Genomic DNA, 113,900 nt, shown 5'->3' on the forward strand with positions numbered 1-113,900 from the left:
TGCATTCTGGATTCCATAAGGTGAGAGACTGTCCTTTCTTTTTGTATCTAACACTGGGAGACGGGATTCCAGTGGACAGCACTACTACTGAACCACATGGCGTTCCTTGTTTACACGCAGTGAATGTCAACCAAAATGCTTCCGGGGCCCAGCTGGCAAGGAAGTGAGCAATGGAGGGAGGGTGTAAAATAACACAAAGTGGGGAGAATGGTGGAAAACGCCACAGTGATGCCCAGTCTAGAGAGACCAGCAGATACACCGCTCAGTTCAGTGTTGCCACAATGAATCATGGCCCATTGATATCAGAGTTTTTCTTTTTTTAAGAAAAGCTAGAAATCTACATTGTACATAAAATTATCTGACTTTTACAGGTTGACAGTTAACTCCACTTTTTAAGATTATGGGTGTGGACCAGGCTCTGAAGCCTCTTCTCTCAGTGTCAGTTCCGGCATGTCCGTAGCTCTGACTTTTGTCTGTAGACTGTGCTCAGGGAGCCTGGCAGCTGTAGGAATGCTGAGCGCCGCGCTGAAGCCACGCTGTAGCCCCGATTCTGAGGTCCTATATTGGCAGGGCTGATGGGTAGGGCCTTCGGACAGAGTGGGCTCCGTGGTCCTATGTGCTCAGGCCCGTTACAGAGTGGTCATTTGCCCACAGTGGACGGTAGTCAGAGTTACAGAGGCTTCGGCTAAAAGGGCCTTGGTTCACCTGCCCTTAACAATGAACACTGAGACCTGATGGGTTCCAGCACTTGCCCCGTGTCTCCACCCTGCACCCCTGGCTCTTCCCACCACCACTAGATGACATATTAGATCACAGAACTGGACACTCAAAAGCCTCCAGACCATATGTTTAAGAACATTTTTTTGTCTGTCAGGTGAGTTTGGCAGGGGTATAGTTAACTTTGTGAGAAAGACATGTACTGTGTAGTGGTTCATACCATCTCTTGGTAGAATTACTCATAATGATCTCTTTTATACAAACGGCTTCAACACCTGCTTCTCTCCCTAACCGAGCCTGGCCAGTCAGAAGAATTTTAAAAGAACAATAGAGCTTTTTAAGTAACTACCTGGGTGGACTCGGGCAGTTAGTCAATTTTTGTCTATATTGTTGTAAGTTAACCACCTGTCTAAGTTGTTTTTAATTACAAAACTAATACATGTCTGTGAAAATTCAAACAAAACTCAAGTACATAGAGTAAAAACAAAGTTCCTGTTAGCTCCTGTCCCATGCCAGATGGTAGCTATTGTTAGCAAATGGTATTCCCCCCACCCTTTTTCTATTTTGCATATGCACGCACATGCACACATATGTGTGTATTTTAATATCTTAACCATAAATGGCAACATGTTATACCCTTGCCCCATATTATTCTCAGAGTTGCCCTGTTTATTAGACAATGCACGTGGGAGGTGAACGTGAAGTTCTCCAACCACCTTTTAGCTTATGGATTTTTTTTATGAATTTGAATATGTGCATGAAGCATAACTAAAACACTTTATTCAGAATTAGAAGCTTATCCATAGGTAGATGAGGTTTTAAAATTTTGGTAACTAAGTGGTACAGCCCTACCCAGCTCTATGTAATGAATACAATCTTGGAAAGTATTATGTTAACTGAACTTGTAAATTGAATCATATTATAAAAGTGTCTAGGAAACTGGTTATTGCAAAGGACTCGACAGTGAGTGATATTAATAGGAAATGTTCTTTAGGAATAAAAGTGACCATCCCTAGTAGACCACTTGTGAACAAATACATTTTCTTTGTCCTAAGTTGGGGCACTCTGTATGTGAGCTTGACCAACCCCAGTGCAAGTCTGATGGAATTGCAAGAAATTCCCTTTTCTTTCTTAGATGTTTTGATGTTTTATCAAAGCGTAAGCCAGACAAAGAGGACTGACTTTTAAAAGTTGGTTGGCATAAGAGATCTCTCCCTTCCCCCAAGCTCTTAGGTACAGCTTGCTAAACTCTAAAACATCTCTTAGAAAGTGGTCCAAATCCATCAAAACTCATTGGACAAAACTATTTGGTCTCATATGATTTGATTCACCTGGATTCAAACCAAAGAAGTCCTGGCTAAAAGGCAAACTGTTAACCAATATTCATGGTTGTGAAAGCATGCAAACTGGATCATTCCTTGAAAATTTCCTGCAGGGGAAATCCAAGACTCCTACCTAGTCTGTCTTCTTATTGCTTTCCATCTTTCTGTCCCCGTTTGCAGGAGCATCCACCTGCAACTGTTTTATTTTAAAGCAAGGTTTTAAGCAGACATTGTTCTCAGCCTGAAAGGCTTTTTTTTTCCTTCCCTCAAAAACAGAATTTTATTATTATGCTTCATGATTTATTGAAAATGTCCAGATAGAAAACAAATGTCTTTCATTAGTTAGAGAAAAGAAAGGGGTTGCACCTGAACACACAACTTGAGTTCTGTGTTTTCCATTTCAAAATTTCCGTGAACTGGACAGTCCATGGAGGCTAGGGCTCTGATCGGTTTATCAACAAATATTGTCTCTAGTCTGTGAAAGCTATGAATCCTCAGGTACTTTGCATAACATATATGCAAAGATATAAATTAGCATTAAAAAAAACCCTGCCAGAACCAAATTCATATACATGTAGTTTGTAAATCCTGAAAGTGTTGTGTGCCCAAAGTTTGCTTGGATCGCAGAATGAATTACTATGTAACGTGACTAGATTTCTGGCAATTCCCAGGAAGCAATTTGATTCATCATGAGACGAAACATCGTCCACAGTTTCACTGAGTTCCAGAATCTCTTAGGAAATCTGGACTCTGCAGCCCTCTCCAATACCCCAAGGGGTGGGTAGGAACTGGTAATTTCTATGGCAGCAAGAAGCCTCCAACAGCAAGAAGTGGGTGGGGTTTTGGTGGTCCTGTGCTAGTGACATAAAGGTGGGAAGCTGCTCAGGTTTGAATTCTAGACTCTCAGTTTCCGTGTTCTGCCAGTTCCTGGCTGGCTGAGTTAAGCCTCTTCAGGTCACAAGTAACAGAAGCGGGAAATTTCTACCAGGGATTCAAGGGGATTCAAGGGTAGCTAAGGAACCCAGGGCAGGAAGAACCTCACAGGACTGGAACCAGGCACCGTAGGTAGAGCTGTCTCTCAGCGGTCATTCACGCACCTTGCCTGACTTCTCTGTATGTCTGCTTTATTTCTCCCTTGCTAAGCATATGGCAGAGTTGTCTGCCCCCCAGTGTGGTCTACAGTTTTGTTTTTCAAATTTTTGTTCTCTTTATTTTAACAGATACTGACTGAGGTCTTTGAATCCAAATTCCCCAAAAGAAAACATTTGATGTGTATAAATTTGGTCAAGTGTCCAGTCCAGGGTCAATTAGCCTTGGCCAGGGGTCTCAAACATGGCTGCCAATATCCTTTCCCATCCTACAGGTAGATAGTGGGTGCAGGAGGAAAGAAATTCTCTCATAAGAGCAGTGTGAGATAGCAGAACCCACAAAAGTACCTAATACATTTTGTAACTTTGGGGAAAATCACCTCACATCTCAGAGCCTCAGTTTTCCTCCTTTATAAAATGGAGAAAAAAACCACTTGCTTCCCAGGGTGGTTGTAGAATCTACATGCAACAGTTTCAAAATGGGTTGTTAACTCTAGGAGCATTAAAAACCTGTGAGGTTTTGCTTAGTCTAGAACAGCATTCACTGACTCAATATTTATTGAGCACTTACTATACACTGGGATTACTTTTCAATACAAAAGTAAAAAGTAAAGATAAATTCTGGGAGCAGAATGTATTTTAGTAATAAAGAGAACAAGTATTGGAGTCAGACAGATCTGGGTTGAATCATCCTTCTACTAGTTATTAGTTGTGTGGCTTTGGGCAAGTTTCCTATCTCTGAGCCTCAGTTTTCGCAACTGTAAAGTGGGAGCACTATTTCCTATTACAGCCTATGCAGCCCTACTTGATCTAGCTGCAGCCCACCTCTCCCAAGTCGATCCCTGTCCTCAAGTGTCTCTAGCCATATTCACCTGCCTCCTTGTGGTTCCTCCATCATGCTGAGCTTGGGCCGGTCTCAAGGCCTTTACAACTGCAATTTTCTCTGTCTAGAATGCTCTTTTTCCTGATCTTGGTAAAGTGAGCTCCTTCTTTATTTTCAGGTCTCTGCACAGATATCCGCTTCTCAGATGTAACCATGTTACCTAAATATGTCTCCCCTGTACCCCATCCACCGTGCTCCCCTCTCTCCAAAGCACTTATCACTCCCTAAAAGCGTATACTCATTTGATTTCCTATTAGCTGTCTCCCTTACTAAAATACAAGTTCCATGATGGAGGGGCTCTGTTCTGTTACACTGATGTTCCTGCAGGCCTAGAATAGAGCCTGACACTGTGTGCATACTGTCAAATACATGGATGACGAGTGGTTCCTTCATAGGGCTGCTGGGAGAAGAGGTGCTTCAACTAGTCATGGTATGAAAGTACTGATCACACACCTGGCACAGAGTAAGTACTAGTACTGGGTTGAATAGTGTGCCCTTCCAAATTCATGTCCATCCAGAACCTGTGACTATGGCTTATTTGGAAATAGAATATTTGCAGATGTTATCATGTTAACATGAGGTCACACTGGATTAAGAGTGGACCCTAATCCAATGACTGGTGTCTTTATAAGAAGATGGAGATTTTGAACAGAGAATCACACAGGGAGAATACCATTTGACAACAGAGGAGGAGATCGAAATGATACTGCCATGGGCCAAGGACTGCCACACATAACAGCCTTATAAGGAAGATAAGAAGTGAGGCTTATTGCTTTATCAAAGGAAGAAACTGAAACAACAGTCACTGAAGCTGAAGTCAGTAACTGCTCCTCCATGGAGATAAAAATGCATTGTCTGAATATACAGTTATTAGGCCTTATGTGACATGTGCCATGTTTTTTGCTTTGCGTCTTTTTCCTAATTGGGAAAAAGGAAACCTGAAGCATCAAATTTGGGAGACACATCACTCAAGTGTCTTCCTGGAAGAACATGTTCCTTTACCTCAGAAAAAGAACAGTTCCTGACCTTCTGCAACTCCAGCTTTTAAAACTAAGCCACAGGGTTTGGTCCTAGTGGCTATAGATGACAACAACATTGGGGAGAGACACCTGTGCTTCCAGGACTAGACAGCTCTGTGTGTCACTGTCATGTGGGAGACCCTGCTCGCTGCGCCATTTGTCGTGCGGGGCGGCCTGCGGGGTCTCTGCTCCCGCTCCCCACATAACTCAGGATATGGTGAGGCCCAAAAGGAACACCCATGGAGCCATAGATGGGGGAGTCATACCACTATATTCTCATTGGCGGCACTATACTCTCACTGGAGGCTGGATCCACACTGTCCGCAAACCGCCATCCATGCTTGCCAGCCCAGCCGCCATCTTCTTGCTAGCCCCCATTCTTCTTTACCTCTTTCTGCTAGCGTAGCCACAGCAGTTATATTAGTGGCCAATGGCTCACTGGTTACAGCTGACGGCCAACCAGCCACAGCTGATGGCCATGCAATCACAGTTGATGGCCATTTACTACCTGAGCCAGCACCTGTCTATGTGAGGCTGAGAGCCTGGAAACTACTTTCTGGGGCTCTGCCCCCACAGTCACACAGCTGGATTGTGACAACAGCTCTGTGCTTCTTCTGTAAGTAGAAAATGGTGTCTCCCAAGAGTTTCATTGCTCTCTCAGCCACCTTCATCTTGCTCTCTAGATGGGAAGGAGAGCGGAAACTAAGACATGAGGGAGACCAAATCATCCTTGAAAGCTTCATCCCAGAGACTTGTAGACTAAAAACCCAACTGGATAAACAAGGTAATGGCAGGTGTTTGTTGACAGTCATTTGTGTAAGCAAATGCTTAGTTCGCTACCAGGAAACGCACAGCCTTCTGCTGCAAACAGAAGACGAGGACTGAAGTGCTCTTTTGTTGCTGGCTGATGAGCTGGGCCCAATTTGTTGCCTTTCACTCCTTGTGAGAAAGCGCAGAGGCCCTTGGGTGCGATCTCAGCGCCCCTGCAAGGAGATGCCGGGGAGGAGGGAAAACCCGCCCTGAAGAATGTTTTCTTTGCAGTACTGAAATGAGCCCTAAAGTAGGCGCAGGTGCGGTGAGATGTCAAATCCTCCACCCTATCCTTGATCACCTTGTTCTCGAAAGAGCTTGGTCTGCCTTACCCGTGCCGTTGTGTAAATGCAGGCAGAGCGGAAAGAAGAGGGAGGAGGGGCAAGCGTCACCTTTCTTAATGCAGGAAACCGAGAAAGAATCGGTTTTCCTACCTACGCGTCTAAAATTGTTGCCCAGTTGCCACACCACAAAGGCAGGGGAGGGGAATGCAGAGGAAGACTCAGGGTCTACCTTGAACTGTGGCTCTTAAGCCAGGTCGAGAAAGTTCGGGACTTCCGCGAGACGTTGCATCACGCAAAGTTTGCAAAGAACTTAGGGATTTTCCCTAGGGGGCTCACTCTACTTGCCGGAAACGGTCAAAGGCAAGAGCAGAGAGCTGGGTGCGGGCAGCAGGAGGAGAAATCAGACCTCGTTTTGGGCTCAGGAGTGAAAGGAAGGTCACTGAGCGACCAGACGGCGAACTGCAGGACGGACACCCGCAGGTCCACAAGAGCTCCGCCGCTCCCCATTAGGTGGCACGTCTGCACCAGCCGGGAGCGAGTGGGGGCGCGGTCGTGCGGAGGGGGCGCGGTTTAGACACCTGTGCTCCTCCGCCCAGAGCCGAGGTGGCAGACGTCCGGGAGCGCCCGAGCCCGCCCGAGCCCGCGGCGGGCGGACGTGGTCGGAGCGAGGTGGAGGCGGACACCTGAGCCTCTGCGCGCGAGGTGCGGACGCCAGGACTCGAGAGGCGCACCTATTGGCGGGCGCCCGGGGCCCCGCCCGCCCTCCGCCCCGGGAGCCTGACCGGCAAGTGCAAGGGCGGGGGGGACAGTGCAACCTAAAGGCACTGGCGCGGCGGCGGCGGCGGACCCGGTGCACCATGGCCGAGCTGCTGTGGAGCCTGCAGGATTCCCAGCTCGTCGCCCGCTTCCAGCGCCGCTGCGGGCTCTTCCCGGCGCCGGATGAAGGTCCCCACGAGAATGGCGCGGGCCCAGCGGAGGGCGCAGTGCGAGCGCCGGAGGTCGGACATCACCCTGAAGCCAACGGCAAAGGTGGCTGGGGTCCGGCCAATGGGCTGCGGAGAGCCCCGGCCCCGCAGGTAACCGCGCGCCAGGTGTTCGCCAGGGTGGAGGGGAGGGAGGGGGCAGCTCTTTCCGCTGCCTGTCGACTAGCTGGTCCAGGAGACTCCGCGACTCCGGGACTGGAGTACGCCGCGCCTGCGGGGCCGAGAGGGCGCCATCCCCGCCAGCGACCCGGATCCCGGAGCTGTGTGTGGAGGGGAGAGGGAGGGCCTGGAGAATCCAGTCATTAGATGCCACCCTGTAACGCTGCCAGGTGGCAACCAGGTCTATTCAGACTTACAGTGCGCCTCCGAGCTTTTAAATGCAGTCTATTTAGAGATCTACCTTCATAAGTAGTTAAATTTATTATGTTCATGTATATTCTTCCAAATGTGCAAGAGTTACGTAATTGAAAAGGAGGGGAGACGTCCTTGGCATTTTCACTAGAGGCTTCCCTGGGGAGAAAATTTGAGAATTACCCCAGGAGTTTCCGCCCCATTCCCCCTTTCCTGACCCACACTAATGAGGTGGAGCGGGGGCCCTCAGTGTGCTCTTCCCCTTCTTGCATCACCAGCTCTAAGGACAGAACTTGAGGGTTAATTATTGCTCCTGGAGAGATTTGCAAACCTTACTGCCCTGTCCCCCCCCCCCCCCCCAGTGATGAGATCCTAACAGCGCTTCTCCCTCCTCCCTTCCCGAAAGTCTTGGGGGCCTTCCTGTCTGATGGGTCTTGTAAATTGGCACCAGTGACTTTCAACAGATGCTGTCAGGAGGGACGCTCACTACGCTCCCCTCTAGGCGGCCCGAAGTGTGGTTATACAACTCACTGCGGCAGTGCACAGACACTCCGGGCGGGAGGGACCAGACAGGATGCAGATGACCACGGGCCAGGGCTGCTGTCTGCCAGGGCGGAGCGCTGGCCCTGGGAAGGAGGGCTCTCTGTCGCAGTGAGATGCCCTGGGCACCCACAGAAGCTGCCCTTTCCGTGGGGGAAGTAAAACGTGTGACACAGGAGGATAGAAGCAATGTATTAACAATCCCAGCTCCCTTTTTTGGCGGGCAGACAAGGAAGCCACATTTTTTTGTTCCTAGAAGTTTTGGTGACAGGAAGATGGCATTTATGTGTTGATTTCTAGATCTAGTAACAAGAATTGTGAAGAACCTGGCTTCTATGTGGAGTGGAATATTGTGGGCATTGAATTACAGAATTCAGAGGGTGGGTGGGGGTTGTGTGTTCCACTCTAGAAGAATCCTCCTTTACAATGCTTTTTTTCTCCTTTTATTTTTCCTTCTCTGTCCCACATGACATCCACTAAATTATGGATGAGTTTGAGACACCCCTCCCTGCATTCTAGTGACTGGTCTTCAAAAAGTGATGGGATAAGAACTCATCGCATGCCTGAAAGGTGGAAGGGTGTTTCTGTGCACCCACTGTTTACACCCACAGATGCATGCACAGGCTGCTCTCTCCTTAAGCTTCTACTGTGTCCCTAATTCAGGAAACTAAAGAAGAGTGCATTTTACCACTGGTGCTTTGCAAACTCTTTTAAACATTACCATTGGTAACATGTTGTGGAAAAGGGCCCTCTTGCCCTTTAAAAGCATGTTAAGCAGATTTCTTGAGAGAGGTGTCTTCTTGCTGCTGGTCATTCAGTGGGCCAAATGGAAGGCCTTTTCTCCTTCCCATCCAACACACAACTCACTCACTATGGAGCAAGGAAAAGTAAGAGAGGGCTAAAAATAAGAAATCACCATTTTGTATGTGATGGAAAACAAAAACCATGAGAGCATTTGATAAAGGAGAGGTTAGTGAATATTTTTAAAGTTATGTTGGTTGCTAGTGATTTTGGAAGATTAATTTGCAAATACAGGTGGAGTTTCCCCCCCAAAAATTTCATACCTGCCTCAGATAATTGATGGGACTTGAAGTGAACAGTGGAAGAAACTTTTCTCCAACAGATATCCTTCCCCTTTGCCCAGCCTGTGGCCTGCCTGAGCTGCCTGTCCTTTCTCTACGTAATCCACATTCATCCTTCAGTTTCAAAGGTCAGTTCCTCAAGAGACACCTTTACTCACCTTCCAGTCTCACCCATCTTTTATAGGTTCTCTTTGCTTCTTGGGTTTCTTCATTGGGTTTTATCACACTGTGTAAAGAAGCCCTAGTGTGGAGATCTGATTATTGCCAGTGGTCTGGTGTGCTCATGATTTTCTTTCATGCCTGGCACGTGGGAGCTCAGCTGATTCTGTAAATAAATGAATGCAGATCACAATGTAAAATCAGCCCTTTTGAAGCAAGACAAGCAGATTTCTTGCAGAGAGGTGTCTTCTTGCTGCTTGAGAATCCTGGGCCTCCCGTGAGCCAAATGGAAGGGCTTTCCACCTTCGCATCCAACACACGATTGCACTCACTGTAGAGCAGGAAAAACAGAGAGGACTAAAAATATCAAGACAAAGAATTGAAGGTTTTTCAAAATTTAAAAATAAATATTGAAAATCAAAAATTTCCACATAGCCTAGAAGGTCAGGAGACATTAGAACATTGATTTAAGACCATTTAAACAGTAGAGAAGTTGTTTACTTCATTTGAGTGACGACGTTGTAGCAAATCTAATTTTCTCAAACTCTACATTTTCTTTAGTTATTTTAATTCTTAAAACAGGATGTGACTGAGTAAGGACCTTCCATTACAAATTCTCTTAACACCACATACTGCCAGCTTAAAGATTAACTACATCTTTTACAAACCAGGGCTGGTCTTGGCTTGTACAAAGCTGCCATTGAATAAGTCCAACTGGACCTCGGATACCGGTATGTCCTAGTAATCATGACTTTCACAGACAGAAGTCTGAGTTCTGAAGGATTAAATGCTTCGTTGCGAACTTACCAGATACCTGCACAGTCAGGTCTTTTGACTCTCAAGTCTAAACTTCTTGTTCTGATCAAGATGACGGAGTAGGTAAATGCTGTCCTTTCCTCCTCTCCTGACCACATCAAAATTACAACTAAACTACAGAACAACCATCATTGAGAATCACCTGAAGTCTAGCCGAACCGAAGTCCTGTAACTAAGGACATATGGAAGATGCCATCTGGAGACTGGGACGGGTGGAGAGATGTAACAGGATGTCTCATACCTTCGTGTGGTGCTTAAAAATTGGGACTATATCTCAGCAGTGGAGGTTCCCTCTGAGGAGTTTGGGGTCCCAGCCCCACACCAGGCTCCCCAGCCCAGGGTTCCAGTGCCAGGAAGTTAGTTTTCACAACTTCTGGCTATGAAAACCAGCAGAGATTGTGGCTGAGTGAGATGGAGGATGGCTGGAGTCCCAGGTGCTCCTCTTAAAGGCCCCACACATGGATTTACTCACTGATGGACTCACTCATTCTGAGTCCAGTGCTGGGACAGCAGCTTGAAAGGTACCAGGGACGTATGGGAAGGAACTGAGTTGTCTGGCTTCAGGGAGAGGGGAGGAGGGGCAGCTTTGTCCCAGACAGAAGTGCTGGCAGAAGCCATAGTTCCTTTGTTGAGCCCCCCACCACCACCTTCCTGGCATGCAGACGCAGGTAGCCACCATATCTGAGTCTCCATCAGCTTGGCTAATGCTGTTCATCCCACCCTGGTGATTCCCTAAGACCTCGCCCCACCCAAGCCACTTCCAGTGGCTTTTCCATACAAATGGCCTATCTTGGGTCATCCTAAAATTTCTCAAATGTTCACAAACCCCAAACAAGTAGCATCTGGCATTGGCATGCCCCGTACCTCTTGCTAAGCAACCCTAAGCACAGCACTGGTGGCAGCCAGCCTCAGTTTGCACCGTCAGGCACCTCCAAACCAGCCCAAGTGGCAACCATCTGCAGATCACATTGTAGCTCATACCAAGTAGTCCCGGACCAGGCACAGGCAGCAGCTGACCTTGGCCTGCAACAGAGCCCCTCCCAAGAGGTCCCAGAACCAACACACCTGGTGGCCAGCTTCAGACCACACCAGAATGCCACTCAACCACCTTCACAAAAAGACACACCCAAATGGCAGACTGGGTAGACACCCGAGCCCTGCTAAAGTGAATCCTGCTTTGTAAGGTCAGCCCCTACACAACAGCTTCTCCACTGTAGTCATGGCCAGTCTTCACAACCAATCAGCCAGAGGGTCAATCCTCCCACTGACATGCAAACAGCAACCAAAGCTCAACTACAAGAGGAGGGCATACACAACCCACACAAGTGATACACCTGGAGCACCCAGCTCAGGGGACTAGGGAGATTGTACCACTGGGCCCCACAGGACACCTACTACATAAGGCCACTCTACCAAGACTGGGAGACATAGCAGCCCTACATTGAACATACAAACACAGGGAAACAGCCAAAATGGGGAGACAAAGAAACATATCCCAAATGAAAGAACAGAACAAAGCTCCAGAAAAAGAACTAAACAAAATGGAGACAAGTAGCTTTCTCTTCTGGTCCCAGGTATTTGGGAGCTATGAACTTGGTTGCAGACATGGCCAAGTCCAAGAACCACACCATGCACAACCAGTCCTGAAAATGGCACAGAAATGGCATCAAGAACCCCTAATAACAAAGATACAAATCTCTTAAGGGGGTGGACCCCAAGTTCCTGAGGAACATGCACTTTACCAAGTAGCAGAACAAGAAGGGCCTGAAGAAGATGCACGCCAACAATGCCAAGGTCATGAGTGCATGGGCTGAGGCTATCAAGGCCCTCGTAAAACCCAAGGAGGTCATTTGTTTACTCGTACAAATAAACCTGAGGCAAGACCTGTAAAAAAAAAAAAAAAAAAAAAAAAAAAGAGACAAGTAATCTACCAGATGCTGAGTTCAAAACACTGGTTATTAGGATCCTCAATGGTCTCAGTGAGAACTTCAACAAAGAGATAGGAAACATAAAAATGGAGATATAAAACATAAAACGGAACCAGTCAGAAATAAATAGTACAATAACTGAAATGAAGAATACATTAGAGAGAATCAACAGTAGATGAGATGAAGCAGAGGATCGAATCAGCAATTTAGAAGGTAGCAGAAAACACCCAATCAGCACAGCAAAAAGAAAAGAAAGAATGCAGAAAAATGAAAATAGTTTAAAGGGCCTCTGGGACAACATCAAGCATACCAACATTCGCATCATAGGGGTACCAGAAGTAGAAGCCAGCAAGGAATTGAAAACCTAGTTGAAGAAATAATGACAGAAAACTTCCCTAACCTGGTGAAGGGAATAGACATACAAGCCCAGGAAGAGATTCCCAAACAAGATGAACCCAAAAAAGCCCACACCAAGACACATCATAATTAAAATGGCAAAGGTTAAAGACAAAGAGAGAACGTTAAAAGCAGTTACTTACCTACAAGGAAGCGCCCATCAGACTCATCTGATGTCTCAACAGAAACTTTGCAGGCCAGAAGAGATTGACTCGAAATATTCAAAGTGATGAAATGCAAGGACCTTCAAGTGTGAATATTCTATGCAGCAAGGTTATCATTTACAATTGAAAGACAGATAAAAAGCTTCCCAGATAAGTAAAAGCTAAAGGAGTTAATCACCACCAAACCTGTATAACAAGAAATGTTAAAAGGACTTCTTGAAGAAGAAGAAAGAGAAGGAGAAGAAGAATAAAAAATATGAGTACTAAAATGGCAACAACTACATATCTATCAACAATTACTTTAAAAGTAAATGGATTAAATGCTCCAATCAAAAAACATAAGGTGGCTAAATGGATAAGAAAACAAAACACTTACATATGCTGCCTACAAGAGACCCACTTCAGATTGAAAGACACACAGACTGAAAGTAAAGGGATGGCAAAAGATATTTCATGAAAATGGAAACAAAAACAAAAAGCTGGGGAAGCAATAATTATACCAGGCAAAATAGACTTTAAGACGTTATAACAAGAGACAGAGGACCCAGTAATCCCACTTCTGGGTATTTATCCAAAGAAACCCAAAATGCTGCTTTGAGAGGACATGTGCATCCATATGCTCATTGCAGCATTGTTCACAGTAGCTAAGATACGGAGGTAACCTGGGTGTTCATCAGTGGATGAATGGATAAAGAAGAGGAGGTACATATATACAGTGAAATATTACTCAACCATAAAACAAGAAGGAAATTTTGCCATCAGCGACAACCTGGATGTAGCTAGAGGGAATTTTGCCTAGTGGAGTACGCCAGACAGAGAAAGACAAATGTCATACGATTTCACTTATAGAATCTAGAGAACAGGATAAATGAACAATCAAAACAGAAACAAGCTCATAGATACAGAGAGCATTTTGATTATTGCTGGATGGGGAGGATTGATGAAGGGAGGAAGGGGATTAAGAGGTACAAATTGGTAGTTACAAAATAGTCATGGGGATGTAGAGTATAACACAGGAATACTCATATAGTCAGTGGTATTGTAATAACTATGTATGCTGTCAGATGGGTACTGGATTTATTGAGGTGATGACCTTGTAAATTATATAAATGTCTAATTACTGTGTTGTACCCCTGAAACTAATATAATATTGTATGTCAATTGTAATTGAAAAATAAAAAGCATTTTTTAAAAAGTCTAAACTTATTTCTACTGTGCACCTTCCAGGGAAAAATTCTAAGGCTTCACTTTATCTGTCTCATTGAGAAGGTGTGAGGTATTGGGGCTTGACTGGGAGCAGGGTAGAGATTTGGTAGAAAGAGAAAGAATTGTTTTTGGTGTGCAAGGGTAACTGGTTTGCAAGGGTAGACATTGGAGGACATTCCTGGCAGTCGTCCAGAGCAAGAGCCAAAAGCAAGATGCAGGGATCCTGGGATCGAGCTAGGAGGGCAAAGACCCAATCAGAATTGTGTTTATTTGTTTGGGGGTAAAGCCAGTCTTGGACATAATGGTATTTTGATTTTTATCATCCTTGCTTACTCAACACAGTTACATTAAGTTAGACTGTAGTGCTTTTGCCCATCATTACATTAGAACGAGATAATGTTTCCAAATTACACTGTGCTCAGTAAACATTCTTTGATAACTACCATGTTTCCCTGAAAATAAGACCTAGCTGGACAATCAGCTCTAATGCATCTTTTGGAGCAAAAATTAATATAAGACCGGGTCTTATATTATATGACATATATATGACATATATATATATATATATATATATATGTATGTCATATATATAAAATACAATATATATTATATTATATATATGAGATGTTATATGTATAATGTATATTATATACATGATATAATATATTATATAAGACCCGCTCTTATAGTAAAAAAAGACCGGCTATTATATTATATTACATTATATCATATAATAAAGACCTGGTCTTATAGTCAGATAAGACTGGGTCTTATATTAATTTTTGCTCCAAAAGACACATTAGAGCTGATTGTCCAGCTAGGTCTTATTTTCGGGGAAACATGGTATTTGCTGAGACATAGTTCTAAAGTTGGGTTGGGGAGGGGATCAAAGATAGGTTATTATTAGAATTCTTTGCTCTCGAAACATGTGGGCCCCCCACAAGTGTTTCAATCTAAAAAAACCCACCCTTGATTCGACTGGCTTGCTAAAGTGCCAAGAACCATCACAGGAATCTGGAGACCTGGATCTGGCTCTGTTTCGGTGTCGTTTTGAAGTTGTCTGGATCTCAGTTTTCCCATCTGCAAAATGAGCAGAGTGGAATAGAACGATGGGTTTCTAAGTGTGACTAAATTACTGTTAGTTAGAAGAGCTTTAAAATCAAAAGAAAAAGACCAGGATTCAGGTCAGAAGTGGGGACAGAGGTGGGAAGCTCTGAATTCTCTTCTCCAGTGACCCACCACACCCTTAGTGTTTTCAGGGTAAGGTGGTGATGGCTGGAGGCAATGATCATGGTAGCTGTGACATTTTAGCTTGGTTATAACTAAACTGGCTAACTGGTTGTACTTCAAGTTTTCATTATCTTTAAGATGGATGTTCAAATTTGCATTGGTAAAATCAGCCCCTTTGAAAAGGTACATTTTGATCATCTTTTTCTAGTTACAGATATCCTTGGAAAAATACAAAGACAAAGTTAGATCTATGCCCATTATACCATAGCCAGAGATCATTACTCGGTAAATATTCAACTTGAATTTTAATGGCGATGTATTATTACTTCATACCATGGATATACCATCATTTAGTTGGCCTATTGCTGGGCTTTGAAGTTGTTTCCAGTTTTTGCATTGAAAACAATATCTTTGTACAAGTATCTTTCCACCTGTCTTGATTGTCTCTTTATTTAATTGAGATATAATTGACATATAACATTATATTAGTTTCAGGTGTACAACATAATGATTCAGTATTTGCCTATGTTGTGAAATGATCACCACAGTAAGTCTAGTTAATATGCGTCACCACACATAGTTACAATTTTTTTCTTGTGATGAGAATTTTTAAGATCTATTCTCTTAGCAACTTTCAAATATACAATACAGTGTTGTTGACTGTAGTCACCATGCTGTACATCACATTCCCAGGACTTACTTATTTTATAACTGGAAGTTGGTATCTTTTGACCATCTTCACCCATTCTGCCGACCCCCTACCCCCTACCTCTGGCAACCACCAATTTGTTCTCTGTATCTGAATTCAATTCTTTTGTTGTTGTTCTTGTTGTTTCTAGATTCTACATATAAGTGAGATCACACAGTATTTGTCTTTCTCTGTCTGACTTATTTCACTTAGCACAATACCCTCAAGGTCCATCTCCAAGGTTGTTGCAAATGGCAATATTTCCTTTTTTATGGCTGAATAATATTCCATTTTGGTGTGTGTGTATGTGTGTGTGTGTGTATGTGTGAGTGTGTGTGTATCACAATTGCTTTATCCATTCATCCACCAGTGGACACTTAGGTTGCTTCCATGTCTTGGCTATTGTAAGTAATGCTGCAGTGAACATGGGGTGCATATATCTTTTTGAGTCAGTGTTTTCTTTTTCTTTGGCTAAACACCCAGAAGTGGAATTGCTGGATCATATGGTAGTTCTATTTTTAAGGTTTTGAGGAACCTCCATACTGTTTTCCACAGTGGCTGCACCAATTTACATTCCCACATTCTTGCCAACATTTGCTATTTCTTGTGTTTTTGATAATAGCTATTCTAACAGGCGCGAGGTGATATCTCATTATGGGTTTGTTTTACATTTCCCTTATGATTAGTGACATTGAGCATCTTTTCATGTACTTGTTGGCCATCTGTATGTCTTTTTTGGAAAAATGTTTATTCAGATCATCTGCCCATTTTTTAATTTAATTGTTTTGTTTTGTTTTGTTTTGTTTGCTATTGCATTGCATGAGTTCTTTATATATTTTGGAAATTAGCCCCTTGTCTTATACATGATTTACAAATAGTTTCTCCCTTTTGCTAAGTTGCCTTTTCATTTTGTTCATGGATTCTTTTGCAGTGCAGAGCCTTTTAGTTTGATGTAGTCCCACTTGCTCATTTTTGCAATTTTTGCCTTTACTTTTAGTGTCAAATTAAAAAAAACATTGTCAGGACTGAGTCAATCTTTGAATCTCGTCTTAATTTAAGTTTCCAGACTTGCAGTTGCTGGTAGAAATATGCATATATTACGGCTTTTAATAGGTGTTGTCAATTTGCTCTGCAGAAAGGATGTACTAGGATACATAGCAATGAATGTGGCACTTTCCACACCCTCACCAATATTAGGTATTAACACTCTCTTTAATCTTTGGGGAAAAATAGGCCATTTCAGCTTCTATTTCATCTCTTCTTCCTTTATTTCCAGCTGACATTTATTGATCAGCAGCTGCACTTCTAGGGCAGTCCTAAGCCTTAAGGATACAAAGATAAATAAAATTTAGCTCCTGCCTTGGGAAAGCCACAAAAAAAATGGTGCAATGCAAAAAATACTGGAATGGAAGGGTAAATACACGGTCAGGGAGATAATCACAGGAGTAACTCACCATCCCTACAGGAGCCCATGAAGTCTTGAGTTGGGGCTTAAAGAGTGAGTAGGAATTAAACAGACGAAAATGGGAGAATCTCTGTCTGGACATCTCATGTGATAAAACAAACATGTTGTCATTATGGGTGAAGAGTGACAAGTTTAACTTGGGCATAGTAAGGGTCCCAGCAGGAAATAAATGGCCTACTGAAACCCTTAAAAAGTGATTAAAATGGCAAATTTTGTGTTACGTATAATTTACCTCAATTAAAAGAAAAAAAAAGAACATAAGCTCTACTCCACCTTCTGGTGAAGGAAGTGTAACTTCCCTCTCCTGAGTGTGCGCTACACACAGTGACTTCCCTCTAAAGAGTACAATAAGGAAAGAGGGAGAAAAAGAAGAGTAATTTTGCAGCATGGAAACCTGGCAGGTGTGACTTCAGCCAGGTGAGCGAGGTTAACATCAACAGGGATCAGTCATGTTGACCGTATGTGCTCTTGATGCAAATTGAAATGATATATTCTTGATACGTGCTGAAAAGGGCCCTTCACCTCTGTGGTCTCCTCCCCAAATCCCATACCCTCAGTCTAACCACGAGAAAGACAACCAAATCCCAGTTGAGGGACATTCTACAAAGCACCTGACCTGTATTCTTCCAAACTGTCAAGGTCATCCAAAATGAGGAAAGTCTGAAAAACTGTCACAGACAAGTGGAGCCTCAGGAGACATGATGACTAAATGTAATTGTGGGATCCTGCAACAGAAAAAAAAAGAACATTAGGTAAAATGTAAGGAAGTCTGAGTAAAGTCTGGACTTTAGTCAATAATAATGCATCACTATTGTAGCAAATATATCATACTAATAATACAAGATATTGGTGATAGGGGAAACTGGCTGTATATGGGAAGGATGTGGAGTATATGGGAACTCTCTGTCCTATGTTCCAAATTTTTCTAATTGAAAACTATTCTAAAAAATGAAGTCTATTTAAAGTTTTTAAAGAGGGGGTGGGTAATTGAAGAGAGTTCAAAGATGGGCTCATTTACAAAGGCGTGGGCAGCACTGGAGAAAAGCAACATGGGTGGATGAAGCATCTTGCAGCAGGCAGCTTCAGCCTAAAGAAAGCAAGGAGAGAGGCTAGATAATGTTTTGGTAACCCCAGACCCAAGGAGGGTTCAGGTGTCAGAGAGAGGCCCCTGCCAGGAGCTGAGGCCTTAAGTAGAGAAACATAGCCACTGCCAGGCTGGAGGAGGGGGGGAAAGTATAGAGGGTGCCAAAAAAACCAAAAACGTATATATATTTTAAGAAAGGAAAAAACGATTAATTTTAATACTCAATATATACCGATAACAAAAGATGAATACAAGTTACATTTGACTTCTGCAATGACAAGAGGTGCTCAAAGTGGTTACCTTCAGATCCAGACACTTCTGATTATGATGAACTACTGCTTGAGCACAGGTAACATCGCTTAAAATGTGTATACATTTTTTTGACACCCTTGGTATATCTCAAACTCTGTATGCCCCTCATATTCTGCCAGTGCCTCCCTTTGGCCAAATTCATTCAAAACCCAGGGAACTCGGATGCCTGGCTGATACTGTGCATAATGGTCAACCTCTCTGGAGCAAGGTAGAGATTGGATCTGGAAGGACAAACGGAGAGTATCTAAGCACAGGTTGCATAAAGAATGGTGTGGTAATTTAATACTGGCTGGAATTTGGGCTTAGAAGCAGAGTTTTAGGCTGAAGACTTAGGGTGGCGATCTGCAGAATTTGGATTTCGTCCTTTAGACTGGGGGATGGCAAATCAACTTCATCCCATGTGCCAACTCAAAATTGGCAACGGGGACACTGTGAAAGGAAAGGTTCTTGGGGTGTCACTGTGCTTAATGGGAAAGAGTGTGGGATGGAATGGCGATGCCTGTATCTAGAGAGTCTGACACTGAAGCATTTCGGAAATGGTGATGTTATAGTGAAACAGCAGACAATATGGGACTAACATGAAATCAAGCCTTAATATCTGTTTTGAGATTCTTGGTGATACTTTGAGTGTCTCCCTCACCCACAAACACCTTAAGAGGTAGGAGACCACAAATGGTTTCTTAAGACATAGATTGCCATGCTCTGAATAATGGGACCCCCATCATTATAGCTATAAGCTGGTCGGATCAGGGGTCAGCCCTTGAGTCAAAGGCAGCCTTCTATTGGCTGGTCAGCATCTTCTGAAATAGCCTGGCACGAGAACTTTGTTCAACTGGGATACTGCCTAATGGAGAGTGACTAACAGACCCACTCAGATTGTTCCCTGAGGGAGTCTGACTGCAAGACCCAGACAAAGGGACATAAATAGAGTGGTGATGAACCTCAGAGACAAAGAGCAGGCCATACACAGAAGCCTTGGAGACAGAGAAAGCAGTAGGACAGCAGACTCCCGAGGTGGACAGGAGAGCAGAAAGTCTGCAGTGATGGTAAAAGCAAAAGGAAAAACTGAATGGAGAAGGAAGCTGAGTCGTGAGTATGGTAGACTCCACTTCTGAGGGACTGTTGACTTTCAGGATAGAATGGCTGGGGAGGGAGAGGGGGAGGAGGGAAACGGAGGGGGGTGGCGGCTCAGGAAATGGGGCTGGACGTGTGGCTGCTGGCACTGTTTCCTTACTTCCTGAGGAATCCTGTAGCAAACTCCTCTCACTGGAGGGAACCAGGGTGGGTATCCCCTTGCGACCAAAATGTGCTGGTCCCTACTGCCCTGGAGACTTAACACATAATTGTGATTAAATCATTAGTTCTATCTCTTTTGTGTCATTGGGAAGAGGGTGGGTCACAGGGGCCAGATTCCTCTTCCTCACCTGTGCATCCCCAGGACCTCGCATGTGCCTGAAACATGGCAGATACTTATATTACCTGTTGAACAAAACATGAAGGGTGTGCTAAACTCAACTTTTCTTTCTTGGAAGAAATGTGGTCACCTACTCTCTCCCGTCACAACTGCAGTCATTTTATACCTGCCCACTTTTCCTGACTGTGTCTTCATTTACCTTAGTTATTTATTTATTTATTTATTTATTTTTTCCTAGTGTTGGCTCCTTCCTTTTTATCCAGGAAATGATGGAGGGTTTTGCTTAATGAATAACTTTTTTATTGCTTTGCCCTCTTCTGTTGGACACAGTGAAGGGAGTTTACTGACTGCCAAAAGTTGGTGGTGAAACACCTGTCAACTTAAACAATGTAATTAAATTACGATGTCTCAGGAAGGCTGTTGACAGCAAACCTAATCTAATTTTAACTTTCTTGACTTGTAATTAAGAGGTCAAAACTTTAAAAGTTTAAAAAAAGCACTTTCACTTCTGCTTTTACACTTTGTGTTAATGATTAAATCCTCTTGATAAGAATTATGTCTTGAGCAAAGGTATTTTATCTAGCACACAGTTTTCCTGGGAGAAAATACTGTCACAGTTTCCTGGGAGCACATTTAGAGAGCTCCTGTGTGTGTTAGGAATCGGTGAGAATGCTAAAATTGAGGGCATCCACTGGTCTTTATTATTCTCCTTACCTGGTGGGATTCATTCCACATATTGAGAAAGTGAGATACTGAAAAATCCAGTTAAGACTGATTCATATTTTTCCCCCCTCACTCTTGCTTCAAACACTGTATGAACTAATTAGCAAAGTTTTAAAAACAAAGCAAAAATCCTTAGGTGTGGGCAGGGTAGATGGAAGGGGAAGGGTCAAGCACCTGAGAGCTTGAGGGCGGTGCTTGGGACTCTTGGGAAGGGAGTAATGATGTCCTTGAACTATTTTGAATATTACCTCCAGCTCTCCAAATCCTCACTGGCAGTTTCATACCCTTTAGTTTAATACAACAAAACAAAATACCAATGCATTCTTGCTTTTGTCAATGCCTGTTTATTCTGTAATTATGCCTGCGGGAGAAATGCCCTTTCTGTCATCTCTGTGTATGTTTTGATTTTTCCAAGTGGCAAAAACTTTGTTCCCATAGAATTTTATGGAAAACAGCTCATCAAAGCAGGAACTCCTATGGGTGGGAGGAAGAGGGGATGATGGTGAGAGAATAAGAAGTCTCCTGGAGGTAAAATATTGGATGTTGAGAGGCCAGGATGTTATTGGTAGAAAATGGCTTAGGTAACAACAGCGTTTTCTTTTTTTTTCTTTTTTTTTAAAAATCATCCTTTCTTGAAAGGTGACTTAAATGGTGGCCATGGCATAAAACATCAAAGATTTTGTTAAAAGCATGACAAGTGAAAGGTGGCTCTGTTAGAAGTTGGTTGGGGTTTGTTCTTCGATCTGAATTTTGATCTTCTGATGCTTTTCAGCCAGGAAGATATCAAATGTTTTAAAATTAACTTTTATAACTTTCAACTATTAAAATAATACATGCTTATGTCAGAAATGGTGGAAGACATCAAGAAGTATAAAAAAGGAAACAAATACACTGTCATAATTTTGCAACCCATAGAAAAATATTAACATTTTAGAGCACTGCTTCCTTTTATTTCTATTCAAACATAAGATATTTAAGTTATGAACATGCTATATAATATTTTAATTAGCTTTTTCACTCATGAGCTTTTCTCCGTGTCACTGAATATTCTTTAATTATATTATTTTAATTATTATGTAATAATTTATCATGTGATTTCAACGTAATGTTTTTTAACCATTTCCTAATGTGTGTATTTAGATTTTTGCAATGTTTATCTTTGTACTGCCACATAACTCTAAATATCAAATTATTTCTGAGAGCCACAAGAGAAGCTTATTTTAGAATTCTTCACACTTATACTTGACACATTAGTTTTGGAAAATGTAGTATCTCAATTTTTGCTTCTAATAGCACTCTGTATATTTGTATATGTGGTCCATCACATACAGACGTCAGTTAACATAAGCTCACAACTGATATATTTCTCATCTTTCCTCGTGAAGAGAAAATTTTTGTAGCCTGAGGGAGAGAAGGAGATAAAGAGGGATTGAGATAACTCTGAGGTATCTGTGAGTGTAGATAATATGGATAACTCATGGCTGGTCCCCTGTCTTTCTCCCTGTTCCTTCCAGGTAAGGCCCATCATTTGTATCCTGTGAAAGGTGTGTGATATTTCAGTCACTTTGGGTGGGGGTTAGGGTTTCTGAAAGGGTTAGGGAAAGCACACGGTCCCTGGCAACTCTGAGCCAGGAAGGCAATATGTGTTTAGAGGGTATTACCCCCATATTATGATATTATAATAATGAAGCAGGAAAATGAATTCATTCTGTTGTGCATTACAGACAGTGGCAGACAGCTCTAGAGATCCCACCTGAGTCCTCCCAGGCTTGGTCTCCCCATTCTGGAGGATTCCTGAGGAGGCTCCAGGAATGCCTTCTTGCTATGCTCAGTTGTATCACACATGTCCTTAAACAGAAGCAATGGAATGACTATCCTCAGTATTTATTCAGTAGTGTACTTCTGAATAACCACTACTTTTGGAGAGGAGGCACTAACATCAATCACTTTATTTTGCCTCCATCTAAACCCATCTGAAGCCACAGTCATTTTTTGTCCAAAACTTTTGACCCTGAAGAAATTATCTGAATTTTTCCACATTGGGTTATAAAAGGTCTAGCCCTGATTTCTTCATGCTTACCATCCCAGTACTGTGGTTAGGATAGAAATGGGATGTCTCACACTCATCCTGAGCACTTCCTGAGATAGACAAGCATATCTGCATAGATTATCGTGCCCATGTGTTATAATAAGGCCCCCAAACACAATACCCCCTCTTGGATTTAGAATGATTTATTTGGTAATCAATGCTTTTTCTCTCCTCTTCCCAACCTGACCCATGACCAGTTAACTCACCACATAAAAAAATCTGTGAGGGAACAATGTTACTTTTGAAAAGAGAAACTTATTTATTTAATTTTTAAAAGTTAGTACTAGATATACATTTACTATGCAACCTACAATTTCACTCCTGGGCATTTATCCCCAAGATAGGAGAACTTATTAACACAAAAATCTGTACATGATTGTTCATAGCAGCTTTATTTGTAATAACCTTCATCCAGAAACAACCAAAATGTCCCTCACTAGATGAATGGCTAAATAAACTGTGATACATCCATGGAATACTACTCAGCTATAAAAAGGAATGAACTATTGACTTACCCAATTGCTTGGATGGATCTCAAGGGCATTATGCTGAGTGAAAACACCAATCTGAAAAGGTCACATACTGTGTGATTCCATTTATATAACATTCTTAAAATGACAAAATTTTAAAGATGGAAAACAGATTAGTGGTGGCCAGGGGTTAAGAATAGGGGAATGACTATAAAGGGATTATAATGAGGGAGGTATCTGTGGTGATGGAATAGTTTTGTAATTTGATGACAGTGGTGGTTACATGAGTCTACATGTGTGCTAAAATGGCATAGAGCTGGGCTGGCCCGGTGACTCAGGCGGTTAGAGCTCCATACTCCTAACTCCGAAGGCTGCCAGTTCAATTCCCACATGGGCCAGCGGGCTCTCAACCACAAGGTTGCCCGTTCAACTCCTCGAGTCCCGCAAGGGATGGTGGGCTCTGCCCCCTGCAACTAAGATTGAACATGGCACCTTGACCTGAGCTGCCTCCCAGATGGCTCAGTTGGTTGGAATGCATCCTCTTAACCACAAGGATGCCGGTTCGACTCCCGCAAGGGATGGTGGGCTGTGCCCCCTGCAACTAGAAAACGGCAACTGGACCTGGAGCTGAGCTGCGCCCTCCACAACTAAGATTGAAAGGACAACAACTTGACTTGGAAAAAAGTCCTGGAAGTACACACTGTTCCCCAATAAAGTCCTGTTCCCCTTCCCCAATAAAATCCGTAAGAAAAAAAAAATGGCATAGAGCTATACACATACCGTTCCGATGTCAGATTCCTGGTGTTGATGTTTGTTTATAATTATATAAGATGTTGCCGTTGGAAGAAAACAGTAAAGGTATACAGGACCTCTCGGTACTACCTGTGCAATTGCTTGTGAACCTACAGTGATTTCAAAACAAAAAGTTCTTTAAAAATCAATACTGCCTTCTAAAAATTGGTCCTGCCATCCTTCCCACTGCTTTTACAGCAGGTATTCTTTGCACACTGTGCAGGAAGCCCAGGAACCACAAAGCAGCATGCGGGAGATTTTCCTCTGAGGTGCCTCTTGAGCCTGCTATGCTGCTCTATTTCTAGAGCCGACGGGCTTGGTTGGAAACCACGTGCTCACCGGCCTTGGCTGCCTGCCCAGGGAGAATATGGAGAAATGTTTGAGGGTCAGAAAAGCACATTTGCCCTCAACTTTCATTCGACTGGTTTGCATTATAGCTGCAGGTATTTTGCATTTAAAACAAGCTTTTTTGTTGTATCATGTTTTGTTCAGCCACTTTGCATTGGTGTTGCAAGTATGGCAAGTTTGCACATCAAGAACTCAGTGTCCCCTCTGTTGTCTCTAAGTCTACAATACTCTCAATATCCTCAACCCCTCTCCTTACCCACCGTAGAACAGCCTCTTTCAGCCCTAGAATCTGACAGTCTTGCTTTTCTTTACCATGAGACACCTTAACAGAGTCATCTGAGATCTACACTCTATTTCTACCTTTTTCACCCATGTGTTTTTCTCTGTGGCCTGGCTTTAGCTAGTATAGTATGAACTGAAATGAAATAAAACCAGGAGAGAGTATTTAGCCTAAAAGAATAATTTTTGATGTTTACTTTTGCCCATGTGTAATTTCCTTGAGGGTAGTGGATTAACTTTTAAATCAAAAATTATAAAACAGATAATTGTCTCTGATATACATAAAAAGTAGATTCCTCTTTATTTCATTTCTACTCTGAATGCCAGTGGCTGGGGCTACGGCGGGGGATGTGGAATAGACATGCACAAATTCACATTTTAATGGCTGCTTTTTTCTGGCCTCAAGATCAACAATATCCATTCCCCAAGTGGGAGACCCACTGCATCTGTTTGTTAGATTTTTGTTCTTCTCCCACGGGTAGTTTCTTTCCATCACCGTATCTAATTTAGCAACTATCTAATTGTAGAAACCTTTTTCTTCTATGTTCTATAAAGGGAAAAACTTAATCACATTATCCAAAGGATATCTTGAAAATAATTAAAATGCCATATATTTCTAAACATGAAACACGTCCATGATATATTGTTCAACCAAAAAAAGCAAATGTATAAGTATGACCCAATTTTTAAAACTTTTAAGCACATATTGGAACATATACTTTAAAAGGATCTAGTGTGATGAACCAAATGTTACCAGTGCTTCCCTCGGGACATTTAAAAAATTTTTTCTTATTTGTGCTTTTCTGTACTTTTGCTTTTTTTTTTTTTTACAATAGAAGTTTTTATTTTTAGAGGAAATGAAACCATTTTTATTTTATAGAAAAAATTTCTCCTATGAGGATGCTTTGTACTTATGAGGACTATTAGATAGTTACTGAGATTACTAACATTGTTTTATGTAAGAATTTTTAAAAATAACCGTTGACATCTTTGTAACAAAGTCCCAGATATTAGCTGTATTGGTTATGACCCTCAGTGAGGGGATATTTATTAAACATGGAAGTACTCCCAAGCCTTCTTAAATGAAACAAAAATGACTCCCTCCATGTCTCTGCATGAAGACCCCATGTGAACAACAGAACACTGTTTCCTACTCTGTCTAAACAACCACATGCAATGTTAAGAGCCTAAAATGCACAATGTCCTTTCGCACTAAAGGGAATATCTTAATGCATGGTAGGTTTAAGCCTCAAAAGATCTGTTCTTGGCCAAAGATGTATTTTTAGGGAACTCAGGAAAGTCTTATACAAAATAGTCCAGCAGTGTATGAATCCACTATAATATGACGGAGTAACATTGGAGGGATTTGTCTCAGGGGCCCTTAGCTTCCTCCCTCCTCAGAGCAGACCTTGCAGTTTAGTGCTCACTAGTCAAAAGATTTCGATAATAAACACAGCAAGAATCAGCAGATCCGTCAGAGTGGAGCCTGCGTGAACAAACCTGAAATCAGAGTGACTAAATATTGAATCACAGTGTTATGCTAAGGAACACCTCTGGAGCAGTTGGCACCTTTGCATGTAGTGACCTTTATAAAGCACTCACACTTAAAAGGAAAATGACATGTTTAGTCGTTTCTTCCCTAACAATTGTCATAATATTAAAATGGAAAATTTATCACCAGAATGGTGATTGTTTTGTGAAGCAGAAATACTGCATCTTAAAATGAAAGTATGCCTGTCTGTGCCCTGTGAATCTTTTTTTTTTTTAAACTTTCAGCTTCTGTTTTTCCTGGAGGAAAGGCTTTATGAGGGGCAGGGCTGGAGAGAAGGGGCGCCAGGCAATGGGCTTTTCTGTTGCTCCTCTCACTGTTTCTGCTTCCTGTAGTACCTTGCGAGACCAGTGCGATGCCAGGAGCAGGGATTGCTCAAGTTTGGTTTCCGGTTTTTATTGATTTCTTTTTTCACCATTGTTTTCGGTATTGTTGACTGAGGTTGTGCTCTACCAGGATGTGGGTTGTGCCAAGCGCTGCTTGGCCGCACTTACCCCTGGCAGCCAGGCCGTGTGCTCCACGTCGGTGCTGTACTATGGAGGACACAGCGTGACAAATGGGCTTCCAAACCGTGTCACCTCCCACGCATCCCATAAGCGCTCGCGCCTTGGTTTCCTTCTCTGTGAAACTGGGGAAATAGTTGCATACGCCTCCTAGAGCTCTGAGCTCTGAGGCGGAAGGTCAGAGGGTGTGCTGAACACTTTGTGTCGGGTATCTCCTGGTAAGCCCTCAAACGCGAACTATTTTCACCATAGTTTCTTCCATCCCAAAGCCACGAGTAATCCCAGTCCTGCTAATGCCTCTGCTGCTCTTTCTATCCAACTGGGCTTTTCTGGAGTGAATGTCATGTTATGGTGGGACATGGGTGCTGGGGAAGGAGTGTTGGACCATACAGAGCGTGTAAATCTACTGTATGCCTCTTGAGCATGGCTTCTACCCTAAAATGAGGGCCAATCTTATGCTTTAAACGGTTGCATTGAGGCATATTAAGTTTTGCATTCCTTCCTTCTGATAGTTTGTGGCACCCAGTCAGTTGCTTTAAAAATGCCTTCCTGGGTCCCGCTTCCTCTTCTCTGAATGTCCCCTTATTGAGTAATGGAAAGTGTATTTTCGAGTGTTCCTTGCTCTGAGATAATACTATGTTTACTTAATATCTGTGAAATCCTTAACAATACGTCAAACCCTGGATTAGATTGTGAACACTCAACAAGGATATGCCGGTGGCCCGCTGCTCAGCCCATCAGGGGAGACAGGTAAACAGATGAAAGTAGCACAGATGGGGAAAGGACAAATTCTAAGATCAGCAAGATTCAGTTGAACAGGATGTTCCTTTCTCAGACTCCCTCATCCCCTCACTTAGAAAACTCAGAACATTTTGAAAGAACTGGCTTCTACGATTTATGATGGCACCACTAAGACGATTTGAGACTTACTGAATGTAGAATTAGGACAGCTGATGTTTTCCGATTTTAGGCAATGATAAATGTGGACATCAGATGGGAAAAAGAAATCCTTAGAGGTTTTTTTTTTTTTTATTATGGCATATGACATATAGATTTCATGCTTACGGCTAGAACAGTATAAGTTAAGGGAATTTAAAAATGGGAAAAGAAATTGTGTGCATGTGTAATAAGAAAGCTTTCAGCATGTGGGTGTCAAAACTGCTGTCAATCCCTGAGCAAACCCCCACCCAGGAGAGCGTTAACTATTCAGTGACTGGGAAAAGGAAGACCTCCACTGATTCGGTGTTCTCTTGACTATATGCGGAGTTTTGAGAATAAGGTGACTTTTATAAGTCCCCACATGGAGAATGGTCATCCTTGTGGGGTGAGGATGGTAACTAACTGCCACAGCTGGGACCCACCCTTGCCTGGCATGGTGGCCCGCCTTTCACCACAAAGCAGGGATCCAAAACCAGCACTTGGTAGTCCAAATGTCGGCCCCCACATGCTTTGTTCACATGTGGTTTTACTAGTGAGATCTTTCTAGGTTTTCTGGCTTTTGTCTTTTTAAGAAAATGGAAGATGCAGCAACTCCAGCCTGTATTCCTACACAACCATAAGCGGTTGGTTTCTAGTTGCAGTTGCTTCCTTGAACCAGAGTAGGCTCCCTCGGTCCCCACCACCCCACCACGTCTCACACCTGCAATGGCTTTGCTCGTTTATGGCACTTGCTTGACCCATGTAGGCATTTGAATTGGCTGCTCCTGGTCTAGAAAATTCCAGAGAAAAGGAGAATAGCGAGGGTTCCCAGAGTAGAAGCCCTCAGAACACTCAGAAATGGCAGGAGCAACTTCTCTTGGGTGCTGCCACAAGCTATCAGAAGGGATGCAAAATTTAACATGTCTCAACGTAACCATTGGAAGCATATGATTGGGCCACATTTCAGGGTAGAAGCATGCTGAAGTGGCGTAGAAAGGAGCGTTGTACTACCTGATGCTATCCTTTGAAAAACTGAGTCGCTAGGACGTTCAGGAGGTATTGCTGTGGGCAGCAAGGAACCATAGTATCCCAGCCAAGGCTGCACAATAGAAGAGACGATTAGAATGACCACTGTATAACCCTAGGGGGTACCAAGGTTGTTAAATCGGACACAGAACCAACAGATTATTTTTCGAAGGAGGAAACTGTGAGAAGCGGGTAGAACTAATCTTTATTACATTTTACATAGGGAGTTTTATTTAATCCTCCTAGTGAAAACCTTGTATTACTGAGTACTTACCATGTGCTGAGCTAGGCACTGGGGCTAGTAGTGAATAAAGCAGACAAAGCCCCTTTGCTGTTGAGCTTGCAGGCTTGAGAAGGAGGCGAAACAATGACAGGGATTAGAAATAAGTAAAGAAATACAACTGGATAAGGGGATGAAGAGTGAGGGAGAGAAGTGTGCCTCCAGCACCACTGCGAAGCAGCTTCTGCCCTCACCACTCTACTGCTGGGGCCACTGAGGCAGGCAGGAAGTGACCAGATGGTATATGGGGGAACCTGGCCTCTGATCCAGGTCGGGCTTCGGAGCACATACTTGAGAACAGTCATCCAGCTAGGACTGGGGGGTGGGGTGGGCATTTACTGTCTGTATCTAAGTGGAGACCCAGGAACTTATGTAGGACTCTGTGTATGAGACGAATTCCATCTTGGCGACATCAAGCTCCTTTGAATTTTTGCACTCTCTAGCTTCTTTGCGCTACGTAAGAAACACGGCACCGATTTTTGCCATGACGTCTTGGTCTCCACCGGTCAAGTGTGTTTGTTGAAACAGAGGGGCTGTGTTCCATGCAGTGAGCTGCCCGGACTCACCAACACCAGGTTTATGTTCAGGATGGGGGGCGGTTAAAAGGATGGCAGGCTCTGGACTCCAGCTCCTTGGGTTTGAACACTTTCTCACTCGCTGGTGTCTAAACTGGGGCAAATTAGCCTCTGCATGGCTAAATTTCCTTACCTGCAAAGCGAGACTAATCCTAACTCCTACCTTAGTGCCCCTTGCGAGGAGCATCTGAGATAATGCAGGCCATGAGAGCATAAGAAGCAGTTGACAAACGCTCGCTCTGTTTATTGTTTCTCTTGGTGGCTTTTAGAGAATCTTTGCATCGTTTGATGTTACACTCACATTGCAGAGCTAGCCTCAGAAAAACTTTTTCTTTTTTTTCCATGCAGAAAACTCTCACACATTTATAAACGATGAGCAGCCTGGTGGCATGGTGAGGGGTCGTGTTCCTGTGAGGGCACATTTCTGAGGCACACCATGCTCAAAGTTGTATCTTCCTATTTGACATGCTTTTGCAGATGGCACAATATGGAACTGGTCAGACTCCTAATTATGACAGTGGTCCAGAGCCAGAATCCAATCATCCAGTTGACAAAGAACTTGGTACAGAGAACAGTGACCAGCTGTTCCCCATCTCCAGTGAGCAGAGAGTAAGAGGAAATGGGTTTAAGCTGCGTGAAGGATTTGGGTTATTTATGGTAGGATTTCCTGACAGTGAAGGTTGCTGAACATTAGGACTGGATTAGAGGGTGAGGTTGTAGAATTTCTGTCTGTGGGGATTTTGCAAACATGGTCCTGTTTGTGCGATTACTACAGAGGCTGCCTTCCAACTGCACTCTGTCTTGTCTCTCTCCCTTTCTACCCATGTGGTGCTGCAGCCAAATTAATCTTTTCTGGAAGACTAGGGAGGAGGAGGCTCCCAGTACCCATCCAGCTTTCTGACATACTGATGGCAAGCTTTGAAACTTTGGGGGGAGGGGGTGTCACATGAACCATGCACTGGTTTAATTAACCTGGGACTGAAAAGCTCCCCTGGGCCAGGGAAGAAGCAAAGATGGGCAGACTTAGGACCTGGATGACTGTGGGGAACGCATGCCTCATCCTGAAGAAGGTGGCACATTCTGAAAACCAGCCGATTCTCGTCACAAGGCCTGTGGGAACGTACACGGTTGCCAGACTATGATTCTCAAAAGGGGTCTGAAATCTGGGGAGCTTGAAAACCCTGGCAATGAATTTTTAAACAGCCAGTTAATGTGTGGGCCACAGTGAGTGTATCTCTGTGGGTCTTCATTCCCTGTGCAGAGTGATCCTCTGTGACGCCTGCTCTGCCCAGTCACGTTGGCTCTGTCAGCCAGGAGGAGGAGGATCTCACCAAGCTCAAACACAGACGTGAGGCAGCAGAGTTTATCTGGATCTCTGCCTCAGTGTATACAAACATTGAATCATTATGTCGTCCTACTGAAACTAATATAGTGTTGTATGCCAATTATACCTCAAATAAAATAAATAAACAAAATGAGAACCTCTGTATTCATACATTGAACCATAAGAAATCACTATTTTGATGATCAAAAATTGTCAATTTCATATGCCTCCATCTAAAAGTAAGCATTCACCCGCTGAAGGAAAATAAGAGTGTAAACTATAAACTGCGTTCTCTCCTACAGCACTGAAAATTCTGCCTGTGAGACTAAGAGGACCCACTTATGGCTCCCAAGCCCCATGTTATGTCCTAGCAAACCCTGCCTGGCAGATGGAAATGACATCACCAATCGCCTGGGTGGCAGCCAGGCAGTGTGGAGAGCCTGCCCTTCCCAGGACTTACTGGCTTTGAGGTTGTTGACGCCCTCCTAACAGGAGTGTAGGCATTTGTGGAAACTTCTCAAAGACATCAGCCTTTCCTTCTTTTTCCTCTCCATCTTCCACATAGCTATAGGCTGCCTTTTATTACCCATTTTGGAAATCAGTTGTTATCACTAGCCGACAGATGGATTTCCGCTCCAAAACAGGAAGAGTTCAGTTTCAGCCAGGGTCTTGATTCAGGTGTAAATCAAGTTGCTTTCTGATGGTGCCATTTTCTGAAACAAAGATGTTTTGGGGGAGATGTGGCTGGCAGATGTCCTGATAGGAACCACGAGCAGAGGTCCTACCTCTGATGCCGTGGGTCGCCTGCGGCCCTCAGCCTGATTCCTGATAGGGAGGGCAGTGCCCAGCCCCAATCACATTGGAAGAGGAAGACAGACAGAAGAAGGACCTTACTTTTCTCTCTGCCTTTTCCATATGTCCTAGAACCCAAACGGTGATGGAAGTATTTCTTCAATCAGTTCTGAGAGCTCTCTGAATAAATAGGGTGACAGGTTTCTTTCTATCTCCTTTCTTTCTTTCTTTCTTTCTATCTTTCTTTCTTTCTTTCTTTCTCTCTCTCACTCTCTCTCTCTCTCTCTCTCTCTTTCTTTCTTTCTTTCTTTTTCTTTTTTTTAACCATTTGAGGTTTATTCTGTACTGATTTATAAATATCAACCCCTTTGCATATTTCCTTCATAACATAGAAAATGTATTTTGACCAAATGTAAAATGGATTCTTGTTCTCTTAATTAATTAGAATTCCAACTCCCCTCAGTTTCTTCACTGTTAGTAAGAAGTAGCAAATGAATAAAAACCATACTAAATAGAAAGGGGGTGTTGGGGGTGGGGCCTGGAATCAGAGACTTAACATAACTCCCCCAGTAAAACAACTTTCTAGAATTAATTTTTAGAGTACCCACGAAATCAGCCATCTGAGGGATGTTTTAAAGGAAGACATATGCCCTATTGAATGCTTAGTGTATTTTCTTCGGGTGACCTAAAAAAGAAAAAGTATAATTTACTCCTCAACCCATTGATAGTGAATACTTTGAAAGTCATATTAATATTAAGAAAACGCCTATGACCACACGTGGCCCTATCCAGCTACCTCTTTATCTAGTTTAATAAGTGTGTAAAAAATTATTTTAATGTGCCCCAAAATTATTTTGATGAACCTTCTGTGTTATCTGTGACTGACTTAAAAATTGTAGAACAGACATCTGAGGGACTGAAGAGCTGAGCCCTGAGTTGTCCCATGACCCACAGCCACCTCCAGATACAATTGTCCCTCCTCTTATTCGAGAGGAAAAATCCAGTGCTTTCTCGGTTTTCCCATTAGAGGCTTTGTGCCTTTGGTTTATGATTGATGGCATTACAAGGGCACTAAAAGAAGATAAGATCAAATTCTTTTCAATGCACCAGAGGAAGGAAGGGAAGGAAAAGAATAATGAGACATAGATTTTAAAATATTTTTCTCATGTTCACTGAGTAGGGTGGCAGGAATACATGGAAACTTACTGCCTGGTGGTTGTTGTCTAATGCCTGATGAGATGGAACAGTCATCATTATTATCATCATCAACGACTTCCGTTCACTCAGTACTTTCTATCTGCCAGGCACTGTTCTAAAGACTTCACATGCGTTGATGCCTTTTCACAACTCTGTGAGGCAGGTATTTTCTTTTTTGTAGTTGAGGAAATAGGAACAGAGCCAGTGGCACACAGCTAGTTAGTGGGTGGCAGAGCAAGGATTAAAACCAGAGTCTTAAGCGCGGTGCTGTGCTGCCTCTTTTTGGTAATGGTGCCAGAAGCCATTAGGTTATTTCCAAAAGAGAGCATGCGTTTTTGTGATCATTTTCTTTTAACACTTACCACTAATTTTCCTCTGTAATGAGGAGGTCCCTTTGGAGCCTCCAGAAATGAGACCTTTGCTAGTTCGTGTCTTGTTTGCCAATGCAAATCAGGAAATTTTCTCTCTAACCTGCCAGTAATCTCAAGATAAAGAGGGAAGGACCGGGTGGCTTTTAGTTTTCTGAAGAGAGAAGGGAAAATAGAACCCAGGTAACTCTGGATGGATGCTGTTCCTGTTGCCCATTTCCAGTGTTTTCTTTCTTTTTCTGGGGGAAGTCACTGGAGAAAAGCAGCCAAAGTGGAATGGGCTACAGCTCTCTGCCAAGGTGGAAGCCTTGATATTGGAAGAACTTGGGAGAGGAAGGAAGGGCGAACAGGACTATTTTGCGATAAACTTTGAAGTGGCCTGTTATGAAAGATCCTCCCAATCCACGTGCAGTCAGGAGCCATTGAAGGGTAGAGGTTGTTTTGTTTTGTTTGTTTTTAGAAATGATTTGGTTCTCTCTGATTTACACTACTTATTTATTTATTTATTTTAGTTTCAGGTGTAATAGACATTTACACCCCTCATAAAGTGACCCCCCCATCTACATTTGAATAAGGTCATTTTGGCTGCTCTGTGACACTTGCCAAGGTAGATTTATGAAATTATTGCTTGATATTTGATCACTTAGGCTTTGTTTTTTTCAATTGAGATATAATTCATATACCCCCGAGTTCACCCTTTTAAAATGCATAATTTGGTGTTTTTTGGTATATTACAAAGAGCTGTGCAAGGTGAAACTGTGTAGGTAGTATGTCGCCATCTACTTTTAGGGTTTAAGAGTAAATTGCCTTAAGTTGCAAAAATAATAATACAAGAAATCATTGCACCAACAACAGAGTGAGTGAAAGAAGGCTTGACTGGGACGACAGAGAAAACATGACAATGCTCCCAGTTCAGCACATCCAATAGAACTTTCGGCAAGAATGGAAATACTCTGTCCTGTCCCCGTTGGCAGCCATCATGTCACATGGGGCTGTTGAGCACTTGAAATGTGACTGGATTTTTTATCTAATTAAATTTAAAAAGCCACATATGGCTACCATATTGGGCAGAGCAGCTGTATGTCAACTTACAAATTTGGTCTTATCTGAGCTCATTTTCCCCCACCTCCCCAGTTTCCAAAATGATTGAGATTTTGAAGCATATGCTATACGAATCGTTATATTTAAACTTAGTCCTCACTACACAAAAAAAGCTGCAGAGTTCCCACAAGGAATCCAGATGACGGGATTGGGGTGGGAGAAAGGCCCAGGGATGGGGGAGCCTATTCTGGAAATAATATCTGAGTGGGAGTCTATTTAGTCGGCACCAGGCATGGGTGACATCTGTGTGCTCACAGGAGGGGAAAGGAAAGTTGTGAGCTTGGCCTCAGCTTCACAACTCACAAGGAATAAAAATAATTCCCAAAGCAGAGTATTTTGAGAGGGCACAAAAGTAAGTTTGCTTCTCTTGCTAAATTGTGGGTTGTGTGTGACCCCAAGAACTAAATCCCGGCTTTGGATTCTGTCACCAAATTATTAGTTACAAAGAATCAAAGAGTCATGAAAGATTCTTTAAGCTCTCCTAGTTAAACTCAGTAAGTCCTCTTCTCCCCCTAAAATTCCATTTAAGGTGTTTCTGTTACTTAAAAAAAAAAAAAAAAAAAAAAAAAAAAGTATCCAGTGACTCACATTTTTTTTTTTTCCTCAAGGATTTGCTTTTTCATTCTTCAGAATAAGAAAAGTAGCCCAGGAGGAACCTTAAACTTTATTAATGTAAAATATTTAGTGTCTTTTTTTATTCTTTATTTTCTGTTTTTTCCCCTCTTTTTTTTTTTAAACTACCTTGTTTTGCAAATTTGAAGCATATGTGAAGGCAAACAAATTTAAGATGCTTCTTTTCCTGAAACTTCCTGTACTGTTTTGGAGCAAAAAGAAATCCTTGGTATTTATTATGTATGAAGTTATGAAAAGATGTGATGGCCTTGAATGAATAATTAATATTTACCTATAAAATATGACATGTTAGGGACAAGACCAAAAATACTCACTTAGTATTTTTGACAAACTTAGAAGAAACAAATAATTGACCTCTAAAATTTCAGGGTTTTAGGGCAAGTGCACAAATGGAGACAGAAATTCCATAGGTCAAAATATTTTAAAGCTGTTTATTAAGCTATCAATATAACATGTTTTGACCTCCTGCCTTGACATGTATATACTTTCATATGACCTGGAAAACTAGGTTCAAATCTACAATTCTCAGACTTCAGAGTTCCAGCTGGAAGGTAGCAAAGTCAGGGAACCATCCTGTTACCCATCCCCTGTCAACCATCCATGGCAGCACAGGGGGCGCCTCCTGGGCCTGGGCCAGTCCTGGGGTCTGGGGGAGTGCACACCGGTGCTGTCATCCACACAAGGGAGCACAGACATGAGGAAGAGACCTGTGTAGGCCCCAGATGCAGGCTCAGGCATTTGGTCAGGGAAAGCTGAGGCCCCTGGTGTCGTGCTGGAGAATGATCTAGAAAACTGGGCATCTTCCCTTGCTCTACGGGGAAAGACACGGCTAGAATTTTAAATAAATAAGGCATTTATTTACATCTTTCAGCTTTATTTATATAGATACAATTTGCTGAGATACAATTCACATACCATGCAAATCACCTATTGCAGTGCTTTTGCAGAGTTGTGCAACCATCGTCACGGGCAGTTTTGGAGCATTTTCACCACCCCCATAAGAAACCTACAGCCTGTAGCAGTCCTTCCTCTCCCTCCCACGTCAACCCCTAATCTGCTTTCTGTCTTTCTGGATGTGCCTGTTCTTACTGAGTGTTTTTGCACTTTTCAAGTACTTAGCGTCCCCTTTCATGTGTGCATAGGCCCAGAGAGAATAGTACAATCTTATACAGTCAAACATTTCATTTGTTTTTTCGGTAGATATAGATTGGTGCTTCTCAAACTTGAATGTGCAGCAAATCACCTGGAGCATTGGGCTAAAATTCCCCATGTTGCCCAGGTGTGGGGTAGGGCCTGAGGAATGCCCATGATGCCGGTCCGGGACCACCACACGTCAAAGGACAAGGACATAGGTGATGCTGAAGTCACTGTTTTAACCAGAGCAGCATCTTTGCAGAGTGTGTCAAGGACTTGAGATGCCAACTGGCTTGGTGTAGCAGGTTCCCAGCATAGCATAGAAAGGAGGGGGGAAGGAAGCATATGTGTGCATATGTAGGTGTGTGTGTGTGTGTGTGTGTGTGTGTGTGTGTGTGTGTCAGGCAGAGGACGGGTTTTGCATACATTGACCTCTGTGTACTATTCTGGAATTAGGGCTGAGACGACCCCAAACATTCTGTTCCTCTTTTCTAGTCTTCAAATCCACGCTCTCCTGATTCGCCGTCAACCTTATGTAAGCAGGCAGTTACCGCGGGTTGTTGAATTTGGTCTGGTTCCCTGCCTTGTGAAGACTGCAAACCCATGTTTCTCTGACCATCTCTGACGTATGAGGGCCATCGGTTCTGGTCACACAGTGCTCTCTGGGAATTGTGTTCTGTGAAAAGAAATGAGAACCACATTTTCCACACTCTGGTATTTTCAGTGCGTTCTGCGTCCTCAGGTATAGGAACTGCGGTCCCTGTTTAGGGAAGAGGCATCTGAAGCATGGGGCCCTCGCTGGGTGACAGAGCTTAGCTAAAACCCAGTGCCTGAGGGTTTATTCAGGGTAGGTCGCTGCACAGCCTGTGGCATTCGGTGGCCCGCTGTGTGAGGACTCACTTTCTCTGGGTTTCATCAAATTGTTTTTGTTCCTGTGGTTTCTTGCTAAATAACTGTATCATCAGATCCCACATGGCAAAACCAAGACCAAAACCAGAAAGCACGCTTTCTTCATCTTCCATGATGGCCCACAGAGATGTTTGGAGCGTCCAGCTTTTATTTCAGATGGGAAATGGAGCGCAGGCAGGCTCGTGCTGGTCGGCTGAACTATGGATGGCAGAGGTCGGGTGTGTGTAAACCCCTCTACAAGCACAGTATAAGAAGGGGTCTCCTGGGCACGGTGCAGCCTGTCTGTGACCTCTCCTGGGCTACATCTGAATCTGAAAAAGATGGGAAATCACTGAGAAAGGACAAGAATGCTAGCACAGTGGTGGCCATGTAGACCACATCTCTGATCATGTCACTTCCTGGTCCAACACTGGCTCAGAGGCTCCCCCATAACTCACAGGCAAAACCCAACCTCCTATTAAGACTTTTAGGACTTCTGTATCTCTGGTCTCCCTTACAGCCTTGCTACCTACTACTCCACGTGGAAATACCTTACGCTCTCGCTGTGCTGAACCGTGTACCCTTCCGGGAACACAGTACCTTGCTGCTTCCATCCCTCCCCTCATTCCGTTCCCTTCCGCTTAATGTCTCCCTTCCCTTTCTCTTTTTGTCACAGTTCCAGTCCAGTTTCCAGGATGGCTTACCTGTCTCCTCTATGGTGTCTTTGTTTTTAAAAATCTTTTTACCTTCTTCCCGTCCTCTGTGTTCCCACCATAGCTGGACACTTCTGACATTTTCTTGTTATGTATGCTGTTTGAAAAACATTGCAAATGCAACTACCATACATTGAGCACAAACTGTGTGTTTGATGTGGCATGATTTAGTTTATATAGGTGACTTCATTTCATCTTCCTAATGCCGCTGCAAGGGCGCAGGTATTATATCCATTGCACAGGTGAGGCTACACCTACTGCACAGGTGAGAAACGTCAGACTTCCTCAGAGTTGCCCCTGCAGATCTGTCACTGGACCCAAGGCTGGTAGACACCCAGAACTTCTCAGGTTCCATTATATCCATTTATCTCAGCCAGGGGTGGCTGGAGCTGATGAAGGGGGTCTCTGGGTCATAAGAACCCCAGGACTTCCAAAGCCATGGAGGACCTGGTTTCACCTGTTGTGAGATGGATTATGGGACCCTCCCTCTGCTTCAGCACAGTGACTGTCATGCCTGTCCCCAGGTCATTCTTTGTATCTTCAACAGTGTGCTCTGAGCTCTGGCCCTCGGGTGGCCTTAACTTGTATCTCCAAAGGTTTTGCAGAATCTGGCAAAGAGACTTTATGTCCTTGGGAAACAAGACAAGCAAACAGTAGTAAGACCGAAAACTGCAGACAGGTTGTCACAGGGAACATGGTCGGTGTGGATGTCTATTTGGTCAGGTTAAGGAACGAGCAAGGTAGAGAGAGAGTCCGGGAATGGTGGCTCCAGGAGTGCCCAGCAGGTGATGTTAGCTGTCCTGATCTGTGCTGAGATCTGAGTGAGAAGGTGAAGGTGAAGTACAGAGAAGGAGGAACTAAAAAGTTAAACAGTCCAGCTTGACCAAAATCATGATCTAAGACAATAGTTAGGGACCTATGGAAATACTCACAATACAATAAAATAATACTTGCAAAATTAAGAGTCAGTGGAATCTCAGTTTTGCTAACATACAGGCCAGAACACACACTTGCACAGGAAAAGACCAGTGGAGATATTCAAAGGGTTTGAGTCTCAGGGGTGGGCTAATGGGGAAGTTTTACTTCGTTTTATGTAAGTTTTGAACTCCCAAATGTTCTTGAGTGAAATGTGTTAATCAGAAAAAAAAGAAACAGGTGATAACCAGATAACCAGAAAACAAACAAACAGAAACGAAGTGATATTAAAAAGCCCAAACATTTAACTCAAAAAATGAAAAGTGAAAAAAAAGAACAACAACCAAAAAACCCCAACATTCACAGGTACCAAGAAATCAGAGTGTGCCAGGGACAGGCTGGGTGGGGAGGACCATTGTTCTGTCTCAGCCGGCCTTTCTTCTCAATGTCCTTTTATGTGTATACACACAATTTCAAAGCTTTTCCTAAGTTTATTTTTGTGACCGGTGGCTTTAAACTTCCCCAGAGATAGCCTTCCAGAGAGGACTACCATTTGAAAGCATGACAGAAATTGATGGAACTGCCCATGACTATTTCGTGCAGGACAAGGCTTAGGAGGAATGTGGAGGGAGTGAGACCTCGGCAAAATGTCCCCCCTTTCCACCTGCCCCCCCCTTTATCTGTCCCATCCCTCCCTAACTCTGATGCCCACCACCACCACATCCTGACAGCACCCCAGGGAGGGGTTGCCAGTCAAGAAAGGAAAATCATTCCCGAGTACAGTGTTTGTCACCTTGGATTCCTTGAGCACTCTGAGGCATAGAGAGCTGTATTTAAGAAATGAGGAAGGGTAGCATTTTGCTTCCTCTTTCTCCATGTACACACACACCTACTAACATGATAATCTTGGATAAAGAAACCTCAAAGCTAAAAATTCTGTGCCCATTTCACCCGATAAACAAGAAAGATGGAAGCAGGAAAGCCTTTGGATAAAATCTCCTTGACTTCAGTGGCAAACTTGTCAGACTTCAGTTTTGTTTGTGTAATTTCAACATTCGTTTTTAAATCTTTGGACATAAAAGATCACTGAGGAGAAAACCTTACATGTGCCTGAATAGCCTTCTTATATTTTAGTGGTGCCCTTTTAAAATTTTTCAACAAACTTTTTTATTGACGTATAATTGACATATTAGTTTTAGGTGTACAACATGATTCAATATTTGTATACATTGCAAAATGATCACCACAGTAAGTCTAACTTCTGTCATCCTACATATTAATGGCTATAGAATTTTTCTTCTTGTGTTGAGAACTTTTACTCTTTATTCTCTTAGTAACTTGCAAATATGCAACACAGTGATATTAACAATAATTACTGTGCTGTCCATCATAGCCCCATGATTATTTTATTTTATTTTATTTGTATCTTTTGGCCTTCTTCACCCATATTTTTGATGGTGCCTTTTAAAGCTTTAGAAAATATTTTTTGTGACGGGAATTAGGAGTGGTGAGCTCATGCTGCCAGGTTAGAGCAGAACTGAACCAACCCTTCCAAGTTCTGAATTCTGAGTGTGTGCATAGGGGCAGGGGGTGGAATTCCTGGATTAAAACTAATGAACCCAAGTTTAAAAAACTTCTTGAACATCCTGTAGCTCTTCCAAATGTCATTTTGATAAGTTAATATAAATGAATCAGGAACATCTGCACCAAAAAAATCCCCCTGAACACACAAGGGCTTCACAATGAAATGGAAGAATGCTTGGCACAATGTGTTTCAGGTTTTAGCGGATCCAAAATGTTTTGAAAAAGAGTGAAGTTCTTAAGACACTTTGAGAATTTAAAGGGCAGCTGGTTCTCCCACCCCCTTGAAAAAAAAAAAGGAATGGTTATGTCTGTTACTTGTGTCGACTCCGGTTGCTCTTCTTGTTCATGGAGGAGATGCTCCTAGCAGAGGTCCCCACCTCTAGCCTCTGCAAACTGCTGTCCTACCCTTCTCCTAGCCCAACCCCAGGCTTACTTATGAGGCAGAAACTGTGTGATTCAGGCAGAGTTCTAAAAGGCATGACGAGGTGATGATGTTTTGTCCAGTTGTAGGACCTGCTTCGAGGTCCAGGTGGAGCAAGCATTGTTGCCACCATCACTGTCTCACAATTTCAAGAAATACACAACTTGTAGTCCTGGTTCGGCCTTTCTGATGGTGCCCGGTAGGAGAGCTGGCTCTTGAGGAAAAGAAAAAGAAGATAGCAGATGTTCAGAGGATGAGCTGAAATCTAATGGATTGTCAGGAGAGCAACAAAGCTCAAATTGTGGAAAAGGCTACAACGAAAACTCAGCTGTAAATAAAAGCCACATTGGGTTCAGTCCCCTCCAGCCTCCCTCTTATTCTTGGACACAGACTGAGGGACCCTGACAAATGCCAGCTAAGCAGATGAAAGTGATTAATGTGCAGTTCCCTTTCAAGAGCTTTTATTCTGAGAAGTTGTCCTTCTATTGTATCGACTTTCAGTCTTGCCATCCTGAAATTTTAATCACCCCAGCACTGAGCAGACATCAGTGAGATCACCCAACTTGTAATTCTATCTGGACTTGAAGATGAAATAAGAAACCCTTGCACGGTCTCATTCCTTCTGTTTTCCCCTTCAAGGGGTACTGTCAATCTTTCTTAGGCTTCCTAAGTGATCATCGTTTAATTTCCTTTATAGGTTGGAAATTCTTGATTCCCTAAACTTAAAAATAAAAATAAGAGTAATTAAAAGTGATGGGGGCATATTAGTAAACAGACATGAATTTAGGAAACCACGTGTCTACCTCACTGGGGAAACAATGTGACTCCATCTCAGTTTAAGTTTAGCACTGCTAATGAATGATATTTTCCCACTAAGTTTGGGAAATAAAAAAAAGAGAAAAAGTTAAAGCAGGGCTTCTTCCCACTATTCCTGAGCCAAAATGTGTTTTAGTCTTGCCAGAATAGATCAAATCATGCTCTTAATATGAAACCTTTCAGTGACGTACCGTTGTTCCCAACCTAAATGCCAATCTTTGGCCTGATCTAGTTTCTGATCTTAACTTCACCTCCTACTAATCTTTGTGCCACTCACTATGTTTCAGCACAGACCTGGTTCCTGCTGAGTGTTCCCTCTAACCCTGAAGGAACCAGCTCATCTCTCCCACTGGGGTTCAGCTCAAATAGCACCTCCTCGGAGAGTGTCCCCCAACACACACACGGTATCATATTATCCTGCTTTCATTTCATCATAGCACTTATTGCTAAACAAAATAATCTTTCTTATTGTCAACCTCCCGTCACTAAGGTATAGACAATGAATGAATGATCTATGTAGATATGGCCTCTGTTTAAAAAGATTTGCCATTTTCAATTTTTAACAAAATGTTGGGCATTGCTTGGTTTGTACTTGGCATGTTAACATGCTATTTGGTGAGTGATAATAGCTTGGATGGAATGTTAATTTTACAAATATTCCATCTCTGTGGTGTGTAATGGCGTGCCTGCCAAAGTCTAGTCTTTCAGAGAGAGGTGGCAGAACCCCAAACTTTGCAAAGAATAGGTTCTATTGAAAGAGGCATCAAGTTCCTTCGATTGCCCTTCCTGAGCTCTAGGCTCTAGAATAGGAATTCTGGCTGAATATATGCAGCGTATGAGAATCAGAAAGCAAGGCAATTGTTGAGTTTTAGTCCTGAATCTCCTGCCTTTTGGGATAGATCCCCTGACCATGGAAGATGCTTTTTTCTGGGGAAAATCCAGTCTCCATAAATGGCTGTCAATCTGGAGACCATTGGCTAATACCCATCTTCTCTCACAATCAAAAGCCCATGAAGACTGCCTACCTTGAAAAATGATACTGGACAGGTCTGCAGGTTGAATGTGTATTATTAGAGCTGTACCTAGCAGTGACAGAATTTCCCAGGTTGGGTTTAAAAAAAAAAATAAAAAAGTTTAGAACTTCCAAAAACCATTGCTCTTAATGGAATACTCTCCTCTTAGTTTTTAATGTTTTATTTATTTATGTATTTATTTATTTATTTTTTAAAAAGGCAAATTGCCACCTTCTTCTTGGCAGAGGACACAGGGACAAATGTTCTTGCCTGCAGTCAGAGAGCCTTGTTTCCCAGCCAGGATTCTGTCAGTGATGCAAAAGCCCTTTTTAGGGAAATGAGGTTTGTTTTTCTATATCGTGATGGTCTGAGAGGCTAGGAATGTTTTTCAAGGTCCATGACCCCTTAACTAATTTTGTATTTGTCGTCCAGGAATTTATGCAAACCCTTCTCGAATGAAGGCAAGGAGCCAGACATGGCTGATTTCTTTCTGCATAATCAGTTGTTTGTTTGTTCCATCTGTGTTCTGCGGGGCCTTCTGTGGTCGTGGAGCTTGCCTGGGCTCCGGTCCTGCGTTTGGACTGTTTTAGGAACTTGCATGGAACTCTCTAACTGTTCCCTTCTGGTTTGTCACCAGGATTTTTACCTGTCGCTTGGATCACATTATCTAAATCTCTTAAACTCCTGTTGAGGCTTCCTCTAATACTGGGGATCAAATGTAAGAGCCTACTTTTGTGTTTAAAAACTCTTCACTGGAGTTTTTATCCTTGATCCTTGCTACTCAAAGAGTGGTCCGTGGGCTGGAAACATGACGGTATAGGCATGACCTGGAAGCTCATTAGAAATAGCAGCCCTGCCTCAAGTGAACGACATCAAAACCTGCATTTTAGCAAGATCCAGGTCATTCAAATGCACATTAGAATTGAGAAGCACTTCTAGAAAGCCTCACTGCTACTGTCATCTACAGCTGGAGGTCTTACCGAGAAGTTTCTCCACTAGGCTCTGAACCGAGTGTTTTGCATACACTGTCAACAATATGTGATTTAAAATCTTTCCAGCCTCCCTATGTGGTACAGATTAGTATCATTCTCATTTGTGGAAGGGGTAACAGAGGTTCTGAGAGATCAAGCAGTCGCAGTGAGATTATTCAGGTAGTAAGTGGGGGAGCAGCCTGGATTCAATCTGAGACATGTTGCCTCCAGAGTGCGAGTTCCCAACCACGGGGCTCTGCAGCGTCCCTCCTCCCAGCCCCTTCTGCTGGCCAGGTCAGTTCACTCTGAATTCACTTGATACTTCCTCACCAGCCTCTAAAACGTCTCTAAAGCAAGCCACTGTGAATGGAATGCTGCTGTTTGGTGTGTTCTATAAAAGAGCATTGGGTCTCGTAGTTATTTTTAAGTAAGGCTGTGCCATCCCCTGTGTAGATTTGAGTCCTCTCAGCCCTAGCGAATGAGCTCCTTCTACTGTTTCCAATTGAAGAGGACTGCTTAGAGCTGCAGATGTCCTCCGGACAGGAACTCCTTTCGGCTCTGTTGAGATAGAGGAGTGACCTTTGGAAAAATACTTCCTTGTATAGCTCTAATCTATAGAGATAAAATAGAGAGAAGTAATAAGACCTTGCAATGACTTTGGTCCAGAGTTATCAAATCCTTTAAAGGATTTGAATACTGATACTCAGGGCCAAAGGTAAATTCTAGGAAGGTGGTATGTGAGGGCTGGCAGAGACAAAGGTCAGTGGTTTCCAAACTGATTACTGAATTGCTCTGAGGGTGTGTCCCAGAGAAGGACTGGGAAAGGGGGGAGGACAGGGGAGGCCGGCCTGGCCTGAAATAGGGGTTCCCTGGTCCCCTCCTCACTTACAGTCAATTAGTGCAGACTTTCAATGTTATATCATGTTATATAATGGGCCCTGGGGTAACATTTTATTTAATGGGCCTTTCCCTACTTAAACATGTTTTGTATATTAAAAAGCACTTGAACTAGTCCTAGTCCATCCTTTGCAGCTGAGGCCACTGACATGCAGAAAGGCAGACTGACTTCCCCAAAGTCACACATTGTTTGGGCTTAGAGCTACTTGTTTTCCTCCTTTGAAAGCTCAAAAGATGGGCCAGCCGCCAAGTCCTCTGGGCACTCACTCCTCTGCTGTCTGGGGCAGCCCTTAGTATATCCAGTGGTGCCGACCTGGCCATATTTCCTTTGCATTTGAACTTCTTGGTGTGTGTTTAGAAAACAAAACTCTGTTCAGGTGGTTGGGGGCAGAGCTGAATCAAGAAGTCGTATATTCTCAGTATTCTTTCTCTTCCCGTGCAGTCAGTCTGTATGGCTCCCTCGCTTTCCTGATTTATTTATGTGTTGAAGGCGGCCTTGCAGAGAACATGGAATATTCTGGTAACGGCAAAATAGAGCAGCTCTTCTTGCACCCACAGGTTAAGTTACTGAAAGCTCCACTTGGAAAATGTGCATTTGAGATGCTTATGACCAAAAAGGGAGGATGGAATTGGGAGACTGACGTCTCATTTTTTTTTTATTTTTTTTTTCAAATCTGTGAAAACACTTTTGTTTTTTAACTTTCAGGAAAATAAGCCAAAACATAAAGTATACAAGTGAGAATATCAGTGACATTTTGCAGTTAGTTATAATGGATACATGGGTAATTTTCATCTTACTCATCCCTTGTTTACTAGAAGCCTCTTCACGTGACTTTGCCACAGATGATAGGCACAGCAAAAAGTATTTTATTTCTAAAAGTAAATCTCCATCCACCTAAATGTCCAGTGCCTCCCTGATCTTCTGTCTAAAACATTAGCAGCTAATCCCAGCCTGCAAAGTATGGGCCCCAGAAATGCTGCTTTCAGCCCCTTTCGCCTGGCCAATTCTACAGGAATGTAGTGTAATCAGACTTCTGAGACTTGGTTTCCTTTCTCTCAGCTCTTTCCATTCGTCTTCTCTCTGCCCTTCACTTTGCCTACCATTTCTGTTTCTCCTTTTAACTGTTCAACACAGAGACTGGAACTGAAATTCTTATTATTTCCAAAAACATATTGAAGTCCTACACACTGAGGTTTCTTACAAGGGAGACTTAGATTCTTGTTCTGAAAAAGACAAGTACTTAACTGCTTTAATGAGGTCCATATAGTCCCCAAGCATTTGAAGGTAAACGTTGGCTCTCAAGCTATTTAATCACATATAGAGAGATATTCTCTAAAAAAGTCTTTGTGTTCCCATGTATATGCTGATATTTAAAATTTCACCTTTGCTTCCTCTGTTCCTGGAAGATTTAGAGAATACTTAGCTCTCTCCCAAAAAAAGAGAATTCCTAGGAAATTGTTACAAGCATGTCTAAAGATATTTAATTAGTAATATGCAATACTAAAGCAGTGTGCTGTCATCCTTGATGGTCTTTTCAATTACTTATGAGGATTAAGATTGAGCTTGGTCTCAGGTAAATCTCTAGGGTAGGGAAATGGTTGTTGTTTGAGTATTTATAATTTCAATAACACTTGGGACCCATGAAATGACACAAGGGAGGGGTTTGACCCTTGTCAGAGTTGGCAAAGGTTCTCCTCATAAAGCTTCACTGCAGGACAGGTTACCAGGTGTACGTGGTAGCTGTCAGGTTAAAATAATGAATCTTTATGCTAAACAGGCTCTTGACAGGGTTTGCCTCAAGGTCAAGCCTGTTGGATGTAGGTTTATAAAACAGAACTCACGGAGATTAGTCCTCACATTAGATAATGAGAGAGGAGTTTGCCATTGTTTGTTTGTCCCAGTCTGTGTCCTTGTTTTGCAAATCCAGAATGTTATCTTGGCAGAGAGATGAAACTATACACGTCCTTATTTAATCAGTTTTGTGCATTATAGTCTTTCCTATTTAGGATGGATCTATTGCCATTCTCTCTTATTCGAACTTATTTAGAAGTAAAGGCCATCTCAAAGATGCACTTGTGGCTTTCACCATGTGCTCGCCCCGATGAGTACCTGTCTCCAGGGTAGTACCATGCATTGCTTGGCTTGAGGCTATATTCTTGAACTTTCTGTGACTGGTTTAGATGAATCCAGATACACCTCTGGAGCCAAGGGTAGTGTCAGCTTCCCCCTGAGTCACAGGGCTCTGTGGGGGAGGTAGAGATGCTGGAATAAAACCGGGAACCTCTTTCAGAGGAGAGAGAAATGCATAGTTGGTAGGCAGCCAACAGTGTCAAGTATAGTTATATTCTTGCAATTTCCAAGGTCATCTGTTTTTATTCTTTAAGGATAAGAGTATTCTTGGCCTTTTTCAGGGCCTCAAACACAATATTGGTCCTTTAAAAATTCATTCCCCCAAATATACTCTTTGGCTGACTCCCCTACCCCCCCACCGACAATCCCCCCACCCCCACCCCCCACCAGATGAGAGCTCCTTGAAACCAGGTGTCACGCGTGGTTCTCCTGAACATTCTTGGCACTCAGCACAGATTCGGGGATATCATAGACACAGAAGGAATATTTGCAGAATAAATACCTATAACTTATTCTCTGAATCCTTCCAGGATTCAAGGACCTCAGCCTTTGTGTAAAACAAAACAAACAAAACAAAAATCCAGACCTACAAGAGCCTTGACACAGGCACCCCGGCGCAGGGCTGCCTCTTTTCCTCCCCATTTTCGGCGTTGGCATCTTACTTTGATTACATTTGGTTAAAGTCTATGACGACCTTACGTATAGCATGTTTTATTTCCCAACTCATCACTAATATACCATAATTTTTAAATAGATTATTTATTTCTGTTTTAACTCCCTTAAGTCTTTTTTTTTTTTTTTTTTCCTGCCTACTTCCAGGATAAGAGGGAGGGAAAGGATGGTAGAAAATGGGAGTGCGTTTTAGCAGACAGACCCGCATGCATTTACTGTGTTTCTCATACCATCACCGTAGTGGGCTGACCTTACTAGTTCCATTTAAAAGGTAAACTGAAAATATTCACCGGCAATTGATTTTTCCAAAGTCGTCATATTATCTAATGCCGCTAATTACCACACACTTTGTGGCTTAAACAACACAGATTTATTCTCTTATGCCTGTAGGGGTCAGAAGTTCACAACGGTTCTTACTTGGCCAAAATCAAGGCATCAGAGGGCTGTGTTCCTTTTGGAGGCTTAAGGGGAGAATTCGTTTCCGTACATTTTGCAGCTTCTGGAGGTTCCTGCATTCTGTGATCTGAGACCCCTTCCTCCATCCTCAAAGCCAGCAATGTAGCATCTTCAGATCACTCTCTGACTCTGGACCTTCCTGCCTCCTCCTTCCCTTTTTAAGGACCCTTGTGATGCCTTAGAGTCCACCAAGATAACTCAGGATAATATCTCTATCTCCAAATCATTAATTACATCCTTCCACTATGTAAGCTGGTAATATAGTCACAGGTTCTAAGAATTAGGAATGGGTACCTTTGGGTGTATTATTCTGCCCACCACAGTCATAGCCCAATACGATGTCCTAACAGTTCACTTCCTCTAGTTTCTGGCCTTCTGTATACACAGGAAAGGGTTTTGGCTTTTTGTGTGTGTTCCCTGGTATTTCTGTCTGGGATGTCATTTATTTACTTTTATGAAGAACTCACACCTTATCTGTGTGGACACATCGCGGTTGCTAGGTGTTCCACAACTGTGTACACTGATAGAAGTGATACCGTAAGTGATACCGTAATTATAATACATAACGGGAGGGGAGGCAGCACCTTTGCTATTGAGACCTGTGAGTTTTAGACAGGAGGTTTTATATTCGCCCTAAGGTGACATGTTCAATGCACTCACAGTGTTCATACTTTTGTCTTGTAGGCTTATGTGCAGAAGTACATCGTGAAGAATTATTTCTACTACTACCTATTCAGATTTTCTGCCGCTTTGGGTCAAGAAGTGTTCTACATCACATTTCTTCCCTTCACTCAGTGGAATATTGACCCTTATTTATCCAGAAGGCTGATCATCATATGGGTTGTAAGTATTACTGTTACTTATGAATCGTTACTACTTCTGCAATAACTACCTGCTTCGGTGTTTAAATACATTGCACGTATCTTCTTCTTCTTTTTTCTTTAATCACTTTGAGTGGAAGTTTTACCTGGTTTACTCTGGCAAAATAACAGGAAAATTTAAAAAGCTCTACTAATTGTCACCCCAATACACTTTCATTTAAAAAAAGCTGTGAACACAACTTGTTTCCTTTGTAAAAAGTACACAGGCCGGTGGATTTCGTGTACTGTGGTGTGCACCTTCCTATGGGTGAATAAAACTAGAACGAGGAGAAGTGATGTGCAGAGAAGAAACAACTTTTCTGAGAACCCAGGCAGGGCCATAAAGTGCATCCTCCCACGAGGCTCATTTTAGTAAAATTGGATCAAAAACTGAAACTAGAGGCTGTTGACTAATAATTTCAAATGCTATTAAGCAACTACTCTATACACATTGGAGAGAGAAAAACATATAAGGCAGGGCACCTTGCCTGAGGGCATGTTTCTAGTGTAGTGAGGGCAGCTGGCAGATACACAAAAACCTAGTGACAATTCCAGTTAGAGAGGTGGAGCCCCTCTCTGATGTTTTACTGGAACCCTATTGTTTAACTTTTCTCAGGACCAAATAAGTTCTAATTTTTTTCAATGGTAGGAGATGGTGGATTTTTGCAAGGCAGCCAGGCTTGTTGCCAGTGTATAGGCTGTGGGATCAGATAGACCTGGGTCCAAGGGCAGCTCAGTCACTGAACTTGGCTGCGTGCCCTTGTACTCAGTCTTACCTTCCTCATCTGTAAAATGGTAATAATGCACATCTCCCAGAATTATTGTGAAGACGTACAGAGTACACTCAGAGCTTGGGCGCTGGTACCTAGGAGGACTCTACATGTCACTACTGGAGAGGATGGTACTCCATAGTGACTAGTCCGTGAAGGTGGAGGAACCTCCAAGACCAAATTATAAGGTCAAAGATTGTCTAGCTGGGAGAGGGAGCTTCAGTGACAAGACTGCCAGCACGGCTGGTTCCGTAACTTAGATTCTGCACTGGAAACAGAAGTTCACAAGTGCTTGGTTGTGTGTAAAGGAGTTGGGGTTCTTGTACGGCTCTGCTGCTGATGGTTAGGATTATGTGACTCTTCTCTCCTTCTTCCTATTTTCTCCTTTTCTCTGTAAAACTACAAGACACTTTTTCCTTTCCCCATCCCTGCCTCTTGACCAGCCGTCTTCTGAAATCTAGCTTCTCTCTAAATGTATGATCCAAAAATCTGCAAAGGATGTCACCTTGCAAACAGAGGAATGTTAGGGCGATGTCTCTCTCCCTGTCTGAATCTGGTTTCTGTACTGCAGGGAGCAGCTGGGGTGCAGTGGGAGACGGAGTGGGGAGCAGTCCTTCCATTCTTAAGACCTGAAAGTGCATGAAAGACCCACGGTGCTTGAGTTTCTTTCCCTGCCATTTATTTTTTTGGATGGATAGATGGATGATAGATAGATGATAGATAGATAGATAGATAGATAGATAGATAGATAGATAGATAGATATGGAAGGGAGGAAGAGAGGAAGGCAGAGAAAGAAAGAGAGAGAGAGAGCCTAACTTTTATGGTGGTTGAGTGGGGCCAATGACATTAAGTACTTTTAATAACCTGGGAATATCGTGTAATATGTACATTCAGCTCAAGGCCAGGTATCTCCTCCACTGAGGATGGAAAACTTCCGGAGGGGCCCGGAAGACCTTTAGGCCTGATGGGAAGTAGTGGTCAGGGGACTCGGATAGTCATTATTGGTTGTTATTTTCTATTTTCGTGTCCTCATTTCAAAGTGCTCAAAGGATTTCCTGTTTGAGGTAGAATTACCAGTCTCTGGTCAGAGAGTGAGCAAATATAATTGAAACTCGCAACCTTTGAGCGTGCAGTTTGTCCTGAGCTCTGGTGACTTGTGACTTGCCTTTAAAAATGGGTGAATGGCCAGGTCCACAAGGCACCCACGCTGAAAGTTACATGTTATGTGTGATCAGGTGTATCTGTAGGGTGGTGTGTGCGGTCCCGGAATTTCTGGTGGTGAAGTGGAGTCCCAGTGTGTGTGTGTGTGTGTGTGTGTGTGTGTGTGTGTGTGTGTGAGAGAGAGAGAGAGAGAGAGAGAGAGAGAGAGAGAGAGAGAGAGAGATGTGAAACAGACAGATAGAGGTTGAGAGAGATTGAAAGTTGAGAAGGAAGGGAGGGTGCTCTGTTCTACAGAGATAACAATGAGAGATGCTTGGTTTGGCTCCAGTGTTGAAGGTGAACAAAGGGAAGGGAAATGCTTGGAGGTGTTAGGGGTTGGAAGGGAAGGAAAGTACGGCAGCGTCAGCTGCTGCTTCTCAGCTGCCTGCTGAGACAGCCTCTCTCCTGTAAGGGATATGCCTAAATTAGTGGCTGCCTCCTCAAGGGGGAGGATTAAGAAATGCTAATTACCTAAGAGGCAGAGCTTGAAGCCTTATAACTTGAAACATTTTATCTCACCCCAAATTCTTTGGAAGGTAGCTGCATTCAGGAGTGCCAAACCTCTTGTCAAATTTTATATTAATTCTACAGTTGTCATCGGATAAAGTCCCAACAGGTTTTATTGCTTTTAAAAGTCATTTGTTATATTAGGAGTAACTCGTATTGTCTGCAGTAGCTTAGCAGAATCTGTGGTTCTATTAACTGCTTTCCCATGACAATCATAATTGTTCCTCCCCTCTCTTGTACATCTTTTGCTTTTATTGGCATCTATGTTCATTATCTCTTTTCATTATCTTATATAATCTTCATAACAATGGGTTAGCATCATTTTCATCATTTTAGAGATTGACATGGTAATACTTCCAGTAATAATAAGATGTCGTTGAGCCCTTAGTAGGTAAGCCATTCACTGAAATAGTGCTTTATGTATTTTACCTCTTAATCCTGCCAGCAATCCTGACAACTGGTTATTGCCAGCCCATTTTACAGATCAGGAAATTGACATATAGAAAGATTAAATGACCTGCCCAAGATCACATTGGATTAAGTGGCAAAGTGGATTTGATCCTGTCCCCTTCAGGCCTTCTGTGCCAGAAGAGGGCCATCGTTTTTGTTTCTTAGAAGAACACAGCTAAATGACATGAATTCACCCTTGACTTTTTAAAGAGATGTTAAAGCTGAGGCTTTAAGCATTAAAATGACTTGTCACTGGTCGCTTCTATTGCACGTTCATTATGGTTATGGTTCAGGTTTGCCTGTGTGTCATGTTTTAACTCTATTCTATCATACAAAGCGTTTTTTACATGCCTTTGTTGACAAATCGAAGGTATTTTATCCCAGACAATTTAGATAAGTTTCTGTTAAATTAGCTCTGAATGACATTAATCAAGTCGTTATTTGCTTTATCTGTCACTTATCAAGGTTTCCACCCTGTCGTTGGATTCACCAGAATGTTGGATATTGGGGCAGAAAAGGTGGTGAATGGGTTCTCAAATTGCATAAAAAGACATTGTATGTAGTGCTTCAGGAAGAGCCACTATCCAACTGAGGGACTGTTTGATCTCTTGACTGCCATTCTGGCGTGGTGACAGCCCCAGCCACAAAATAAAACAGAGGCTTTAAAATGGTATTGTTGTGTCTTAAAAAGGTGAGAGGCAATTTCATTGAAGCTTTATGGCGTTCAACTTTGTGACATGAGGCAAAAATCTCACTTTTTGCTCAAGAAAGTTGTTCTTCATTTTATAAAATAGCAACGCAAATATTGATGCCACAATTGATCCTGGAAGGCTCATTTTCTCTGCTCTTACGCAATTTCACTTATTTATATTCTGCCTCTTTTCACAGAGAGCTCATGATATTCAAGTTGAGATGCACAAAAAAATGGGGAAAGTAGGTAAAATCAAAATTCAGAGCAATACAAATAGAAGAGCTGCTTAAGGTCTAGTCTACAGTTAAATGTAGCCTGCGGATTCAAAGCTGAGCCACGAATTTTGTTCTCAACTTGGACCCAACCAAAATGAAATGATATTATCCAGTGGGAAATAACAGTCTTATTTGTACGAGAGGAAACATTTCCTGTCACGTAGGATTGCAATTGAATGCATATTGCTAAATGATTTTCCTGGAAATATTGTTTGGTTTCAGTAACCCCTCGCTTATGCAAGAATACTCATTTTGACACTTCCTCATGAGATTTGTGTGTGGTCATTCTTTTTAATCATTGCGAATTTAAAAAATGAAAAATATCTCAGTTCATTTGCACTTCATATATTTTTAGTGCAGATAAAAACATTTTTCAGATTTTTATTAGCCGTTTGTAGTAACTCTTTTGTGAATTGTCAGTCTGCCATGTAAGTATTTTTAATTTTTAAATTAGTTTTCACCAGTTGTTAATATAAAATGATGCTGAAGTATTGATTTTCCATGTCTCAGAGGAAATGTGTCTTTATGTATAAGATTTTTAGAAGTTGAAGACATTGAGAAATGGTATATGACTTTTTAGTATCATCAGTAGACCTAAGATAGCCCTTTAAAATTGAATTGTGATGCTTTTATACTGTGTTCACTTTAGTTTAGGCACAGACCTCACCATTCCCTGTTGTCTTACCCTTTGTGACCTCCTTGGTTCTTTTAAGGCATTTGAATTTGGGACTCCTGTCTTTAGGCATTTAGTCTTTCTGGGCTGCTCTTTCCCTGATAATCAGATAGCTTAGTCAGGAGTGACCAGCCCTTAGAATACCTGGTTGGTTCATGCCGCCTTAACTACAATAAGGTTAAAATTTGTCTCTGACTTTTTCCTTGACTTTTTTCCCATTTGTAAAAAAATTTTTTACCTAACACCAAAAGATATATTCACCAGCATCCTAACCTATGTATGGTTCTTTTAAAGTAAATGTTATATCCAAACTGTTCCCTACAGTTTTTCTGATTGTGTTGAAGGCCTTGGTAGCTTCAGAGAATTTCCAGGTAGGGTTAATCTCTCCTCTGAAAATTCATGACTTTTGATGATCTTCCTGATCGGAAGCAAAGAGTGTATTTGGGGGCGAGGGGTCTGCTTTCACCTCCATCAGCAGCTTTGAGGTTTGGTCAGAGGTTTGTGGTCCTATAATACCATGAAAGGAACACCAGGCTGATGTTTATAGGTAGTGTCTTTTGGTTTCCCGAAACAGAGACCACTCCAACTGGCACAGGAAAAGGAGGATTTGTCGTAAGGTTACCAGGAATCCCATAAAAACCACAACCTCACAGGAACTGATGTCAGTAAACAGTTTGGTTGTCTGCTCCAATTAAGCTGTCACTCCACATATCTGCTTCTTTACCTCCTATTGCCAGCTGGTAACTTTCCAACCATCTTTTAGTTCAGATTTTCAAGATAATCTGACCCAGTGCATTGTGTAGCATGACTGCATCCATCTTGGGCCAGTGTATTCATTGGTTGTACTTGGTCCAAACAGCTGTGTTGGGGGGGGGGGGGCCGGGGAGGGGAGAGACAGTTAACTGGAGCACAGAGCTGTGGGTCAGGTTGCAATATCAAGAGATTTGTACTATCATGCTAGCAGCGAGACCTTGCTCAAGGTACTTCATGATTCTGGCCTGCATTGTCCCTAGCTTTAAAATGAAAGGACCCTACTAGAGAATCCTGGAGGCTTGTAACATGGTCACGAGACTTCCTATATTATCATTATGTGACACTTAAAAGAGGTCCATCCATGGCATGGAGTAAGAAAAGAGCGGAAGTTGGACGGGATGACATTAAAAAAAAAGAAAAAGAAGAAGGCATGTCATCCTTTTGCAAACTGAATGCTAATGTGGCTTTATTTTTTTTGTGTTGTGAATCCCCTCAGTAGTAGACCGTATATTTGAAATGCATATGAAATCCATTGCTAAATAATTGTTAGATTGTTTGCTGTTTTGTATTCAACACGATTGGAGGAATGCTTTAAACGAAAATGCTTAATCGCTTGGGGAATATATATTCCATTTTTTTTTGCACAATCAAAATCCTGGCAATAAGGAAGCCATAAGAGCAGATTTCTTTGGCATGTCCTTTATTCCTACTCTTCCAAGCCAAGTGAACTGCTGTTGGAAAGCTCAAGCTGAAAATGGATTTTACATCGCTCCCGTCGCTACCGTTCTGATTACTGCTGACATGTACAGGACAAAGCAGACCTAAAATTTACATTTAAATTGTGCCTACCATCTAGAGCAGGGGTGTCAAAACTGCGGTCCACGGGCCAACTATGGTCCGCAATCCATTGGTAATTGACCCACAGCAAATTCCAAAAATATATTTAGTTTACTTAAATAAACGAGGTGAGGCAATACGTACTTCAGTGGCCTGGCTGTTTGTGTATTTTACCGCATATGGCCCTTGGTGAAAAATGTTGAAAAAAGTTTTGACACCCCTGATCTAGAGAGTGTCTAAGTCCAGCAGAGTCTAGGGTATTATTTTATAAAATAGCCCCATAAATTGGTGAAGAGGCGAACTTTGTGATAGCCCATCAAAATGCAGTGGTGTCTCTGGATGTGGGCAGGCTGCCATCTGGCTGTGTCACAGGGAAATCGAGTAAAGGAAGAGGAAACAGCCTGCCCGGTCCCTGTGATTCACGATTCCTAGACTGGGGTCAATTTTAGTGCCAAAAGATGACTTTAAATGTGATTATCTCCTAATCCTCTGTTTAAACCAGTACCACCGTTCACTTCAAAAGATTGCCCTGCTTGTTAAGTTGGTTCTTGCTTGAGATTAATGAGTCTTGAAAAGTATTCAACAATGGCCAGATTGTAACCCTCCTTGACTTGCATTGAACGGAACAGAATTAGGCGTCAGAGATTCTGCCCAGTGCCTCTGAAGTAGAATCTTGTAATTTAGTCTTAGTTAAATATTAAGTGAATGTCTCTAGGGGGTTTGTTATGCAAACTGCATTGGTTTGGTTTTGAAGCACAAGAAGGAAATCTTTTGGTTTTAGTGTAGGTTGAAAAAAAGAAAAAAAAAAGAAAAAGCCTTTAAACTGAACTGCCATGGTGGAATAGATAGATTTGGGTCTCTAATTATCACCATCATTACCTGAAAAATTATTCCCTACCCTCTCTTTTATGATGATGACTGGAGAATGTGCCCACATTCTTTCCTAACTCTCCTGCCACACCCTTTACTGTCCCTGCTCCCCCAAACACCTAAGACTGCGATGGTGGTTTTTGGTTTGGTTGGCTTTGATTGAGCAGAATTGTAATCCTCCCAGATAGAGACCAGCACCCTCCTCCTCCCCCTTCACGCCCCCAAGCATCTCTTCTAAGTGCTTCCCTTAATTTATCTCCTGGGTGATTGTTTTCAAGTTTAGCGAGGTATCCCATTATTGAAAATACCACCGCTGTGGAAGCAGGATGTCTTGGATCAGCTAACATGCAAACACTGAAGCATTTCATACAGAGTTTGGATGTGCAGATGGTCCTTTCTCCTCTCCCATTGGTTGCATTGTAGCTTTTCATGTCTTAGCAAGAGAAACAAGTTGCATTTTCAAGGTCATATCCAGACCTGAAACCAAGGAGCACCCTGGTAGGTCAGAGTAAAAGTTCAGTTTATATATGAATTCAGCTGGAGTCTGGCTGGCATGTGGGACTGAGGCTCTCTTCCCACTGCCTCCAGGGGAAGAATCAGGGCCCTAGGGATCTTTACCGAGCACCCTGGCCTGGACCTTGTCCCAGATTCTCTCCCGTTCATTTATAAAACAAAAGGGGGGTGGGAGATGAGGGTAAGGGGGATCGAATATATGGTGATGGAAGGAGAACTGACTCTGGGTGATGAACACACAATGGGATTTATAGATGATGTAATACAGAATTGTACACCTGAAATCTATGTAATTTTACTAACAATTGTCACCCAAATAAATTTAATAAAAAAAAAAATCAAAAAAACAAAAAACAAACAAAAACAAAAGGAAAGAGAATGAGCTAATCATAGGCCATGGGGACCTTTCTTTCAGGTGAAATTCTCATATAAAATCTTAACAACTCTACTTTTTTTTTTTTTAACCAATCAATTCCGTTCGCAACCAAGGCTGCATTCTTGAATGGATAAGATTCTTATTGCAGCTGCTTCCTGAGCCTCCTCTAAGCCAGATGCTTTTCATATAAGCACCCCATTTCACAGGTGAGAAAACTAAAACCCAAAGAGGTGAAGTGACACATCCGGTAAGTAGAATAGGTATTGTTAACATCTGGTTCTGTCTCCCAATGCCATCTGTTCCTTTCCACTGTGCCATCTTGTGTCAAATAGCTAAACTCTACACACACACACACACACACACACACACACACACACACACACACGCAGAGTCCAATTATTCAGAAATGTACGTGGCCTCTTCGGTTAGAAAGGCTCTGTATAGGCTCAGAGTCTCATTTGCAAATGTCCTATATGTACAACAGCCATATGTCACAGATTTCCCAGACATTCGCCTTCCAATTCTCTGTGCTATGGTCCCCACACTTGTTAGACTTTGTATCCCAGACTTTTTACATTTCCCCAGAAGGCCTGGCCATCCCATGGACCTAAGAGGGTGGAGAAGGGCTGTGGTGCCTTTGTCTCAGGGCTGGAGGCCTGAAGAGAGCTGCCTGCTAATCCTGTGGTGGCTTGTCATGCCTAGGCCCACGGCTCCACTTCCTTATCCTATTTTGCAAAGCAGCCAAGTGGAAAAGAAGGAGTGAGGATAAGAGTGGCCCTTTGTCCCCTTAGGAGGTGGGGATTTGACCTAAAGGGGACTGTTGTTGCCTGAGGCCACAGAACCTCCTGGGGAAGGCCCAGCATTTTTCTTGTCAATGTGCCTTGTCCTTCCCAGGCTTCTCGCCACTGGGGGCCTTCATCTGCCCCTCTCATTCCATGCCTGCCTAGCCTCCTGTGTGAGGGATGAGGAGCCTTGTATTACTTAGTAGCTCTCCGGTAGCTTTTGAGGATTGGGAAGTGTCCCCTATACTGGGAAGGGAAAGAGAAGTCTTTTAAATGCTCTACCAGTTTGCATCTGGAGAGGCCATACTTTATTTTGGCCTCTGGAATTTTCTGGAAGCTTGAGAGCTACTAGACAAAACCCTTATTAATCTAGTGGCCATCATCTCTCCTCTTCCCTCTCCTTTTGCCAGTGCAGCAATGGGGCTTCCCCAGAGGAGCCTTTTGTAGCCTCTTCTCCCCCATGCAGATAACATGGGATATTCTCTTTAGTTAGAAGGCCCTGCCCCCAGACACCAGCTTTGACCATGCCTTTCCTTCCAGGCCCAGCTTCCACCAGACGCCAGTCAGACCCGTTTGCTCCAGTGGCCTCAGTGGGCCTGCACAGTGACCGGAGGCACTGCATTTTCTTCAGGGAGGTTGGGCCTCAGCCATCTGTGGGGGCAGAGCCCCAGAAAGTAGTTTCCAGGCTCTCGGCCTCACATAGACAGGTGCTGGCTCAGGTAGTAAATGGCCATCAACTGTGATTGGATGGCCATCAGCTGTGGCTAGTTGGCCGTCAGCTGTGACCAGTGAGCCATTGGCCACTAATATAACTGCTGTGGGTACGCTACCAGAAAGAGAAAAAAATGGGGGCTAGCAAGAAGATGGTGGCTGAGCCTGCAAGCGGAGCAATGAAGGTTGAGAATTGCGTGGCTCCTGCTTCCTGTTTCTCCTACCCAGCCGCCAGAGAGAATATAGTGGTATGACTCCCCTACCTATGGCTCCGTGGGTGTTCCTTTTTGGCCTCACCATATCCTGCGTTCTTGTGTGGGGAGTGGGAGCAGAGACCCCGCAGGCCTCCCCACACGACAAATGGCGCAGCGAGCAGGGTCTCCCGCACGACACCATCTGAAGGTTAAACTGGGAAACTGAGCCTTCCTGGCTTGACTGACTACTGGAGCACCAGCCCTTTCTCTCCGGGGATCTGACCTCCCCCTGGCCATGTGCTGGTGTCAGAGGCCCAGCCCTGGACCCAGCGTTCTCCTTGCTGGGCTGAGTCCAGCTCACATGATGTTATTATGTCCCCTGTAAGGTGGAGTGAAGGGTTTTGAATATATAATTTTCAGAGCACCCCAGTATAACTGCTTATGAATAACTAGCATTCTAAAATCCATAAATAGGCCAGCACAGGTGAACAATTCCTCCAATGAGCACAGCCTCTATGCCACCTTTCAGGGTGACGATAGCTCAAAGTGCAGCTGTAGCCAACATTGATTGAGTCTTGAGTATGTGCTACACATGGGGCTATGGGCTTTATAAACATTATTGAGTGAAGTATGGGCACTATTATTATTCTCATTTTCAGGGTGAGGAAACAGTGTGAGAAGGCCAGTCAAGCTGACGTGTCCAGTAGGGAGCAGAGTCGGGATTTGGACCCGTGACTGATCCTAGAATCCTGGCTGTGAATCCACTGCATTCTGTACTAATCTTTTCCCTTAATGATGTTAAATACACTCTGGCTTGTTTGTGTGTATTAATGTGCTCAATTCATTTTATTTATTTTACAAGTAGTGAACCACATTAGTATACAATTGAAAAAATTAGTAAAGTTCCCTAAACATATGTCATTTATTGGTTTGAGGGTAATTTACTTTTTCCATCTATTTGTCTGTCTATATCTGTCTGTCTGTCTGTCTGTCTGTCTATCTATCTATTCATACATCCATCCCTCCACCCATCATCGATCATCTATCTATCCTCTATCTATCTATCATCTGTCTATCATTTATCTGTACAATGTTTGATCACAGCATACAGTTTATATGCTACTTTGTGATAGATCGTTTGATAAAAGATTACACATGACTTGAAGTTCATTATGAATACCTAAGAAAAAGAGAGGCATGGGGTTGGGCTGACTCAGGAATCTTTTAACCTAAAAGAAATCATTGAATCAAAAGATGGCTTATTTACCTTAAGAATTAGAAGACTTGGGTTCTAATCCAAGTGAAAATCACTCCACCTCTGTTTATTTCACATAGCACACGTTTTAGTATTAAGATAGAAGGAAAAGACTGTGGGGTTGGGGCGGGCTGGGATGGCTCAGAGCTTTTTCCTGCTACAGGTGTGCAGTCAGTTGTAGTCTGGACACCAGCCAAGTGATGCTTCTCTCTGGGCCTCGGTTTGAAACCTATGAAATGTGGAGTTGAGCAGAATGACTACACGGCCCCTCTTATTTAGAAAGTTTTATGATTATAAAAATATTGATGGTGATGCATGTTTTAGATTATTCATTCTTTTTAGTCGTATGTTCTGGCTTCACCAATGCAACTAGCCCTTTAAAATTTCCTTGGGGTGACCTTCGACTGTGACTTAGTTGGTTCCTACCAGTTTTCTTGGGGTCCCCCAAGAGGCACAACAGTTAGTGATGGAGTCTCTGTGAAAGGGGTCCTTAGGTTGGTGGTTGGACCCACTCCAGGTCTGGGTCACTAACAGTCACAGCCTTGAAAATGCAAGCCAAGGGACAGAGGGACTCAGTGAGGGTTTAGGGTTGTCCTAGTCCAGGGACATAGCAATGACAAACATCAAGCACACAGGTCTTGCTCTGAAGTGTGTGTGTGTGTGTGTGTGTGTGTGTGTGTGTGTGTGTGTTTGTACTTAAAAATTCATTGTTTGCCTTGCATATGCTCAGATTTAACTAGAAAAAGATGTTATGTTTTTGTTTCTTTTAAAATTAAATTTCTTCTGGCATTCACAGGCATTGAGAACAGAAGGGAAAAAAATGTTTTGTTCAATTTGAAAATGTCTTTCAAATACATAGCAATTTGACTCTAGGGCATTGGGAAACAACATCCTGAAGGTTTTCCCAAAAACTCTTTAACTTGGAAATTAGCAAGTTGTGAGCAGCAGTAAGTTTGCTTCCTTTTAAACGAACACTGGTAAACAAATAAAGACTACATGAGTGAAATAGGAGACCTGATTTCTTTAGTTAGGTCATAATAGAAGGCTCAGAGGAGAAAATTGAACTCTAGATTTAATACCCCACAGTAGATAGCACACCTGTATCAGGGCTCGTGGGATGTGAGCCCATCCCAGCCTAACCGTGTCCCCAGGAGGGCTTCATAAACCTGGGCTCTGTGAAATAAAGGTTGAGGAATTTTCAGTGTTTGTCTACATAATTGAAAAAAAAAATAGCTAAAAAGAATGGGCACAGAAGAATGGACTGAAAATCTCCATTTTTCTCTAGCCAACAAAGATTACAACATGGCTGTTTAATTAGAATTTATTAAATTTGAAAAAAAGATGGAGGTTCACTCGCTTGGGTAAGCCTTCCAAACAAATTAAATGTTCTTTGAGCTTTTTGCCTGTTAGGGACTGGATCCAGAAATTTAAACCTAAATTTGCACTGTAGAAAGCTTTTAAAATGTACAAATCTGTATTTTATTCTCTCTCTTTTTAAAAGGCTACTAAGCTACAAAGAGTATTTGACTATTTGCCCTAGGGGGCAATCAAAAGGGTGTTTCTTTAACACTGAAAGGATTAAAGCATGAACACTCTGCCGAGAACCTGAATTTCAGAAAACCAGGTGCCTGTCTTTATTCAAATTATTATAACTGCCTAAAATGATAACTAAGAGTATGCCAGTCTGCTCTCTAGCTCTCTTAAGGATGTTAATTTTGCATAAGCTTATACATTCATGAGGAATATATTTTAAGGAAAATTTATAAAGGAGATATAAAGTCACCTAGGGCCTTTTTACGGTGTCGCCTTTAAAATTAATATATAAAGAGTCACACATGGATGGACCCTCGTTCAGGAAATATGATTGGTAACTGGAACAAAGGCTTTGTGATGGAAATTCTCCTAAAAAACCCTAGGTGAATGAACACCCAAATAAACACTGGCAATATTAAATATTATTTTGAGGTCCCCAAGAAATGTTTTACCTTTGTAACCTGAAATTCCAAGGTTATGTGCATTTAAAGACTAGATGTTGACACAAGTGAGAAGTATAGTAATCTTTTGAAGGCATCGCCTAAAACACCTTCTGAATCTGTTCTCACAGCTACATCAAGCTTAGGCCTTCACTGTAGTTTTTTGCTTGGGGGTCTTATAGCTGTGAACATAATTCATTAGTTATTACTGCCAACACCTTGTTCCTAAACTATGTCTAGACGCACCATAGCACTGTCTGAAAAAATGTAAAAGAAGATTAAAATATTCTCGTCTCTTAAGATGATGAGCTTGTATATGAATATGACTGATCTCATGTCAGCTCTTCACCTTTACTGTGAAAACAGCTGGACATAAGCAAACTCTATAGAAATAGGTTCTGTAGCATTTCTATGCTTAAAATATGTCTGGAGCATGTAAGTAGGAAAAAAGAATGTAATTTTCATGAGTTAGTCATTGTTTCTAAAAATAATGTTTAAAAAAATATATGTACAACTCCACAGATGGCGTAGTGCTTCCAAATATATTCTTATGTTACTTAATCTAACATCAAATTTGTAAGATATTAATACCTACATTTACATGCGATGAAACTGAGGATGAGATATTAATAACATAGATCTCATTCTCAACCCAGCCCTTTACTGACTTCACAGTACTGCATCGAGCCCAAAATAAAGACTGTCTTTGGAGCAAATGAAGACTCTTTGGAAAGGGCCCAACAGGCTAGACTGTATGTGGAAGGTGTAGAGAAAATATCCGTGGATGACTATTTCATCCCTAATGAAAGTTCAAAGATGTTGATCTTAAAAATAAAAGTTATTTTACCAGCAAATATGGGTTTAGTCAGGAATAGCAGAGAGTTGCAATTCAAAACATACAAACTATGGCAAAACCATAGGTAAGTCTGGAGAACAAAGGAGAGGACTGATCTTTTATAGAGGAAAGAGGAAGTTGGGAGGAGCTGTTGTAAACAAAGAGTCCTTTAGAGGAAACGGGGAGTTTGAAGTGTAATGGCTTTTCATTGGCTGGGTTGTGATAGTCTCTCATTGGCTGGGCTGTTGCCAGGGGAGGAAAAATCTTCCTCTTTCTGAGGTAGTAGAGTAGAAAACATCTTCCTGTTTTGGATGCAAGGCGTGCATCTTCTTGTTTGGGGCAAATCATTTATAAGAAAAAGTTGAACCCTCCCCTCAATTCCAATCTTGGTTGAAGTCTCCTTTATTTATTTTCGCAAAGAAAATCAATTGTATATCTAGTCACTATAAGGTATATCTAATCAGGATTTAAAAACATTTAAGCATTTGGTAAAGATGACGTTTCATTTTTTTAATTTTAAAGGAAAGTTTGCACCGTTTCTCTCAATACTAGAAGTCTGGCTTTGCCTAGTGTCAGCTTCTCAGAAAGCTCCTGGCAGCTTTTCTTCAGCTTGCCCTTAACCTAAGGGTTGCTGATGGTTTGAGAGCCTGAAGGGGGCTGCTAATGTCAGAGCTGATCTTAAAGTACTTTCACCAAAGCCCTTTTTAAATCTACATTTTCTCTTGTAAATCAAAATCTGATTAGATAAAGCACTCAGTGCACTGTTGGCTTAAAAAATAAAAGAAAGAAAAGAAGGTGACTCTTTTACCTGAGCCCTATATGCCAGAAAAACAGAAACCATCAAGATATTCTTTCCACCCTTTTGTGATCCTGGAAGTAACTTACTACAAGGAACCATCCTTCCCCATATAACTTAGACAAACTCACAGATGCCCCCCTTGTTTACTTCTGACAAGACCCTGCAATTCCCACTCTTCGTGTTATAAATGATTAGCTGAATTTGGTCCCCGCTGGCTCATCTGGACAAAATACCTGCTACCTTGACTTGACCAAACTTTAGTTAAGCTTCTTTCCATCCCCAAGTGCCTGGACTTTGACCCACTCTCACCCCAGCCTGCACACAGCCCCTTGTGAAGGTTCCTCCTGGGAATAAGCTGATTTCAGGATAAATGTGCTCTGATCTCCTGTCCTATCCTCCTCCCCACACTCAGGGAACATCTTTCTAACCTTGTTCGTCCCTTCCTATAGAGTCCCTTCCTGCCCAGTCTTTGAATGCTTACAAATTTCACAATCAGAGGGGTCTCCATATTGCAATGATCCTTTCCCCCCCGTTCTTGCAATAATCCTTTCAAATAAAGCCTATCCTTACCTAAATCCAGATTTGTTTTTTTAATTTGACCAAGAAGCACAGAGAATTCAATGCTAGAGTACCTCTGCATGGCTGCTCTGTAGTTCTCACTTTCCAGTATCATTTTGTGGTAAAATTTACTTTTTGTTTACTCCTTTTATGTAACACACAATCTTTTGTATTGCAGAGTACCTTCTGGGAAGGCGTTTGAATTCTTTCTCTAACCAAAGCAACATAAAAATGACAAAGAAAAGGAGCAGAAGGAGACATTTTGTTCAGGCTAATATTACCATACACTTGGGAAAGATTGCTACTCAAAGGCAAAGCTTCCTAACTTCACTTTTATAATTCTGAAGGACAAGCGCTGGATTTCACTATATTCAAATGTAACTACAAAAGCACCTCCCACCACCAAATATTAAATTACTTCTTGTGTTTTCTCTCACTTTATGTATTTTAGAGCTGACTTTCCCATGAGAACCATTGAGAATTTGCTGTATAGTATTTCCTTCTCAGCTGTGTCTAGATAATCTATTAGCTTGTTTTATCATTGTTTCTAATAGGTAAATAGTTCACAAAGAATATGGGTGTTAAGGAGTGCTATATCATTTAAAAATAATATATGGAAAAGCCATTTTAATTCTATCAGGACAGCTAAGCTATTGATGAACGCCATCAAAGATGTGTTCTACTTTATGTACTGGTTAATTCTGGGGCGTGAACTTAGCCAATTGTATGATCAGGTCTGTAGTAATGAATCATACAATATTTTTTTCACCCCTGTAGTATATCGTAAATGTTATAAACTAGATGTCACAGTGTGTTGAAGTTGCAGAGTATTTTACATTAGATTACATTATATTAGATAATTAGATTCTTAATTATCTCCTAGCGTACAGACTTCAAGTTGTAAATCCTAGGTTATTACCAATATAAATGACTTGTTTACTCTTATTTTTTCATGAGCTTGGTAGATTCAAAAAGCAGAACTTTTCAACCAAAACTTCTAAATGATCTCCCTTAACACAGGGAGAAGTGAAACAGAAAAGCTACAAAATAAGCACAGTCAACAAACAACAACAAAAACAATCCATGTCCCTGAGGTCTTCATTTATGTTTTCTAAAGTAGTGGGCAGAGTCTCGTTCTCCAGGGAGCCACAGTTTGTGCATTTATTCACTTAGTGCAGATTTTTATTCTATACTGGTAACTAGAAATTTATATTTCCAACATGTCTGGAAACATTGCCTCAGGTCAAGCCTGCATCACCTTTCCTCTGCACCATCCCATTAACCTAAGTCGCCTCCTTCCAGCTATTCTTCTGACCGTCAGACTCATCCTCCCACAGCATGTAGAGTGACCCATGTTCAATGCAAATATAACCATAAACCACTCTTTGAAACATACTGATGTCCAAGCACCTTAAAATTACCTTTCACAATCAGTATTCTGCCTAAATCTCTACCTGTAGCCCTTCCTCCTACCCATTCTCTTCTCTAGAATCACAGAATTCCTGATGACCTCCCACTCCCACCGCACTCTGTGCACTTTACACACTTCCATCCATTCTTGACTTTACGCTTTCTTCCTGGGGTTGCCCGCTCTCACCTCCTCCTTCCCGCTCCTGTAAGTCTCAGGATGGGCATTATCGCTAGAAAAGCCACCCTGAGCCTTGCATCTACATTCCCTACTAGATAGTTCTTTATTATCCCTTGAACCTGGCACATAGTAGCAACTCAATGATAATTACTGAGTATAATAAATAAAGGCTGTTTCTACAAAGATGACTTCAGAGCTGCCCCCCTATAGGGGGCAGACATATAAAGAAGTAATTACAGTTCAGGGTGCTAAAGATACATGAGAAAAATCTACAAAGAGCTAAGGTAGCATCCTGATCTTGTTAAAATGGAATTGCTCCCCCTCCTGACATGTTTCAAGGTTTTTTCAGTATGAAAGTAGTAATTCTATGTGTTTCTGAACTGCTGAGGAATCTTTGAACCAGAAGCCAGATTTTATTTGCTTTTTAAAAAAGCGCTTCAGGGCTTGGCTGGTTAGCTCTGTTGGTTGGAGCGTGGTGCTGATAAAACCAAGGTTGCCGGTTCGATTCCTGCATGGACCACTGTGAGCTGTGAACTCCTTAAAAAAAAAAAAAAAAAAAAAAAAAGAATAAAGTAATATAAAATATTTTGGGGGAAAAAAGAGCTTCAGATCTTTCTTACCTTGAAATTAGTGAACAACTTTTCAATGTATTCATTCATTCATTCATTCATTCATTCATTCATTTAACAAACATCTGACAAGGGCCCATTATGGAATACAAGTGCTAGGGAGTAAGCAATGAGCAAGACAGACTCCATTCTGCTCTCCTGGGGTTTACTTATAGGCAAAACAGACCGTAATAAGTAAATCAATGCAGTAATTCAAGATTATATGATTATTGTTTAGGTCATGATCAAGGTGAGAACAGAAACCTATTTTAAAGAAGGTGGTCAAGAAAGAGTACTTTGTGGTAGTTTCATTTAATTTAAGGCTTGAAGGATATGAAGGATCCAGCCAGGTGAGGGGTTGGGGTTGAGAGTTCCGGGCTGAAACAGGTGGAAAGGGCAAAGATCCAAAACTGTACCAGAGACTCTTCATGACTCTGGGCCTCCAACAAGGCAGAACATCCACTCAGCTTGGGAATGAGCAGATAAAATAAAAATAGGTAGTCCAAATGCAGTCAGGGTAAAGTTCTATGAAGGAAAACGAAAACAGGTATGAGTAGAGAGTGGTGACAGGCTGCTGTGTTAGGTAAGGTGGTCAGGGAAGGTTTTTCCAAGGAGGTGGAATTTGGGCAGAGGGCTGACTTATAACTGACGTATAGCTCACATTTAAATGGTTACCGCAAATCTAGATAGAATGTTTGAAATGTATCAGCAGTCCTTCTGGTTGATTTCTGTTTTCATTTGGAAACCCTGTTCCCCAGAAGTCTAACAAGTGAGCCTTTTAACATAACTAGATTTTAAAAGCGTAAGGCCACTATCTTGAAAACAAAACATTTGCTGCATTTCAAATCTGGTAAGACATGTCATCAAATAGTTGTTTTATAAAAACGTTTTTATTGTCCACCATCTATGGGCCTCAGCCTGAGAGTGGGATGTGGAAATTGCAGAGAGAAGGGCTCAGAGAGAAGAGCATGAATGTTGCCTGTTGGCCGGGAGGCAGACGCTGACAGGCTCAAGTCAAGCCTCTCTCATTACAAAGGGTCATGAGGAGGTTACAGCCCTGTTTCAGTCCTGTTGGGGAGGTACTGACTGTGTGATCAACGGTCCCTCCTAATAAGAGTTAATCACTCACTGGACGATCAATGGCGGCCTGTTCTCTCCTGCTTCACTTTGCCTACGCTGTCGGCCTCCTTCACTGCTCCCTGCAGTGAACAGGCGTCAGGCAGGGGACCCACGGGGCTCTTGCCCTTCCTGCTCAAAGACTGGCTCTTCAGGAGGACAGTCATCTAACTCCAGGGAGGGGGATAACCAATTCTTCTCTGTCTGGGAGAAACCCCATCAGGAAGCCATCCTGCCAAAGATGAGAGGGAAGCAGCAATGACAGAGGGTAAGGACAAAGGACAGTCCTTGGAGGAAAGTCATTATTGCAGCCCAAATGAAAAGGAAACTAGAGAATATTTACCTGTCTATAACCACTTGTCAAATGCAGCGCAACCTTGGTTTTTAGAATATTTTCATCTGAAGGGGTAGTGAGTGACATTTTTTTTTTTGATTGAGCTCTACAAGTTGGTGTCGTGATGTTTTTACCCCCAACAGGCCATTCCATAGAGCTTTCTAGACCAGAGGTCTTTTGGCAAAAGCCTAAAGAATCAGGACATCAGTGCCCTGGAGGAGAACTTAGAATGTGAAGTTCTCACCTCGGGCCTGGCTAGGGGTATGTCTGAAGCCTTTGGTTGGCAGAAAGGTGTTACCAGCAGGTGGAATTGAACCCCAGGGTCAAGGGAGGTGTTCATTTAGTCTTTCTGCCTGAGAGGTTTCATTCCTGAGATATGAGGGCCTCTCTCTGTCTTCAGGGTTTATCTACTGTCTCACATGCAGAAGAGACTGTCACAGGGTTTGGGCATTGCCCAGGAGAGAGGTTCAATCCCAGAGCAGGGCCAGTTACGTTCACGAGTGAGATGTGAAGTTTTGGGGGACGGTGCGCGAGGGCAGGGGTGCAGTGCAGTAATGACAGTGCGGAGCCTGACTTTCATCTGCATACGTCTGTTTTCAGTTTGGAAGGAAGAGAAGCGATACCCATAAAAAGTTGGGGGGAGGGGTACAGAGTGAGGAGTAAGTAGGAGTATTGATGAGTGTACAGCTGATTGAGGGTGTTATGGGGCTAGTATACTGGGGTCTGTAGACGGTGGGCTGATTTTGGCACCCAGCCACCCTCATTTGCGGTCATCATGTTGACAGTTGTTGGAAATGAGTCTGAGATGGGCTCTGCCCAATGTTGATAGCTCAGCCCATGACATCAAACTCAGAATGGAAATAGATGTTGTGTGAAGACATGGGAGGGTCCATTTGGCTGTTCCCCCATTCATTGAGTAGATATCCAGGGCGCCCTCACTGAAAACCGACATCATCTGCATTGTCATAAATGAATTTTCTTCCCTACCTCCTGTGATTATGGCTCCCGTAATTTTATTAGCCTGCATATTGAGTTTTCCTTCTTGTGCATTTCCTTAGCTCTCCATTTCCTTTCCAGCCTCTTAGCTGGTAATTCAGTTTGCTCATGGACTGCTGCCTGACAAAGCACCTCATCATGAAATGCTGCTTCCCCCCACCTATGTGCAGTTGTTCTGGTATGGGAAAGCAGCCAGTAGTATCATTCTTTAGAGACAAAGAACACTTAAACTTGAGGGTTTGGGGACAATCCTCTACTGTTCTTATCACCAGTTAGTTAGTTCAATGTTAAATTATTTGCCAGCTAAGAGAAGTGGGAAGATTTGGGCGTATGAAAGGAACCAAATCTAGACAGGCAGAATGCCCCTAACCTTTAAACTTTCTCAAATAAGGACCGTTAGGTCGAGTGTGCGGTTTGTTTGTGTGTTTGTCTTAACGTTGCTTTCACGATTAGAAATGGTTTAATCCCTGAGGGTTACAGCAGGAGCAGTGTCAGCCCACACCACAAATCCTAATTTCTTTCAGTGCAGTACAGCTAACTGGTCATGTGAAAGGCAAACCATTGAGACTAGACTGACTGTCATTCAGAACTGGGGTGCATGAGGTTACGTGGCTTCACTCCTTGGAATCTTTCATCCAGAAAGAAATCTTTTTTCTTTTTCTTTTTTTAATGTTTCTTGTGAGTAACCACCACTCAGTTCTTTTCTGACATCTGTAAGAACATAGACTGACAGCATCACTGAGGCAGCCTCCAGCTCCCAGGGTTCTTAAACCTTGAAAGCCATCTCTTTACAACATGAAATGATGCAACTCTGACCAAGTGTATTAGGAGAGGCTGTGGTGGCCTGAAAAACTAGGTGTTTTGCGTTAACCTTTCACCTAAAATCAGGCTCATGGTCTGTCAGGTCAGCATGGTGGCCTCCACCCCGACCTCACCACATTGAGACTTCCTCATGCACAGACGATGTCATAGAAAGACAGGAGAGTGGGGGTGCGGTCATGTTGTCTCTTGCCTCAGGCTAACTCAAGACTACACACTCTCTGGGGCTAGATATAGTTCAGAGTATACTGAGCCTGGATCCCATTTTAATGATATGTATGCTTTTTCCAGTCAATAATTTTTTTCCCCCAGAAAATTGAGACATGTTATAAAAAACCAATGGTTTAGTCTGCAGACGTGTTTTTATTTTAAAGGTTTGGGTTTGGGGAATTGTAGAGATAGGTGGGGACAGGTAAAAATATTTGTTTTTATGACCAGCGCTTTTAAGACAAATGCTTTCTCAGTCTTTACAATGAACACAAGTTTACCTGGGTGCTCCTAGCATAACTCAAGCTTTAAGAAGGTCTGAGCCGATTGTTCTTTATGTCACCCTCACAAGTCTTCTCATTGGCGAGGTACATTCATAGGACACAAGTGATAGAATTGTGGGAATTTTTGCGAAATATGGTTGAAATAGGGAAATTAGCCTAGGGAAACTAGGAGATTTGCCTGATTAAATTTAAAAAATATCACCAGGAATTGGGATATGTACATGAAAAGATCTTTGGAAAAATTTATGGGTTACAAATTGGCAATGTAAATTTAACCTACCAGTATTCCCTTCTTATTGCATCTATGGAGAAAAATAAGAGAGTGAGTTGCCAAGGTCCTTTGAAGGTAAAAAATAGTGCTTTCCTGAATTACTTCCAGAGCATAGCCCATATTTGCTTTATCATATTATAGGCTGCTGTTAGCCATGTTGGTTTGTAACATCTAAACAGCTCCTGAGCTGATGTATATATAAGCAAGTGATGGTTTAGAGAAAGGCAACAGCAGTTCATTATTAATGCACTATGCTGAAAAGCTCTGGCTTCCTGTTGCTAAAGAGAAGAGAGCTGGGGAGAATGACAGCTCATTTTGGAGGCTAATGTTAGAAATGGTTAGTATTCAAAATGGTGCCACTACTGAGCGAGTGTTTGAGACTTCTTCAGTTGCAAAGTTGAATTGCCTTATAAAAATATGAATGGAAGGAAATAAATAGTTGACGTACTCTGTCTTATTTCTAAACTTGTTGTTAAATGATATATAACTGGTTTACTTCTAATTGAAGAAACGATACCCAGTCAAAGGATATCACTTAGAATATCCCTCTGCCCTAATTATCCACTCGGAAACATTGTGCTTTGGGAAGGCCTAGGGAAATATTGAAACTTCATAATCCTGGTAAAAAGATCTCTGTTCAGACTATGCAACCCTCTCAGAAAAAAGAAAAAAAAAGACAAAAAAGGGTGAGAACCAAGAGCATTGTCACGAAATACAATGAGGGATGGTCAGGAAGTCCTGTTACAGCAAAAGCTGTATATTGAAATGATGAATCGTAAATTTCATTTAAAATTTAAAATATTTCAAACTTATTAGGGCAGAAATAATATAAAGACAGGACAAAGCAGGTGGTAAATTCTTGTTTTATTTTAAGTGTTAAGAACTATAGATTTATATTGGTTCACTTACCTTCAATATTCATGTCTACTGTCAAGAGAGATGTGAGGCCAACTGTTGTAGGGCTGTTCCCACTGCAAGAGGACAGAGGCCTTACGTCCCTGGTAATAATTGCTTTGGATCAGTGGATAAATTAGAGACCATCAAAGCTTTTTTCTGTGGTTGTAATATGGGGGATAATAATGGCAGCAATTATAATATCTATGCTATGTGTCCCCATCTGCACCCCTACTATGCACAGCATGGATTTTATTGATGGCACCAGTGGTGAAGGACAAGGGAAGACTCGCACGTTTCCTTCTTCACTGGTCCTGGGTGGGACCAGTATAGAAAGGATGGAAGATTCTCAGTGCATTGGGGGTAGAATTGGGGCAAGGATTCCTCAGTAGCTAAGGGCCTGTCAGGCTTTTGCTGGGGTGGGTAGTCCAGGATTCTTACTCCTTAGAGGCCATGTGGACCATAAGATCCCTGTGCAGTTGCTGGGGTCATATTCATGGTTACACCAAGAAATGGGCTTGATGAGGTGGTCATTGAGGCCATATCCACCCCAGCATCAAAAGTGGGATTGTGGTTGTCACAAAGGCAACTAGTTGATGCTGCTTGTAGCCCAGGGTGCTCTTCCGAGCCCTTAACACTTGCTTCATCACCTCCTTCATCCTTGACCTTCTTGATGACCTCCTTGGTCATTGTATTTGGAACTTTTCTCTAGATAGTAAATCAAATCCACAACAAATCAAATCCTTGAGAAGCCCCTCACTTCAGGGGTGGGGACTTGAAGGTCAAGTCACTGAGTTTCCCATTCAGCTCAGAGATGACCTTGCACACAACCTCTGCAGGACCAGGGATGCAGGGGTAATGACCACTGATATTAGCTCACAGCTTGCCAGAGAGGCCATCATGATCCTCATTTATGAATCTAGATGGTGCGATGTAGAGAAAAGACCATAGGATCTGGAATCAGAAACTGAAATTCAAGTCTAGCTCTTCTACACTGATTGTGTTATCTTTGAAGAGACACTCACCCCCCGTAAGGTTCAATTTCCTCATCTGTAAAATAGGACTGACATGAACATTAAAAAAAAAGACATCTATGAAAATACACTAAAAAAATTACTTCACAAATATAGGGTATTATTCAACACTGCTCCTTAATAATGAAAAGGAGACTCAGCTGGTTTGAAGTGACCTTCCTAAAGATATGCATATACTTATCTATGACTTAAATACTGATCTTTTGTGCCTTTAGTGTTTGTCTTCAAAAATTTCAGAAGCAGATTTGAGCTTGAAAAAAATGGAGCATTAGGAAGAGCAAGAAAATGTTGTAACTTCAGTATTTTATTTTTTTCACCTGGCATTTGTTGCTTTAGTTTATTCATCTTCAGTTTTAACAGAACTTGGGACTGGTTTATGATTTATGGTGTTTGCTCTGTAATTTCTTTGTTTTGATGCTTCGAGCATGGAATGGAATTTTATTTGTTTGAAATTACAATTGCTTCTCCGGAGGATTCACCACCCTCACGCCCTCCCCACAAACCCACATGACACACACACTGTAAAAGGGTCCTGAATTTTAAAAAGTAAATAAAAATAATGCCACAAGCGTGAGAGAGGGCATTCACCAGTTCGAAACACTTTTCACACTGGATGGTAAGCAGTAGTGTCTAGAATGTTCCCAAATAACCATAACAAAGAACTGCTTTTTAATTCACTCCCGGAAGGCAAAGAGGCAATCACAGAGCTGTGTGTATTCCAGGAAGAATAAAGACTGAACACTGAGTAATCAAAACACAGGCTAGGGCTGTTTCTTTTTTGTAAAACGGTTGATTTTAAAGGCCTCCACAGCTAAAGATTGCTCTTAAAATGAATTCCATACTCATGGTTTTGAGTAGGTCGATTTTCAGCATCTTTCTCCATGGCATGTATGGTCACCTCGTCAGTGCCCTGTAGAATTGGGGTTCAGGGCCAAAGCTAGGCATGACTTTTGAAGACAAGAATATTAATAGTCCCCATAGCTAATTCTGTTGAATCAATATTTGAAAACACTGTCAATAACATTTGGTACAAAGGACTTCAAGGACACGTAGAAGAGGTATTTCAGGACCCCTCTTAATGTCTAGTTTGTCTTTCTTTTTAAAATTGTGATATAATTCACATATCATAATGTTCACATTTTTAAAGAATATAATTCAATGGTTTTTAGTATATTCACAAAGTTGTGCAACCATAACCACTACCTAATTCCAGAACCTTTTTGTCTCCCCAAAAAGAAACCCCATGACCATCCGTACTCACTCCCCATTCGCCTCTTCCCCAGCCCAGAAACCACTAATCTACTTTCTGTTTCTATGGATTTACCTGTTCTGAACATTTCATATAAATGGAATCATACAATATTTGTCCTTTTCGTATCTGGCTACTTTCACTTCACATACTGTTTTCAAGGCTCGTGCATGTTGTAACATGTATCACTACTTCATAGCATTTTTATGGTCCAATATTCTGCTGTAAGGGTAGATCACATCCATTCATCCGTTGATGGACGTTTGGGTTTTTAAACATGTTGGCTGTTGTGAAGGGTGATGCTAAGAGCGGTCATGTGCAAGTTCAGTGAGGACATGTGTTTTCCGTTCTCTTGGGTGTGTATGTACCTGGGAGTGGAATGGTTGGATGTCTGATTTCCCTTTATCCAAATCATCATATTAGTAACCTAAAAAGAAGAGGCATGAGCTTAATTTGGACAGACTAAGAAGTAGGATGGGTACATACTGGTAGAGGGACTGTGGTCTTTGGGTTACATCTCATTGTTCTCTACCCTCCAACATTTAAAGAATGATATGACTAATTCTTGACTTTTTGAAAATAAATCCATGGACAGATTATAATTCCCAGTTATTCACAATGTTTCTGCCCCATGAGACCTGACACATCCCGTACACTCCTGTTAGTCTCCTGCACCATGATTTCCCAAGGTGGAGAGAGCTATGGGTATTGCCAGAAGGAAGGAAGTTGTTAGAGTTTATCAGAATCTGTGTGTGGATGGAGGGGGGTGGGTGGGTGTCATTTAAAAAGAGCCTGTTGGTGGTCCCTCCATCCTGCAGAGGATGTAGCTTCTCTTAAAATAACAGTGGAGCCTTCATACCTTGGGATGGGGATGCTTTGTGGGGAGGAGGACAAATGGGGGACAGCCAGCAATCTCCATGTATGAAAAATGAATGTGTGGCTTTGTTTTAAAAAACCTTGTAGCTGCTTTACTAGCAATAATGTTGTTTCAATGATCTTCTGTTTTCTAAACTCCTTAGGTTTAATTTATGCTCGTGTAAAGAGTAATGTCCTGTTAATCAGAGATGTGTTTGACATGGTAAATTTGTCATTTTGGAGAAAAGGCACCTTTTTCTCTGCCAGCCCCAGATGAGCCCAGCCATCAACGACAGACCCCAAGTTGGAAGTACTTCCAGGCTGTGAGGATGTGTTTCGTGTTGACAGAATCAATTCACTAGAAAAGCCTTTTATTTGCTTGGTGTCAGCAGTAGACAATCTAGAGAAACGGATTTTCTTCCCACCTATATATTTCCTTTATCCTGTCATCAGGGCAGAAGTAAGAATTTGGCTAATTCCTCATCGGGAAATGCTACTGGGCCCCAACACCACCAGGGGATGCAGCCAGTTTGCTAAGTGTTAATGACTTTTAATTACTTCCTGCCTTACCTCCTCAGAGATTTTTCTTTTACATATAGGCCTTTGGGGCCTGAGCCCAAAGGGATGTAATAGATGATGGAACACAATTTGGTCCCTTTAGGGAGGAGGGCGCTTCAACAATACAGAACTAAGTCCTCCCTTTAGGGCAAGCCCTATCAAGTTAATCATTATGCTTTTTAAATGCAAACTATGTGGAGAAATTGTTCTCTTCTGCCATGGTTCTCTTTTTAATAGATTTCATTTTTTAGAGCAGTTTAGGTTCACAGCAAAAGTGAGTGAAAAGCACAGAGAGCTTCCATATACTCACTACCCCACCCACACAGAGCCTCCAGCATTGTCAACAACCCCCACCAGAGTGGGATGTTTGTCACAACTGACGAAGCTACATTGACACGCCCTGATCACCCAAAGTCTGTCATTCCCATTTGCGTCCTTGTTGTACATTCTATGAGTTTGGACAGATGTACAATGACGCGTATCCACCATTATAGCACCAAACAGGAGAGTTTTATTGCCCCAAGAATCCGCGGTGCTCCACCTGTTAACCCTCCCTTCCCCTGACCCCTGATAACTGCTGGTCTTTGTATGGTCTCCATAGTTTTTCCTTTTCCAAAATGTCAAATAGATGTACTCATACAGTGTGTAGCCTTTTCGGATTCGCTTCTTTCACTTAATAATATGCATTTAAGTTTCCTCCATGTCTTTTCCGGGCTTGAAATCTTACTTCTTTAGTACTGAGAAGATGGCCATCTGTAACCCAGGAAGCAGGCCCTCACCGACACTGTATCTGGCAGTACCTTGATCTTCCACTTCCCATCCTCCAGAGCTGTGAGGAAGACGTTTCTGTTGCTTATTAGCCTCCCAGTCTATGCCACCCAAGCTGGCTAAGACAACCACTGTTTGAAATGTGATTGACATACAATAAACTGCATATACTTAACAGCTTTATTGAGGTGTAATTCACATACTGTAAAATTCATTTAAAGTGTACAATTGAATAATTTTTAGCGTATTCACAAAGTTTACACGTATTTAAAATGTACAACTTGGCACATTTTGACACATGTACATGCCCCTGAAATCATCATCGTAACTAAGATAAATGTGCACCACTCCCAGAAGTCTCCTCACGCCATTTGTAATTCCTTTCCCCTCCCTGGCAACCACTGATCTAGTTTCTGTCCTACGAAGTCATTTGCATTTTCAAGAATTTTATATAAATGAAATTAGTATGTACAGTTATTTTTGGTTTTGGTCTGGCTTCTTTGTTCAGCGTAATTATTTTGAGTTTCATTCGTGCTGTAATATGGTATCGGTAGTTTATTTTTGTTATTGTTGTTGCTGAGAAGTATTCAGTTGTATGATTATACCACAGTTTGTCTATCTACTCACCTATTGATGGAAATTGGGTTGCTAACAGTTTGGGGGCAATTACAAAGATGTCACCATGAACATCCACGTACAAATTTTTGTATGACTTATGCTTTCATTGTTCATAGGTAAATACCTAGGAGTGGCATGGCTGTATTATTTGGAATGCATACGTTTCTCATTTTAAGAACCTGTCAAATTGTATTCCAAAGTGTTTGCCCCATTTTGCATGTACTCCAATGGTGTCTAAGAGTTGCAGGTGCCCTCCAGACTCCCCAACACCATGCCTGGTCAGTCCCGTTCATCTTAGCAGGTCTAGTAGATGAGATGTGGTACACCTCACAGTGGAAACTCTAGTGGTCCTCACCTCCTACGAGTGCCTGCTACATACCCAGCATCATTTCTCCAAGCCTTCGCTCATGCTGTTCTTGCCAGCTGGATACCTCTCTACCCAACTCTCCTCGTAGTTCAACAGTCTTCCTTTAATGCGGAGCCTCAGTGCTCCTGGCCCCCCAGGTTGAGCCAAATTCTGTCTCTACATATACACATACCCATAGAAGTCTGTGGATAATTTTTTTTTGAAGCGTATTTGTATTCTGATGAGGTCGTCTGTTTGTGGGACAGCTTTCCCTACTCGAGGATGGGGCCCGACTGCAAGGCTTGGCACATCATAGGTTCGCTGTAATACATGCAACGGCAGAGACAGGACTTCCCACCCTATGAATGGTCCTCTTCCTGGATGACTTGAAAAATAATAGCTCTATTTTCTCGTGTTTAAAGAGAACCACCATTACAGTGATGGTTTTTAAAATTTATTGATCAGAAACAATGTGTAGCTGTGGTCATATTTTTTAAATGGAATGAACAATTGTCCTCATTCTTAAAAACATCCTTCAAACCTATAAAGTGAATAAATGGAGTCAAACTTACTCATGAATGTCCAGGAAAGTAAATTTTGTCTGGATGAGGTCTCCCAGTCTGTCTTCACTTTATGATCTGAAGGTTTCCTGTCTCCAAGGAATTTAAAGCAACTTTGCGTTAGTCATTATGCCTATAATATTTTGCTTACGTTGGTGAGTGGGGAAGGGACAGGGTTAAAAATATATCTCGAGCAGCTTCTGAGAAAATCTTGGAAGTCAATAGCATCTGTAAGTTTTTCAACTTCCCAGATAATAGTCAGTCTGATTTGGTTTTTACAGGTTCACAGGAGGGAGGCAGAAACATAAAAGAGTGAGCTGGTTTCCAGGACAGTGGTTCCTGGTAATAAGGGGATGGTAAAGAGGTTAAATTTCAAAGTCCGATTAGAAATCGTAGCTATGGAATTCGGAGTGATTGTCACTGAGGCTTTAAAGCCTGTGGATTTGGCCTGCTGTGCACAGACAGTGGTTCTTGGTTTTTAACCCAGAGCAAAGTGTCAGTGGAGCACAAAAACACACGCAGTGCCTTCTGGGGGCTACAGAGTATGCTGGACTAATGCTCAGAATTAACCAGCAACTAAATGAGTTAAAAGAAAGCACCAGAATGTGGGAAACCCTAAGGCAATCTGGCTGACTAATCAAAATTATTTTGAAGTAGTCTTCCCATAGCGGGTTTTGTTCCAAGGCAAGGTAACCCCATCCATCCTGAGCTAAATAAAGCCCTCGTAAGATCAATACAGTCATGGTAAGATGAGAAGTTTTATGATTAAAGCCCATGACAGAGTGACCTGTGCAAGAATACAGTGTAAAGCAGGGCTTCTCAAATTCTCAAGTGCACACACCCACCTGTGAGTCTTGTGAAAATGGGAGTTCCAATTTAGTATGTCCAGCCCGGGGCCTGGGATTCTGCATTTTAAAATAGCACCTGGGTGGGGTGGATGCTGCCATCCTCAGACCACACTTTGAGTTGCAAAAGCAGAGACTTAAGTAAACGGGTTGCTCTCCCCTCTTTTATACCAGATTATGAAATGGTCCTGTAAAGCTCTCTGACAGAATAAATGAGTCTGTTGTTAAGAGTCCTGTTCGTCTCTGGAGGATATGAAAATCAATTCTGATTTCCATCTTCTGATTTAAGAAAAAATGAAGGGGAATGGAAATTTCTTCATTAATGGCACCATGAGTCATTTGAAAAAATTCCAGATTGAGTTGTCTTTATTTTAGGGTTGAAAATACCACACCATTTATTTTACTGATGCTCCTGATTACTGAATGAAGTTAAATTAAATCCAGCACATTGCCTACATATAGCAGGAATAACAGCGACATTCAAAAATGTTTAACTAGAAGTTCCATAAGAACAGTCACTTTTCGGGTTAAAATTTGTAAACAAGGGCTGTCTGATTTGAGTATTAGATTATCTCTAGTGCAGGACCATCCTGAGTTTGGATAGTTACTAGCATGTGGTTGTTTAAAGCACAGGTTTTGAAGTCAAACTCCATGGATTCAAATCCAGTGAGTCCTGCCACTTACTGACTGTATACAATGGTTGGCTCATCTGTAAAATGGGTCTGCACTCTACACGTGTTACAGGATTAAGTGAGGTGATATTTGTAAAGCTCTTAGAACAGTGCTTGGCACCCATATGAGCAATATAAATGTTTGTTAAATATATGACTAAAATAAATAAAGTGAGTTAATGTCATGTCTTAATGGCTCTGTGGAATCCAGAAGGCCTGTGTCTCTTTTTACCAATTGAATATCAGTCTTACAAGGTTATCCCAGTAGGTATCTAGGTCAAAAAGAAAGGTGATATCAGCCAACAAACAGGACAACCCAAAACAAATTCATGAAATCTAGGAGGTCATTAATTTTACTTATTTGGGTAGACTCACCTCAGTCCTTTGGTTTTGCAGCTGGTGATGTATATTGGCCAGGTGGCCAAGGACATCTTGAAGTGGCCCCGCCCCTCCTACCCTCCCGTTGTGAACCTGGAGAAGAGAGTGATGACTGAATATGGAATGCCATCTACGCATGCCATGGCGGCCACCGCCATTTCCTTCACCTTGCTCATCTCCACCATGGACAGATACCAGGTAAGGCGACCTGACACTTCTCCCTCCCGTGTTTGGCTCTCCAACACTGAGGCAGTGGAAAGAGGTTTCACTTCTGAATTTTCTTTTAGAATTGCTTTGAGGGGCTTTGAGGTTTATGACAATAAAGACTATGGGAAGCTGTCAATGACCATTTCTTCCTAAGTCAAGTGACCGTATAATTTAGCATCCCAATCAGTTTGTGCCTAAGGATGAAAATGGACACCGTGCTCATGACACCAGACTGACATGAACTGTCCAGGAACCGGGGTGTTTTGTCTCCCCCATCAGGAAGCAGTTTCACCCTCAGCCACCTGACTAGACAGCACTGGAATCGGTGTTTTCATTTTGTTTGCATCAGACACAGGGAGTTTATGACCCTCCCGGCTGCGATGATTCCACCAAGTCCCCTTGCTAGGCTCCCCAGGGCCCAAGGCAAAAGAGTCTGTGCCCCAAACTATTCCCCAAGGATGCCTCTGCCTCTGGCTGGGGCTCAACCGCTAGAAATAATGGTTCCACGTTTTCTAGAAAACTATCTAAATGACAGAAGGTTAATAAATGTTGAAAATAGAATTTCACTTAATGAATATCTGCTTAGATGCCAGTTATAGTCAGACTTTTTAAAAAGTTACTATTGTTTTGCCTGTCTTAGAACTCTTGCTCTAGGTTTGTGTTTAATGTCATATGTCTTACCTTTGCCCCATTGAAAAATTGAGATTTCCTTAAGTCTAGCAGTCTTGTTTGTGACAGTATTGTTTCGCCCTGCCCCCTTTCCCTAGAAACCCAGGGACATTCCGAATTCCAGTTTGTACAGAGTAGGGGAGTCAGCCTGTTATGGCTGGAAGAGGACAGGCTTGCTTAGTGTTGGGTCTTGGCTCTACCTGGTCACCTAGGGTGAGACCTTAGTTTCCTAAATAGGAAAGAGACAGGTATAAGGAATATCTCCAACTAGGTGTAATCTTGTGTTGTAACTTACTTACATGTCATGCCAGGATCAAAACATGTCTGAGCACCCCAGTACTGTTGGAATTAATTTAATGCAGACTTCTGAGCTATGTTGTGCCCAGTGTCATTTGCACTGAAGGGAGGTAGTGGGGGCCCAGCATCAGCCCCCAGCAGGCTGCTCTCAGCATCAGAGAGGTCTGTAAACATGCTGATGTTAGTTTGGGGAAAAAAACAGCACATAGAGGCTGACTGAAGGAAAACAGCTACCACTGCCACTTATGCACTCATTATAAGGCCACCTGGGCCTTCTTAAAAAATTCTTTTCAGCTCCCATGATGCAATAGTTTTCATAAAGCCTTCTTTCATAAAGCCTTCTGTTGTGGTCTTCTTTCTTATTTAATTTTTAATCATCAATATACTTAGCTATTTGGGGTACTATTCATAAATAGCTCTCTATATGGATTTGTTTATATAAATATAAAGCCCAAACTCTAATTTCAGAATGCATTAACTCATTGATTTTTAACACTCCTTTGATCAAAATATGACACCCAGTTAATAATAAATATTAAGAAAAGACCGACAGCCATGTGTTTTAGTGCTCACATGTTACATTGGAAAGAATATGCTACTCGGTTTCAGAAGATGTGGCTTCTGGTTATGACTCTGTCAGTTACCGGCTCTGTGACCTTGGCAAGTCATTTTGTCTCTCTCGGCCCTGGATAAGGTCCTCAGGATCTAATGTGATGATTGATGGGAAAGTGTCCTTGTGCTAAAGTTCAATGCTAATGTAACTTATTATCATAGTTAAGGTTTCCTCATTTGTAGAATGTGGCTAAATTATAGAACCTACCTCAGAGTCCTGTACAAAGATTAAATGAGATAGTGACTATAAAGTGCTTTGATAGACAGTTTCCTATCAGCTTTATTCTTATCACCATAGAAGACCACAGACATTAGTCCTTGAAGTACGCGGATTACATCATCACGTCTAGTTTATAAGCAGAATATCCATATTTTCTTTCTATGACTCGGCATTAGCCAAATTCTTCTGGCTGCTGTTCCACCAGCAAATGTTGAGATTTAGTAAAGTCTGGACTTTAACCTTGACATCTGTATATAAATATGCCTGTTCTTAGCTTAGGCCCATGGTCCCTGGACTTCCTCAGGAAGTCAGCTGTGGCCAAGTTTTATCAGCACAGCACGTGATGAAGTAGATGATTGGACTTCCAGATTATAGCACTGTCCATCTACCTTGCCCCTTGCTCAAGTGTATACTTCCTAAGTTTTAATCTAAGAATGGGTAGAAATAAATAATTACTCCACTGAAACCGTCAGCACAATGTAGCTATAGATGTGAGCCTTAAAGCCAAGCTCTACTATAGCTTACATTGTGACACTCCCTCCCAGAACTATACTCCTAGGCCTCTTGCCCTTTCTTTCCTCAGTTTTCCCATTTGTCAAATGTTTCAGATCATCAGAATGCTGATCTAGGGCATGCGAGATGGAGACCAGCAGTTACTGGACCAGGAATCCTGTTTCTTTCTATGGCATCTAATTGTGTATGTCTGAGAATGATCCAATGTCCTTGTTTTCTCTCCTCCCCCTGCAGTATCCCTTTGTTTTGGGGCTGGTGATGGCTGTGGTGTTCTCCACATTGGTGTGTCTCAGCAGGCTCTACACTGGGATGCACACGGTCCTGGTAAGACTTTGTGGTTGGGTTTTGGGGTGATTGTCTGAACAGTATTGTAGCTGGTGTGTCAATGTGTTCTTCACACAGTATTTTCATAAAACTATTTGCATATATATATATTTTCCATCAGGCCAGGGAGTGAACTAATTATTATTTTATGTCACATGCATCATAATAATAATAATAAGAAGAAGTCATTGAGATAATACTAAGGAGACTGAACTGGGCTAAACCCTCATGACTTTGAACATTGGCTAGAATGGTGACAGAGAGTTGGGTCATTTATTTTCATGTTGGTTTACTAATGATAAAGCCAGCAGTGCGGGAGAAACATCCAGGGTCAAGGGTGTGAGTGACTGGACACAGTTCCACTCTTAGGCCCTCACAGAGATGGGCCTGAATTTCAAGGGTCTCAGCTGCTCTTGCTGAGTAAGGGTCCCACCATGTCAGAAGAGCCCAGAATCATGGGCTCACTTTCCCCTCTACTGTTCTGGAGGTGGTGGAAGTATAGAGAGACCCACATCTGTGTTTAAAGATCTGTCCATCCTTTTACCATATTAGGAATTTTTTCCAGGGCTGCCAGGCTCAGCACAGTTATAATAAAATTACCTAGAATTCTATTTCCCAGTATGCCAGCCAGCTGCCTTGAAGTTCCAGAGCCTAAGGCTGGCCACGGTTCATCATAGGCATTGTTTATCATCATAATTGGTACAAGAAAGATGTCTTTAAAAAGGAATGGGCCCTTGCTAATTATGTTCCTCTCCGTATGAAGCTCAAGAATTGCATTAGCAAAAGACCCTTGAAGAAATGGCCACCCTTGACTGGCCCTCTTGTTTCTACCTGGTGCCTTAGTGTTGGTTATCCTGGGAAAGGTGGTGGGGCGGGGCTGGAAGGGCAGAAGCAGCAGAGGTGAACAGTTTGAGGGGCAGAGTTTGTCAAAATGAGCAGAGGCACGGAACTGGGAGGAAGTCAGCCCAGAGAAAGGGTGTTGCACTAGATCTGAGAGTAACATCATGCTTTCTTCTTAAAAACACAAATCCTAACTTCTTCTTAAAAACACAAATCAAAGGAGATCGACTAGAGTCAAGTGAGGTACAAAATTGAAAGGACGCCAGACATCTCAGGAATCAAGATAAATCATTTTAATGCAACATTCTAAAAAACTAAAATTAATGCAAAAATATATCCACATTTTAAACAAAGACCAGCTCTGAGCCTGCATAGCCCAGCCTCTTTGCCCAACTCTAATCCTGGACCTACTCTCAGATCTTAAAAATACTACAGGAGCAATTAGGGGCCAAGTTTACTGTTCTACCTACCAAGGCATGTCCCTGCTGTCCCCATCCCATTGAACAGTGTGTCTAGTGGCTTCTTAGACAAGAGCAGGGAAGGGGAGGAGGGCGCTCTCAATTTACTACACTGCTGCTTTACATTATAAAGAGGTTCTCTCCAAATACGGCCACAGATTTAAATATGGAGCGAAGCAGAACTTGGGTGTTGTGGTATTTCTTTTATCTGGGGCTACTTTTTAATTTCCATAGGTTTTAATAAAAAATGATCTTGGGAATCAGGTTAAAATTAAAACCAAAGTAAACACAAGGATGTGGAACTGCAGACATGAATAGAGGATACAGAAAACCCACCTCAATAAAAATACAGCAACATGTCTCTTTTCTTTTTAAAGTGGGTTACAGGCATGGCGAACCAGATATTTGTGGGGAAGATCATTTAGGCTTCTCATTCAGATGCAGGGGGGCCACTCTTTTTGGAGCAGCTGACCTGGGAGAAACCAGAACAAGGGATGGTAGCAACCATTCCTCCCACCCCCTCCCTCTTGTTCCACCATCGCCACCTGGGGCTTCTTTCACACACGATTTTATTTCATAAAGATCTTTGACTCAGGTCCAATCCTCAGTCAGGACCAGAGGTATGGCCCAGGGTATGATGGTACCTAATTTTTAATACCAGAAGGGAACAGTTGGTTTTAATAGTAGGATAGAGTTAAATTGTGGCTTGGTAGTCTTGTTTGTTCAGCAGCAACTTAATAAGCTCCTGCCAGGTGCCAGGCTTGGAGCTAAATCTGGGAGATACTGAGGTAAACAAAAGCTACCTTACCCTCCTGAGTCTTCGAGTCTGTTGATGGAGACAGATGTATAAGGTCTGATTACTGGATATGACAAGCATTATAATTTGCATGGAACAGCTGGGTTAGGCCAACTAAGGTGGCATGCCTCTCCCCTGGAGCCCTTACAATCTCCTGGGACTGCTATACACTAACAGTTCTCAACCTTGGCTGCATATTCAAATCCCATGGAAAGCTTTTAAAGAAATATCTGGGGATATTTGGACATCCCTGTTCATAGTAGCAGCATTATTCCCTATAGCCAAAAGATGGAAGCAAACCCGTGTGTCCATTGACATTGAATTGAATGGATAAACAACATGTAGTACAGATGTACAATGGAATATTATTCAGCCTTAAAAAAGAAGGAAATTCTGACACATGCTGCAACACGGATGAACCTTAAAGACATTATGTTAACTGAACTAAACCAGTCACAAAAAGGCAAATATTATATGATTCCAATATATGAGGTCCTTAGAGTAGCTAAATTCATAGAGACAAAAAGGAGAATGATGGTTGCCCAGGACGGAGGGGAGGGGAGAGTGGGGACTTGTTCTTTAATGGGTACAATTTGGGAAGATGAATAAGTTCTGGAGATTGACAGTGGTGATGGTTGCACAAAAATGTGAGTGTACTTAATGCCAGTTATTCAGGTGGCTGCCTATTTTATGTAAAGGGGTCTCTGTTCATAAAGAGGAAGAGCAATTCATGAGGAGCTTCTCTCGCCCATTAAGAAATCACTCCTGGGATTTTTCTGGTCAAGATGGCAGAGTAGGTAAATGCTGTGATCACCTTTTCTCAGGACCACATCAATTACAACTAAACTACAGAACAACTATCATTGAGAATTGCCTGAAGTCTAGCTGAATCGAAGCCCTGCAAGTACAGACATATAGAAGAAGCCACCTCAAGACTGATAGGAAAGGCAGAGGCATGGAATGGGGTGGCCCCACACCTGTATATGACTATTAAAAATCAGGAAGGATAGCTCAGTTGCAGAGGTACCCCCAATAGGAGCGAGGGGTCCCAGCCTCATTCCAGGCTCCCCAGGGTTCCAGTGCCAGGGAGAGATGTCTCTATAACTTCTGGTTGTGAAAATCCACGGAGACTGTGGCTGAGTGAGATGAGAGTGGCTGGAGTCCCAGGCACTCCTCTTAAAGGGATCATGTACAGATTTACTTGCTGATGGACTCACCCACTCTGAGCTCCAGCACTGGGGCAGCAGCTAGAAAGCCTCCAGGAACCAAACTGCCAAACTTCAGGGTAATGGCTAGAGGGGTAGCTTTATGCTTGAGGGAGGAGCTGGTGGGAGCCATTGTTTCTTTGTTGAGCCCTCCCCTTCCCTGCATGAAGACACAGGCAGATGCCATAGCTGAGTCTCCACCATACTGGCTATCACCTTTCATCTTCCTTGCCTTAGTGATTCCTTGAGACCCTGCCTCACCCAACTTTGGGGCACACCCAAGCTGCTTCCAGTGGCTTTTCTGTACAAACAATCTGTGTTAGCTCATGCTGCAGACTTTCATAAAATCTCTCAAAGGTTCACAAAACCCAAACAAGCAATATGTAAGTTCAGCGTATATTGTACTTCTTGCTGAGCAGCCCTAAGCCTGACATTAGTGACAGCCAGCCTCGGTTCGCAGATCAGCCTCTCAAAGCACCTCCAAGCTCACTGTGGATGGTGGCCATCTGTGGATTGCTTTGTGGCTCATACCAGGTAGCCCTGGGCAAGGTACAGGCTGTGACTAAACTTGACCTGCAATAGGTCCCCTCCCAGGATGCCCCAGAGCTGGCAGGGCCAGTGGCCAGGTTTGGGCCAATCCAGGGCATCACCTGGCTGCCTCCAAGGACACCACACTCAGAGGGCAGACTAGGCAGGCACCAGACTCCCCACTAAAGTGAACCCTGCTCTGTATGGTCATAGCCAGTCCTCACAACCAATCAGTGTGAAGTTGATCTCTCCCACTGACATGTAAACACCAAGGCTCAATTACAACAGGGGGGCATACAGAACCCACATAAGGGACACACCTGGAGCACCAGGCTCTGATGATCAGAGGTACTGCAACACTGGGTCTCACAAGGCACCTACTATGTAAGGCCACTCTACTAAGACCAGGAGGCATAGCAGCTCTACATAAAAACAAATACAGGAAGGCAGCCAAAATGGGGAGAGAAATATGTTCCAAATAAAAGAACAGAACAAAACTCCAGAAAAAGAACTAAACAAAATGGAGAAAAGCAATCTATCCGACACATAGTTCCAAACACCAGTTAAAAAGATGCTCAATGATCTCAGAGAACTTCAACAAAGAGATAGGAAACATAAAAAGGAACCAGTCAGAAGTAAAGAAATACAATAACTGAAATGAAGAATATATTAGAGAGAATCAACAGTAGATTAGATGAAGAAGAGGATCAAATCAGCAATTTGGAAGAGAAGGTAGCAGAAAACACCCAATCAGAACAGCAAAATGAAAAAAGAATCCAAAAAAATGAGGACAGTTTAAGGGACCTGTGGGACAACATCAAGCGTACCAACATTTGCATCATTGGGAGACCAGAAGGAGAAGAGAGAGAGCAAAGAATTGAAAACCTATTTGAAGAAATAATAACAGAAAACTTCCTAACCTGATGAAGGAAATAGATATATAAGCCCAGGAAGCATAGAGAGTCCTAAACAGGATGAACCCAAAGAGGCCCACACCAAGACACATCATAATTAAAATGCCAAAGGTTAAAGACAAAGAAGGAATCTTGAAAGCAGCAAGAGAAAAACAGTTAGTTACCTGCAAGGGAGCTCCCATAATATTGTCTGCTGATTTCTCAACAGAAATTTTGCCAGGCCAGAAGGGATTGGCAGGAAATATTTAAAGTGATGTAAAGCAAGGACCTACACCCAAGATTACTCTATCCAGCAAAGCTATCATTTAGAATCGTAAGACAGATAAAGAGCTTCCCAGACAAGAAAAAGCTAAAGGAGTTCATCACCAAACCAGTATTAAAAGAAATGTTAAAAGGACTTCTTTAAGAAGAAGATAAAAAATATGAGTAGGAAAATGGCAATGAGTACATATCTATCAACATTCACTTTAAATGTAAATGGATTAAATGCTCCAATCAAAAGATAGAGTGGTTGAATGGATAAGACAACAAAACCCTTACATATGCTGCTTACAAGAGACTCACTTCAGATCGGAAGGCACACACAGACTGAAAGTAAAGAGATGGAAAAGATATTTCATGAAAATGGAAACAAACAAAAAGCTGGTGTAGCAATACTTATACCAGACAAAATAGACTTTAAAACAAAGGCTATAAGAAGAGACAAAGAAGGACCCAGTAATCCCAAGTCTGGGTATTTATCCAAAGAAACCCAAAACATACTTTGAGGGATGAATGCATCCATATATTCATTGCAGCATTATTTCCAATGGCCGAAATATGGAGGCAGCCTGGCTGTCTGTCAATAGAAGAATGGATAAAGAGGAGGTGGTACATATATACAATGGAATATTGCTCAGCCATGGAAGGGAATGGGTTCTTGCCATCTGCAGGGTCATGGATGGACCTGGATGTTATTGTCCTGAGTAGAGTATGTCAGACAGAGAAAGGTAGATGCAGTGTGATTTTACTTATATGTGGAATATAAGAACAAAATTAACAAACAAAACAGAAACACACCAATAGATACAACAGAGAACAATTTGATGGCTGCCAGATACGAGGGGTTTGGGGGTGAATGAAAAATCATACAAATTGGTTGTTACAAAGTAGTCATGGGGATGTAGGGTATAGCATAAGGAATATAGTCAGTAATATTGTAATTATGTATGGTGTCAGATGGGTACTAGATTTATCTGGGTAATAGATGGGAGGGGGCTTGGGGGCAAGGTGAAAAAGGTGAAGGGATTAAGAAGTACAAATCGGTAGTTACAAAATAGTCATGGGGATGTAAGTAAAGTAGAAGTAAAGCATAGAGAGTATAGTTGATAATATGGTAATAACTACATATAGTTCCAGGTGAGTACTAACTAGACTAGTCAGGGGTATTATTTCTTAAATTATGCAAATGTATAACCATGTGCTGTACACCTGAAATCAACATAAAATAATATTGAATATCAAAATAAAGTATAAAAATAATAATAAAATAAAATAAATATATTTAACTTAAAAAAAAAGAAATCAGTCCTTGTCAGAGGTGAATGGATTGCTGTGATGTCAGGCTCCAGCTGACTCCTGGTCAGGCCCCAGTGAAGTATGGAGAGTCATTAAACCTGCATGTGCTGTCACCATCCTGCCAAACCAGCCCTGATGCTGCCTCTATCTACCAAGACACCCAAGTAAGAAACTTGGGCATCCTCCTAGTTCCTCCCTTCCCACACCCCATCAGCCAGGTAGTCACCAAGCTGAATTAATTCTGACTCTTAACGATGTCTTAAAGCTGTTCTCACACCACTGCCAGGATATTAGTTCCCAATCTGATTATGCTGTTCCATGCATGGAGAAGTCTTTCCATTTCCTGGTGAATGTGAATGATGACACAGATAGCCCCAACTGTAAGCGGCATCCATTTGGGGACACTAGGGGGATCGACCATTGAGAGAAGTCAGCATTGTTTATGGCAAAGCATGGGAATAAAACACAGGACCTGATGACATTCTTGAGCTGCTGAATGTACCGTACCTGGGGCCACCCTTCCTCTAGGCTCACTATTCAAGGTGAAAAATTCTGTATTTCTCAAGCTGATTTTTATTGAAGTCTTACATTTCCCGTAGTGAAAATCATCCTAACCAAGCAATGTTTTGGTGTATAATTTCATGTTTTCTTGGTTTAAACAGTAAACCAATTGCAGCCAGCTGAAGACAATGCAGGAGGTTGGTGGGGAAAGAAAGGGTAGAATGTCTTGGAAGGAGTGGGTAGCTCCTGGAATCCAACACAGATGGAATCCAACAACTAAGCCTCAGAAAGGACCAAACCGAGTGACTGAGTATCTTCCTCTGCCTTTAGAGTGTGCCACTGTGCGCAGAACCCAGCTGCCACCAACTTCTCTCTCAGATCAATACCATAACTTCCAGAGATGAAAGTTAGATTCATCCATGCAGTACCCTTGGACCAGTGAGCCTTGGCAGGGGGGACAGGATCAGAGAGCAAAAAATGGGACCTTGAAAGCCACCTCTGTGGGCTACAAAGGTGTTGCCTAGAGATCAGGGACTAGGAAGACGACCCAATGAGTTCACCACTTCTGAAAATGCCCCAACTCAAGTGGTTACCATCTGCAAGAATCAGGACTCCTTGAATGCAAATAACAGGAACCAACTCAAACTTGTTTAAGCGTAAAAGGACATTTATTGGTTTTTGTAATCACAGTATAGGAAGGGCAGAGGTGCAGGTGGCCATTGGGAGAGTGGGACCCCAGTTTTACATCTTCATTGGAAGTCTCCCCCATTCGTTCCCAAGCCTCTTTCCACATGGTAGATCCATGCTTTTGGGTTGCCTTCTCTCTCAGACTAGACCCAGAGACTTCTGGGCTTAAATTCTTTCTGTTGCACTCCTGAAAGGATTCCAGTGGGGAGAATTTCAAGAAAGGAGCCTTGTGATCCAATCACAGTCCTCGGCACCCCTTGGACAGCGTTTGCTGCAGCAATTGGCTCGTAATCCAGGCCAGGCCAATTACATACCTTTCTTGAAATTCTCCCCACTGGAATCCTTTCAGGAGCGGGGGCTGTGATTGGCAGCCAGGGTTATGGTTAGTGTCAGCATTGGTATGTGGGAGGAGCAGGGTAGTTCTCCAAAATAAAATGGGTCTGTCACCAGAAGGAGAGTGCAGACAAAGCCCAGTGATATCCTTTCTACATTGGCATCATTGCATTCTCCTACTCTTTCAAAGACTCAGAAACTGGATATTATTAATATATTTGTGTTTGTGGGGAAAGGAGGACTAGAGCAAATAAGAGGGCTGATCATACTGTATTTGTAATGCCCCAAATTAATCAATCGCCACAGTCCTTTGACTCTAAATCTATCATCTCTAATATATTATCAGTAAAGTTAGCCAGAATTGTTGTTGTTAGATTAGTGAATAGTTGTTCCATTGTTTTGAACTTGAATTAGCTGAAATGCTGCTCTATTATGTGTTTCCTAAATTGTTTGATCTGTGGAACGATGTAGATATTAGGTCTTACTTGCTTATTCGTTTATTTTTTTTCCCTAAGTATCCTTTAGTTTTGGTTTGAGTTGGAGACTGTTGAAAAGGCTTCTCAAATATTAAATTATCTGCAGCCCATACAAAATTGTGTTCTGGCTTTGGACTAGAGCATTTTTGGTGTGTTTTTTTCAAGTCAAGTTCTTTGAAACTACTTAAAAAAAAAACCTTATTTCAAACTGCCTTACTTAATATGGAGAAGAAAGCTAATTGTAGTATAAATTACACCCTATCAAGCCTGACTTTCTGTTATACCCTGTTGGATAAGTTAGTTACTGAGATAAAAAGGGAATTTGGTTGTGTATCAGTCACCACAGTTTGATGCCTATGTTTTCTCTTTACCTTGGAGACAAATATTTCTACCCTTTTATAAAAATACAGAATTATTTCTGGTTTCAAAAGTAGTTAAGTACTCACAGTAAAACATTTGTCTTGTTTTTAAAGTTTGGTTTTTTTAAAGCAAAACAAGTCAATGTTAGTTAATCACCGTAGGAGAGGTTCAGACAGCCATTTGTTAGGATGATGTAAAGGGAAACTGAAGGCATGGTATTGCATGTGGCTGTATTAGTTGAATCAGAATTAGGGCTTAGCACAATTTCCAGCAAAAACTGCTCACGTTATGTATTCCTAACAACAAACATAAGTAAATTGATTGTTTATCTCCTTTCCCAACACTATCCAAAAAGTTACAGCTGGGCATGGTTTTCTATCTGTTCTGTAAGTGTGGGGTGAATAGGCTACTGGGACTGCTCATTCTAGGAGTGGGAGCTGGACTGAGCCTGGAGTGCAGCCCACTGAAGGTGTACAAACACAGAAGTTGGTCAAAGCATCGGAGTCCTGCAAAGGTCAGAGGTACCTACAGGGCACTGAGCTAAAATCTAAAGGGCTAATAAGCAGGCATGGATTGGTACTGGGCCAGTTTGCCGCAGACCAGAAGCCACTTAAATCCTTCCTGCTGTCATTCTGTGGCCTGGGGCCCCGGAAGCTGTTCCATTAAGGCGTTTTGTTAGACCTGAGGGAGTGTGACAATTAACTGACAATTAGCCTTACCAGGAAGGAGGGCAGGGGAACTCTCTGAGGCTAATGGCTGAGCAGCCAAGCCAAACAGACCCAGCCTGCAGCTACAGAGATGGTCCCCTGAGGCTGAGTCAACAGGTGAGGTAACTCTGAGGTAGTTTATTTACCTCAGTGAGAAGTTCCACTTCTACCCACCTGGTAAAGAGGGAGCTCAGGTAAATGCTTAAAGCCCAAGTTGCACTGAGAATGCATCCACTTTCCCAAATAAAAAAGCAACCACATTGAGAGATAGAGCACAGATTTGAGATCTGGCAGGGCTGTGGGTTGTGTTTGCGTTCTGGGTGAGTCCTAGTTACTGGTAAAATAAGAACAAGGGACTCGTTAAACCTTCCATAGAAGCCAGTCTCCATAGACAGAGCATGCCAAAAAATGTATACACATTTTAAGAAAGGAAAAAATTGTACTAATTGTAATACTCAATATATACTGAAAGCAAAAGATGAATACAAGTCACATTTGACTTCTGCAATTACAAGAGGTGCTCAAAGTGGTTACCTTCAGATCCAGACACTTCTGATTACAGCAAATTACTGCTTGAGCATAGATAACATCTCTTAAAATGTGTATACATTTTTTTTGGCACCCGCGGTGTTTCTTTCTGTTATTAGGTACTTGCTTTGTGAACTATGTAGTGGGTTACATTTTCATTGAATGGTGAAGTCTTTCTATAAGCATATAATCATATGCCTCTCCTCATGGAGAAAGGACTGTTTTCACAATTTGTGAAATCAACTTTTATGAAATGAATCAAACCTTCCCACTTATTTACTCAATTTTTTAAAAAAGATTCTTCAGCCCCTTGGGAAAATAGAAACACACATTTCTGTCATAATGCTCACCATTGCTATGACATTGTGAGAAATATTGGTGTCCATTTGCACGATTGTCATTGCAACTCTCTAAGTTATTGCTAATAGTGGAACGAAAGGAAAAAGAGATGACATGATTGGCTGTGATTCCTCAGCTAATGACGGGGGCCAGCTGACCATGTCCATCATGCTTTGGGATCCGTTTCCCATTGTCATCTAGTTTCTTCTAAGCATACTATGGAACACTCTGCTTAGGATAATTTTCTCCAAGTGGGCGTCCTAGAGGACACGATATAACATTTTACTGACAGAAAAGACAAGAGTGTGCATTTCATGACATTTGTTTAATGTCACATACAAATATTTCTATTTCAGTAGAGAAAAGGACACTTGAGAGATTTTCATTCAAAGTCTCTAAGTCATCTTGCATGTTAACGTGTAGATACCACTTTATTAGAAGTAAGAACCAGCTGTGATAAAGGTATGTGGTTGGTTACATTCATGTCTCTTTGTCCCATTAGATCGTGAGTCCCTGGAGGCTAAGAATCTTCTTTCTTCACTTTTGTATCCTCCCCTCAATTTCCAGCAGAGAGCCCGACATAAGTGCACAGTAAATGTTGAGAGCTTGTAATGGATATCATCTGTTATCTGTTCATAACTCAGATTTTCCTCTTTTATTTCTTTGTACTTTATTGAGTCAAATTTGACAAGATTCCTCCATTAGTCTGAATATTGCATTCATCATAGGAAACCAGGCCAGATCATGCATCTGATATTTTTTAAACATTATTTTGTTTTGCCTGAAAAAATAAACTTTAATTTGTGAAAAATTTGATAGAAAGTGTCATGCAGCAGTAAATACATGCAAGCTTGGATGCTCCATTGTGAGCTTCTAGAAATCCTAGAGTTGAAAGTGACAGGTGTCTCGATGTGTAAGAAGGGACCATGGAGCAGTGGTCAGCAGCATGAAGCTGGGATTCTTTGAGAGAATCTCTCCTAGCTGTTAGGAGAGACAGAAGAATAGCTGGAGACATGCTGCTTCAATGCTTTGCAGATTTCATTTACTAAATCTGGTGATGATGTAACCAGGAGGGGAGAAAACGGTTCTACAGTTCCTAATGAACTTGAGAATTTCATAAATAGAGAATCTGGTATCTGGTTCTTGGAGATAGGTGTGCAAGTGTGATGTGTGTGTGTGTGTGTGTGTGTGTGTGTGTGTGTGTGTTCCATGCCGTTGAGTTGGCTTCAGCTCCATGAATGAGTGACATCCACAATGTCCTCACAGCCCTGCTCAGCCCCTGTAGACTCACACCTATGGCTTCTTTTATGGAGTCAGTCCATCTCATATTTGGTCTTCTTCTTTTCCTGCTGCTTTCTGTTTTTCCCAGTATTAATGTCTTCTCCAAAGAACCCTGCCTTTTCATGATGTGCATGATGGAGGACAGCTTTAGTTTTGTCGTTTTTGCCTCCAGGTTTAGTTTGCTCTAGGAGATAAGTAAGCACTCCCAAGTAATCACCACCCAGGTTACTGTAAATACAGCATTACCAGTACCCCAGAATGCCTCTCATGCCCCCTACTCTGCGTCTCCCCCAGGGTACACACTTCCCAGATCTCTGGCACCATACCTTAGTTGAACTTGACATAAACAGAATTATACAGTATGCATTCTCTTGTGTTGGGTTTCTTTTACTTACTATTTTGTGGTATTCACACATTGTTGAATGTAGTTTAAATTCATTTTTATCCTTGTATAGTATTGTATGACCATTTCACGCTTTATTTATCCCTTCTATTAATGACAGATATTTGGATTGTTTCTAGTTTGAGGCTTTCATAAATGATGCTATTCTGAACTGTCTTTCATGTGCCTTTTTGAGTAAATATTTTTCCTGTTGAGTATGAATATAGAAATAAAATTGTTGGGTCATAAGGTATGTTCAGCTTTAAGGATATGCTGTTGTGTTTCTGAAGAATTATACCAATTTCCATTCCTACCAGTGGTGTATGAGATTTCCAGTTCTCCATATCTTTGCCAGCCCTTGCTAATGTCAGTTATTTTCATTTTAGCCTTTCTGGTGGGTGTGTAGCAATTATCTCATTGTGCTTTTATTTTGATTTCTCTGATGAATAATGACATTCAGCCTCTTTTCATGTTTGTTAGCCATTTCGATAAACCCTTGTGGGGTGCCTGTTTGTCTTTGACCATTTTTATTGGATTGCTTGCCTTTTCTTTATTGATTTATTGGTAAGTCACTGTCACATATATATACCTGTAGCTTGCTGTTTTACTCTATCGGTGGTGTCTTTAGGTGAACAGAAGTTCTTAATTTTCACGTAGTCCAGTTATCGATATTTACCTATGTTTCCAATTTTTTGTGTTCTGCTTAAGATATTTTTGCCTACCACAAGGTCATGAAGATAATTCTCTTATGTTTGAGAAGTTTTATTATTTTGCTTTTCTTGTTTAGATCACAGTATACTTGGAATTGATTGTGACTCATTTTGTTCTGTAGGAGTATACAATCTACTCAGCACCATTTATTAAAAGGATTGTCCTCTTTTCATTTACTGAAGCATCGGCTTTGTCATAAATCAAGTGACTATTCTCTTTCTCTCTCTCTTTCTCTCTCTCTCTCTCTCTCTCTCTCTCTCTCTCTCTATATATATATATATATATATATATATATATATATATATATATATATACATATATACATATATATTCTTTTTTCTATTAATTTGTCCATCTTCATGCCAATACGACTCTTTCAATTATTGTAGCTTTGTAAAAAGTCTTGATATCAGGTGGTGAAAGTCCTCCAACTTTGTTCTTTTTCAAAATTATGTTTGCTATTCTTGGCCCTTTAGATTTTCATATAAATTTTGGAATCACTTGTCATTTTCTCCAGTGCTATACTTTTTATTGGGATTAAATTGTATCTGTAGATCAATTTGGGAGAATTGGCACCTTTTGCAATATGGAGTATTCCAATGCATGGTTGTAGTACCTCCTTCTATTTAGATCTTTAGTTTATCTCAGTAGTGTTGTAGTTGACTGTGTAGAGAGATCTTACATATCATACATTAGATTTGTCCTTAAATATTTGATATGTGTGATGTTGAAATTTGCATTTGTTTTATTTTCTAATTATTTATAGCTCATATATAGAAATACAATTGATTTTTGTATATTGACATATCCAGTGATCTTGCTAAATTCAATTATTAATTCCATTAATAGCTTGTATATTCTTTGGAATTTTCTACTTAACACAATCAAGTAATTGGTGAATAATGCCAGGTTTACTTCTTCCTCCCCAATATTTATTTCTTTTGTTTGTCTTATCACATTGGCTTGGATCTCCACTATGATACTGAATAGAAATGGTGATGTAGTCATCCTTGTGACTAAACTCAGTGAGAAAGTGCTTTATATTTCATACTTAAGTATAATGTGAGTTTTAGGCATTTTCGTTGGTACCATTTACCAGTGTAAGAAAGTTTCATTTTATTCCTGATTTCTATGAGTTTTTAAAATCATTAATAGTAATGACTTTTATCAAATGATTTTTGCATTTATTGAGATCATCATATGATTTTTCTTTATTTTGTTAATGTTATAATTTACACTGATTGATTTTTTATTATTAAACCAACTTTGCATTTCTGGAATAAACTCAAGTTGGTCATTATATGCTATACTTTTTTTTTATAGCACTGAATTCACTTTCTCCTAACATGATTTTATGGACTTTTATATCTATATTCGTGGGAGAGATTGGTGTATGATATTTCTTTCTTGCGGGATTTGGTATCAAGGTTATGCTGGTCTTTTAAAATGATTTGGGAACAGTTTTCCTCTTTTTCTATTCTCTAAAAGAATGTGTATAAAGTCATGTTATTTTTTTTCCTTAAATATTTGGAAGAATTCATCAGTAACCCAATTAGACCTGAAATGTTAATTTTTGGGAAAAAGCCTTTCGAGTATATATTTCATGTATACATATGAGACAGTCCAGATTTTGTCTACTTCTTTATCAGTATAAGTTGTGTTTTTCTAGGAATTTGTCCATTTTATATCAATTGTCAAATTAATTGTCATAATATTGTTTATAATAGTCTCTTATTATCTTTATAGTGTCTGTAACAATGTTTCTTTTCATTCCTGATTCCATATCCTTTGTTGATCAATTTTATAGGGGATTATCAATTTTGGTAGTCTTTTCAAAGAACCAACTTTTGGTTTTGTTAATTTTCTCTATTGCATATGTATTGATTTTCTTGTTTTTCTTTTCATACTTCTTTCAGAATTACTGTGCTCTTATCTTTCTAACGTATTTGAAGTAGATTTTTAATCTCTGATTTTCAGCCCTCTTCTTTTCCAGTGTATCATTTACGGTTCTACATTTCCCTCTAAAAATATGTTTAGTTGCATTCTGCAAGAATCAATAAGTTGTTTTTCATTGTCATTCAGTTGAAAATATTCTCTAGTTTTTCTTGTCAGTTGATTAGAAGTATATTACTTAAGTTGCCAAATATTGGAGAATTTTCTAATTATTGTTTTAAAAATTATTTCTAGTCTAATAACCCTATAGAGAAGATATTCCACAAGATTTCCATTTCATGAAATTTGCTTTATTTCCCCACAGACGGTTAATTTTTGTAGATGATCTATTTATTTTGTGTAATTGTTGGTGTTTTATATGTCTGGTCATTTTTTAAAATTGTACTTTTTAATCTTCTATATCTTTATTGATTTTTTTCCTGACTTCCTCTATGAATTGCTGAGAGAGGCATATAAAAATCTCCCCCAGTGATTGTGGATTTGTCTATTTCTCTTTTTAGTTCTGTCAATTTTTTCTTCACATATTTTAAAATACTTTGTTACGTTATTTGGTGCATACAGGTTTTAAACTGTCATCTCTTTGGTAGATTTACCATTTTAGCATTATGAAATGTCTTTCTTTGTCTTTAGTTATGTTTCTTGCCTTAAAGCTACTTTGTCGAATATTAATATAGCAACACCAGCTTTTAGTTAGCATTTGCAAAGCATTTTTCCAGTCTTTTACTTTTGACTTTTCTGTATCCTTATATTTGCATTGTTTCTTATAAGCAGTATATAGCTGGGTTTTGTTTTTTAATTTAGTTTGACAATTTTACTTTTTAATTAGTGTATTTAGCCTATTACCACATAATGTAATCTGATATATGTGGGTTTAAATCTACCATATTGCTTTTTGTTAACTTTTCCCCACCTGTTCATCTTTATCTCTTTTTTGCCTTTTTTGTGTTATTAATCAAATATTTTAACTCTACCATTTTCCCTCCTCTATTAGCTTGTTATAAAACCTTTACAAATAGTGGTTACCCAAGGGATTACAACATGTATCTTTGACTTATAAGAGTCAAATGCAAGTTAGTACCTTTATTACTTCCTGAGAAGAGTGGGTTATTAAATGAAATTTAATTCCACATACAATTAAAGTCCACAAGAACTTATTTGTATCATTTTATACTTAGTATACATTTAGGTTCATCCACATATTTATCCTTTCTGTTGTCCCTCATTCCTTCCTACAGTTCTGTTCTTCCATCTGGCATCTCATTTCTTCAGCCTAAATTACTCTATCTAGTGTTTCTTTAAGCATGGTTCTGCTGGTAATGAATTCTCTCAGTTTTTGTTTTTCTGGAAATGTCTTTATTTCGCTTTCATTTTTGAAGGATATTTTTGCTAAGTATAGAATTCTCTGTGTCATTTCCTACAGGGTCCCTGGACTGCGTGCTTGCCATTTCCACATGCCCACAGTGTGCAATAAATCAGTGTAGTCAGCTGGGTCATACTGGCTGTGAATTTCCAGATCTTATGCCTGCCAAGCAAGGATGACTATTTTTGAAGTTATGGATAATCCACTAATATAAGCTTTTTGGAGGGTATTTTGTAGAATGTATTAAGATCTCAAGTGTTTGTTCATAGCCTTCTAGGCCCCTAAGCCCATTTCTAGAAGTTTGTCCTAAAGCATATAATTACAGAAGCATGAAAGTAAAAATAATAATAGCAAACCTTTATAAAGAACCTATGATCTACTAGGCACCATTTTAAGTACTTTACATACATTGATTACCTCATAAGGTAGTTAATTGCAACCCCAGGAGGGAGGTACTATTATTATCCCAATTTCAAGATGAGGCTTAGAGAGGTTCAGTAACCTAACCAAGCATATGTAGTTGGTAAGAGACTGAACTGAGATTTAAAACAAAGCAGTTGACTTCAGAATCCTTGCTTTCAATTACCGTTCAATACTAATCCTCCAGGATGTTCATTAATGCATTTAATAGCAACCAATGAGAATATACTACATGTCCATCAATCAGATCTTGTTAGTAAAGTGGGTGTTATATAACCATGAAAATACTATATAGTTCAGTAATCATAAAAAGACATGTATGACCTTGTCAATGAAAAAAAAACAGGATATAAAACAGCTTATACAGTCTGGTGCTATTCACTGTAAAATTGTGTGGGGGTTGATTATAGACAGAGGCCTCTGAAATGCATTTTTAATAGTGAGGCTGACTTGTTTTTGATAGAAACAATAATGCTATTTTTATTTACTGGACAGAGAATATATCTTATTCTTCCTCTAGCTTAGTATATTTCTTGGTATGTAAAGCTAACTGAAAATAAAAGCACACGATGGATTCTGAATGAATGAATGAATGAATGAATGAATGACTATTTGAGCTCTATTATTATTTACATGAGGACTTCCTAGAAAAGGAGGAAGATTTTAGACTACTGTTCTTCTCTGACTGGCTACTTCCATTTCTTGTGATTTCCTCCTTTGCACTGTGTCTTTTTTCTTTTTTTAAACAATACAATGTGGATTTTGGCAATAAAACAAAGAGATGGGTTTCAAAGAGCATATGTCTTTTGTCCTTTCATTATTTGGGAATCGATTTTAAAATTTGCAAACCATTGACTTGGAAAATTCTTAGTTGCTATAACCCTACCTCCCAAAGCTAATTGAAAAGGGAACCAAGTTCTCAACAGAATTAATATCCCTTCTTTGTGGTGCTGTTTCAAGAGGAGAAATTCATCTTGAAGTGTTTAAGGAGCTGATCTGGGCCGCGTTGCCTGTGGAGAGACATAGCAGTATCTATTTAGCCACAAAAGGCAGATGGACTGTTTATCTATCAGCCATAAAACTGCCTGAGAATTGGTCTCATTACCAAAGTATGTCCTGTTAGTGGTCTGATGACACTGACTAGGGAGGAGCAGACAGATATAGAGGATTAACGTAGCTGCCTTACATCTTACTCTCTGAAAATCAGCTAAAGATCTAGAACTTAACTTTAATCTCAGAACACTACTGAGGTCTGTGTTTATGTATCTCTGTAGGAATGTTCCTTAACAACATGCTCACTTGGGAATGGAAGTAAACACTTCATGTATCAGATTTTTAAATGCACAACAGGACTTCCTGTACGTGCTGTACTTTATGTGACATCTCCATAAAATCATTTCATGTGCGTAGGTCTATGGCAGTTTAGTTTCCACATCACATCCCTGAATACTCACCATGTTTGTGAAAACAAAGGGTCACCCAAGGACCACAATCTTGTACCTCATTGTATCTTAGATCTCATTTCTCCACTTTACTAAAGGTACATGGCTTTCTGTTCTTCTCACTTGACACACACTTGATGACCAGGAAGTGACACTCTGACAACTGAAGTTGTCAAGCCTCATCAAAGACATTGGATGGCCGGCCATCTTTGACATCACTAGAACAGTCTGCAAAGCAAGACTGATATTTTTTAAATGTCCAGTAATCTCCAGTTCCGAGTTTGCTCCAAAGGCTGCAAAGTATTCACTCAGGGAGTTCTGGTTTTATACAGGGAGCCACAACTCAGAGGCAGGGACGAAGGACTGAGACAGATTGACTTTTACCCTCAGTATGAGCATCCATGTTACCAGGTCTACAAAGAATTTTCAGATCTTTCTCTTGTACCTCTTCTATATTGGAATATCACTTTCAAAAATTGTGCTATCATTTTCAAGTATGGTACTCTTATAATTCAGACATTTTTACTCTCTCATGTGTGTTTCAAAAAAGCCCTGGGAAAGCTCAGACCCGCCTTGTTGCCCTCTGCGATTCAGCGAGGTGAGAGTCTTAGACGTTCACAGTGGGATCCCCATAGCCTCCGCATTACCTGGGGTGGGGGCTTGTTAGAAATACAGACTCTCAGGCCCCACCCGGACCTACTGAATCAGGACCTGCATTTTAACAAGCTTCCCAGAGGATTCTAAAGGAAGATACAGTTTGAAAAGCATTGAAACTGTCTACACTCACATCCCACCCAGCAAATATGGGGCCGATGCCAACTAAATTTCAACCTGCATCGGCTTGTTCAACAATTACATCACATTCAACATGACTTTCTTCTGTTCTCTTGTTGCTCAGAGGCCCCTCTGCCCACCCAGATTTGAGAAAAATTGCTTGAATGTTTGACAGTGTCTTTTGTGTCGTCTAGCAGATTGCCCTTCCCTGTACTTGTCATTCTTGCAAGCTGCTTAGCAATTGTCAAAGAGGATGTTATAACCTGCCTGGAAGCTTGTTTGAGTTAATGTCATAATCCTGTTGACCTGCCAAGCCCTGTGATTCATTATAGCTAAACCTGTTTATATTTATGCCAATTATGGGTGGGGAAGTTTTGTCTGTTTCATGAAGATCTACTGTTTGGACTTGTTAGATTCTGTGAAGCCAAGACAATCTAGTGATTATTTCCTAAATAATGCTGTATATGGAATAAAGTTTAGAAATATATAGTATATCTAAATATCTTTCTAGTTAATATTATAAAAGCATGCGAGAATACCTTAGTATATCATCACATTAGGAAACATAATACATGCCTTATTTACTTTTTGTTTTTAGCACACTAGTGCCATTTGAGAGAATATACAAAAGAAAACAAGATAAAAATTATAATTATTGTTGTATGGAATATGCATATCTAATCACCCAACAGTCACATGAATAAACATTGAAATAATTACCTACTTGCTAGAGTACAATCTTTAAATGGTAAAATCATAACTTTTGCCCAAATATAAAATGAATAGGTGTCAAAGATTTTATTCGACTCATTAGTGAAGGAACCAGTAAGATGTAAAGAATAAAATACTTAGACAATTTAGTAAAGAAATATTACATTAAAATTGCTGAGTTATTATATATACAAAACTGGTTACTGTCCCACAGAACAACAAACTGTAACCATTGGTGTTCTCATTTCAACTGAATAGAAATTATTCACATTCCTACCAAACAAAAATCTATCAGCTGTCACTTCACTAAGTCTGAGACCTTTAATCAATAGTAAACAGTGAATTAAACAAAGTACTTTCCATTCTATAATCCTTGGGTGGCTTTTGTCCCATATGACATTTAACTATTTTTTGCCTTATGTACAAGCTTTATATAATTGAACAAGCTTACAGAAAACCTATTTTTGTTAAAAATGTCAACCTATTTTTTTTTTAAATTTTTTATTGGGGAATATTGGGGAACAGGGCCCATCAGCTCCAAGTCAAATCGTTGCACTTCAGTCTAGTTGTGGAGGGCGCAGCTCAGCTCCAAGTCCAGTTGCCATTTTCAATCTTCAGTTGTAGGGGGCTCAGCCCACCATCCCATGCAGGAATTGAACTGGGAATTGAACCTGCAACGTTGTTAAGAGCCATCCTGCCTCCCCTCAACCTAATTTTTAATGAAGGTTTCTGTGTGCTGAGTTTCCAAGAGGTCATCTATTTTCAAAATGCAGAAGGTGAAAGCTGGCATGCTTTTTTTCTCCCTCATATAGTTGTGACTGAGCTTCCGTGAGTTTTCAAAAAGTCTTTTTTTCGAAGTCTTCTCTTTATAATTGTGGATTTCCATACCTAGTCCTAGATTTGTGCTCAGATATCTGAGGTGGCTCAGAGAACAGTCATGACACAGAAAGATGGGCATCCATGACAGAGTGCCCAGTCAGAGCTATGACTACCAGGAGATCCTACTGTAGGTGTTCTCACCACATGGCAGGGTAAATCTGCTTCCTGCTTTTTACTGACCCCTCTGGATGTTGGTGGGTTTCAATAGGAAGTTAATATTTTTGAACTTATGCATTCACTCGTCCCTATATATACGCTAATTACATGACATGTAGGTTTCTCTCTGTAATCATTTATATTCATATTCATGAACAATGTTGCTTCCCTCTTGCCATTTGTCTTCTATTGCATCTCATCTGCATGATTTTCAAATTGAATTAATTGTGAGCTAGCATGGACAAGAGTAAGTATTCTGAGTATGTTAGCTAGGAACCATTGATCGATCACTGAAAATAATTTGGTAGAACAATTGTAGGGTTTTTGTTTTATGGGAGTTTTTGTTGATGTTTTAGTTTGTTTTAATGTCAGGGTCTGCTCACATCCAGAGCGTTCACTGCATCTGCAAAGAAGTGGGTCTTGGCTTTTACTCTGCCCCTGGCTTCAGTTCCCTCTGTGAAGGCAGCCAAGGGCAGAGAAGGCCCTTCACATTCTCAGCAGGGGACCGAGCAGAGGGGAAGATGCCAGAATCATAGAGTTTTCGGCACAAATAGTTCCAAGATCTGAATGCATTCCTTCCTAACAATTGAATGAATGGGTTTGTTCTGGCCCCTTCTTTCTAGTTAGCTAATCTTGTGTTGTGTTGGTCTGCTCAAAAGCATTCTTTGGTGAAGATGTCTGGCGATAGAATGTAAATTTGTCGCTGTACACTGCATATGGGAATGTGACGTAGGGTCAGAATCCACAAATGCTGGGAGTTCTCAGGGTTTGGACCTGCTGTTGAAATATCTAGAGATGTTTACCTAAAAGAAGGGTGTTTTTGTTTGACTAAGAATAAAAGCACTATTTTATGTGTTTATATTAGCATTCACGAAAATTTGTGCTGACGCTTGGGGTAGCTCTGACAGCATTCTTTCTGCACACTTTAGATAGCCTGTCATTATTACTGTTTTCTGTAATGAGATAAAATAAATCTCAAGCTTTCATCTGAATGCTAAGTTTTATAGCTGGAAATGATAATAGATACACAAATCAAAGGGATTTAGACCTTTCTGCATTTTAACTTTGTAAAATGTTAATTTTGTGCAATGATTTTTTTTTTTTCAAATAATGCAAAAGGCTTCATTTAAACCATGGACAGTAAATTCAATGAAAGTCGATTATGTTTCAAACAATGTGATCTGCAGGGCGGTGCTAGCAACAGACCTGCTGTACTTTTGTTTTAAATGTTATTTACATCGTGGAGGAATATGTTCATTATATAGATTCTTGGGGGCATTTCATTTTTTTGACATGATGTGAACATTTATAAGCATTAGTTATTTCTATTTTCATCTAGTTTGAAACAATTCAGATTTTAACTCCTGATTTCTTGTCCTTGATTACATTTTGTTATAAAAATAATAGGTGTGGACTGTAGAAAATGTAGAAAATAGTGCAAAGTATGGAGAAGATCATCGTCTGTAGTAACCAAACAGAAAAAAAACTGCAACATTTTAGTTTATTTCCTTCTGATAGCTTATCCATGCATGCAAATATATACTATATAAAATAAGGATCATCCTATCTGTGAAGTTTGTATTCTGCGTGGTTGGTTACTTTGAAATTAAAAAAAAAAAAAAAAAAAAAGAGGTTGCAGAAATGTATCGTTTCAAATGGAAAATGTCCACACTATATTATTAAATAAGAAAGCAGCCTGTATTTTTATCTCAGTTTTGGTGTACTGTGCCAGACACATAAGCGGGCAGTTCCAAAGAAATCACCTCCTGGTTTCAAATTTGCCAAAATCGAAACAGCAGATCCAATTCCAAGATGGAGCTTTGGTGAGTTTTTATAGTTTCTGTGAATTTAGTAGCTTGAAAAAAAATTAATGTAAAAAGTTGTTCTCGAATGTTCAAGCACTACAGTTCTTATTTATAGAAGCTGTCTAGAATAGGTTTGTTGTTAGAAACTTAGAGGCCCAAAGTAGAATGCTCATTTAGCAATGGTTCAAGTATTTTCCTTACAAAAGTACCTAAAACGTCTTTGTTACAATATCACCTTTTATTGCTGAAAATCCAACTGTGTGTCTAGAAGGAAAGAAACTCTACACCAGCAGCCATGTTGGCTAAAATTACTTTCACCTCAAAGACTGGGGCTGTGAACGAAAATAGTCTAGTCTCCTGATGCATTGCAGATGAACAGAATCCGTTTATAAAGAATATTCCAACAGATGTCTGGGAATATGGTAACAGCAATTACAAAGGAAGACAGAAGGAAGGAAGGAAGGCAAACTTTCTTTTATGAATGGAACAATGGGTATTAAATATTATGGACATTCAGGAAAAGACAAAGACATTGAATTCTCTCACTCACTATGACTGAATGTCTGCTATATGTTAGGCATTATGCGAGGAGCTTGGAGGAATAACGAAAACATGCAGAGAACTCGTCCTTACTGATCGGAGTTTTATAATCAACTCGGGAAAAGCGTGTGAACACATAAACCTGCAGCAGAGGCAACATAAGGAAAGAGACACTGAGCAAGTGCTTTCATGTTCAGTTCAGGGAGAGTTGATTTCCAACTGGGGTGCTACATGAAGGTGCTTTTGAGTTGAGCCTTAGGTGAACTGATAAGATCTTAATAGGTGAAGTGTGCTGTACATAAAAGGAATGCAGAACCATGGTGATAAAATTGTACTAGGCATGTTTGGGGGAAAACAAGTAGACCTACTTGACTGGAGTGGAAAGTTCAAATTGGGAAGTAGTGAGAGAAAACCCTGGAACAATAGCTTAATTAAGCCCATAACGTGCTGGACTCTGGCTCTCTATCAATAGGCTGGTGTTTCTCAGAGTTTTCTCTTTGGATTTGCTACATCCACATTTCCTTGGGGTGTTAAAAAGCAGACTTCTGGGCCATATTTCAGCTCAGAATCAGAGGGCAGCTGCCTGGAACCTACATTTGCAAATCTTCCTGGGTGATTCCAGTGCACATGAAATTTGGGGAACACTTGCTATTGAAACAGCCGTCAGGAATGCAGTCAGTGGATGCTTTGGGGCAGGAGAATGGCAGGCAGGAGATGAAATGAAGGTTCAAACTCTGATGGCAGGAGCGGGAGCTTGTGAATGAAGGAGGGAGGGGTCTGTGGAATGCCTTGACTGGCCGATATGAGTGGTAAGAGGAAGAGGAAGGAGCTGTCAGATAGCACCATCAGGACTCTGAACTTCCGTGATCAGGGAACCTGGGGTGCCATCAACAGAAATTCCTGTAATATATGAATTTCCCTGAGCACCTGCAGGATCTCCCTGCACCTCTAGCCCTCTGCAAAACTGTGTTTTACCCCCACCCCTGACAGAAGCACCCCCGTACAATATTTCTGGAGTTTTCCAAGGGAGTCTCACCCCTAGCGCCCCTGTTGCTCTGTCTGATGACCTGGTATCAGGACAGCTGTGCTGGGTCCCTCCCTCTCTGCCCAGGCTGTGACTGAGGGCACCTTGGTCTTGCCCATGGCCCTGTAGGCCCAGCAGCGCCCTGACATTGGAATAACTGTCCCCAGCTGGTCTAGGAGATGACGCTGTCACTCTGAGAACTGCAGTTACTGCCCAGCGTCAGCGCCCTTTCCTGCTGGTCTGCATGTCGCCAGTATCTCTGTGGCTGTCCTGCCAGGCAAAGCAGGTCCATGCCCATGACTGTGGTTCAAGGGCCATATTGAATGATGCTGGTGCTCTGCCTTTGTCCTGTCAGGTGGTGTCAGAAAGTGCCCACGTGGGGCACTGTGGCCTCGGTTATGGGTACGAGAAAGAATGGATTCTTCCCCTCTGCCAGAGGGGTTTCAAAGCAACATGCTCTAGCTCTGTGTTTTCTGGACTGAGGCAAAATGACTCTTTCATTCTCTCTGACTTTCATAGGAATCAGAGGTGAAGTCCAGGGGGGCTGCAAGGAGACAATCTGAGTGGCAGGATCTTCTGTCCCGGCTGGGAGAGGAAAGGCTTTTTGGGGTGTTTAGCTCATTGTGCCTGGCTCTCTTCCTTCCCTTGAAATGCGTGTTCCTTTAAAGCACTCATGCAAGATGGCCTGAGTCCTCAGCCCCTGCCCCATCCCCCGTGTGTACCCAGTCCGCTGCAGAGGACATTGCGAGGCTCACCCAGGATCCCCACTTCATATGGAAATTGAAAGGCAGATCCTGTTTGGAGAAGCAAAGGCTGAATTTTATTTTACCCAAATTGTTTGAAGAGGCAATATGTTTACATGACATAAAATTCAAAAGGCACATAAGGGTACTGTGTATTCACATGAAAGTGTATCTATACGTTCTCCCACCTTTTTAAAATGGAATTGGTAACATTACTATACATACTGTTCTGCACCCTTTAAAAAGAGGTTTTTAAAATTCTATGTCAGAGCCTCCAGATCCTTCTTCCAGTGGCAGAACACTCCATTGTGTGACCACACCACGGGTAGGTTTACCTGCTCCCTTTAGGTGGAAACTGGCGGGTTTCCAGTCTCTTGCCATTGCAAACAAACACCAATGGACAACTTGTAAATGCCTCATTTCAGATGTGGGCAGGTGTATCTTTATGGTCCAGTCCCAGAGTGAGATTGTGGGGCAGAGGTTAAATGAACATGTGATTTAAAAAAAATATTGCCAAGTTTCTCCACATCAGAGTTGTGCCATTTTGCATTCATGTGATTAATGGCCTGAGTGCCTTTTTACTCATCCTGTTTCATCAGCAGAATGTTGTCAAACTTCTAGATTGTTGTTAATGCTGATAGGGGAGGGATACATGCTCAGCACAGTGTGTGGGGGAGGAGCGGGCGTGGTGGGGGACAGGACGTTGGAACCTTTCAGCGTCCAGTGCACTGCTTTACACACAGCAGTAGACGCTCAACAATGTTTTTCAGTGGCAAAACAAAGAGCCCACCAGCTTTCACATTTTTGTTTTAAAATGTAATTTTTAAATTTATTTTTTAAATTAACAGTAAAATTGACTGTTTGGGGTATATAGATCTGTGGATTTTAACACCCCCACAGTATAGAACAGTTCTATCACCCCAAAAAACTCCCTCATGCTCTCCCTTTGTAGTCACACACTGCCCCCACCTCTAGACCCTGGCAACCACTGATCTAGTCTCTATGTCACTATAGTTATATCTTTTGGAGAATTTCATATAAACAGACTCATACAGCATGTAGCCCTTAGAGACTGGCTGTTTGCGCTCAGCATAATTTCCCGGAGATTTCATCCAAGCTGTTGCGTGCATCGGTAGTTGGTTGCTTTTATTGCTGAGAAATAGTCCATTGTCTGCTTCTAGCAGAGTTTGTTTACCCATCCACCCACTGAATGACGTTGTGGTTGCTTCAAGTTTTTGGTGATTTTTAGTAGAACAGCTGTAAACATTCATGTACTGATTTTTATGTGAACATAAGTTTTAGTGTGCCCTCAGCATAGTTTAATTTTCACTTCTTATTATGAGACAATGTAGTACGTTTTCATATGTTTAAGTGGCATTCATATTTCCTCTTCTATAAACTGCTCATTTCCTTTACTCATTTTAATTTTTGGTTATTGGTAATTTTTATTTTAGATAAGTTGTGTTGAGGGGCTGACGAGACACCTGGATGAAAATATCTAGCACTCTGTTAGAAAATATGGGACGGAAGTTTGAGAGAGAAACACCTAAACACATAGATTTGACTCATACTGATACTGAGAATGTAGAGGTGAAGCCATTGACCTATAGAAACTTCAAGGGGGAAAACGCACAAGGACAGAAACTGTGGAAATGCCCTTATTTAGAATGTGGAAAGAGAGCAAAGATCTAAAGGAGAGACTTCTTAGAGGTCAGAGAAGAGCCAGGGTGGTGAAGGGTAACATTAATATAAGATGATTATTAAAGGTCTGCTAAATAAAAGGTATAAATCCACAGGGCACAATGTTCAGAAGAAGAACGTCTCTTTCCAAGAATTCCAAGCAAAAGCCCTACACATCCATCTGATTGTACTAGCTTTGGTCACATGACCAGGAAATCCAATGCATTGATTGGCCTACCTAAGTCACATGCTCTGACTCCATAATTTCCCAGAACCTCATGGATCCCCAAAGGCAAATAGGCCATTGTGTCACAGACATAGATGCTGAAGAAATAACCAATGAATGTCTAGAAAGTGGCCTTTGAAAATGGTGTATCATCTAAGCCTAGGAGTTTAAACAGCACTTGTGTTTCAAGTTGAAGAAGTAGAGGCAACAGGTATAGAAAAGTCAATCCAAGAGTGTGGCTTAATTTTGGTAACCAGGAAGCTTCAATGAAGGACTTTTCCTTTTTCCAAAAATAAGGCAACATCAGTGCATACTCACAGGCACAGGAAAAGGAACCACGGGAAGGGAGACAATGGAGATTCTGAGGCCTGCTTTCTCGAGGGATAATTGAAGAGAAGGATGGAAGTAAGAGCAGGTGAAGCCCAGGGTGCCGCAGGGAGGTCATGTGGAGGCACAGGCTTCCCCTGAGGAGGCAGGTTGGATGCCCCACCCCCTCTTGTTCTCCCCACTCTGTTCTCCTCACTGCAGTCAGACCGATGCTGTTAATATAAAAGTGAAAGTCTGGTCGTGTCCGTACCCAGTGAGAGCTACTTCTGTGGCTCTGCGTTGCTCCCAGGAAGTGGACTGGACTCTCGGGCCTTGTAGGAGGTGACTCCTGCCCATGTTTACTCTCTACTCTCCAGCCCCAAAGGCCATCAAGAGTGACATGCTACCCTCTTTTCCTCTTAAATCACGGAATTCTCTGTCTCTCTGCTAGACTGTAAGCTATTTGTTGAGCTCGTTTGGGATCCTCTAGCATTGTGTCGGGCGCACAGCCGGCGCTCTAGGTGGTCACTGGGACAACGAATGGATGCCTGCTAATCTTGAAATGTGCTGTAGCCTCAGTGATTTTTTTCTAAGTCTCACCCATAGTTTACTGAAATCAGATATCATTGTATTAGAAACTAAGGAAGAGAAATAATGAAGTTATTACAAAATGGAAAACCAAGCTTTTAGAATTCTAGTGTGTGTGTGTGTGTGTGTGTGTGTATGAAAAAAGTGCAAGGCAACTGCCAAAATGTAGACAGGGTTGACTGTAGGTGGAAATAAGGTTCTATTTTTTTAGTATAGTTTTCAGTGTTTTCCAGATTTTCTGCATGAAATTCATATGTATTACTTTTTAGAGTTGTTCAGATTTTCCAATACATTGGGGGAAATATTTTAAAATTTTCAACTGCAAACTTTTAAAATAATCCAGATGACTCTTCGTAACAAAACCACAATAAGCTCCTCATTCTCTGACTTAGATGTATTTGTCTATTAATTACATTGACTTCATCTAATAGATTTTGCAAGGAGAACACTAAAGGGAACAGAAAATGGATGACATTAAGGAGTTAAAGATATCCTAAACAGGCATTTAAGGAAGAAAGGAAAGGAGGGAGAGAGATAAAAAATGGGGAAGGAGAGAGGGAGGAATGGAGGAAGGAAGAAAGAAACCACCATAAAATGTTCTAAAGAAGGATTAATTAAATCAAGCATGGTACAGGCACTCACTGAAATTATATGCAAACTGTTTGAAATACTGTCACTGCAGACAGACTGGTAGTGCGAAGGCTGGCATGGGGGAGCTTTGGCACCACCTCATGCAAAGCGTCTTCTGAAGCCACCCCAAAATAAACAAGCCCTGCAAGCACTAATGGCATGACTGTGATTCTCCCAGAAGCTAACTTCCTCCTCCAGCCAGTGGCAGCCCCAACCCCTGCCTTCCAAGAAAGGATGATGCCACTTCTGTGAAAATTAGGACAATACTTGTCATATGATCTTAAATAAAAAATAATAGAAGGTTGAAGGAACAATGTGATTATAGCTATGCATCAAGAAAACAAATATGGTACTTATTCCAAAAACAGAAAAAACTGGAAGAAAATACGTAATGGGAACAGCATGATTGTTGCTTGCATTTTGCCTACTTTCAACTTTTGACTCCTTTACATTTTTGAAACCTGTATTATAAAGCAATGTAAAAATTGGATTTTCAATGTCAAATCAACTCTGTCCCAGAACGATCCCTGCGGACAGGGAAGCCCGCAATGGCTCACGGCATCCTTTTCTCTCCTTTCTATAGGATGTGCTGGGTGGTGTCCTGCTCACCGCAGCCCTCATCATCCTCACCCAGCCCGCCTGGACCCTTATCGACCAGCTAGACTCAGCCAGCCCTCTCTTCCCTGTATGTGCCATCGTGGTGCCCTTCATCTTGTGTTACAACTACCCTGTGTCTGATTACTACAGCCCGACCAGAGCGGACACTACCACCATTGTGGCCGCCGGGGCTGGGGTGACCATAGGATTCTGGCTCAACCACTTTTTCCAGCTCATGTCCAAGCCAGTGGACTCTCTCCCCGTTGTTCAGAACATCCCCCCATTCACCGCGGACATGTTACTTTTGGGTCTGACCAAATTTACGGTGGGGATTGTGTTGCTCCTTCTGGTCCGTCATCTTGTACAAAATCTCTCGCTGCAAGTGTTATACTCGTGGTTCAAGGTGGTCACCAGGAACAAGGAGGCCAGGCGGAGACTGGAGATCGAAGTGCCTTCCAAGTTCGTCACCTACACGTCTGTGGGCATCTGTGCTACCACTGTTGTGCCAATACTCCACAGGGTTTTGGGATTACTCTGAGCCTCAAATCACTGGAAATTAGCCCACTGGACAAGAACCAAGACATTGGGTGAGCAAGTCCTGACACAGATTTATTTTCTTAAAATGAAAAAAACAAATCCTTAAGTCACGTCCGTTTTGCTGATATCTGTGATAAATGCTGCTGCTGTGTGAAAGGGGAAAATGTCTCATAGGAACCATTAGTCTGTAAGGGTCAGGATGCAGGTGAAGCCAGGCTAAAGCCCAGTCACATTCTTTAAGGGTTCCTCACCCTGTCTGTGAACTCGGACTTTGGCAGGAATTGAGGCCTGGATTTGGAATGGCCACAAGCCCCACTGGGCTCTGGGAGCTGGGCAGGCTCTGGAAAACCGGAGGTGGGACATTTCTTTTCAATTACCACCTTTCCCAACACGGATTGAAACTTTGGGCCGGGAAAAAGGGTGGCACCAGGTAAAACTACATTCCTCAGACAGGATGGCTTTCATGTCTTTACGATCAAATTAGGCTGCCCGACTGGGAGGTGAGAGCACTGCAGACCTCACTGTGAAGCCATGAAAGGCGGGGGCAAAGCTGGGATGTCCTGGGCGAGCGCCTGCTGCACTTACACGTCCCAGCCTCTGCAGGTGTGAATATTGAAACAGGGATCTGCTCTTCCTTGTTTGTACATTTGCAGGATTCCAGGTACCATTACTACTTTCTTCTGAACCATGAAACAAACTGGCGGCCCCCACTGCACCAGGCAGGTGGAGGTTAACCTCCTGCTTCAGAGTGACTGGGGATAAGCCCTCAGCCGGTCTTCAGCATTTTTTTTTTTTGGCTTCCTTACAATTTGGGAAGGCATTGTTGCCTGCATGTGAAAGTGTATCAGTCGAAGAACAGGTGAACTGAATCCTTCCTGGGCCTGGCAAAGACGGACTGGACCTTGGGACATTACCTGATCCTGACAAGGCCTCCCGACATTGCTCCTCTACTTCTCAGTTCCCTTCTGTAAAGCTATTTCTCAGCTACTAAATAGAATCAGGGGCTCCCTTTCTGCCTTCCCACCTCTCATCTCTTGGCAATTTCAAGGGTAATTAATGCGGGAATAACGTCTGCTTCTTTTGGGAAAACAAGCCAACCAAATACAACACTCTTGACACCAGCGGTGTGTCCTCTTAGACTCAGGAAAGCAGTCATGATGCTAATACCTGTGGATCCGCTCCCAAGGCTCCTGCTCAGTCATTGAGAATAAGGTACAAGTAGCAACAATTTTCTTAAAAGTTAATGTACGTAATTAGTTCACAAAGTATCTTCTGGGGTCCAGGGCCTGAGCCACTGAAGCAGTGATTTATCAACGTAACCCATCATCAGCACCGACACACGTTAGGGGAGAATCAGCCTGCCTGGCAAGTTAGGCTCTTTACCTGTAACCGCATCCAGAGTGAAAACTGAATACGTCTGCGGGCCTTGTTTCTGGGATGACCTTTGGGAGTAGACGGAGTGCTCCAGTTTCCTGAGAAGAAGAATTTTTAGTGAAACATCCTGGTTTTCCTTCAAATTCTTCTCTCATTTTTTCCATAGTTAGAAAACAGGGATGAAAATGACCAGCCATTTGAGTATCTAGTAGCTTTTACTGCCTGTCTCTTTAAGTCCCGCCAATAGAAAGGCCAGTCAGCGGAACTGATGTATTTAAGGCTGTATTTACACAATTTGTATTGAATATGGTATATTAGCCAGAGCACACTAAAGAATGACCATAGGATTTGCCACGGTGGGTCACTTTATAAAGTATCTTGTGACACCAACTGGAGAATAAAAAGTATATACAGGTGAGGGCAAGCTTAGTTTTTGAGCTCCTGCTTTGCCAGCCCTGTCCATTCATTTCTCATGTAGCACTTCACTGTAGTTAAGTCTTACACCCTTTCAGTCATTAGTTCATTGGCACACCCCCGCACATGTCCCTGTAGTTTGTCTGGGTTCCCTTGAGACATCTGGGTTTTCTCTCTGGGGAAAGACTGCCCCCTGCTGGTTCACCTTCAGTCTTGGTGCAAAGCCCCTCTCTTGATCCCGAGTCTTGGAGATGAAGAACTTAAAAAGTCAAGCTCACTGTGATGTATCCAATATAAGTTGAAGACTTATGGTGTCGTCAACCCTGCATTTGGAACCTGTGACACCAAAGCCCTCAGGAACAACATGCCCCTTTTCTAACTGTCCTCGTGGCCCAGGGCGTCCATTCTGTACCCACCGTTCTAAATAGCAGTCATTTCATGCCAGTTTTGCTCAGACCTACTCCGTAACACAATACACAGAAGAAAAAGCCATAGAAGAGACTCCTGAACTAAACCCTTTAAATGGGGGTGGTTGAAATCCCAACTTGCCTGGTGGTTGCACTGCAATGTCGGATTTTCTTGCCCAAATAGGGGACAGATGTTTCCCAAGTGTTATCAAGCACGTGGTGTTTCAGGGCCATATACTCTGAGTTTCTATTTTGGAAGCTTTCAGCTGTCTTGCTTATGTACCATTATGTAAATGTATTCTTTTCAAAATAAAATCATTTTTGTTTGATTATGACTTCTTATTAAGTGCTTTAAAAGCCAGTGTTCTGCTCCCTTGAATTTTCTTTTCCCCCTAGATTTTTTTTCTCAGGGTTCGTTGGACCTGAGTGGCAAAGAGGGGACAGAAAGATGCAGCAGGCCATCTAATTCTCTGTCGCCATCGTAATTCAGCAACATGCGAGTGTTGGTGAGTATCACAGCATTTACAGATGTGACTAAAAGTGTCATGTTTGCATGCTCAAGTACCCTCCTCTCACTCCTGACACTAAAGAGCATCCTTTTACCAATTCAGAGATAAATGGCACTGCGTTGAAAGGTAAATGTTACAGGTGTTGCTAGTTAAGGTAACTCCATGGTTTTCACAGGTGTGTACCCTATTTGCTCAACCAAATGAACATGATCCTGTTTCACATTCACCGCTTTACAATGAGAGGCTCTGCCTTCAAGCCTCACAGATTCGCCATTTGCAATGGTACAGAAAGCAGGCACTCCTATTTGCAAGGCCAAGGCTAGGACCCTAGTTGCACTTTGAACAGTATGTATTTGATGCCGAATATGCTGGGCACCTTGGGCATGTGTGGCTGGAGGAGACCTGACCTGCCCTGGGAATGGGAACATGGGCTCTGAGAATCTTAGTTCAAGATCCAAAGTGTTAAGACTGTTGGGAAAAGAACCTTGCTGTGGGGATGTAGAGGCATGGCACATTAATTCCAGCTTGGGGATGGCAGCAATTCAAGGAAGGCTCGAGGGAGCAGGAGTGCATGAGCCAGGCGTACAGAACAGGTGGAGTTTGCACAGGGATGTGATGGGCCGTAGGCGGGAGGTGATACTCCACGGTGAGGGCACAGCTTGTCAGTCGCGTCCCCAGACACTCCAGCATTTACAAGGAGAATCTAAACCACACCAGTGCTGGTGATCATGTGTGGGACAACAGTGGTGGCAGCGGTGGAGCAAAGGGTGAGCAAGTGGCTTTGACATTGCAAAGCCAAATCACAAGAACAGGAAGGAAGTGTGAGAAGCCCCTTCGTCCATTTCCTTGAGTCCACGTGGGACCATTCCAGAGGAGATGACATCTTCTAGAGGTAATTTCACAGTCTCCTTTCAGTGTGTCTTACTCGTGGATTTGACAGTTGGCCGTGGGTATCTCCCCTCCTGTGATCTATGAGCCT

At 41.7% G+C, this 113,900-nt stretch overlaps 1 protein-coding gene across 1 annotated transcript; it reads left to right on the plus strand.

Moving 5' to 3' along the window:
* The first annotated feature begins 6,581 nt into the window (after positions 1-6,581).
* Positions 6,582-112,741, plus strand: SGPP2 (sphingosine-1-phosphate phosphatase 2). The gene is made up of 5 exons (XM_019753681.3): positions 6,582-7,199; positions 48,204-48,362; positions 78,420-78,599; positions 81,154-81,243; positions 109,667-112,741. The coding sequence occupies exons 1-5, from the start codon at positions 6,981-6,983 to the stop codon at positions 110,216-110,218; spliced, it is 1,200 nt and encodes a 399-aa protein (XP_019609240.2). The 5' UTR covers positions 6,582-6,980; the 3' UTR covers positions 110,219-112,741.
* The last annotated feature ends 1,159 nt before the right edge of the window (positions 112,742-113,900 follow it).

The sequence above is a fragment of the Rhinolophus sinicus genome, chromosome 17 (assembly GCF_057876585.1).
Source record: "Rhinolophus sinicus isolate RSI-liver-muscle chromosome 17, RSI-T2T, whole genome shotgun sequence".
In the NCBI taxonomy this organism is placed as follows: Eukaryota; Metazoa; Chordata; class Mammalia; order Chiroptera; family Rhinolophidae; genus Rhinolophus; species Rhinolophus sinicus.

Bases quoted from the DNA above. Each gene is read 5' to 3' on its own strand.
- SGPP2 (XM_019753681.3), top strand. From the start codon at position 6,981: ATGGCCGAGCTGCTGTGGAGCCTGCAGGATTCCCAGCTCGTCGCCCGC. The intron at 7,200-48,203 runs GTAACCGCGCGC...TTTGTCTTGTAG, and splicing joins GGAGAGCCCCGGCCCCGCAG to GCTTATGTGCAGAAGTACAT. The intron at 78,600-81,153 runs GTAAGGCGACCT...CTCCCCCTGCAG, and splicing joins CCACCATGGACAGATACCAG to TATCCCTTTGTTTTGGGGCT.